The 107,893-nt window shown below is 35.8% G+C and overlaps 1 protein-coding gene across 1 annotated transcript; it reads left to right on the top strand.

The window, feature by feature from the left end:
• Positions 1 to 15,868: 15,868 nt before the first annotated feature.
• LOC145276289 (uncharacterized) lies at positions 15,869 to 106,467 on the top strand. The gene is made up of 14 exons (XM_080127707.1): positions 15,869 to 15,996; positions 19,436 to 19,612; positions 28,036 to 28,191; positions 30,172 to 30,315; positions 34,735 to 34,899; positions 35,840 to 36,004; positions 41,542 to 41,712; positions 48,943 to 49,201; positions 53,509 to 53,602; positions 55,790 to 55,862; positions 67,885 to 68,031; positions 95,601 to 95,726; positions 98,056 to 98,158; positions 106,254 to 106,467. Exons 2-14 carry the CDS (start codon positions 19,600 to 19,602, stop codon positions 106,378 to 106,380), a joined length of 1,743 nt encoding a protein of 580 aa, XP_079983833.1. The 5' UTR covers positions 15,869 to 15,996; positions 19,436 to 19,599; the 3' UTR covers positions 106,381 to 106,467.
• The last annotated feature ends 1,426 nt before the right edge of the window (positions 106,468 to 107,893 follow it).

The following is a 107,893-nucleotide window of genomic DNA, read 5'->3' as shown; positions in this document are numbered from 1 at the left end:
AAACTAATTAGGGCAACTTTCTAAAATCTAGCTTCGAGGCGAAGCCATTATTAACCGAATCTATCATTTGAAAAAAAAACAAATCTAAATTTATAAGCGATAAAAATAAACAGTAAATTCATCTAGGTTTCGTGGCCTAGCGGCTAAGGCGCCGGACTGTGTGAACATAGTCTGAAGTTCGATCCCTAGAAACAGTTGAGCTACGCTTATGAGAGTTCTCGAAACACGCGTGTACGTAGATTACTGTTTTAAAAATAATAAAAAAAGTAAAAATAAAAAATATTATATATATAAGGGAAGTGTCTGTGTACATTTCCCTACGCAATAACTCTGTCAATTTTAAGTCTACAGACTTGAAATTTGATACACAGGTTACTGAGATGCGGGAACATCTTTGTAATCCGCCTTCGGCCAGAAATTTGGCTGTTAAGGGGTCAAAGTTCAACGATTCGACCTTTGAGAACTCTACCAAACTCCTCCACGAATTTTGGGTATAAACAATTAAAATTTTAGACATAGATTCCTTGCACATGAATTTAACTTAATAACTTGATTTGAGCCCAAAACAATAAATGTTAAGGGGTCATAATAGGGGTCAACGTTTTAAAAAATTTAACCTCTGCGGTCTCTACCAAATTACTCAGACAATTTCTGGCCTAAACATTTGAAATTTTACATTAAGGGTATTCAGAGATAGGCCAAGTTTTTTAATCGGCGTGGGTCGAAAATGTTTAGTTACCAATATATAAATGCATGTATGTATGTTTGCATGTCTACCTAAAACTTTCGACAGATGCGACGTTTTTACTTTGAAGTTCGACCTTTCAGACGATAAATACCGAAAAATAAGTTAAAAACATTAATATCTTCACTTTCAACTGCGCTTTTTTTTAAGAGGGGGGTCGCTTTTTTGCTGATATTTTCGAAAATCATCCTGTCCTTTCGATTGTCTAGCCTTAATTTAAACTAAAGTCACTTCCGTTTTGGCGGTGGCCGTAACAGCAAAGACGTCAGGTTTTCCCCGTTCTCTTCCTCCTTTGCGGTATGGGTTTGAGCCTGCCTTCCTACTACCACTTTTTTCAGAACAAATAGACCAAGACCAGGGGACTACAACTTAGCATTAAGTGAGAGTAATATATATTCTGTATGTTCCATTTTTATATAATTTTTGTCATATCAGGTGATGTTTTTAGTTATGATGAAATATTTTGTGACCTAACGTTTTTTAAAAACGGTCTTTCAGTCCTCATGCTAGGCCTAACTCTATTGAAGTTGCAACACATAGTAAATGTTTATATATGAATTATCTAACACATATTAAGCGTTTATGGTTTGTCTAAACACATATTAAGCGTTTATACATGGTTGTCTACACACATAGTAAGCGTTTGTTTATATATGATTTATCTAAACACATATTAAGCATTTATATATGATTTGCCTAAACACATAGTAAACGTTTGCTCATTTGTCTAATGTATATCTTTCTTATTCACAGGAAATTGTCCAGCTGGAAAATTCCGAAACGATGCAGTCAATGAATGCGAAGATTGTCTGCAAGGTTATTTTCAGCCGCATGTCACCACAGGCTTGTGCTTTAAATGTCCAGAAAATTATACAACATTATCGACACAATCAAAAAGCCCAGCAGACTGTATATGTAAGTATAAGATTCATTATCTTAATTTTTTTTTTCAAAATTTAAAACTATTAAAAATATCAAAAACTTTAGTCTCAAGTCATTCATTGGAAAATTCCTAATTCAATCAGGAGGCAAAGTCGTAAGTGTTTTGGGATTAAAAAACTAACACGCACAAACACACACACATACACAAACACACACACACATACACACATTTCTTTGGTCCTCTTTAAATATTCCTCTGTTAACAGTTGTGAGCCGCGTTTTGCTGAATTAGATTTGAATTTTATTCATAAATCTTTTTTAAATAAACGGAAGTAACTTTATTTATGTTGGCTTTAGCAAATAATTAAAAATAAATTAAAGTAAAATAAAACAACTTTAAATAATATTTCTAAATACAACAATTAACCAATTCTGTTACTAAAATCGATTAATAACACGAAGCAAATTATTAAAAAAATGGATTTTCTTTAATTGAATATGTAAATTAGGCAACTACTTTAGTGGGTTTCTTTTGAATAAATAAGACTTCAGGAGCAGTAGGGACCAAGATCTCTCTGATTCTCTCTTCTTTTATATTGAACACGCGGTAACACAGGGAAAAGGGTGGCTGGTTGATTTTAATGAATCGAACACCAAGCATCTCTCTTTCCATCATCAACGCTCGGACTCACATCTGGCCGCTGTTGAAATGAACGGCTCTTGCTATAAGGATACTTGATGTTTAGACAAACTTCTTGGTTTGACCTTAACTCCTGGCCTGAAATGAAGCACATACATCAAATCTGTTGCCAAGGTCGCTGGTAAAATGGTTTGATTATTCTATCGCAATAGTAGATATCTCACTAGAAGCAATTCTCTACCCATATAAGAGCCAAGTATGTCCTAGCATTGAGTTCTGTTGCCCAATCTGAGCAGCAACTGCTCAAAGCACCCTATCCTGCCTTGACAGTGTTCAAAACAGACTTCGTAATCTAATAGGCGATGACCATTTTCTCTTCTCTGCAACCTCTTTTCCACAGAAAAGACGTTGCGATCCTGTCTCTACTCTATCACCATTTTCATGGCAGTACAATCTAAAAATAAGCTTAAACCAGGCTTAGGGTCAAACAAATCCAACTTGCCTCCTCCCTTGAGGCTTGCGTTCACAAATATCCGTGGGCTTAGAACTAATTAAGCTGATGTTGAAGCATTTCTCCTAACAAATACCTCGGATATCTTAGCACTAAGTGAGACTAACCTACACTCCTCCATCCCCTCTAACTACTTTAACATGCCTGGATATCTCCCACTCTGCCGTAAGGACTCTGACAGACATATGCACGGACTTGGAGTTTACATTCGTAATACCCTTCCCTTGACTAGAGAAACAAACCTAGAAACGGATGATCAAGCCTTTATGTGCTTTAGACTAATCATGCAACACAACATTAGCTACTTTTACTTTCTCTACCGCTCTCCCTCGACCCAAGACTGCACCATAATAAACAAAGTATCTGACAGCATAGACACAGCACTCTCCTTCGACACTAGCGCCCAAGTACATGTATTTGGCGACTTTAATGTCTATCACAAAAACTGGCTTGGATTCTCTACTTACACAGATGCAGCAGGCAGCGCAACTCATAACGAAAGCCGACAGCCCACTTGGGAACGCTGATCATGCGGTGATAATGGTTGAAATCGCCCTAAACTCTAGACCCAAAACTGAAGAGCCAGTGCTCAAAACAACGAGATATTATAAAAAGGCTGACTGGGAAGCTATCAGAGATCTTATCAGAGACGCCCCGTGGGGAAATATTTTTTCTCTCCCTGCTGAACAGTGTGCAACCGAGACCACTGAATGGTTCAAAACTGCAATCGAATTGTGGTACCAGTATTCAAGAATTCTGGCGAAAGAACTGACCCATTAAATTATCGCCCTATTAGCCTCCTCCCACTTTTTGCCAAAATATTTGAGACCTTAATTAACCATGCTCTAGTCCGGCACCTTACAGATGCTAAACTTCTGACCGACCATCAATATGGATTAAGACAAGCCCGTTCCACGGCAGACATCCTTACTGTAATCTCTGAACGCATATACCATTCACTGGACAAAGTGGGAGAGGGCAGAGCGGTAGCTCTAGATATATCTAAGGCTTTTGACAGGGTACGGCATGAGGGTCTCCTCAGGAAAATTAGATCTTACGGTATCCCTGGTAGAATACTTAACATAATTAAATCCTTCTTAGATAAGAGAAAAATCCAGGTTGTCCTCGACGGTCGTACATCTAAACAATATGATATAAATGCGGGAGTGCCCCAGAGGTCTATCCTTGGACCTCTGCTGTTCCTGATATTCATAAATGACCTCCCCAACAAAATTGCCTCTGAGATGGGTATATATGCTGATGACACCACACTCTATAGCAGGCACGACAGGAAAACAAATGAACATATATCTAAAGTAATGGCAGAAACACTAGAGGATGACCTCCAATCAGTAGTGGAATGGGGACAAAAATGGATGGTAACGTTCAATGCCACCAAGACAAAACTGGTTTCATTCAATAATTACAAGAAACCTTCTCTACCACCTATAGCAATGGCCAACAACTCTTTATCTGAGAGTACGTCTTTCAAGCTCCTTGGCCTAACGTTCACAGGAAACATGAGTTGGAACAATTACATCGAGGGCATTGCCAGGGCCGCTGCGAGGAAGGTGGGCTCTCTCTACCGTGCTAGAAAACTTCTAACACCCGAAAGTATCCTGTACCTCTATAAGGCCACTATTCGCCCATGTATGGAGTGTTGCTGTCATATTTGGGCCGGTGCATCGGCTACTAGTCTCTCGCTCCTTGAAAGGGTTCAAAAGAGAGTCGCAAATCTGATAGGCCCTAAACTGGCATCTAAACTTCAGCCTCCGTCCCATCGTCGAAATGTTGCATCCCTCTGCCTGTTCTACAAGTATTATAATGGTGAATGCTCTGAAGAACTGCAAGCACTTGTGCCCCAACGTCGTGAACACCCTCGACAGACCCGTCAAGCTGCAAAATCCCACCCCCACACTGTAGAGATCCCTAGATGTAAAAGATCTTTCTACTCCAGTAGTTTCTTCCCCAGAACTGCTAGACTTTGGAATTCCATTCCAGGTCACTGCTTCCCCAACTGTACTGACATGCATAAGTTCAAGTGCAACGTGAACCAACATCTCGCTGCCCTAATCCCTACATTTCACACACACACACACAAACTCATGTAGCCAAAATCACTCTCAATAAAATCCCTCATTCTCTATCGGTTCCTAAACCTAAACACGAATTCCATGAACAAAGTTTCTTTCCCAAAACTGACTCTCATCCTCCCTTAACTATGTGTATCTCTCTTTTTCCCCTCTTTTTTCAACTTCCCAATGTTCTTCCTATTCTCTGTTCTTATTTATATTTTTCGTTTTTCTTCTCTTTCTTCTACCACCCTATTTTTCAATTTCATTTTGAATCACCACTTTATCGCTTCCATTTTCCTTATTCATATCTTAAAAAAAAAATGTTATATAAAAAGAAATGAACTTCACTCTCCATTAACGAATGATTTTTCTGGAAGCTGTATTTTACCATGGACATTTATAATTCTGTTTTCTAATGGATAACCTATGAATTTTTAATGGACTCATTTCGGATTTTTCCTTTTCTGAATTTTATCGTTTTTTTATTGGGTTTTGGATCTCTTTTCTCACCTTTCCTCGTTTCTTATTTTTTAATCTCATTGAATCCCTATAAACTGTCAATAATTGGTAAATAACTTTTTGATGCAAATATGGTTACTTTCATATTGTTTGGCTTCTTTAATACATTAACCTGCAAAAATTATTGTATATCTTGTAAACTTCTTCCCTCTGATGATATGAATTGCATTCCTCGAAACTCCATGGAATAAGGGTTTTCTTGTTTATTTGTACTCTTTATCGGATAATTAAAATTTTGTATATTTTTCTTATAGGCTTATCATGTTTTTTTTTTAAGATATGAAAAAATTTTCAATGAGAAGATTTTATATTATATATATATATATATATATATATATATATATGTATATATTATTATTATTATTATTATTATTATTATTATTATTAGTATTATTAAATTCACATAGGGATAGTTTTCTACCGAAAACAAATATACATGTACGTTTGTTCTTTAGTATCTAAATAAATAAATAAATAAATAATAATAATAATAATAATAATAATAATACTACTAATAATAATAACATAAAACCCCTGTGACTTTAATACTGTCTGGAACTAAGCATTACGACAATGGCTCCGTGTAATCGATGTGATACTTTGCATTGGGTTAAGGACTATCTATATTTATCAAGAAAAATTTTAATATGTAAAAAAAAAAATAGGACACAAAATAAGACTCATTGCAGAAATAAAATTAAGCACAAATTCTGAGTGTTTGGCGGAGATGAAAAGAAAGAGAAGAATTTCGAAAATATGTGACTATAAAAATTAATGATAAAGAAATAAAAATGCAACTCGATTCGCGTTCAGACCTTTCGATAATAAATTTAAATACCTGGAAGAAATTGAATAAACTCATAATGCTGAGAACACGCAAGATAACAAAGGCCGTTAACGGTACGCAAATTAACTTCGGAAACAGAATAATTGAGAGGTCTCATCGCACAATACAGTGCATTGCGACATGAACAACGTGCACGATCTTAGCAGCAGTGTACGGGGCAATGTCACGCCCAAGGACGAGAAGACGGCCATGACGGCACTTGCAAATATGCTTTACACATATAAGATCTGTTTCAAGGGTATCGTTTAAGTGATGGTTCCCGACACTACAGTTGCTAATCTATACAAAGAGGGAGATGCTCTGCTGAGGTTGCTTCAGTTCTCTCCAAACTTTACAATAAATTCCTTAATAAATCTTGCTTTCCCGACTGCTGGAAAACTGCTTCTGTGGTACAAGTCTTCAAGAATTCTGGTGAAAGAACTGACCCACTAAATTATCACCCCATTAGCCTCCTTCCGCTTTTCGCCAAAATATTTGAGTCCTTAGTTAATCAAGCCCTAGTCCAACAACTAACAGCTACTAAACTCCTGACCGACAAACAATATGGATTTAGGCAACCGTTCAACAGCAGATATCTTAACTGTAGTCTCTGAACGTATATACCGTTCACTGGACAAAACAGGGGAAGGTAGAGCGGTAACCCTTGATATATGTAAGGTTTTTGACAGGGTATAGCACGATGGTCTTCTAAGGAAAATTATATCATATGGTATCACTGGAAGAATACATAATGTAATTAAATATGGTATCACTGGAAGAATACATAATGTAATTAAATCCTTCTTAAGTAAGAGAAAATCCAAGTAGTCCTCAACTGTCGTACATCTAAACAATATGATATAAATGCGGGAGTACCTCAGGGGTCTATCCTTGGATCATTATTATTCCTGATATTCATAAATGACCTCCCTGATAAAATTGTTTCGGAGATGGATATATTTGCCGATTACACCACTCTCTATAATAGGCATGAGGAGAAAAACAAATGAACACATCCCTCTGCCTATTCTATAAATACTTTAATGGTGAATGCTCTGACAAACTGCAAACACTTGTATCTCCTTGACGTGACTACCGCCGACAAACCCGACAAGCAACTTTACAGTAGAGATCCCTAGGTGTTGAAAGTCTTTTACTCCAATAGTTTTTTCCTCAGAACTTCAAGTCTTTGGAACTCCCTTCCATGATTCTGCTTTCCCAACTCTACTAATATGCAGAAGTTCAAGTGTAATGTGTACAAACATCTTTCTACTTATCTCTCTTCATAATGCCTCTACAAATTATGTCCCCGATAGTAGCCCCCTACTTCAAAGTGGCACTGGGCCTTGTTTGGGGTGAAAATTGAATACAAAGAGATGCGATTTGGGTGAAGAATCCACAGGGAAGATGTACGATGCAGTTCGGTACAGAAACAGTGATAAAATGAATAGGGAACACTCGGCCTCAGTTAATGGAACACCATACCACATAAAGGATATGTACTTAGTATGCCAATATAATTGTGTAATCAGTGACAAACTTAACTCGTCAGATGACAAAGCCCCACTGCTGTATGAACAACCAGATGAAGAAAGATCCTCAGAAGATGATGCACCCAATGATCTAGAGCAAGAAGACTTCAATGATACAGTAGACGCAGACACCACAGAGGAAGTTTCTGAGCCTGTACCTTTAAAGCTAAGTACCAGGAGGAAACGACCTGGCCAGCATTGTCATTTGTGTGATCTGGAGATCAGGAAGGAGTGTGCCGAGCATGCACAGAAGCACACAAGCGTATGATTCGGGTCTACCTGAAAAGCAAACTCAAGACTTTTCGATTGCAAGTCTAATAATGAACTACATCCGTCTTACCTCAAAGCAACAATTTAGTTTCGCTCAACGGCTATAAAAAAACCCAAGCCAATAAGTCATTCGGGGGCGGTCTAAGTCCGTTGCTTTTCATTTTCATCTAAGAATCAATGTTCAGAGATTCCAAATGGGTTGTTCACAAGAAATGTTGTAATCTGATGATGTAGCATAACAGACAGATAATCTGCTTTGTTTAGTATAAGCTATGGGAAATAAAAGTCTCGACGTGAATGTTACATAACAAATGTGGTACAATGTTGGAAAGTCATCTTACCTGCACTAGACACAACTACTCCTTGTGTCCAGCCCAAGCAATAAATCAAATCCCAGTAAATAGCCATCCACAACTAAGACTTCTATGCTAATGCTCCGCGTTGCACCAAGGTTCACTTGTACCATTCCTATTCCACAGCAGCTAAGTGTGCTTGCATCTGCTGTGAACACCGGGATCACTTTCATCGTCTATTCCTTGCAACACACCTTGCAGACCAGTGACTGTGTGCATCCAGTATCCACTAGAGATATATGCGGTAGTGATGTGAACAGTGATAACCGGCAATGCACAATTTACACCAGTTTGGGGGATGAGATTGGTGTTGAATTCTTTGTTGCATGAGGAACTAATCTCAGGTTACACCGCTAGAGTAATGTCCCTTGGCGGTGACGGACCTGTATTGGAGATGTTGGAATGGATAAATAGACCAGTGGCGGGGATACAACCCCCAAACACCCTGTGTATGGAAAATAATCTGTCAGCGAACTGGAAGCTGTTTAAATTAAGATGGAATAACTATGCTATCATCACGTATCCAGCGAGACAGCCAATGCCATACCAAACGGCGATGTTGCTGCATACACTCGGAGACGAAGCGTTAAAAGTATATTATGGATTTCAATTTTGGACTCCGGAAGAAGAGAGAACACCCAATGAAATTCTCCAAGCGTTCGATAAGTATGCCATTGGAGAAATTAATGAGACATACAAACGATATATCTTCCACACAAGAAAACAGGGAGAAGGTGAAACAGTGGAAGCATTTATCACAGCACTCCGTACGTTGATAAAGACATGCAATTTCTGTGAGAATTGCGTCTCTTCCATACTATGAGACCAGATAATTCTTGGAGTATATAACCCCACACCCAAGCTGAACTGCTTAAAATGAGACATTGGACTTACAGAGATGCATGGACATATGCAAACTATCGGAAAATGCAACGCTACAGTCGATAATTCTGAGACCCGAGGCAGTTAACAGAGTGGACTTGAAACCTAAGGGAGGGCCAACAACCACAGAAAGTAACAGAGGGTGTAGGGCGTGTGCATTGCAACATGAACCCGGAAAAGAGTTTTGTCCAGCTTTTGGGAAGACGTGTTTCAAATGCAATGGAAAACACCACTTTGCAAAAAGATGCAAATCAAGAAAAAAGAATATTCGGTTTGTTGGGAAACAAGATGATAGCAATAGCAGTAGTGATGGTTCGGACTATGGACACGTGGACAGTGTGACCACGAAAGAAGGAATCAATTCCATCAGACCTGAAGTGATAAAGGCAGAAATGATGGTCAAAGGAAAGCCAGTTGTTTTTCAGCTAGATAGTGGAGCTTCAGTAAACATCCTGAACGAGAAACATGTGGCGAGAAAAACACTTGAGCAGTCCAATAAGACCCTTGTCATGTGGAACGGGTCACAAATGAAACCGTTAGGAGAATATCGGATAAAAATGATAAACCCAAAACCGGGCTCAAGTATGCAGTGAAGTTTGTCATTGTAAAGGAAGACTTCCATCCACTACTTGAAGCGAATGCCACCCAGCAAATGGAATTCATTAGTGTGAACAATGACAAATTTAAGAGGGATACAAACATATCTCAAAAAGACAGCAGCCAGCACCCGGAGAGCATCATATCCGAATTTCAGGATGTATTCCAGGAAGAATTGGGTACGTTACCTGGAGAGGTTCATCTGGAGGTGAACCCCAACGTAACACCACATGTTGCAGCAGCTCGAAGAATACCAGTGGCTATCAAGGGAAAAGTGAAAGCCAAATTAGAAAGACTGGTCAAAAAGAAGGTAATTGAACCAGTGAACGAGCCAACACCATGGGTAAGTGCCTTATCACTGGTAATCAAAAAAAAAAATGAAAAGTTACGGATATGTATTGACCCCAGACCATTAAATAAGGCTCTTAAACGGGAGCATTTCCAGTACTGGACGATCTCCTCCCAAAACTTGCTGATAGCAAAATTTTCTCAACTCTTGATCTAAGGGACGGATTTTGGCACCTGAAGTTAGATGAAGCCAGCAGTTGCTTGACCACTTTTACCACTCCATATGGTCGGTTTCGATGGAAGGTTTTACCATTTGGAATTGCTCCAGCCCCGGAAATATTTCAAAGAGAACTATATAATAATGTGGCCGATTTGAAAGGAATCATCAACAAAGCAGACGATCTTCTAGTGGTCGGGATTGGTAAAATGATGGAAGAAGCAACAGAAGACCATGATAGACAACTCAGAAGGCTGTTGCAAAGATGTCGTGATCGTGGGATGCGATTGAATGCTGAGAAAATGCATTTACAGCAAACATCTGTATCATTTCTGGGTCACAGGATAACCAGTGAGGGTTTACTTCCAGATCCTGAGAAAATAAAAGCCATAAAAGATATGCCACGGCCAACAGACATTAAGGGAGTGCAACGATTGGGAGGATTCGTGAATTATTTGGTAAAGTTTCTGCCCCATATCTCTGACGTGATGGCTCCAATTCGCAACTTAACAAAGGCGGATGTGCCATGGTCACAGATCCATGAAGAAGCTTTTGAGAAAATCAAAAAATTGGTGAGTGAAGCACCAGTATTGAGATACTATGACCCCAACAAACCATTGGTCGTTCAATGTGATGCAAGTGAGAAAGGAATGGGGACTGCATTGCTACAAGAAGGTCAACCCTTAGCATATATTAGCCAAGCACTTACAGACACAGAAACCCGATATGCACAGATTGAGAAAGAACTATTGGCAGTGGTTTATGCCTGTGAACGGTTTCACCAATACACATTTGGTCAATAAGTTATAGTACTGACTGATCATAAACCATTAGAAGCAATAATGAAAAAAGAATTGGGGAAATGCCCAAAGCGACTACAAAATATGTTAATGCGGTTGCAAGTTTACAATGTGATTGTTTTATACCATCCTGGTAAGATGTTCCCAGTAGACACATTATCAAGGACATACATTCATGGAATGAGCAATGAATGTATCGATGATGATGATGATGGTGTCCAGGAAACAGAATATATTCCAGTAACTGAGGGAAGGTTGCTCGAATTGCGCTCAGCCACAAAAGAAGACAGATGTATTCAGATGTTACAGCAAGTAATTGTGGAAGGATGGCCAGAAGACAAAGTACATCTTGACCCGGAGGTGAGACCATATTTCAGCATGCGGAATGAAATGACGGTACAAGCTGAATTAATATTCAGAGGAAACCGAGTAGTAGTACTAACAACACAACGAGCAGTGTTAAAAAAAAATTGCATTCCACACACCTAGGGGTCGAAGGATGCTGCAGAAGAGCAAGAGAATGCTTGTACTGGCCAAATATGAATAGTGACATCAGAGACTTTGTCTCAAAATGCCCAAGGTGCAGGAAATATGAGGTAGTCAATCCTGCAAAGCCGTTAATGGTCCATGAAATTCCAGAGAGACCCTGGGCAAAAGTAGGAGTAGATCTCTTTAGCTTTGCAGATAGGGACTATCGCTGCACCGTTGATTATATGAGTAATTTCTGGGAAATTGACCATCTCCCGACTACACAAGCTAGTACGGTGATCACTAAGCTTAAGCACCATTTTGCATGATATGGGATACCAGATCAGGTGGTCACTGATAATGGACCACAGTTTAGTAGTCAAGAATTCTCCACTTTTGCAAGAAATTGGTGTTTTGCACATACATCCGTCAGTCCTTACAATAGCAAGGCAAATGGAAAAGTAGAATCTGCTGTAAAGATGGCAAAGAACCTTTTCCAGAAATCAATGGAAGATAAGGCTGACCCATACCTAGCGATGCTGGATCACAGGAATACACCAGCCAAGTGTCACTTATCAGCTGCGCAGAAACTAATGTCAAGAAGAACAAAGACACTTCTTCCAACCAGAGAGGACCTACTCAGACCAGAACTACACAAAAATCTAAGAAAAACAGTTAAGTGGGACAGCAGAAAGCAAAAGCATTATTTCAACCGGAAAGTAAAACCACTTCAGCCAGTGCAACATGGAGATGTGGTACGTATTAAACCACACATAAAAGGTCAGCGAGAGTGGAAGAAGGCAGTTGTGTGGCAGAGACTGGATGAGAGGTCATAACATGTCAAAGTTGATGGGAAGTTGCTCAGACATAATTGTGTGGATTTAAAAAAACAGCAGAAGCACTCCCATCACCATCATTGATCCCTCAGGCATACCAAAGGCCTAGCGAGGAGGCACCACTAACTGAACTGCCAAGTACAGAAGGGGTTTGTAATTCGCAAACACCTCGGCTCGAAAGTAATAGAAGAGAAGGAATGAGGCCGGCGACACCATCCCCAGCAAACCAAAATACTGAAGGAATGAGGATGACACGTTCAGGGAGACTAGTAAGGAATCCGGCTAGATTCAAAGACTATACGAACTAATTGAGTCCAAGTGAAAAGGGCAGAATAATCCCTGTTAGGCCGGAGGGTAGTCAGCCCAATGAAAGCCTAGGTCACAAAGACAAAACATTGTTTTGTTTTTGTATTTCTGTTATTTTGTGTTTTTTGTTAGTGGATCTTTTTTCTTTGTTGTCTTAAAAGGGGAAAGATGTTGCATGAGGAACTAATCTCAGGTTACACCACGAGAGTAATATCCCTTGGTGGTGACGGACCTGTATTGGAGATGTTGGCGCGAGAATAAATAAGATGCCTGTAAACCACGTGTACGCGTTGTGTTGTTTTCATTAATGGGAATCCGCATGTAAAGATAATGAAATATTCTTGTCCCCTTACTCGTTTTCCGGACAAAATCGAGCAATGTGCCTTAGTTGTTGACATCAGTAACACGTGATAGGTTTTTGAGGCTTGACACCAACATCTCTTCCCATCGTACTATCCAGTAGGCAATCGCTTGCTCCATGATTGAGTCTATTACACTTGTAACACTGCCATGAAGTGTTCATCTCATTAGGTGTAATTTGTGTTGACCGTGCATCTAATGAAGCTTGCTCTGGAACCCCTGTGCACTTCTTTAAAATGGCACAAGCGCGCACCAGCATGTGTGATAGATTTAGGTTTTCTATCTGGAAGGATGCTAGTAACAAGTCTTCTGCATGCTCCAGCAATCCAGCAATGAATACACATTGCAGGCATTGATCCGATACACCGCCAAGCAGGACCACAAGCCTGCGTAGTTCAGCCAAAATTACGTTGATCGAACAATACTGTTGTATCGATACACTACATTCCCAAGCAACACTGAACAATCTCGCTGAATTGACACGCCACCATACGAAATGCAGTAACTTGAGATGTTATCAGCGCAATGTATTTCAACTGCCCCGAATGACTTATCGGCTTGTTTTTTATAGCCGTTGGGAGAAACTAAATCATCGCTCTGGGGTAAGATGGATGTAGTTCATTAGTAGACTTTATTTGCAATCAAAAGGTCCCAGGTTCGCTTTTCACCCCAGCTAGGCCTGACTCATGCGTTTGTGCACTTACATGCATGCTCGGCACACTTATATCAATTCGAATGCCCATCTCTCCAATTATATCCTATTTATTTTTGCTAACTGTTTAGCTATCACAAATACTTTATTCTTTCGGTTATCTCTTCATTAGAGGATATTATTACACAGTGTAATTTCTTTATTTACATATTTTCCGTGCTACGGAGAGAGCTCTATTCTTTATATAGTATTGCTTTACACCAAGTAAAAACTAATATTTTTTATACACATCATCATCATCATCATCATCATCGCATTTTGCTCCATCTGAGATTCTTCTTCGAACGGTGTCTGATGGCATCCCTTGGGTCTGCATTGGAGTATGCATCGATGACAGTCTGTGAGTATATATGTGATAGTGTACACATCAGCATTGCAAGGACACTGAATGAGTGATAAAAAATTTAGTTAACTGCTTTAAAACAACTAGAATGGCCCGGAAACGGGTGATCATTTTACGTTAAATTTATGAATTTAGGAAAATTGGGCAACGGAAGAAAGGGCAACGGAAAAACGGCCATTTAGGCCACCTTAGAAAAAGGGGCAATTATTTAATAAATATCGACTGAAAATAAATTTTAGAACAGTCCTTACGGGCGATATTGTTTTAAGAAGAAGGCCCCCATCGCTCACTCTAATTAAAAAAAAATATTCATATACTAATTGTATTGTTTTTTGTTCTCAAACTCGGAAATTTTCTGTTGAACGCGAGAATCTGTACAGAATTTCGGTCGGAGGTTACATCGAAATGTTAGCAAAATGCAGTATCTATTCTGGTGCTACACGTTACCTATTCTCTCCTCGTTCAATGAAGGAGAAATATTTTTGTTCACACCCAGAGTGCCACTTTTTTGAAGCTGGATATTCCCCACATCAAAAAAAAACGACCTTGTGTCTAAATTTACCCTCTAGGGAAGGCAAGTAAATAGAAACACTCAACATGAGAACAGCAGTACTGTAGCGTCACCTCAGAAATAAAGCAATTTATTTTATCACACAAAAATACGAAAAGACATTTTCGTATCCAAAAATCGAGAACTGCTAGCTCTACTTCTCTCTCTCTCTCTCTCTCTCTCACACACACACACACACACACACACACACACACACACACACACATACACACAAACACACACACACATACAAGAAGATGCGAAGGACACGTTTGCTCTATAGACAAGTTGGTAAAACATAATAAAATTACGTTAATTCTTCAGGGTTCTTTGGAATATTATTCGATAAACGTAACAATGGTGACCCCGACAAACGAAATCTTTTTATATTTCTTTTAAATTAAGAATTCCGGCGCCACGCTACTGGACAATGAATTGGTCCCCCCCCTTAAAAAAAATGAAAAAGTACAGACACGTGCGATAAATTTCAACACGGTTTATCTCTTTTTAAGTGGATGCCGTTTTTTAAATTTGTACTGAAAATTTATTTCTACGAAAGTAACTTCCCAAAAATACACTTAAAAAAACCCTTTATACAGACTTTAAATCAATACAGCAAAATACTTAACTTTTCTTGTCAATATATATATATATATATATATATATATATATATATATATATATATATTTAAAATAGTGTAGCCATAAACAATTGTGGGTTTTTTTTAAAGGTTTTCATCATATTTTTATTTTAAAATATTTTTATAACGCGTTTCGAGCTTAGGGTGTGCTCTCTTCAGATGTTTTCGTAATAAGTTTTTCTTTAAAATGGGAGTTTGGAAAGTTATTTTTACCTCCGCTGATACTAAATGTGTTTTTCAGAGTGATGTGTGGTCTCAGACATTCTGTCTCCAACCGTAAGTGTTCAAAGTGTCCGGTCAAAGTTAGATTCAAAGAGGGCGCTTTTCGTCCATTTGGTGAAGGTTTTTATGTTTTTTTTTAGGGTTTATTTAAGGACTTTCTTTCCCCATGTATAACACACACTCACACACAATCACACACGCATACATATACATACATGTACATGTACACATGCACACTCACGTAGGCACACACACATAGACACACGCATGAATAACATGAAAGAAACAGCATTCGTCGCTCAACAGGTTGCAAAAGATAGAAAAGAATAAGGATACTACGTCTACTACGGTGGGAATAAAACCATTTCTCCCGGAGCAGAAAGCTATAGTGTGTAGAGCGCATATCTACTTCGCCGACCAGGTAAGGACATGCAAACTGGTACAAATGGCCCAAGAAAAAGAATGTAAAGATGCTACCAAACTCGTGGCTAGCTACTCCTACACCAAGCGACTCGGAAAACACTTACTGTACTGATAGATATGAACGACTTACTAGCACTGGCAGACGCACAAAAATTGGAACCCGAAATACAGTCTTTTCCAGAATTAAAGAGATTCACATTATCCGCAGAGGAAGAATACGTGTTGTGCGATACGTCAATGTCATACTCAAGACTTTTTGTGGCATCTGCACTGCAAAAATCTATCTATACAGTTTGCATCACGTATCACATCCTGGAATAAAAGCATCCATCAGAATAGTTAAGGCTAGATTTTATATGTGGACAAACCCATCAAATAAGTACGTTTATCATGTGCATCTTGCCAACAAGCAAAGATATACAGATATTCTAAATCGCCTGTACAAAGATTCCACACCGTACACAATGATATGATTGGACCACTACGATCCGCAAAATGCTCGAACAATCCGTACATCAGTCCATATCGGTACATTTTAACATGTATAGATCGAGCCAGTCGCTAGATAGAAGAACAATCTATATCAGATATTACAGCACAAACCGTAGCAAAAGCTTTTGTAATGCATGGATCACTCGATTTGGCGTTCCACTACATGTTATAACAGACAGAGGAACCCAATTAGAAAGCGAATTATTTCAAGAGTAATCAAAGATTATTGGATTTTATAAACTACGAACAACAGCCTATCACTCACAATGCAACGGTATCATAGGGAGTGCTCATAGAATCATTAAAGCAGTTATCATGTCCAGAAAGGAATCTTGGATTTCAGCACTCTACTAATAATTCTCTTGGAATTCGGAGTGTGCGTAACTGTTTCAAAAACACCGAATCGAGTACACAAAATATTACAAGAGAACTACACAAAACTATGGCTAAATTTTATTTGACAGACTTTCAAACAGAACAAGATCAGCAAAAATACATACGTGCGAGATCAACTTCAAACTTGTTCAAAAGTGTGGATTAGAATCGATTGTGTTCGAAAACTGCTAGAAGCAGTGAAGCACCCTATTCAGGTCCTTACACCGTGATCGAACAAACACCAAAATATTTCTTGGTAGAAATTAATCAAAACACACACACAAGTTTTGATAGATCGTTTGAAACCATACATTAAAACATACACAACATCCAACTACCAATACAAATAAGAAATCTCACATTGAAAATAAACATACACATGATACAACTACAAATACAAATGACAAGCCTGAAAGTTTACTTCCCAAAAAAGTACAGGAACACAAAACGAAAACAGAACAGTGAGATGGAGAAAAGACAACGAATTTGTTTACTATTGATCAAGATGAGCAATCAGGTAAAAAAAAAGAACGATAATAATGATAATAGTAAAAGGCTAAAAAAATTTTTTAAAAAACTCCGTTATTTTGCGGGGGAGCAGTGTGACGACGTCAGAAATAAAACAATTTATTCTATCACACAAAAATACGGAAAGACATTTTCGTATTCAAAAATCAAGAAAGGCTAGCTTTACTTCTTCCCCCTCTCTCTCTCTCTCTCTCTCTCTCTCTCTGACACACGTAAGAAGATGCGAAAGACTCATGTGATTTTTCTCTGTAGACAAGTTGGCAATAAATAATAAAATTAAATGCTAATATTCGTTACGTTAATTCTTCACACTTCTTTGGAAAAATATTCAATAAACGTAACAGTACGAAGTGTGTTCATAACTTATATAAATCGATTTTATTTGGTTTTAAGAACCCTTAACATTTTAAGATATTTAAAAAAATATATAATTTTGGGGTAGGGGTAGCCGCTTTTTAAAAGGACTCTTGGACAACGAGCTATTTTCAATCGATATTTATTCAATAATTGCCCTAAATTCATCCTTACTTCTAAAATAATTTTGTTAATAGTCAGTTAACAAATATCGCCCCAAAAAGTTGACTATCGTTGGGGGAGGGTACTTTAAATGTAGATATAATTTCGGTAGTAAGAAAAGCGGCTCCAAGAAAATAAAACTTGCCTATTCGTTTGAAATGTGAACTCTCGGAAAAGCGTCATCTAGCTATTTGGCAAGTAGATGCGAAAAAATACTTGAACGTATGATCGGGATCCAGCCGGCATCTGGCGCCTATAAATACTTACATCTAAGCATAACTAAATGATAACGGTGGAATCAAAGAAAATTTGATGCTAAAAGTTTTCCACACGGAAGCCTTAAAATTCACACATTCATTTAAAAAATTTATCCATTCCTTGTTATATTTTTAAAATGCCGTGTAAGGACCAGACAAAAACCTACCGGACAGAAGCTAGTTTGCACCTCGATGCATAATTGCATAAAATAGATGGATTAAAGATTAAAAACAACACTTTCTTATATTGTATTTTTATTTAATTAGCTTGATATTATTTTTTCCTGACAAAATATTCCTTTGAATTAAAAACAATTTTTCGATATCTTGAAAATAAACTGCATTCTTGGTAGAGTTTACCTAGTGAATTATCACGAAGTTTAAAGCTTTTTTTTGTTACCTGCAAATAAACAAAATTATATCTTATTTCGATGTTATTATGATCTATAAAATTTAGTTTTACTAAAAGTTTAAAAACAAAGATTTATCATCAGTACAAGCAATGGAAAATTAAGTTTGAATAATATTAAAAGAATCGTTTTTGGAATCGGAAATTAGACACAATTTTTCCGAGGCAGATACCCCAAAAAGTTCCGATTTTTTCCGATTCAAGCTTCCGATCAATCGTCCCAACACTAATATATATATATATATATATATATATATATATATATATATATATATATATATATATATAGTTATGAAAATATATATGGCAATTAAGCTACGCAAAATATTCTGCGTTTCATTCTTGTGAGAATTCGTCAGGCTTATGCATAATGCATTATATATATATATATATATATATATATATATATATATATATGATTATTTCATTTAATCACATAAATTAATATACTAATACATGTTATGCGCAAGCCTGACGAATTCTCACGATAATGAAACGCGGAATATTATGTTTAACTTAATTGCCATATATATTTTTATAACATACTACCTAGCACTATTTATGTATTGAGCACTGTTGAATTAAATACTGGAAATTTATGCATAAAATAAAAATTGTATCTTCGTATATTAATTTATGTGATTAAATGAATTAATCATATATATATATATTATATATATATATATATATATATATATATATATATATATATATATATATTATGATAGAAATATTTAATTTAAGTGTCAAGAAAATACCTTTCAATAATTCGATATGATTTCTCAAAAGAGTGGCACTAACCATGACATTTTTTGATAACTCATTATTATTTCTATTATTTCTAAATATTTTCTTTTCAGTTTATTGTAATTTTGCTGGATATGAAATTGGTCCATCCAGAAGAGAATGTATTCCATGTACTAAAGGATATTACAAGAATGTCAACGCTGAAATTCAGGAACGTTGTAGCAAATGTCCAGAGGATTTTACGACTTCGGTAAATGAAGGAGCTGCCAATGTTTCAATGTGTGATTTAAGTAAGTAATTTTCGAGCGGACATTGATTGTTCACCTCCTTCTAAATATTTTAAACGGATTTTTTTTTAATTCTTACAAATACTATTTATCAAACACTAAATTTTATCTATTATATATGTATGTATATATTTGCAAGTTCGTATGTTTGCATGTCTTGCTAAAAATTAAAAAAACATGCTAGCCAAAGGCCGATAAAGTTTATATTTTTAGATCGTTAACCTCTCTGAAAAATAATTTCTGAAATTTAGAAAAATGATTCATTCCTTCAGGTAGAAATGCAGCAGAATCTTCTGCCGTAATTAAGGTTTAATCGTATCTTTATCGCCGCCTTCATCGTCTACGCATGCGTAGATGTCTTTACACTTTCATTCTTTTAAATGTATTAATTTCAAACGTCTTAACATGACTTATCTTTAGATAGGATGATAAACTGGAGACGTTGTTTTGAATGTTTTAAGCTTTTGGTTTTAGTGCTTTTAATCTATGCATTTGTTATCATCACATTTATTTTGCCAAGCATGAGTATTTCCCATCATTTGAGTTTATATCCCCTTCCCGAAAAAGATCTAAAACAGTTTTATTACCCAGCACTGAGATCTGATAATATTATTATAATAAGGCTGACTGGGAAGCCATCAGGGAACTAATTAGAGATGCTCCATGGAAAAATATTTTCTCTCTCCCTGCTGAACAATGTGCAAACGAGACCACTGACTGGTTCAAAACTGCAATCGAAGCGCATGTTCCCATGCGGAAATTTTATAGTAAGCCCCACTCTCCCCAATGGTTTACGTCGACTTGTGCAACTGCCATTACTCAAAAGCAGCATGCATACCGTAGGTTTAACCGACATAAGTCCAGTTCAAACAGACTGAAGTATATAGAAGCTAGAAATAACGTTAAGAAAGAAATAGCGACAGCTAAGAGAGAATTTACGGCAACCACTAAAAAGCGCATCGAAGCACAAAAACTAGGAACTCGGGACTTCTGGAAAATCTACAACAGTGTAGTAAATAATGGGCAATCAACAATTCCCCCACTAACCAACAATCACAAGGTTGTCTCCTCAGCAACCGACAAGGCTAACATGCTTGCCAGTCGGTTTGCCTCAAACTCCACACTGGACCCTTCCAACCACCCCCTACCTGACTTTCCTATGCGGACAGACGCCACACTAGACGATCTGAAAACCACCCCTGCTCAGGTGCATGCTATCATAAAAAACCTTGACACCTCAAAAGCATGTGGACCCGATCTTATCCCAGCTGTGCTATTAAAAAAGTGCTCAGCCGAAGTAGCTCCAGTTCTCTCCAAACTCTATAACAAATGTCTTAATGAAGCTTGCTTTCCGGGCTGTTGGAAAACTGCTTCTGTTGTACCAGTATTCAAGAATTCTGGCGAAAGGACAGACCCATCAAATTATCGCCCTATTAGCCTCCTCCCACTTTTTGCCAAAATATTTGAGACCATAATTAACCATGCTCTAGTCCATCATCTTACAGATGCTAAACTACTGACTGACAAACAATATGGATTTAGACAAGCCCGTTCCACAGCAGACATCCTCACTGTGATCTCTGAACGTATACACCATTCACTGGACAATGCGGGGGAAGGCAGAGCGGTAGCTCTAGATATATCTAAGGCTTTTGACAGGGTATGGCATGAGGGTCTCCTCAGTAAAATCAGATCATACGGTATCACTGGTAGAATACTTAACATAATTAAATCCTTCTTAGATAAGAGAAAAATCCAGGTAGTCCTCGACGGTCGCACATCTAAACAATATGATATAAATGCGGGAGTGCCCCAGGGTTCTATCCTTGGACCTCTATTGTTCCTGATATTCATAAATGACCTCCCCGACAACATTGCCTCTGAGATGGGTATATATGCTGATGACACCACACTCTATGGCAGACACGACAGGAAGACGAATGAACACATTTCTAAAGAAATGGCAGAAACACTAGAGGAAGACCTCCAATCTGTAGTGGAATGGGGACAAAAGTGGTTGGTCGCGTTCAATGCTGCCAAGACTAAACTAGTTTCATTCAATAATTACAAGAAACCCTCTCTACCACCCATAGCAATGGCCAACGACTCTTTTTCTGAGAGTCCATCTTTCAAACTCCTTGGCCTAACGTTCACAGGAAACATGAGTTGGAACAATTACATTGAAGGCATTGCCAGGGCCGCTGCAAGAAAGGTAGGCTCTCTCTACCGTGCTAGAAAACTTCTAACACCCGAAAGTATCCTGTACCTCTATAAGGCCACCATTCGCCCATGTATGGAGTATTGCTGCCACATCTGGGCTGGTGCATCTGCTACTAGTCTCTCGCTCCTTGACAAGGTTCAAAAGAGAGTCGCAAACCTGATAGGCCCTGAACTGGCATCTAAGCTTCAGCCTCTGTCCCATCGACGAAATGTTGCATCCCTCTGCCTTTTCTACAAGTATTTTAGTGGTGAATGCTCTTTTGAACTGCAATCACTTGTGCCTCCACGATGCGAGCACCCTCGACAAACCCGACAGGCTACTAGATCCCACCCCCACACTGTAGAGGTTCCTAGATGTAAAAGATCTTTTTACTCCAATAGTTTCTTCCCCAGAACCGCAAGACTCTGGAATTCCATTCCAGGTCCCTGCTTCCCCAACAGTACTGACGTGCAGAAGTTCAAGTGTAACGTGAACCGACACCTTGCTGCCCAAATCCCTACATAGTACCCCAGTAGTTGTTGCCCCTGATAGTAGCCCCCTACACCAAAGTGGCAATTTGCCTTGTTTGGGGTGAAAATGTAATAAAAAAAAAAAAAAATTTAAATTGTCATAGTGTTTATTACTAACGACCGCATAAGTTGTGGAAATAATCTTCGTCGTTTTACACCAAATTCAAGCATTTCCATCGTTTAGGGAACAAAGTTACTGTCAGGTTATTAAGTTTGTAAGAAGTTCCACCTTATTGGCGAAAGATAGCTCCGAAGTTTTACGTGAAAGAACAAAATCCACAAATTTATTATGTTCAGCTGTCTCTAATTTGCGTAATAGCAAACGGCCCTTTTTCTGGTCGGACCACTGCTAACAGTCTATACTAAATAAGTCCTCGTATCTTCTGTAGAAATGGTACATAGGATACTCTAACTTAACATCTTAATCTGACCCCCAAGATCGCCATGGGCATGGAATATGTGCCTACATCAAAGATGGCTTTCAATGTGGTAGGGATATCTCCAGAGAAGACCCTAATTCACCTTATATGTGCTTCCAGGTTGCGCTAGCTTACACCACTACATTTATATTTGCCCTCTATCGCCCCCACAGCAATGCGGTTACTTTCTTTAAGAGCATATCTGAAAAAATTGACCACATCCTATCTGCTCATCCTTCGGATAACATTCGATGACGAGGGGAGGTTCTGTCATGATTTTGCCCGATACTACTGGTCAGTATGCAAGCCTTCTAGATCTTTTACTCACAACTTCCCTTGAGCTATGTTCATGTTCCGTTCTATCTCCTCTGAAATCCTCCGACTACTCTGTTGTAGCAGTTAAGATAAAAATGAAATGTAATAAGTCTTCAGATGTACCTCTCCACCGTACTGTATATCGATACTCTATGGCTGACTGGGATAGCTTCCGTACATTCATATCTGATCTACCTCTGCATTCCATGTTTAAAAAGCATGTGTCCTCTATAGTATCAGACCTGGTTAATTGTAGGCATAGATCGATTCATACCATCCAAAAAATTCCAACAAAATCCTAACAGACAGCCAGGGTTCTCCCCAGAATGTGCTGCTGCCATTGCACACAGAAATCACTTTTTCCATAACTACCAACGTAATAGATGTACTGAGACTAAAGCTGCTTTCAGGACTGCCAGCAACCACTGTAAAAGAGTAATAAAACATGCAAGAGAGCTATATTCTCAGTCCGTTAAATCCAAAGTAGCTGATCAGCGGCTTGGTTCCCACCAGTTTTGGCAAATACCAAACAGGATCCTGAACAGAAGTATGCGTTCTATCCCAACCATTATCAATGGACCTGAGGTCATCTCGTCAGCATCAGACAAGGCCAGACTATTTGCCAAGAACTTTGCAGTTAATTCTACTCTATGCGACAAAGGCCATGAACTCCCCGTATTTCCCGTATATAATATCTGTGCGTGAGGTCGTCAAGCTAATCAAGAACCTTAATTCCAGTAAAGCAACTGGCCCTGACGGCATACCAGTTATAGTGCTGAAAAAGCTCCAACCAGAACTTGCCCCATACATACAAAACTGTTTAAACGTTGCCTTAAGGAAAAGTGCTTACCAACACCATGGAAATCCTCATCAGTATGCCCTGTATTTAAGAATTCAGGTGAAAAATCATCTCCCTCTCAGTACAGACGAATAAGTCTCCTGTGTGTCATGAGTAAGTTGTTGGAATCCATATTAAGTAAAGAAGTACTCAACCACGTCAACAGAAACAACCTTCTTTGTGACATGCAATATGGTTTCCGCTCTGCAAGATCTACAGCAGATGTGCTAGCGGTTATATCTCATAGGATTAGTGAATCTCTTGACAAAGGCTTCCTTTCCTTGACATATCGAAGGCCTCCGATAATGTATGGCATAAAGGCCTACTTCACAAGATTTCCAGGTACAGTATTACTGGAAATGTTTTCTCAATCATTAAATCATTTCTCTCTGATAGGTTCATAAGAGTAGTGGTTGATGGGCAGAAATCAGAGGCCCACAGTATTAATGCTGGAGTCCCTCAAGGGTCCATCCTGAGCCCAACTCTCTTCCTGATCTACATAAATGATCTCCCAAAACACATACTTAAATCATTCGTTGACATCTATGCTGATGACACGACCATCTATGGCAACACATCAAAGGCCGTAAATGACAAAGTTCTCTCTAATTCTCTCTCCGCTGATCTTGAGCGTGTGGTACAATACAATGGGGAAAGAGGTGGTTGGTCACTTTTAATGCATCCAAAACCAAGCTTCTATCTTTACATCATCAACGTTCTGATCCCCATCTGGCATCAATTGAAATGGATGGCTTTCGTCTTGGGGAGGCTCCATGTTTTGACAAGCTTCTGGGTTTGACTTTACTCCTGATCTGAAATGGAACACCTGACTACAACTTGATTGTCTTCAAGTCCAACATAAAGAAACTCCTGACAAACCGCCCCCTTGAGTAAGACACTCTATCAAATCTCCAATACTAGTGATTACTACAATACTATCTCATTGATTACTGTACACGCAATAACTCTTATCCCTGAGTGGCCTTCGGGCCTTCATAAGTGGTGACCCCAATGTAAAAAAAAAAAAATTGTCAATCGTATTCCATATAGCGTCTTGTGAAAATGTGGTATTAATGTTATGACTTGGGAAAATAATTCTTTCATGTGCTGTTGACGAACAGATAATTATTCTTGCATTTGCAGTTGATTTTCATGTTGTTTAACCTGTAGTTTTATTAGTTGTTTTGTTGTTGCTGTTGTTGTTGAATTTGTAATTCACTAGTTTTTCATTATTGTTGTTTTTCATATGTGTGTTTATCGTCTTCAAATAATTTTGCTGTTGGATTTGTAATTTCGCTAGTTGTTTTTATTGTTGTTTTTCATTTGTTGTTGTTGTTGTTGTTGAATTTGTAGTTTTACTTATTGTTTCAAAGCGTCCTTCTTTCATATGACTGGTAAAACTAAAGAATGTACAAATGTTTAACAAATTTTTAGTATCTTTTGAATTCATTTCCCACTAGTTTTGCATTAAGCAAAAATAAAATTGTATTAAGTTGTACTTGCAGGTTTAATTTCATGTTTTAATTTATAACCCCTTAGTAATAATACGATTTCTTCCAAAGTAAATGTCTTTCTTTTTCATAGAAAAAAATATTAAACTTCCGGTATTTAATGCGTATGGATAAGTTCATTCGTAGGTAACACAGGTAGTTCCGCCATAAGACTTATCGATAAATATGCATAAGAAATGGTAAAGTTTTCAACCTCTCTTATTTATATTTGAAACAGAAAACAAAAAGAAAATAATTTACATAATTCTACGTGGTTTTGAATGTTCTGTTTTGTTACTGTTTTAAATCTATATATTTGTTATCATCATTTTTTTTTTAACTAAACGCGACTTTCTTTCATTATTTGCATTTACTTCCAAACCAAAAAATACCTCAATTTTTTATTAACTGCCACCCACACACATTATAGTCGATATATTCGTTTTGCATTATACTTTTGATCGACTACCAACTACTGCGTGGTGGCTCCACATGCCAAAAAACAGTTATAAAGAAATGAGAATGCAAAATTTCCAATAAAATTTACTCGGAATATAATAGAGGCATCAAAATCCTAAGTATAGCAGGTGTGTGTGTGTGTGTGTGCAAACGCAACTTTATTTCTTTTATGTTTTGTGACTGGAATAACGTCGGGTATCCCTGCTACTATTATATAAACAAAAATTGTAAATTGAAGCATAAAACCTTTTTTTCAAAATTGCCGTATTCGGCATTAAATAACCTGAAAAGGATTGATATGCCGGAAATGAAAACAACCAAACCAGTTTGCAATATAAATGTTATATGCAATCGAATTCTAAATACTAGCACTCTATCTGACAAATCTATATTTCATTCTAAGTGATCATTTCTTTGTATGGCTTGTAGAAGCATTTCTTTCCACAATGAAAGTTTAATTCGATTTTATTCCTTTCAGAAAATTCTTTATCCTGCTCAGAATATTTTTAGAAGAAGTCATGTTTGTTGCTAGCAGCCAATGTTATCTTATTATTATTAACAGACATAATTTTAAAAAGATTATGATATAGAAAAAAAAACACCTCGTTACACATGAAAAGTGATATACAAACTTGTTACACATGAAAACTCCTATACAAACTCGTTACACATGAAAAATCATATACAAACTTGTTACATATGAAAAATATCATACAAATTCTTTTAACATAATAAATTATATACAAACTAGTTAGATATAAAAATAATATACAAACTTGTTACATATAAAAAATGATATACAAACAGGTTACACATAAAAATGATATACAAAAAGAAACTCATTATACAGTCAAACAAAAACACTTCTTATACAACAGATCGCATGATAACGTGAGTTTAACATTCATGGAGAGCGAGAGAGACAGGGGTAGAGGCAACAGAAAAATTACATACATTTCAGTAGAAATGTCCTAACAAATAAAAATTACACAATTACAAAGATTCTTATGAGTTTTATAAATAATCTTTGCTAATGGGTTTGAAGATCGAGGTTAAAACTTTGATTGCCTCAAAAAGATGCTATTTTATGCTTTTGTAATAAGCATTTAGAATCATATGGTGATGATGAAAGGTAAATGAAGCAATTCACGAAAAAGAGAGTGGCGCTTTTTCTAGTAGTTGACTAGTAGTAGTCAATGAAAAGGGAAGCCTTTGTGTCGCCCTCAACTACAGTCAACCCGTTTATTTCTTTACTTTTTAAGTGATGCAATCAGAAATAAAGCCTTGGAAAGAGAATCTATTTTATTAGGCTTGATAAAATTACCGGAATATTTTAAAAATTGTCTTCATCTTAGTTTAAAGCAGCCCTTTTCATCCGTAAGATTCCAAGCAAACGTCCCTTGGGATTTTGTAAAAACAATTGAGATAAGCTAATGTACTTTGCATTTTTATTTAATTCCACAGGTGTAATAGTACAACAAATCTGTATTATTGGGATTTTTCATACTTTTATTATAATCTTGAATGATATTTTCACAATGTTTAAGTCAATATAACCTCTGACCTTCTTCAGGTGTGTTTTGTCGAATTCGGGAATCTTTCTGTCGAACTTGGGAATCCGAACAAACTTCCAAAAAAGCAATTTATCCAATCGTCAGGAGTAGCATATTCTCGTTCTGCATTGGTGATTAAACTGTGGTGTAACAGTTACATGGTAGAATTAAGTTGTAATTGATCTTCTTCTTGGAGTTGAAGGTTCAATCCTCAGTGCAAATTGTTTGCCTTTGTTAATCAAATATAGTGTTAACTTTTGGAATAACAAAAATAGTCACTCTATTTATAGACCTTTTCGGACTTATTTAATTTTGGCAGTCAAGAGTGTTTATCACTCAACTACCCTCCCCCCCACACACACGTTTGAATTTTTTTTTTTACAATTTCAGACTTTTTTCTTTTGGCACCAAAATCGAAAGTTTACAGTTAATTCATATAAATAATTCCTATTAACTGTCGCACTAGAATATAAATTTCAGGGCATTTTCAAAGTTAATATATTCGAAAAAGTTGCCAAAATTATTTCTTAGAATAGGATTGTTAATTTGTATTATTCTCATAATTGTCGTTATTTTAACAATATTTCGGCCGAGGTAATCTCCGACCTTCTTTTTCTAACAGGAATTTGCCCAGCAGGTACATTTATCGACAATAACGAGTGTACGCCATGCGCAAATAATACCTACCAACCAGACAAGAATAAATACAGCTGTGAAGAATGTCCAAGCAACACATACACATATCGTAAAGGAGCTATCACAAGCACTGAGTGCCAAAGTGAGTATCTTTACCTCCTTTTATTTCCATCGTTTTCTTCTACTGAAGAGAAAATCGTATTATTACCTTCACCAAAGAGGTTATGTTTTCGGTCAAATCGAATTTGTTTGTCTGTGCACAACCTAGCAAAACAAAATATTAACCATAAAATTTTCATAATCTATGAATTATAAAACGGATTTTCGCAATTTTCTCTAATTAGATGCATAAAAAAATCACCATTAAGCAATTATATGGAAATAAACATTGAACCAGAGATCTGTCAAATTACTACCACGACTATATTACCTCTGATGTACTTAAACATTTTGTGAGGATTTCCTGGTATATTACTTGTACTGATCAGATTATTGCACTCAAGATGAGAAAACTAGTCCAATCAATACAAGTAATCTAAACAATCAGTCGTCATCTAAAAAAATTAAAGACTTTGATTTCCTGGTATGTCTTCTATTTTTATTTGCAATTTTTTTTCCTTATTTCCTGATATGTCTTTCTATTTTTATTTGCAATTTTCTTTACCTTATTTCCTGGTATGTCTTTCTATTTTTATTTGCAATTTTCTTTACCTTATTTCCTGATATGTCTTTCTATTTTTATTTGCAATTTTTTTTACCTTATTTGTTAGTTATTTTTTTTATTATATTTTTTAAATCTACTTTTCAAATTATTTAGCTTTTAATTCTATCAATTTAAACATTCTTACAAAGTGAATGACACGTACAGGTGTGCAATAGTTATATTTATTGAACTTCATAATCGTTCTTTTAAAGATTAATGCTATCATGCTCTTGAATACTAATATGTTCTTGCAAATACTAATACCAATATGTTCTTGGATACACTAATACTAAAATGTTTTAAAAACATTAATGAAAATAGGTTTTGTTTTCTTTGGAGGGGAAGCCACAAATGTCAATATACTATTGCAGAAAGTAATGCTTATATGTTCTTGTAACTTAACTTCAAAAAATATATTTGAGAAACAAGAAAAATGATCGACACTGCACAACCGACCCAAAATTGTAAATAGAACATTTTAAGGAACCAGAAAAAATTCAAAGATGTAACCTCTTTTTCTTGCCTGTATTTAAATTCTTCAATTAAGTTGATTATGGAATCTTAAGAAAATAAGTTACTTTAGGGTGATTCCATGTAAAATCCTGCACGGCTTGAAACACATATCCTTAGATTTTGTTGTAACTTCCACCATAGATGGGCATCATAAAACTAAGAAATCATGAAATTTAATGTAACTCCAAGCGGTTGCCAATTTAGAGCATTTTCTGCTACCATAACAAGCACATCTATTTTTCCTATATTGGTGTACACGTGAAAATTTTCCAAATCTGATAAAATCACAAAGAAGGCCGTAATTTGGGACAAATCTGGTACTATCTTTTTATTTTTTGGATACAAAAAATTACTTGAATAAATTGTTGGTATCATATCATGTTATAAACAGAAAATATTCAAGAAAATGTAATCAGTAAAATGTCAACTGGGGGAAATTTCACATTGTTTATCCAAAACAAAAAATGCTCTAAATCAGCAACCTCTTGGAATTAAATGCTCAGATTTTGAAAATTTCTTAGCTTTTATGATGTGTGGTGAAATTTATAAAAAAAAATCATATGATTTTAAAATCTTAAGTTTCTGGATGTTTTGAAATGGAATTATCCCAGGGTCAGTTTCCCTTCAAAACTTTTCTAAGAGTCTTGAAAAAGATGTTCTATTTTCGCAATGCTGTTTTCAGAATATTAACCATTTTGTTGTTGTGATGTCTTTAAAAAATTCCAACATAAAACTTTAAAGTCCTCCATGCTTTTTATAACTTGATGAACATTCTAAGCATCTTTATTGTTAATTGTTTTTATCTTAACAAATGATACACGACCAATGCTGGCTTGTCAAGCAAATGTGGTATATTTCTAATGCAGCATCACAAATCTAATTGATATATGTTTTTATATTTTACAGTGTTATGCGACGCCGGATATGAAGGGCAAGAAAGTTGTACTCTTTGTAAAGTTAATTACTTCAAACCAACATTTGGTGTCGAAAAGTGTTCTAAATGTCCAACTAATTTCCTTGCCAACGCAAATAGAACAGTTTGTAATGTCTGTAAGTAGTATTCAATTAATTCCATACTAACAAAACTGTGCAGATAATATATAGAATTATTATGATTAAATCTATGCATAAGCTGTTAAATCTGAACAAAGGATGACACGATTTTTGGTGAATAAAAAATAAGCTCCTGAAGAGATATGATATCCCTCTTCTAACCACCATTAATTGATTAGAAATGGATATTATTTTTGGAGTTATCTATATTAGGTAAGTATGGATAAAAATATTGAAATGTAATAAAACGATGTAAAGATTGTCTTTACACAGTCGAGACATTTTTTCTACTCATCTCCACTCCAAACAAGGCATATCGTCACTTGGACGTAAGGAGTCACTAATTGTGAGCCTAAGAAATTGCAAGATGTTGGTTTACCTTGCATCATATTCCTGTGAATGTTAAGCTGACGAGTTAGAAGGTAGAATTCTCAGCTAAGATATTATTTGTCATCGATATCGGTGATTGGTGAGGCTTCTTGTAATTATTAAAGGAAAGCATTAAATGTTACCATCTATTCACGTCTCTATTCCACTATGGTTTGTGACAGGGGTGGGAGCTAGATCTTCTGTTGACTGACGCCCGTCAGGAAATAGAATTCTGGCAAAATTATTCTGGTTCTACCAAGAGGTCAGACTTGTGTTGACGGACAAACTTTCTAAGGAGAACTTGGCCTCCTTGCAAACATTTAAGAGGGTGTATCTGGTACCCGACCTTCTCGAAAACCTAAACATTCTCTCATGTGGAGTTGGGTTAGTTGCTATACAAAGAAGAGATTGAATAGAGTGCAAAGCAATGTCAAGTACTTCTTGCCAATGACGATAATCAAGTTACCTGGTCTTAAGGATGAGTTTGATCGTTTCCCAAATTGTACCATTTACTCTCTCGCATTTTACATTGCCGATTGGATGGTATGGAGTTGGATGGGTAATCACAACTCCATGTTGTCAGAGAAACTCTTTTAGTTCCCCTGAAATAAACTGACTCCCTCGATCACTATGGATGGAGTCTGGGCAACCAAAGAAGGTAAATAAATTCTGGAGGCATTTTATGACAGTTTTTGTTGATATATCCTGGCATGGATAGACAAAAGGATAGCGTGAGTATTCATCTACATTCACGAGTGGTGTTTGCAATTATTCGTAGATTGCTTTGGATCCATGAAATCTATTGGGAGGCGTTCAAAGGGTGATCGGGAATGGATTAAACGACCTGAGGGGGGTTTGAAGAATCTTGATTTTAGTTCAGCACATATTTGACATTCAGCACAGGTACGTTTAACATCTTCAATAGAGAGATTCTTCTGTCTCACAAAATGATTCAGCCTCGATACTCCTTGATGACAGAGCACTTCATGTAGATCTTTTAGTGATAATGAGCATGAAGTAGAGCATGAACGAAAAAGAGTATCTGCAGAGCTAGTAAGACAACCTTGTCTATATACTATATCATAAGAACAGCTGGAAAATTCAAGTCTCTATCGAAGTAGTTTATCATTTTTAATGTGGTTTGGTGCCTGAGTGTTGAACATATATCAACCGGCCTGTTGGTCAGTAATGATGGTAAAATGTCGAACGAGTAAGAGACCATGCCATTTACGCACAGATTCGACAATGGCTGCTGATTCACGTTCTACTGCTGAGTGTCGACGTTCGGACTGCGTTCGGATCCTGGAAATCACGCTACTGGACGTCCATTTTGAGAAAGGCAAGCTGCTAAGCTGTCGCAAATGCACCCGTTTCTATTGTGAATGGAACTTCATTCTCCATTGCTGCAAGCGAAGCCTTACAAATTTCATCTTTTATTGCCTGAAATTGACTTTTGAGTTTTTCAGTAATAGGAAATGATGTAATGTTAAACAAAGGTGAAATTTGATTGGAGAAATTATCTACCCATCGTGAATAGTATGACAAGAGAACTAAAGCTCTTTTGAGTGACTTGCTACATTTCGGAATTGGTAATTCTTTTAGTAGTGTGAGTCCATCTGGATCAGGACTGATTGTTCCATTTTACAATAGGTGCCCTAAAAATTTGAGTTTGGTTATACCATATTCAAAGTTTTCAGGGTTCAGTTGCCGATTAAGACGATTGACAAAAAAAGTTGTCAATCGTCTTAATCTGCAACTGAACCCTGAAAACAAATGCTTTCATATTTTCGACCAATACTTTATAAGTGTTTCCTCCATTGATAATGTACCTTTGGGAAAAGCATCAATAAATGTATATCGATTAATAGTGAAAGAATAGTTAAGACAATGCGACACTTATGTCTTTCACTGTAAGTTAACAAGACTTGGGCTCTCCATGGGAATTAATTTAGTTATAATTTAGATAAACGAAATAATTAGTGTCGATGATAATTATCATTTAAGGAGAATGCTGTAATCGAACGTAATGATCAAAAGTTAAAGTGAATACATTATTGCTGTTTAGATACGATTCCCAGGAATGCAGTGGAATTACCCATTGTAGTTGGAAACAACTATACAACAAGATTAGGTAAGAGGAATAATGGAACGATGAAATTAAGGGAGTCGACATCTGATTTTCTCTCCATTCTCACCAACTTGTTTCATCTTTTTTGGATAAATTTGTGACTGGTGACGAAAAACGGATCTTATATTGAAATGTTAAGCATCGTAGACAATGGCTTGGTAAAGGGGAAAGTCCTCAGCCACAGCCGAAAAGAGGATCATGAGAATAATGTTATTCTTTGAATATGGTCAGATTGGCAAAAAATGTCAGCAATTAGAGCGTTTGAACCTTGCTTTGAGGAATAAAAGACATACTCTAGTGACTCGAAAAGGGGTGATGTTTCATCAGGACAATGCACGACCCAACACAGCAAGAATCACCTCATAAAAGATAAAAGAACTTAGTTGGGAGAATATTCCTCATTCATCTTGTTCTACTGACCTTGGTCCTTCAGACTACGATTTGTTTCTTAGATTAAAAATCGTTTGGAAGGAACAGCTTTTGTAAAGCAGAAAGATGTTGAAACTGACATTTGTGAGTTCTTCGAATGAAAGCCGAAATAATTTTACAATGATGGAATAAATAAGATTGTTAATAGATGAAAGGAAGTCATAGATAATCAGGGAAAGTATATTGATGATTAAATCTTTAATAAAATGTAACATTTAGTTAATTCTTTTCTTTATTCATCAATTCGGACAGAACTTATGCGATGGCCTGATATATATATGGATATATATATATGAAAAGTAGAACTTCGATGCCGCTGATGCTTGCAATTATTAACAATTAAAATTGTTTTGTTTAACAACAGAAATGAAATAGGTAAAGCCTTTAAACTGTCGAATAGAACGTCATGGATTTAGCAAATGGTCATAATAAAAGTAAAGTCAGCTTCGTTTTGTTTTCGAATTTCCAATTCGATGTTTAAGTTTATGGACGCGGACGATTATTTTTAGCAGTGATTTGGCCATAGTAATCCGATAATAAATGAGAATTAGCAAAGACTATTCAAGCAATGAATTTTTATTCAACAGTTCAAAGGGTTTACCTATTGTGTTTCTTTTGTGTATAGAAAGCAATTTTAATTGGTTGGTAAAAGTTGCAAGCATATACGGAGAAGACTGTGTATTTATATGAATTATTTCCTTGTGCACGTTATTTCTATGAAATAAGTTTATTAGTAGTTAATTGTCTGTTTATGTGCGATTAATAGCTTTTATTTTTATTTTTTAGCACTAAAAACTAGTGTGTCTTGTGCATAGTGGAAGAAATATCGGACCATGCAAGTTTTTACATGCGAATGTCTGTGGTGTTATATGAGGTTGGCAATATGTAAATGACTATTTCTGAGTGATTAATAATCGGTAAATATTGGTCGTTTTAACGTTAGTGTCTCCTGTGAAGGGGGGTGCCATGTTTGTCAAATTTTAGAGGTGTTCGTTAATGTAGAAATTCGTTCCGATATGGAATATGAGAATATCCGGTTTTAGCCAATCATAAAAGCTGGAAGATTGCCGGGAAGAAGACAGTAATTTTAATGTAAAAATCGAAAGGGATATGATATGTCTATGCATGCAATCTTGCAGTTACGAAGAGAGTAATCACACTGTAGTAGAAAATGTAGAATCGCACTCGGTGACAACTGATAGCAGTGGCAAGACTAAATATATAGAGAGAAAAGTTGTAGCTCCTTCTATCTTATAATGCTGCGATTGTAATGATAGTTTTCACCGGATGGAATCTAAGATTTTAATATCACGACTGAATGCATATGTAATGGCGTGCAAAAGTTACATCCGATGGTGGGTAATAGTTTAGACATAATAAATTTGTATATTGCATCTGTTAATGCAAACCTACGATAATTTGGTCCAAAGGGGAATTTCTGCAATCAAAATAGTATATACATCATAAAAACCCTAAACGTTTTTTTGCAGTAAATTGTCCAGTCGGCTATTATCATGCAAATGAATCTTCCTGCCTCCCTTGTGAAAAAGGACAATACAAAGATTCAGAGGGAAATACTAGCTGTATAAGTTGCCCAAATTCAGCCTACACAACAACTTCAACAGGCAGTACAAGTGCTGATGATTGTAGTGAAGGTAAGAGAATCGATTAGACTAATTTGTGGTGTTTTTTTTCAATTGTTGATTAATTGAATTTCTGTTTTAATTGTTTGAATAATTGAATTTCTGTTTGTTTGAAGTTAAACTTGGCTTGAAAATCATTGATTGTTCTGTGATATCTTCAGTCTCGCGGAGAAACATGCATTAAACAATATATAAATAAAAATGGTAAATAAAATGGAGAATAAACGTCTTAGAGTTAATATGAAGAATACAAAGTTTCTAATTTTAAGTATTAGTTTCACATTCTACAAAATGTTGGCTCGCAGAGATATAAGTGCAAACACCCTTGAATGCCCCTAGAGCAAATTATGTCTATAAAAGGTGAAGTGGTTCAGGTATGACATAATCACATTGATACACCAGTTATCATTCGATCATCAAAGTTAAGCAACGTTGTGCCGGGCCAGTACCAGATGGGTTACCATTTAGAAACACCATGCATTTCATCTAAAAAGGACGATGACAATTCTGGCAGCTCCTTCATTCCGTCTAGTTTCAAACTGTTTCGACCCTGTTTTGTCATGTGATCAGGCTGGTTTGGATGAGAGAGTAGGGCTAGCTATGTGCAAATCAGTTTCACTTTAAATAAACTCCCAGCACGTGTCATCCATTATCCGTAAGACAAACTATTCGTTACTGGTTTTACTAGAAGGTGGTTAATTGGTCGGGATCACGTTATACACAGATGTTAAGCCGTTGCCCACTAAATCGATGATCAAACTCTGGCACATATGGATGTAGATTGCGCCCCACATGAGGACATGTTGAATGCTGGCAATGGTTTTGAATGAACTATCTCTTCTTGTTGTTGTGTTGCTAGATAGATATAAACATTAAGATGGATAGACAGATGTTATTTTTCATTCTTTTTTGCTATTTTCAATTTCAAATTTCATTTGTTTATTTGTTCTAGTGAACTGTCCACCTGGCTATAAAATTGATAATTCTATGAGTGCATGCATAGTCTGCCCTAAGGGAACCTACCAAGCAAACAGGGGGGATCATCAATGCATCGCTTGTACGGGAATCTTTACAACATTTGGAAATGCTTCTACCAGTAAAACTGACTGCCTTATACGTAAGTATAGAAACTCCACAATTTATTTTAATTTTTATTTCAATTCTAATAAGCATGCTCCATGGAAATTATACAGTTTATTAAAAACATGTGGTAAAGCGATAATGATGTACCCTATGAACTATTTAAATCCGGTGATTCAAGTAGAACTAAGAGATCTGATAATTGATAAAGATATGTCACTACCAACTTCCTTGATTAACATATATCATATGAGGGGCGTACAACAAATAATTTCTCTGACCTACTTTCCATAGCAGTAGAGCAACGAAACTTGACACTGTTATTAGTCTTTCTCTACATAAGAACCACCCAGAGTTATGTATTTCTCCCATCGTGTGATGCAGCTCTGGAGACCGTTTTTGTAGAACACCCCAGGTTGGTCCTCCAACCACGACGTGACTTCAGAAATCAAGGCTGCGTCATCTGTGAAACGCTTTCCTTTCAAAAACAACTTCATGTCTGGGAAGAGTTGACAATCAGAGGGTGCAAGGTAAGGAGAGTAGGGAGCATGAGTTAGGATTTCATAACCACACGCCCGTGCTTCTGATCTGGCGACATGCGAGTTGTGGACCGGAACGTTGTCCAGTGGAAGGAGGGTACTTTTGCTGATCTTGCCCCGCCTCTTGATTTTGATAGCTTCCCTTAATTTCCTCAAAAGTGAAGCATAATAGGCTCCTGTAATTGTGGCACCCTTTGCCAGAAAATCTGTCATCACTACTCCGTCCTGGTCCCAGAAGACTGTGAGCACGACTTTGCCAGCGGATGGCTGCACCCTTGCCTTCTTTGGAGGTGGTGAGTCCAAGTGCTTCCACTGCATTGACTTGGCTTTGATCTCTGGATCATAGTGATGGACCCAGGATTCATCCTGTGTAATCAGGGTTTTGAAAAACTTTTACTCATCTTCTTGGCACATCTCCAAATTCATCCTCGAGCACTCGACGCGTTCTCGCTTCCGGAATGGTGTGAGCAACCTGGGAATCCATCTGGCAGACACCTTATGCATATGTAAATGGTCATGAATGATAGTTTCCACAGACCCTGTACTAATCTTGACATCTTGAGCTATTTGGCGAATAGTAATGCACCGATCTTCCAAAATGTCAGCCTCAACTTGATGGACAGATGCCTCATCAATGACAGAAGGGTGACGACCAGGTCTAGGAGCTGTTTCTACAGACTTGCGGCCATGTTTGAATTCACAATGCCAGCGTTTTACAAGGTCATATGATGGGGCATTATAACAATAAGTTTCTTTCATTTCATCAAAAGTCTCCTGGGGTGTACGCCCTTTCAAATACAAAAACCGGATCACTGCTCGACAATCAACAGGCTCCATTTCACACTTGACTCAGTTCAAACACCTGTAAAACCGAAATCACAATTATTTCAGAGCTGTAATTTACCACATAACCGTAGAGATATACATGCAAAATTTCAGCTATATTTGGAAGAAAACGTTGAAATGTTTGCATTATATATATATATATATATATATATATATATATATGATGAGTGCAACGTCTTGTCAGACGAGTGTCACTCCCTAAGACACGTCAAGTCCATGAGCAGAAAATTACTTCCATCGCCACAGGACCATTTTTATAAGCAAATGCCTGAGGGAGTATCTATACACAGATGATGTTACAGTGTCTTAGTTTTTACGACAGCTAAGTCTCTCTCTCGGATCAAAATGTTGAGATCCAGCAACAAGCAAGAGCAAGATAGCCAGCAACAAGTTAAACTGCAGACCAGCTTAATGCGGATACTGGTCTCCCGCTTTATGATTTTTTAAATCAAAGATTTGCTTCTCCTAGAAAAGTTGCCTTCACCACGGCTTAAGGGAGCCCTCTCCACCTCAACACACACATACATACACACAAACACACACGGTGCTAGTTGGCCGTTAACCCCGAAAAAGGGTTCATTCGCCCTTTGAAATGTCTTGTTTTTTATCCTTCAGGAAGACTAGCCGCCCTCCTCACCAAACAAGTCTGGTGGGGGAACCAGTTTAGTCGCCGGTGACCCGACCATATAGCATATTACATGACCTGACTAAAAGTCTCGAAGTTTCTAGAGAGAGAGATAAAAAATGTCGATGTCGGAAATAATTCCAAAATAAATTAAATTAAATATATTATCAATTAAATTGTTATTTAAAGTTTACTTAAAAAATTTTTTTAAATAGAACACTTAAAAAATCTTCTCGCTAGAAACAGTTCCTTCCATACAGCTATTTAGTAAAATTAGTTTTCCTTTATGCAATATGCAAATGAGATGGTCTATTAATTGTATATTTTGCAAGAATCATACTATATATAGAAATAAATGAAAGAGTAAAGTAGCAGACTCTTTGTATATATCAATATAATTGTGATCAAACAAAAAACAAACAAACAAACAGACATGAATATGAATTTATACATATATACACAATTTACTTACCTTAAAGTTGTAAATAAAAAATGGACATAAATCAATATTATTATGTTATAAAAAATCAACGCTTTTTCTCGATAATAAAATTATTTGAAGTTTAAAAAAACAGAATTCTAAAAAAATATTATTTTTAAAGAAATTAAAATGCTAGTAAATTCCAATATATCGCGATATGAAGTTTTAAATATAGAATATTTTATTAAAGGTTTCCAATATTGAAAAAAAATATTCATATAATAGAATATATGATTATTGGCAATGTTAAATTAGAACATCCAGCATCAACTTTAAAAAAATCCTTTTATGATTTGATTTTATTTAATTGAAGTAGTGGCAAATTTATTTTTGTGCCTTTTACAAAAAAAAAAAAAAAAAAAATGAACAGAGACCTCTAATCAACAGTCTTGTAATTTACATAATTTTCGTGAGCAGAGAACGTTAAAATAAATTTAATACGATTAACTCTCGTCTGCGAAGTTCGTGAAAAAGAAATCTATTTGTTTCGAAAAAGGAAAGTCTTATATAATTTTTATCCATTTTTTATTGTACATGCTTATTTATCCATAAATGTCTGCATAAAACGCAAGAGAAATTATCAATTAACATGTAAATTTTTATTGTTTTTGCGTTTTTTTCTCATACTTACATTGATATCATTAAAAAATAACACGAACTAGTTTTGTTTCGTAAAATATAAGACATAACTTTTGTTGGAACTTATGCGCTTATGTTACGGTGCTAAAACAGTAACATAACGTTATTATTTAGAAAGCCATTCTTAACATAGGGAAGGGAGTTTTGTAAATATTTTGTACTTTAACAACGTGAGAAATGTATCGTAAAACTCAAATTTAACTTGAAAATACGATTTTTAAAAAAATAGCACGGTAACATAAGTGCATAAGCACCATTTTTATTATTAACATCTTCGATTTATTTAATGTAAGGTAAGAATAATTTTAGCATACTTTTATTTTTCTTGTCGCTCCTTTTTTCAATGATTACTGCTCCACTATTAATATTTTATATCTTATATATAAATATTTAAAGTATTAAATAAAACGACTGTGGAACAAACTATTTATATAAAACATAACTTATATTAAAAAAAAATATTAAAAACCCTGTAACTGGTTTCATCGTGTTACATATATTAGGTGATTGTATTTTCTTATATAAGCAAACGAACAAAATAATTCATAACCTATTATTTCTTAAGGTTTATAAATTTTTGAGATGAGGATTGGTTATTTGTATTATTATTTATCGGATTACTGTTCTCATATTAAGTGTGATTTTTACAAGGTTTCGGTCGATATAACCTCCGACCTTCTTTAGAGGAATAAAAGACGAGTCAAATGAGGTATAGGTTGTTTAAACAGTTGCATCTAATTTAGCTTAAATTTGCGGTTTAAAAAAAAATCCAAGCGCAAATTTTTTTTTTGGCACCACTATATATATATATATATATATATATATATATATACTATCGAGCCACCCGACATTACCTGGTCTTAAAATACGCTTTATATGATATTTTGATTAATGCAGAATTCGTATTTATTATTATATTATATTGGACGCAATATATAGTAATGATTTGAAAAGTAACTACCAAGAATCGAAATCAAAAAATTTAGCTCACGATTTACTTTTTCCTTTGACGTTAATGACTAAGCTATAAAGGAATGTTTACTTCAAGGCTAAAAATTAAAACATGAACCAATATCTATTACGTTATGCATGCATAGTCGTAATGCTGTCATTCGACCTTTACTTGGCAAATTCATTTTTTTTAGTTTTCACTCTTTTGCACTGATTTTCCCCGGCTAAAACACGAGTATAAAATTCCGCATAGGTTCGAATACCCTATATATTAAGTTTCGTGACTGTAGACCAAAACCACTTGACATAGGAGTGTTGAAAGCAAAAGACAGTGGAGTCCCACCAATTATTTTAACCTTTGAAACGTGAAAAGTTCATTTGAACAGATTGTTTGGACAACTGTTTCTTATCTTGGTTCTTATTTTGACACCGTATCAGTTAATGTAATCTCCAACTTGCATCTTTTTGAACCCTGGAACAACATCAATATTTTTACTTAACACATTTATCCGGTTATGGTCGATGGAATAAGAAAAATCTACTCTTGAGAATTAAATAATGGGTTTAGTTCGAAATTCCATTTTTCCATTAGTTTAAAAACTAGAGAACGACATGGGCTCATGGTGTAACGGATAAGAGTGTTATGTATCAATCAGTTCCAAATAAACGTCTTTTGAAGGTCGAATGTTCAATCCCCACCGTAAGCGACACTGAACAAAGAACAAAATCACAATTACTTAAAACTCCTACCCGGTCATGGCTGATGGAACGAAAACAATCTATTCCCATGGGTTAAATAAAAGATCCAGTCTAAAATTCTCTATAATTTCTCTCGATTTCGCTATAAAAATTCACAAGTATAAAAAGATGCATTGGAAGTTACATCAGCAGAAACGTTGTGACAATAACGAGCAAGATGAGAATAGTAATCCAAATTATGCAAAGAAATTATCAAACATTATCTACAAAAATTGGAAACGGATCATTTACTTTGAATGGGTTCCTTAGTAAAAGACCTATAATGTTCCTATTTACAATGCCTCCCTACGGGACAGAGTTAGACACCAGGGTCGCTTTTTAACGTGGAGGAAAGGAACAAAAATAAAAATTGTCTCAGTCGTGAAGGATTTCTCCTCCATTGACAGAGAACAAGAAATTGAAGTGCAGCATCTGAAGAACAGATGGTATTTATTTGCTCCCCCACCGAGCAAATTAGGCACAAGGCCGATTTTTAATGTGAGGAGTGAAGGGAGGGGGAAGGGAAAAAAGGGGACCAGCTCCCGAGAGGTGGGAAATGGGAGCTGGTTAAAGGTCAGGCATGTGGGGTTGCCCCCACATCTGGTCTTTGCTAGTCATAGCTTGCAGTATCTGCCGGAACAGATACTACACTTTGATCCCGGCCCGAAGGCCAATGAGACCCAAATATTCTTGTGTAACTGATACATTTTTATGTTGTATTTTATAAAGTTTATTTTATTTCTCTCCTTTTTTAGCAAATTGTCCGGCTGGTAAAGAGCCATTAGCAGACTATCTGTCGTGTAAAGACTGCAATATTGGTTATTACAAAACTGAAACGAACAGCATTATATGCATCAAATGCCCAGTTAATAGAACGACCTTGGAAACAGGATCAACAGATGTATCTCAGTGTTCAAAGGAAACAGGTTAGTAGATTAATATGGTTGTACCAAATATTGTTTACGTGAATCAAGTGTAACTTTTAATGGGGAATTTAATGGTATGCATACAAATTTCAACTTCTAATAAAACAGAAATCTCAGATTCTCGAATTTAAATCGTTATAGAATTGCCTAAGAGGAAACTATATTTGATTCTGTCTAGCTATTTTGTCTTTTTTCAGCACCTTCTTTATAATACTGTTCTGGGGTAGTTAACACGCCATATATTCATGATAATATGGATTCGTCTGGCACGATGTAAGCCAGAAATTTCTGTTTTAGAGGGAAGAGCATACACGCAGTTTGACCATTTGTAGTGAACACTAGAACATTTTCACCTTAATATTGTGACACCTAATCAGGACCACAACATTAGCGACGTAAGGATTCGAAAAAAAGAACCTACACTGATCTTCTTTGGATAAACAACTTTTGGTAAACAAACTCGTACTTCTACCTTCTTTGGAAAAGTAAATGGTGGCTCCACAAAGTGTTTTCAACGACAAAAAAATGACTTCACCTCGAAAAAGCGTATTTTTCAAAACGCTGTGTGTAGAAAAACATACAACACTTTCTATTGCTAAAAAGAATTGGTATAATTCATTTCTAACATTCAATGACATTTTTATCGGCCCAGAATTTTTTTTCCTTTATCCAAAAGCCTTTATTTGTGGGCTGTTTGTTGAAAGTAAACGTTTTGTTTGGTTTTAATCACACAGATAAAAGAAAAGAAAAAAGAAGAAACCTTTTTTTTTTCTTGTGGGCTGACCCATCTTCGCTTGTGCAAATATCGTAATTTTTCCTCTCTGCAAGAAGCAATATTCGGTTTACAGTATATATTTAATTAAAAAAAATATTTTACTGGGACTAAAAATTTCTCAATCGAAAGCTGCACGATTTCGTTTTCTCGATAAAAGGAAAAAATATATATATATCGGCTCTGCGAAGGATCGAACCCGCATTCATTCCATTACGAGAATTCAGTTCAATGACGCGAATACGCGACTGGATTTTTTCTTTCAATTCGTTTTATTACTCTAAATTCCTCTGGACGCAAAATGCGTGCGTGTGTGTGTGTGTGTGTGTGTGTGTGTTTGTGTGTGTTTGTGTGTGTGTTTTCGACAGAGTTTAAATAAAGTTGCGGGTTTCCTGTTTATCGTTTCGTAGACACTGATTTGTCTGGTGAGTCTATTTTTCCAAAATGGAAGGGCTTTCAAAGCAACTAGTTGAAACGATGCAGTTACAACGGACTCAGACTTTGAAATTACAGAAACAAAACGAAGACCAAAAAAAAAGAAAAAAAAAAGAAAAATAAAGAAAAGAAAAAAGAAGAGAAAGAGGGACTGAAAGAAAAGAAAGAGAAGAAGACAAAAAAGAAAGAGAAGGGGAAAGAGGAGAAGAAACAAGAGAACGAGAAGCGGAAAGGAGAGAAAGAGAAGAGGATAGAAGGAAATTCAGCGAAAAAAGTACTGGAAATGTAGTCACATTCAAAGAAAACATTGGAACTATTAACAAAGTAATAGCGAAGGAAGACAGCAATGAATCAGACCAGAATGTTTTTTTTTCTCTGACCGCGATTTGGTCAGCATTTCACTATTGTCCTAAATGGGATTGGACTTTTGAAGCATGTTTTCATAGATTTTAGTAACGTATTCAGGATCGATTCCACGCCATGGAGTGAGCAGATGAAGGTTCGTCTTTTATTACAAAAATTGGGAGCTGTGGAACATAATAAATTCGTGGACTACATCACTCATGAACAGACGAGCGAATTGTCCTTCGATAAAACAGTGAAATCTTTGATGGAATTATACTGTCCAAAAATCAGCTTATTCCATAAAAGATGGGGATGCATGAAACTGACCCGCAAAGAAGACCAAGATCACACCACATCTCCTTCAGTCATAAATAGACATTGTGGCGACTTCGGACTATCCTCATTAATTGCCGACAACTTTAAAGTCGTTCCCTAATATTTTTCGGGCAAAATAGGCCGCTGTACAAAAATGGAAGTGAAGTTCAAGTTACAAGAAAATGCCACCCCAGTCTTCACAAAGAAACACAGGGTACCATTTGCCTCTATACAAAATATTGACATAGAATTAGACAGACTTGTCAAAGCAGGAATTTTGACCCCAGTCGACTACAGCGAGGGGGCTGCCCCCGCCGTATTGTAAAAAAATATCAAACGCTATCAGAATCTGCGCAGACTTCTCAACCGGGTTGAATGCCGCACTTAAGGATCATCATTACTTGTTATCCAGCTCCGATGAAGTTTTTACGAAACTAAATGGAGGAAAAATATTCTCAAAAATATATCTGAGCAAAGCGTACCTCCAGATTCCCGTTAAAAAAGAAAGCTCCAAACTTTTGTGCATTATCACCCACAAAGGACTATTTGAGTTCAATAGGTTAGCTTTCAGAATCAAAGTCTCACCAGCTATCTTTCAACAGATAATCGACACAATTGATTTTTCTATCGAATACTGGACGATATTTTGATGAAAAGCGAATCTATAGAGCAACGTAGAAATCACGCTTTTCAGGTATTCGAAAAGATAAACGAGTATGGCTTCACACTTAAAGACGTCAAATGTGAATTTTTCCTCGACAAAATAAATACCTCGAGCAGATAATAGATAGAGATAGTAGGCTCATAAGAGTAGTGGTAGATGGACAAAAATCGGAGGCCTGCAATATAAATGCTGGAGTCCCTCAGGGGTCAATCATGGGCTCAACTCTCTTCCTGATCTACATCAATGACCTCCCTAAACACATACTTAAATCATTCGTTGACATCTATGCTGATGACACGACCATCTACGGCAACACATCAAACGCTGTAAATGACAAAGTTCTCTCTTATTCTCTCTCCTCTGATCCCGAGCGCATGGTTCAGTGGGGGAAGATGTGGCTGGTTACCTTTAATGCATCCAAAACCAAACTCCTATCCTTACATCATCAACGCTCTGATCCCCATCTGGCATCAATTGTGATGGATGGCTCTCGTCTGGGTGAGGCCCCGTGTTTTGACAAGCTTCTGGGTTTGACCTTTACTCCTGATCTGAAATGGAACACGTACATCAAGTCTGTTGCCAAGGTCGCTGGAAAGATGGTGGGATCCTTCTACCGCTCCAGAAGATATCTCACTACTGATGCAATTCTCTATCTATATAAAAGCCAAGTATGTCCAAGGATGGAATACTGCTGCCATATCTGGGCAGGAGCTGCTAAAAAAGCCTATCCTGCCTTGACAGAGTACAAAATAGACTTCGTGGCTTAGTGGGGGATGCCCTTTTCTCTACCCTGCAACCTCTCTCCCACAGAAGAGACGTTGCGAGCCTATCCTTGTTTTATCCTTATTTCCATGGCAGGTGCTCGTCTGAACTCCAATCTCTGGTCCCCCCTCGCCAATCTTTCACGAAAAACACCCGTCTAGCTGAATCCACTGTGAAAAATTTCCCCCACTCTATATCTGTACCTAAATCAAAACGCGGATTCCATGAACAAAGCTTCTTTCTTAGAACTGCACGCCTGTGAAACTCTGTTCCGTCTGCCTGCTTCCCACCGGACTACAACTTGGATGTCTTCAAGTTCAACGTTAACAAATTCCTAATGAACCGCCCCCTAAAGTAAACACTTCATCAAATCTCCACACTAACGTAATGTACTTGCAATAACCCTTATCCCTGAGTGGCTTCCAGGCCTTGATAAGTGGTGATCACTGTGTAAAAAAAAAAAAAAGACGGACCGATCCAGAAAGATCAATAGCAATAAAAAAATATGCCTGAGCCACATGACATAGTAACACTGCAAACTTAAAAACCTTTGCAGTGTTACTATGTTATGTGGCTTAGCTAATTACTATCAAGCCTTCATACATAATATGCGCACATTGCGCGCACCTTTAAATAAACTACTGAGAAGGACCAGGTTCGGAACTGGACCACAGAATGCATGAGGGCGTTCGGAAAGCTAAAAGAGGTGCTCATATCGGAGCTACTCCTGACCATTACAACTCAAAGATAGACATTATCGTCGCAAGTGATGCGAGCGCATATGGAATCGGCGCGTGTAACCTGCATAAAATCCCTGACAGATCGACGAAACCGATAGCACACACGTCGAGGACCCTACTACCCACGGAAAGGAATTATTCCCAGATAGAGAAAGAATCCTTAAGCACCATCTTCGCGGTAACAAGGTTTCACAGATTTCTCCATGGACGACATTTCAAACTTAAAACGAACCACACACCTCCATCTGGCTCGAAGAAAGGGTTGTCTACACATACGGCAAATAAGCTCCAAAGATTTTGGGAAAATCCTATTAAATTATGATTTTGATATGGAGCTCCTTCCGTCAAATAAAATTAGGACACACAAACGGGCTATCCAGTTAATAACCAAGGAATTGTGAACCACTTGAAGACTCGGTGATCGCATCACTACAATCAGAGAAATATTATAGTTCGATCCTATGCAACACTGTGAAAGATTTACCGTTACTCTGGATGACGTAAGGAAAGAAGCCGAAAGTGACGATTTTATAAGAGAAACCAAGGAAAACTTGCAGACTGATGAACAAATAGCAGAGGTTTTCTAAACATGCCACCAGGTATTAATATATATATAGAAAGTAGTTGTTCCAGCGATCCTACAAAAGAAAAATCTTAAAGAATTTCCACACGGGACACCTGGCGCCACCAGAATGAAAATTTTAATTCATTAATACGTGTACTGGAAAAACATAGACAAGGCTATTGAAGAAAAGGTGAAAGCAAGCAGAGGATGTGCACTAGCTGCTAAAGCGCCACCAATTCAATTTAGCCCCTGGCCAAAAGCTGATTACCTATAGTCATGGATACACGTGGACTATGCGGGACCACGTGATGGACAGTACTACCTTATAGTAGTTGGGTAGCTTCTCTAAGTGGCCTTCTACAAGGAGGGGTCGCTTTTCTCACCAATATTTTCGAAAGCCATCCACTCTTTTCGACTGATTACCCTTAATTTAAACCTACTGCACTTCCGGTTGGCGATAGACACAACGGCAAAGACGTCACATTTTTTCACATGCTTTACCTCCATCGCAGTACGGGTTCGAGCCTGCTTGCCAACAACCTCTATTTTTTCTTTTCTTTTTTTTTTTTTTTGCTCAACACACATCTTCAAACACCTGGGCAACGTCGGGCACCCAGGTTAAAGTTATAGATACAACTAGTTAGAATAATAAATAATTTACATTTTCCCTTTTTTTCTTTCCACCAAGTTTTTCACCTAAATAAGTAGAATCTCATTTTTTGATGAGGGGTATTCAACAAACTTTGTTAATCTACAACAACAACAACAACAACAACAACAACAATAATAATAATAATAATAATAATAATAATAATAATAATAATAATAATAGGATGAGGAGAAGGAGGAGAACCCACCCTCGTAGATTAATAATGTATATTACGCCAAAATATGTTAATTAGGAAAAACTAGTTAAGCTCAAATATTTTTTGCTGTTATTATTAATAAGCTTTTTAAAGATAGATGTAGTGTTGCAATTTTTAGTGTGATAAAACTGTTCAAATAAGCACTGCTTTTCTTCTTCTTTTTTGTTATCTTCTTTTCTCTCTTTCTTTTTTTTGTTCATATGAAACTATAAGTCATATCATACGAGGCAAACAGAAAATATTCAAAACAAGAAAAAACAATTCAGTTTAGTAAGTCAATATCGATGAGATAAGGACGGTGGTTGACTGAAGTAATAAATCTAAGGTACTTATTTGTTAAGGAATCACATTCAAACCTATAAGCAAGTATCCGACAAAAGTCAGTATTCCAATGGTTATGGTGTGAGGTGATCCAGCTTCGCCGATATGCGATTGATTCTTTCAATGGTCGTTCATTCACAGGTTTCCCCTTTCTTTCATTTTTTTTCTAACCATCGACGTGAAGATGATTCCATGAGCAAGCTTAGTTGATCTCTCTCATTTGGCTTGTTCCAACATATCTGGGCGAAGGTATATTCATAGTTTTTTGTATATTTCCTTTTCGACTCGATGGAAAAGATTTACTTTGAGTGGGTTATCGGTTAACTTTCTCACCGCTGGTGTTGATCACATCTTTTTGTGGACAGCCGCTTAGCGATGTGTTCGATTCAATTTCTTTTGCCCAATGACTTTTTTCTCCTGCCGTAATTCGCGGCAAAAGTTTTTTTTTCGCGCGCTTTTTCGTTTTGGGAGTGGGAGGTGGGGTGTCTGTCTGCGGGTTGTTTGACTGATAGATATAAAAAATAAAAGAAGAGGAGGGTTGATAGCCACTTCTGCATTATGCCATGTTTTCTCATGACAGCACTGTGTGAGAAATTTCCCACTAGAGAAATATTTCTCTGAAGTAATTTTCATTAGTATAATTGTCTTTTATTGTATAACGGGCAATTGCCTGTGTTTGTATCTTTGTGTGTCTAGCTCAAAAAAAAAAAACAAACTAATAAACAAGCATCCTCAAAATTGGTATTTTCTTGGTTAGTGTTGTCCCAGATGAATATATAAAATTTAGAATCTTATTATTCGCTGAGAGTAAACAGGGTAGACTTTTGTCGAAAGGGAGGACAATTTTTCAGTGTTATGTACTAATATGAATATAAAATAACTACTAATTCCCCAACATATCTAATGTGTAAAGGATAGTTTTCTGTGTATGTATGCCCATCTAGTGTGGATAGACTAGACAACGGATAAAAAGAGGTTAGGGAAAGAGAGAGGGTTAAAATAAGGGAAGGGAAAAGAGAGAGAGATAGAGAGATATGTTACATTTTTTTACCTGAGCAATGTTGGGTAGCCCTGCTAGTTAAACATAAAGGGTTTCCATGAAAAAATCATTATTTTACAAAGGAATGTTTTTGATGAGTTTTAGTATATTTATATTTCATTTGTAACCGAATTTAAATGCTTATTTTTCAGAATCAAACGCCAACAGCCAAAGTACTGTCGACATTGTTATCAACCTTATATATATATATATATATATATATATATATATACATTTTGTTTGTAAAAAAAATTAAATGCTTATTTTTCAGAATCAAGCGCCAACAGCCTAAGTACTGTCGACATTGTTATCAACCTTATATATATATATATATATATATATATATATATATATATATATTTTTTTTTTTTTTTTTTGTAAAAAAATTTAAATGCTTATTTTTCAGAAACAAACGACAACACCCTAAGTACTGTCGACATTGTTATCAACCTTAAATACTTATTACCGGACTGTGAAAGCAAGAAAGCCTTTTATGAAGAACAAATAAAGACAATGATAAAAAAGAGGATAGAAGAAATGTCAACGTCTTGGAATCTCTGTACTACAGATTGCGAAATTTCAGTTAATATAAATTGTGCAACGTCTGACAGGAAGAAACGATCAACCACGAATGATGCTGCAGCATTGCGCATTTTGAACGTAAAGTACGGAAACATTTATTTGATTAAATTTTCTTCTTTTTTAAATGCATTTATATAGACGATCCTACAGTACATTGATATTAAATTCTAAAAAGACATTAGAATGTGTATTCATTGTCAAAGGTAGTGTTAAAATTATCATTTATGGGGTTACTGGTACTAGAATGACTTAATGGCAATAGGGGTCAGATTTATCTCCCCTTAATATATTTAATTGTATCAAGATCAAGAACTATCCGTCCTTAGTTTAAACTGTGACCCAACAGTAGCTACACCTTTAAATCTGTCTAATAGTTAACTCTTCAAGGGTGACCTGACTCACTGGTATACTGGAAAATATTGCTCAGATGCTCGGAACACACAAAACGCGCACGACTCTAAGTTTGTGTGGCAACACTGTTTACTTCAAATGGCTATTCGTCCTTTTGGCATTATGCTGAGCTCTTTTCTCACAACGGCTTGGTCTGCCTCTAAGCCGTCTGGGCGTTAGGGAAGACCTGAAATCAACTGCACCTTCAATTTAACAGGCAATCAGCAAATAAAAAAAACAGTGTTCATTTTTCTTATAAACAAAAAATTAATTATTTATTGAAAGTTACAAAACTCTGAACGTCCATAAGTTTCTGACTCTAAATAGAAAAATTAAATCGGTGGCTTTCATTAGTAAAGTCGAGGTTTTTCTTTCACAGTGTTGATTTAGTCAGAGGTTTCTCTATGACTGGTCTGAATACCCAGGGGGTTGGCAGATTGCATCCCTGAGGCTATTTTTGCCTTTCATTACATTGAGAATCAGATCCCCAGAATTTCATTTCACAATTCTCAGAAAATCAATCTCAGGCAGTTTTTTGAAATTCTCAAGCTTTAAAACAAAATTATTTTCTTCTTTGTCCTCAAATCTGTATTTTTGACCGTCAATTTAAATAGGAGGATCCATTGCCTTCACCCTCCATTATGTCTCTACCTTTCACCATCACTCACGTCGGAGGGTCCCTCTTCCTCTTTCTTCATTTGCATAACCAAGGGTTTTTTCTCAAATGCCATTTCGTATGAGTAAAAAAATAAATAATTTGGTTATCTTTTGGGGGTAATCAAATTCCTGAACAATAATTAATAGACACTTGAATTTGTATCCATGATTTTGCTTTTCCTTATCCAAATAAACTCATAATGTCTGGCCTATATTTCAGGTGACCTAACAATAAACTTTGGCCGCCCAAGAATTTGGTTAACTTCTTTTCTTAAGAAGGGTAGCTTATTCAGATAGAACTTGTCAAATCGCCCAAAAGGCGCAATTTCTGATATTTTTCGAAATATCTTTATATTCCAGACGTCAGAGTGGCAGGTCTGCAGTAAATGAATAATTAATGGTAGAAAATTATTAGAAGATGCATTCATCGTTAATCATATCATAATCGAGGGTTATCTGTTTCTAGTTTCTTTTGTTGTTAATTTTTGTAGGGAGCTATTATATATTTACAAGAAATGATTTTCAAATTATATATATATATATATATATATATATATATATATATATATATATATATATATATATATATATATATATATATATATATATATATATATAGGGTAAGTTGTTTGAATTCCGTTATGCGAGTATTAAATTAATTTGAATAAAAAGAAAATACTTATCATATACGTTTAGAAAGCCAAATCACGAGGCAGAAATAATCAATATTTTACACCTTAAAACAGGTGCAATATTTCACTTGTTTGAAATTTATATATTTCGGTTCTTCAGAATTTTGTTTTATTTTGTTTTGTTTTTGTTGTGTGTGTTTTTTTGTTTTTTTTTTTCATTATTATTTTTTGCCATGTTGTTAGTGTGAGAAAATAAGTCTCTTCAGTACGGTGTGTGGCTACATGAGATTTACATAAATATATTGAGATATTTGAGATTTTGCGTCCTTCCACCCTTTGCTTAAGGATGCCTCAAAGGTGTTCTATTGAGTTCAAGTCTGGAGACATTCTTGGTCAGTCCATCACCTTTACCCTCAGCCTCTTCAGTAAAGCAGTGGTTGTCTTGGATGTGTGTTTTGTGTCATTGACACGCTGGAACACTGCTCTCCGACCAAGTTTTGGAGCGAGGGGGTCATGCTCTGCTGCAGTATTTGACAGTACATGTTGGAGTTCATGTTTCCCTCAATGAAATGAAACTCTTCAATACCTGCAGCACTCGTGCAGCCCCAGACCATGACATTCCCACCACCATGCTTGACTGTAGGCATGACACACTTCTCTTTGTACTCTTCAAATTGGTGTGCATGACTGTCACTCCAGGAGGAAGCCTCTTCTGAAAGCAATACACAAGAAAGCTCGCAAACAGTTTGCTGAAGACATGTCAACAAAGCCCATAGATTACTGGTATCATGATGATACGAAATTTAATTTGTTTTGTTTTAATGGCCTTAAGCACGTGTGGCGCCGACCATATTAATATTGACAACTTTTCGGAAGGGGTGTACTCGCTTTGCTGCCAGGCATTTAGCTTTTAATGGCTATATTTTGAGTTATTTTTGGGGGAAAATAAATTAACTCGGTTATATATGCTGCAGACAGAATACTTTTTATTTTGTCAAAAATCCTTTTTGTCCCATGAAGAGATATACTTAAATATTTGAAGAAATGTGAGGGGTGTACTGACTTTTGTGATGCACTGTATATATATAGTCAACACTTACCAAGGCCTGGAGGTCACTTAAAGATAGGGGTCAATTGGTTTTTGGTGAGACAACACCATGATGATCAGTGATAGTAGAAATTAGATGAGTTAAATTATTTTAGAGGACGGATCATCATAACTCGTTTACGTTGGACTTGAAAATGACAGCTGCCTTACTTAAACTAAGGCTCTTGATAAGTTTGGCAACATCACAAATATTTTGAACAGCATATTTTCAGTTGTGGTACGAAATTTGATAAGTAGGTGACCTTGATTGCAAAGGGTGGAATTTGATGCAAAATTCTTATCAAAAATTTTGTTTTTGTCAGATGCTGATGAAATTACCTCAGATCTATTGATGATGGTTAAGATAAAAGACATACACTTGTTCAGAACACGGTTTGTTATTTGCTAAAACTCGTGGAAACCAAAACGTTACCTATCTACTTTAGACTTGACGTTTTTGCATTTTTATTAACATTTTGCAATAACTGCTGGCAGTCCTAAAGGTTACTTTAATTTCATAATATCCATTTCGTTGAAATCAATGGAAAAAGTGATTTCTGTGTTTGATGGCAACGACACATTCTGGGGTGAACAATGGTTGGCTGTTTAGTTTTTGTTGTAATTTCTTGGAGGGTATGAAGTTGTCCCTACCACATGGAAAGCCATCTCTAATGTAGGTACATATTCAATGTCCATGACAATATTTAGGGTCAGATTTTGATGTCAAGTTTGAGTATACTTTAATTGCACACTCATCTAGGTAAAAAGCGGTATAATGCCAGTTTTGCACAGCAACAACAGGCTAGGTTTATTCTCTTGTATTTCAACCTCTGAAAAGTTGAAATGTAGAGCCTAATGTTAGAGAAGGTGGTCTGGTAATGGGGGTCTACCTTGAAAGTTGAAGCTCTGGGTTTAACCTTGCCTTCTTTCTTGAGACTTGTCATGATGAGGTATGGGGATATGTAGTTGCTGGCATTCCTAAAGGCGACTTTAATTTCATAACATCTATTTCGTTGAAAGCAATGGAAAAAGTGATTCATGTGTGCCATGGCAGCGACACATTCTGGGGTGAACAATGGTTGGCTTGTTTTAATAGACTAGCCATTCAACATTGTGAACATTAAAGTTTTCACAGATGTGAATGGTGGCCGAGGGATGAGTAGAATGTGGTAAATTTTCTCAGAAATACTCTCAAAAATAGTAATTCCATAATTGTGTGAAATATGAACGCAAGTGATACTCGGAAGCACATATAGGGCAATTTAGGATCTTTGAAGATGTCCCTACTACATGGGAAGCCATCTTTAATGTAGGCACATATTCAATGTCCATGATGATATTGAGGGTGAGATTTTGATCTCAAGTTTCAGTATCCTTAAATGGCAAACTCATCTAGGTAAACATGGAGTGAAAGAGGGTGAGAGTAATAGACAGTAACTATGTAAGTGATGAATAACTTAGTGTGCAAATAGAAAAAAATATATAGTTGCAAAAACAAAATTATCCAGATGCTTAATTTGTATAATAATTTGATAAACAGTCTCAAATAAATTAATATTCTGTACAATTCATTTCTAATTTTGATCCATGGTCAAATTATTGATTTTCTTTTTTCTGTTTTTAGGTCTGATACCGATTCAAAGACAACAAATGAAATCACAAAGGCAGAAAATGTTTTCAGACAAGATTGTAAAGTGAATTCAGATCAATATCAAATGGTAAGTACATCATAAGTAATGGACAACTTCTTTTTAGAGGTGGGAAATTTTAAATAAAAAAAAATCATTGAAATGTAATTTTTTATTGTACAAATACGTGCTTTATATGAAAGATTAATTTTTGGCATTTATTTAAATACAATTTCGAGCATATGATCCTGTGGCTCGCGCATATATGGCGTAATATAGATGTCCAATTTTCACAAACTATGATACATATAAAATTAAGCTGTATTTCGGCAATAACATTGAATGTTGTCTTCCGAACGATCTGTTGTGTCTTACTTATCAGTATAGACATGTAACTTTATACATCTCCCCCCCCCCCCAATTAATCTAATGGGGTTAAATCGCACGAACGAGGTGGCCAGTAAGAGATTCATTTCTTGAAATTATTCGTTTATCAAATGTCTCAAAGAGAGTTTCAAAATAAATCTGCACAATTTGCAAACGCACCTCGGGGGTCAGTCTCTTCATGATGAAGTGCCAAACCAAAATGAACTTAAAATAACCGATAGTTGCCAAATCTGCAGTTAAAAGAAAAAAGAGTTGTTAATTTAAAGTTCGTTGCCTTTAAAATGATACCCTTTATTATATATATATATATATATATATATATATATATATATATATATATATATATATATATATATATGAAGTCAAAGGTTGCTTTGTAGCTGTGTTCGAATCTCCCAAGTAGTAGCAATCGTCACTTCCTGCACTGATGATTGCAAAAGCATAAAATACGAGTGTCTGTAGGTGTAAAAATAATTATTTATAATTATATAGTCCCTTTAAGAAGAAATTTTCTAAAGTTCAGCACTGTCTGAAAAATAAAAGCGAACGGCTGGCCTTGTGTGAGATCATCAATTGTGATGGTTTAATTGAATTAACATTGTGCCTGGCACTTAAAAGTTGTTAATTTTCCTTAATTCTCCTGGCGGTTGATGGTGGCCGAGACACAACCTTCCTAGCAAATTTCAAAAGTAGCTTTGTAACTGGGTTCGAATCTTCCAACCACTAGCAATCGTCAATCCCTACACTGTACTACTGTAAGTTAAGGATTAATAGAGACATTCTAAGTGGAAAGTTGTGTAGTGAGATACTTGTTCATATTACATTTAAATTTCTGCATAATGACACACTTGGGGAAACAGGGAGAGAATTCCAAAGACAAGCAATTGGAGTCAATAAGTTATTGGAGCAAAAAACTTTTTTGGCATCTGGTGACATCTAAAGTGAAGAGGTGTGATTCTGCTGCTTATTGAGCTTGTCGGATGTCAATGGGGGATAAATGTAGCAAGTTCATTGGAGCACATTGTTGAAATACTTGTAAAACAGACACGGGGATGCAACATTTCGGTGATAGAACAGAAGTTGAAGCTTGGTAGACAGCATGAGACATATATATTTAAATGTGTGAAAGGTGATAACCTACGGGCGAAAATGAAATTCCTTAGCATATTATTAAACAGCAATTAACAATGTGTCACATTGTTTTTTCTAGCAATAATTAAAATTTAGTAACCTTAAAAAATTGAATTTTCGGCATGTTCAAACATATTTTTTTTGTTTTCATATTTGAAGAATTTAAGAGGAGACAATTCAAAGAGTTGGTAAAGTTATTGGTAAAAGCAAAAACAAACATTAAATTGACAATAACATGAAATCAAATATTATCTGAATATTTTATTGAATTAAAATTTAAAAAAATTAGATTTTATAAAAAATTAGAATTTCGAAATTAATTACAACAGACATTTTTTATATTTATATGAAAATGTACGACTTGAAAAAAAAAACGAACGTATTAAACTAAAACTGTCTAAAACACTTTTTTATAAAGTTATGACGTCATAACCACTCATGGTCGTTTGAAAAAAGGCGCTTGGGCATAAGTTTTTACCTTCGCGTTTCACGTTCGAGCCTGGCCACCGTGGCTCATTTTTTTTTTTTTTTGCTCGCACGGGCATTCTCTGGTATTTTGATTAATAGAAAATTTGTTATGATTTACTTTGGGGCGGGGGGGGGGGGCAATTTTTTTTCAAACGAACAGGCACACTCTAAAAATAAATAAAATCGCATGACAGACTCGGCGTTTATTTTATAGCATAGAATTACGAATATTGTTTATCGATTTTATAGAACATTTAATTTTTTTATTTATTTATTTATTTATTGTTTCAGGGTTCAACAAAGTTGGCCGATTGTGTGGTGGACAGTTCTTGTAGTTATTCGAAGTTGGTTTCGGGAAAATGCGGTAAAGTCTTCTTGCATCAACTCTTCGAAAAACATTTAGGTACTCGTTAAGATAGAGTCAGCAAATTGGTTTTTAAAAATATTTCGCTTTAAGCAAAAACAATATTACGTACTTAATCGTCATGTCGAAAATAGTAATATATCTAAAAAATAACGGAGTAGAACAACTGCTATTATATTTTTAGTAAAAAGAAAAGTCTCTCGTTCTACAGACAACAAATATTGCATGCAATGAACAAATAATCTAAAATATTCGTTCCGAGTTATGTCCCTGTGTAGGAACTTGTAGACTTGTCGACGAACGCTGTACGCTTGCCATCGCGCTGGGAGTCGCCAAAATGTAGTAATAATGAAAACAAGAAAAGAAGTCTCATTCTAACATTTAAATAACATCTTTATTGGTCATCTTCGTTAGTAAGAATAGAGAAACGGGTTAGTCGTGGAAAGTGTTTCTGTGTGGAACGTAAATTAAAGATTAGACAGGCCTGTTGAAAGAGTTCATGAACGTTAGTGTCTAAAATACTAGTGGAAACATGCGTCACGAAAGATTAGAGACAGTACTGTAGGGTGAGAAAGAGAGTTTGTGCATGTTCCGCATTGAAGAATATGGAGATAGCCATGTTGGCTTGTTTGTATTCACGCCTTAGTCGAACCCCGAGCCCAAACGTTGAGTGAGTTCTTTTGAATCCCAAGAGGAAAGTTGAGGGCGACAGGTCCGTTCCATGTGGAGTTGTTGGTCTAATATCTAAGAAGAGAGTGTGTTGCCAGTTTAAACTTTTATAAAGTCGGTCATGTGACTGAGAGCTAGCTTCTGATGGCACAAGCCAGGAAGGAAGTGTATTCAAAATCTCCAGCCGTGAGAATTTACTCCTGCTTGTGTTAGTTGCAATTTCGTCTGCTATAAACTCTTCACTGTCTACTTTAAAACGTCTAAAAACGCAATTTTATCCAATTTTCGGTAAAAATTATTTTTAATAATAAATAACTTTCTACTCGATGATTTTTCGTAATTTTTAGATACATTACTATTTTCGACATGACAATTAAGTACGTAATATTGTTTTTACTTAAAACGACATATCTTAAGAAATCAATTTGTCAACTCTATCTTAACAAGTACCGAAATTTATTGCTTATGGAAGAAAAATAACATTGCCAGTCATCTGTAATTACGTTTTCTTGCGTTAAAATAAAACTAGAAAAATTAAAGACGGAAAAGTTTATTAATCTTCAGTAAGGATGCATGTGTTACATTTTATATTGGATGAAACAAAGAATGAACGCACGAGGTATATTTTATTAGCCGTTTTTATTTACTCTGCCCAAAGAGTCCGCAAACTCGATCCAAGGAAGACAACTCTTAAAAACTAAGAGCTCTCTACCTTGTGACATCTTTCTTATCAAGTAGAATTATTTTATTTTATTTTTATCTATGTGTGTTTAATTTAATTTTTTATATTTATATATAATAAAGTCCTTATATTTTGTTAAGGGTTTTCTTGTTCTCACAGGTTGGTTTGATGATGTTGGTAGTTCTAGTATTTCTCCAGGTTGTGTCTGCAGTTGTATGTGCTGGGCGTGTTGCGTTGTCGTTTTGGTGTTGTTTATTACCGTGGAGTCACTGCTCTGTTGAAACAGTGATGTTGGATTATCTTGTTCAATCTCGTGGACTGGTAGATTGAAAGTAACCTTTCTTCGTGGTCTGAATATTTCTTGTAAATGTCTTTCTGCTGTGTCTCAATAGTTTTCCATCTCTGTGCACTTTGGTGATATAGTGCATTTCTCTACTACCACCGCTGGCTACCACGTGTTAACACACTTTCCTACCTATCATTAATTCGGGAAGGTCTTTTGCATTTCTGTTGAAATACTTTTGTTGCTTCCTAGTTTTAATGTTCATCCGCTCACAGATTTGGTTGTCTTTTATTGCGCTTGTATCCAACAAGTTTGGGATCCTTGTTCTTATTTTCCTGTTGTATATTATTCAGCTATATTGCTATATTTTGGTGCCGCTTACTGCTCATAGGGTGGTTGTCTCCCTTTTTATGTCACTCCATATTTCTCTATTTTCATAGCTGTTTTGGGGGCACATCTTTTTTAATAAATTCTGTACAATATTATATTTCCATTTGCCTCAGTGTCCACTTTCATTTTTATTTTGTGTTTTATTTTTTCTGAATCCCCACAATCTATAGTAGCGAATATTGTTACCATTCTCTTTCTTTATGGTGCACAGGTATAAGTCAACTTTTTCATTAAAACGCGATTTCCATTCACACATCTTGTGCACGGTTTGGACTTTCTTATCTCTACCTCATAATACTTTCCAGTTTTTACAGGATGAGGCATAATTCCTGTTACAAAATTTCGGAACTATATTTTATGATAATATTAAAATAAATTTACTATTTTATTGTCATTATATTATAACATAATATATGATTTCTTATTTTTCAGAAAGAAAATATACTAATTTTTCACAATGTTGAATTGAAGAGAGGATTCCCCATAGAGTAGCATGAGAAGGGCATGCGTCCATCAGAAATTGTCAAGTTAGGGGAAAGCCTCAAAATCAATTGTATATAAAAAGGTCGATTGATCGTTACCCGGAAACTTCGTAGATCAAAGATAGACAATGATCAGGCCGTCTCCGCACCTCTAGAACACCTAAACCCATAGAAAATGTCGGGAAAAAATCAGGCGAAATCAATAAAGATCAATGAGACAAATTGTAAAGGAAGCACAAACATCGCCAAGAACTATACGAAGAATATGTCGAAGTAACCTACAGATGTCATCCTGTAAGATAAAAATAAAAACAGCTTCTCTCTGCACTCACATTTGAAAACAGACTCATCAGAAGTCGACACGTCTTGAACCGTATCAGAGAAGGTACGCTCAATAACATCATCTTTACGGCTGAAAAGTTATTCTCACTTCAATAGTCCCACAATCATCAAAATGATAGCGCCCTTGCGAGAAATTGTGAAGCAATACTGCAGGAAAGATTTTCAGAATGCAGAAAACAGCATCAATGATTATCAGGGCAGCCATTTCTGAAAGAGGGAAATCTCCACTTGTTTTTTACCCTCAAAGGGTCAAGATTAACAAACAACGTTACATTGAAGACATTCTTGAAGGTTCACTGACCCCATGGTGTAATTCTGTGTTCGGACTCTCCAATTAGATACTGTGACAAACCACACGTCCTGGATTAGCAAAGAAGAATGGCCGTCTTCATCAGCTTATCATAACGCTCTTGATTATTCTTGGTGGTCATTCCTAGAGAGTGAAGGCTGCTCTACTGAAGGGTCAAGGGAAACATTCTGAATAATACTTATGTCATATTTTTCCTTCAGTATTTGTTAATCATTTTCTGTAATTGGGTTTTGTAATAAATTATTTTGTTGGGATAAATCTGAATCTAATTTTGTAACAGTATGTATACCTCCACCCTATACATACATACATACATATATATATATATATATATATATATATATATATATATATATATATATATATCCTGTATATCGTTTGCATTTTTTGTTGCATGTGTTATTTTGGGTTGTAGCTTCGTATGCCCTTATGCTTTCGATAGCTATCTTCAGTGTGAGATTCGATTTGCTAATAAGATTTCTCCTCTTATTTGAATATTTTAAACCTGGGTAAAACAAAGTATAGGCGAACGAGGCATATTTTACTAGACGCTTTTATTTGGTCAGCAAACTCGATCCAAGGGAGATAACTATTAAAACTAAGAGCTCTCTACCTTGTGACACATGTTAAAGTTGAGTCAGAGCCAACAATAATAATCAAGTTTCTGTGAGTTGGAAGAGAAGTAAGAATGGTGTAAGACTTACTAATAACTTTTTTAAAAAATTTTTTTATTTGGATTCTTTAGACATCTCTTCTCATCTTGAGTGTTATTTTCACAAATCCTGACATCTGCAATTGTATTTTGAGTATCGCTTGCACTGAGGATTGAACCTTCAACCTCCAAAAAAATGTTACTTTACAACTGAATTTTACCAATTACTGTATCCTCCTACTCACAAGTCCTGATTTCCAAGTTTGACAATAAAATTCCCGAGTTTGACAAGATACACCCGAAAAAGGCCAGAGGTTACATGGATCAAAACGTTGCTAAAAAAAAACACTCAAATGAGAACAACAGTCTGCAAGTTCCTGTAGTGCAGTGAAAAAAGTAGTTAATAAAATTCAGTTGTAAAATCGCATTCTTCTGGAGGCTGAAGGTTCATCCCGCAGTGCAATTGACCCAAAAAAACAATTACAAATTATTAGAACTTAGTTGTTGGAAAAAAAGCATACTATCCCTGTGGATAAAATAAAGAGATCTGTTTAAAATTTCATGCAGATTCCAGAGTTAAACAAAAAGATACCCGAGTTCGATAAAGATCGCCTGAAGAAGGTCAAAGGTTACATCGACCGAAATGTTGTGCAAAAAACACTCAAGAGAAGAATAGTCGGAAGAATCCAAATGATACGAATAATATATGCTCATCTAAAAAAATCAGAATTGTAGATAACAAATTTCTTGCTTGAAATTATTATTAAAACTATGACTAAACTATAGATATTATTACGAAATTATTAATATCACTAAATTATAAATATTATAACTAAATTAAAATATTATTAATAAATTATACATATTATTACTAAATTTAAATATTATTACTAAATCCAAATGTTATCATCATATTTAAATATTACTCTTGAATTAATTAAGAATGGTATTTCTAAATTATAAATATTATTTCTAATAATATATATTATTACTAAATTTAAATATTATTACTACATCAAAAATTTTATTTTTATATTCAAATATTACTACTAAATTATAAATATCATTAATATATAATAAATATTATTACTAAATTATAAATGTAATTACTGAATTTAAATATTATTACTAAATTATAAATATTATTACGATATTAACTTTTATTACGAAATTAAAAATCTTATAACTAAAAAATATTACTAAATCATAAGTATTATTTCTAAATTATATATATAATTACTAAATTTCTATATTATTTCTAAGTAAAAAATGTTATTTTAACAGTATTACTAAATTATAAATATTATTACTAATTAATAACTTATTACTAAATGTTCACTGTTATTACTAAATGTTCACTGTTATTACTAAATTATGAATATTATTACTAAATTTAAAATGTTATTACGAAATTATAAATATTATTACTAAATAAAAAATGATATTATATATTATATCTTTTTTACTAAATTATAAATATTATTACTAACCTTTCAATGTTATTACTAAATTATAAGTGATATTACTTAATTATAAATATTATTACGTAATGTCAATAATTTTACTAATATAGCGAGGTTATTACTATTTTATAAATATTATTACGAATTTATAAATATTATTATTAAATTAAAAATATTTTACTAAATTATATGTATTATTACCTAATTATAAATAAAATTACAAAATTATAAATATTATTACTAAATTATAAATATTATTGCTAAATTATGAATGTTACTACGAAATTATAAATATTATTACTAAATTAATAATGATATTACATTATTATATATATCATTACTAAATTATAAATATTATTACTAAATTTGTAATATTTTTACTAAATTATAAATATTATTACTTAATCATAAATATTATTTTTTAAATTAAAATATTGTTACTAAGTCAGAAATGTTTTTACTAAATTATAAATATTATTATTAAATTATAAATATTATTACTAAATAAAAAAGTTTGTGCTTGATATTAAATATTATTACTAAATCATAACTACTATTACTTAATTTTAATATTATTACTAAATTATAAATATTATTACTAAATTTAAAATGTGTTTACTAAATTATACGTATTATTACCTAATTATAAATATAATTACAAAATTATAAATATTATTACTAAATTTTAAATATTATTACTAAATTATAAATGTCACTACGAAATTATAAATATTATTATTAAATAAAAATTATATTACATTATTATAAATATTGTTACTAAATTATAAATATTATTACTAAATTTTAAATGTATTTACTAAATTATAAATATTATTACTTAATTATAAATATTATTTTCTAAATTTAAATATTATTACTTAGAGATGTTTTACGTAATTATAGATATTATTACTAAATTATAAATATTATTACTAAATAAATAACGTTAGTGCTTGATAATAAATATTATTTCTAAATCATAAATATTACTACTTAATTTTGATATTATAACTAAATTATAAATATTATTACTAAATTATAAATATTATTACTAAATTATAAATGTTTTTACTTAATTATAAATATTATTACCTAATTATAAATAGTATTACTAAATTATAAATGCTATTAGTTAATTATAATATTATTACTAACTTATGAATATTATTACTAGATTATAAATATTTTTACAACATTAAAATAGTAATACCAAACTTTTAATACTATTACTAAATAATAAATGGTATTTCTAAATTTAATTACGTTTACTTTATAATAATATTATTACTAAATTATAAATATTATTATTAAATTACAAATATTTTTACCAAATAATAATTATCGTTACTTAACTATACTAAATTATTATTATTTATTATTATAACTAAATTATAAATATTTACACAAATTTAAATAATATTACTAAATTATAAATGTTATTACTTAATTAAAAGTATTATTACTAAATTATAAATATTATTACTAAATTATAAATAATATTACTAAATTTAAATATTATTGCTAAATTATAAATATTTTAATATATTATAAATAATATTACCAAATATAAATATTATAGCTAATTTATAAATATTATTACTTCATTATAAATGCTATTACTAAATAATAAATATTACAAAATTTAAATGTTATTACTAAATTATAAATACTATTACTTAGTTTTAATGTTATTACTAAATTATAAATACTGTTACTGAATTTAAATAATTTTGCTAAATTATAGATAGTATTACTACAGTATAAATACTATTATTAAATGTAAATATTATTAATAATTTTTAATATTATTCAGAAAACAATTCTGTATCAGAAAACATGCTATGTGATATACGTATATCTATACGTGATGTTGCCAAGCTAATCAAAAACCTTGATTCCAGTAAAGCAACTGGCCCTGACGGTATTCCAATTATAGTACTCAAAAAACTTCAACCTGAACTAGCGCCCATACTTACAAAACTGTTTAAACGTTGTCTTAAGGAGAATAGTTTCCCATCTCCCTGGAAAATCTCATCAGTATGCCCTGTATTTAAGAATTCAGGTGATCGCTCATCCCCCTCCCAGTACAGGCCAATAAGTCTCCTGTGCGTCATGAGTAAGTTGCTAGAATCTGTGTTAAATACAGAAGTAATCAACCATCTCAACAAAATAACCTTCTTAGTGACACTCAATATGGTTTCCGTTCTGCTAGATCTACAGCAGATGTGCTTACAGTTATATCGCATAGGATTAGCAAATCTCTCGACGGTGGCAATCTTTCTAGGGCAATTGCTCTTGACATATCTAAAGCCTTTGATAGGGTATGGCATAAAGGTTTACTTCATAAGATCGCTAGCTATGGTATAGCTGGAAAAGTCTTCTCAATTATTAAATCATTTCTTTCTGATAGGTTCATAAGAGTTCATAAGAGTAGTAGTTGAGGGGCAAACATCAGAAGCTCACAGTATTAATGCCGGTGTCCCTCAGGGGTCCATTCTGGGCCCAACTCTTTTCCTGATCTACATTAATGATCTTCCAAATCACATCCTTACATCATTTGTAGACATTTATGCTGACGACACTACCATTTACGGTAGCACATCTAAGACAGTAAACGACCAAGTTCTCTCCAATTCTCTCTCTTCTGATCTTTCGTTCAAAGAAATTATAATTTTTTTTTATATGGTGGTACCCGCTTATCAAGGCCCGGAAGCCACTCGGGGATAAAGGTTATTGTGTGTACAGTAATCAATGGGATAGTATCATAGTAATCGTTAGTATTGGGGATTTGATAAAGTGTCTTACTTAAGGGGGCGGTTCATCAGGAATTTGTTTATGTTGGACTTGAAGACATCCAAGTTGTAGTCACGTGGGAAACAGGCAAAAGGAAGAGAGTTTCACAGGCGTGCACTTCTAAGAAAGAAGCTTTGTTCATGGAATCTACATTTTGGTTTTGGCATAGATAAAGAGTGGGGAAAATTTGTGACAATGGTTTCAGCTAGACGGGTGTTTATCGTGAAAGCGAGGGGGGACCAAAGATTGGAGCTCAGATGAGCACTTGCCGTGGAAGTAATGATAAAACAAAGACAGGCTCACAACGTCTCTTCTGTGGGAGAGAGATTACAGGGAAGAGAAAGGGGCATGCCCCACTAAGCCACAGAGTCTATGTTGTACTCTGTCAAGGCAGGATAAGCTGTTTTTAGCAGCTCCTGCCCAGATGTGGCAGCAGTACTCCATCCTTGGACGTACTTGGCTTTTATATAGATAGAGAATTGCATCATTAGTGAGATATCATTTACAGCTTTAAATGTGTTGCCATAGATGGTCGTGTCATCAGCATAGATATCAACAAATGATTTAAGTATGTGTTTTGGGAGATCATTGATGTAGATCAGGAAGAGAGTTGGCCCAGGATGGACCCCTGAGGGACTCCAGCATTAATACGGTGGGCCTCTGATTTCTGCCCATTAACCACTACTCTTATGAGCCTATCAGAGAGAAATGATTTCATGATTAAGAAAACATTTCCAGTTATACCGTAGCTGGAAATCTTGTGAAGTAGGCCTTTATGCCATACCTTATCGAAGGTCTGGCAGAACGGAAACCATATTGCATGTCACTAAGGTTATTTCTGTTGAGCTTGTTGACTACTACTCTATTTAATATGGATTCGAGCAACTTACTTATGACACACAGGAGACTCATTGGTCTGTACTGAGAGGGAGATGACTTATCACCTGAATTCTTAAATACATATTGATGAGAACTTCTCCTTAAGGCAACACTTAAACAGTTTTGTAAGTATGGAGGCAAGTTCTGGTCGAAGCTTTTTTAACACTATAATTGGAATGCCGTCAGGACCAGTTGCTTTACTGGAATCAATGTTCTTGATTAGCTTGGCAACCTTACGCACAGATATTTGTATGTTGCATAGTGTGTTGTCTATTATAGGAGGAAATACAGGGAGTTGATAGCCTTGGTCGCATAGCGTAAAATTAGCTGCAAAGTTCTTTGCAAATAGTTTGGCCTTATCTGATGCTGACGAAATGACTCAGGTCCATTGATGATGGTTGGGATAGAATGCACGCTTCTGTTTAGGATCCTGTTTGCTATTTGCCAAAGCTGCTGGTAACCAAGCTGCTGTTCAGCTACTTTGGATTTAACGAACTGAGCATATAGCTCTCTTGCATTTTTTATTTCTCTTTTATAATGGTTGCTGGCAGTCCTGAAAGCAGCTTTAGTCTCAGTGCATCAATTACGTTGGTAGCTATGGAAAAAGTGATTTCTGTGCGTGATGGCAGCAGCACATTCTGGGAGAACCATGGCTGGCTGCTAGATTTTTGTTGGAATTTTTTGGATGGTATGAATCGGTCTATGCCTACAATTAACCATTCGGTCGGGTCTGATACTATAGAGGACACATCCTTTTTAAACATACCTTATCTAGTATTTTTTTGTGAAAAAAGTTTCAAATTCCTATCGATAGGATCCATATTTATCAAATTTATACTTAAATGGACCTATGCAAAATTACATGGTATTATTTGAAATGAGATATCAATACAAGATTTTTATTTGGATTATTTGGACTATTGTATTTATCTATATCTATACATCTGTATAGATCCACATAATACACACACACACACACACACACACACACACACACACACACACACACACACACACACACATATATATGCATATAATATATATTCAGTAATGTGATTGATAATTTAAAATTCAAATTAGAATTAAATTAAAAATCCGTTTCATAAGAAGGAACAACAACAAAATCAATAATTTGTACGATCGTTTCGGAAAACAATGTTTTTATTGCGGTAGACATTAAGCTACGGGCAATAATTTTTACATATAGTGTTTTTAACAAACAAAGTTTCCTCATCAGCAAAGTATTGGGAAGGGTTTTTAATATATGTAAAAGACACCATAAATAAACCTAGCATTAATTTTAATTTAATTCTAATTTGAATTTTAAATTATCAATCACATTACTGAATATTAGATTAGCTCTAGGATATTTACCTATCGAGCTTATTATATATCTAAATTAAAATAAGCACTTTTTCTTTCCCTGTATTTTAATTAAATTAGTAATTTTAATATTACATTAAAATACACTCTGCTCTTTAGACAATGCATATAATATATATATATATATATATTCATACAATATATATATTGACATATATAGACATATACACATAATAAATATATATATATATAAGTGAAAATGTGTGTGTGTGTGTGTGTGTGTGTGTGTGTGTGTGTGTGCACTTCTGTACCAAATAACTCTGTCAATTTTCGGTCTACTAACTTTAGATTTGATATAATGGGTTTTGAAATTTTGGAAACTCTTTTTATTCGGTTTTCGGGCAGAAATTTGGCTGTTAAGGGGTCAAAGTTCAACGATTTGATCTTTGAGAACTCTACAAAACTCTTCTGCCAATTGTGGGTCTAAGCACTAGAAATTTTAGATATAGATTCCTTGAACATGGATCTACCGTTATATATTGATTTGAACCCAAAACAATAAATGTCAAAAGGTCATAATTAGAGTCAAAGTTTTTTTTTTAAATTGACCTCTGCTATCTCTAACAAATTACTCAGCCAATCTTTGGTTTAAACATTTGAAATTTTACATAAAGTGTATTCAGACATAGGGCAAGCTTTTTAATCGTTTTTTTGCTTTTTTGCTGAAAATTTGCCTTCCAAATATGGTCAAAGTTTTAAAGATTTTACCTTTGCAGTCTCTAGCAAACTATTAAACCAATTTTAGGTCTAACATTTGAAATTTTACACAAAAGATATCCAGACATGCAGTTTTCTTTAATCAGTTGTTGGGCGAAAATTTCGCTGGCAAGAGGTTAAAGTTTACATAGTTGACCTTTTCAGACTCTACCAAATAATTTTGGGTCCAAACACTTTAAATTTTAGATATAGCTTACTTTGACATGGGTCAAACATTTTAATTTAATTTGAGCTCAAAACAATAAATTTTAAGGAGTCAAAGTTTTTTAAAAATTGACGTCTGTGGTCTCTACCAACTTTTCTCTACGGTAGTTAAGGAAGCCTATTATATAGAAAGGCATTACCGTACATATTCACACTTTTTAATATAGACATATGCACATAAAGTTATGAACAGTACATAGGGCGGAACTGCTAGTATTTATATAAAAGTGAAAATGTGTGTGTGTGTCTGTGTGTGTGTCTGTGTGTGTCTGTGTGTGTGTCTGTGTATGTGCGTGTGTATTTCCCTATCAAATAACTCTGTCAATTTTCAGTCTACAGACTCGAGATTTGACATAAGGAGTATTGAGATTTGGGAAAATATTTTAAACAGTTTTCGGCCAGAAATTGGGCTGTCAAGGGGTCAAAGTTCAACGATTTGACCTTCGAGAACTCTACCAAACTCCTCCTCCAACTTTGAGTCTAAACACTTGAAATTTTGAATGTGGGTTACTTGGACATGGATCAAACTTTATAATTGGATTTGTGCCCGTAAAAATAAACGTTAAGGGGTCAAAATTGGACTCAAAGCTTTTTAAAAATTCACCTCTTCCGGCTCTACGAAATTACTCAGACAAATTTTTGTCTAAATAATTTAAATCTTACATAAGTTGTATTCACACGTAGGACAAGATATGAACAATACATAGGGCTGAACTGAATTTTTGTTTATCTTTTTGTTTTACTTTATTTTCGCATTCTCTTTTCGCTTCCAGAAAAATGTCCTGCAGGTACGAAAGCAATCGTAACCGGATGTGTGGATTGCCCCGGCGGTACATATTCCGATATAGACCAACGTAATTGCACCAATTGCAAGCCCCCATTAAGCAGTCTGCCCAGATCGAATTCCAGTGGATGTTTAGGTGAGTCAAACACAAACACATATCTTTCATTTTCGTATAGACTAGCAAGAAAATCTGACGTTGCTCGGGATCAAAGGAGGATCATTACTATGTACTTTTCACTATACTCATAACACCATATTACATTTTTTATTTGTACTGTTTCCTGTCCATTCGCATTTGGCCCGGAAAAATCTAAAATGTTGCAAAACTCTCTTTTAACGTAAACGTAAGAAACCGAACCAGATAAACAGACAAGAATATCAAAAGAGAGAATAAAGCGAAGAAAAATAAAACTAGAAGGATGGGGGGGGGGGGGTTAAAAAATCTTAAGGCGAGTATATGTGGAAGCAAATAAGTTCAGCAATACACTTACACATATATAAAAGCAAAATTATAAGCATATACATGCATATGAGTACAAATATACACACATTGCCATACTCACACGTAACCAAAATAAAAACAAAATTCAGGGTAGAAAACCAGAAGAAAGAGTACAGTACATATACAAAGAAATATAAAATATGTAATACTTAAAACTTATAGTAAAAATTATAGATATATCTATATATCTATAAAAGTGAAATTGTCTGTGTGTGGGTGTGTGTCTGTGTGTAAATTTCGCTACCAAACTACTATGTCAGTTTTAAGTCTACAGACTCTAGATTTGATATAAGGGGTAATGATATTTGGGAAAATTCTTTTTAATCGGTTGTCGGACAGAAATTTGGCTGTCAAGAGGTCAAAATTCAAAAGATTTGAACTTTGCGGTTTCTAGCAAACTATTCAGCCAATTTTGCGTCTAAACATTTGAAATTCTACCTAAGGGATATTCTGCTTTTTAGTCGGTTTTCGGGCGAAAATGTGGCTACCAAGACGCCAAAGTTGAAAGAGATGACCTTTGCAGACTCTACCAAACACCTCCGCCAATTTTTGGTCAAAACACTTGACATTTAAGAGTTAGGTTACCTGGACATGAGATAACAACAATGATGAGAATACTGAGAGAGATGATGAGAATACGGAACTGAGAGTGATGCGAATTCATTATTGAAAGAATGTGTAATACAGTTCTCTTAAATAAGGGGAGGGGAATCATTACTGATGATGGAGGAGGGGACAGACAATTAAGATTTGAAAGGATGTTATCATTCAACCACGGTAGTGGTTGAATATATGCTTAAGTCCGAAATTGAATGAATCGAGACACATTCAAACCCCCACCACTAATTCCGTTCGCAACCAAATTGCAAACAGCTTATATAGTTGGATAGAACACCTCATTAGCTACATTTTGAAAAAAAATCTCGAAAATTGGTTCAGTAGAAAAAAAGTTACAACAAAATATGTGGGTTCACAAACAGGAGAGTAAGTACATACATAAGTGACTAACGCTTTTTTTTATTTTGCATAACTTTTTTTTGTATATAAATATTTTTTACTGCGATTTTGCCAATGTGACATGTTAGCGTAACGGTTAGAGTACCGGGGGTTGGTGGAAAGATTTTAGGTTCAATCCCGTGTATCGTTTTTTTTATAATTAAAAAACCGAACTTTTTTTTAATAACTAATTTTTTTTTAACTCTCCTTATGAAATAGATATGCGGTTTTCTTTTCCTAGATGGTTTAGATTTTCAATGCAGCACAGTACGGTTTGAGATCTTACCGTACTATTCTCCAATGCTTTAATAGCTGCCTGATAGCTATTTCCTGTTGCTGAACCTCTTCCATGATCAGAACCTCAGATTCAAAAGCCTTAAACATGCGCTATCTCTCCTTCTTCTTCAGTTTTTGTCGTGATGCTTACCGAATGTTAGAGCTGACTTGTCAGACTTAGGTATGAGATCCTGCTCTTCGGTGAAGGCGGGGGTGGTGTTTGGTACCACATCCAATGGTGCCAGCTCATGACTGGTGTTTGGTGTTGTATCCGATGATACCTGTATGGTGAAGACTTCTGCCTGGAAGACCGTCCTCAGTTTACCAAGATAATAAGATTTTTGACAGGTGAGGTGGTTTGAGTATTCTAAATAAACACTCGCACCAATCTTATCATTCATTTTAGATCCATCAGTATAGCATTTGATTACGTTGCTTTCCAGCTCTTTTTCGTAATCTCTTGCGCCTGTTCTGTCATAAACTATACATGTGAAATGCTTTTCAAATGATCTGGTTTTAGTCATAAGATCACCCGGCACATGCAAGAGCAGTAGTTCCTTCCTAGCCTCATTACACAAATCCACGTGACTCTTTGTTTTTCCAGTAGTCCCAACAGATCTTGACCACCACAGACCCATGAGATCTATTCTATAGGATCCCTGCATCGCTTCTGCCTTCAGGAATTCTTTAATCGGAGGGATATTCAACAACATCTCCAATGCTCCAGTAGGTGTGCTCGGATATGCTGAAGAAGTCATTAAACAAGCAAGTCTTTGTACCTTCTGGAGTTTCTTCCTCAAGTACAGTTTCTCTGTCCCGCGGATCCAGGAAACACATGCATATGACAAAATGGGACATACCATAGCAATGTATATCCACCTCATTACATGCGGGTTAACTGCCCAGGTTTTCCCCACAATTTGTTTGCATTGCATAAGGGCTGCAGTCGCCTTGGAGGAAATCTTTTCTATGTGGCTTTTCCTGGTTAGCTTACTGTCCAGGATTACCCCTAACAGCCTTGCCTCCTGCGAAAGTTTCAATTTCTGTCCACTCAGAAAAAGATCACCAAGTTGGCAATTCCTTTTATATGGAAACAAGACCATTTCTGTTTTACGGCTACTGAATTCTAATTCATTTCGATTAGACCATTTATTAGGAATATTTAATGCCATTTTGGCAATGCGTCTGACCAATGATGCTTTTGAACCCGCGACCAGCACTGCGATGTCATCAGCATCAGCCTGGGCATAAATATTCCTATTTTTAAACTCCTTTAAAAGAGGATTCAGCATACAGTTCCATAGTAAAGGTGATAAAATCCCACTTTGGGGGTTTCATTTAACTACTTCTCTTTTAACAGTTGCCCTCAGTAGTTCTACTTGAACTGTTCTGTGCCTCACCATATACTCAATCCATCGGATGAGTACTGGTGGCACATTGAGTTCTCGTAGCGACTTGAACATACTACTGAAGGGTATGTTGTCAAAAGCTCCAACGATATCTAAAAAGACACCGAGTGTCATCTTCTTTTTTGTTAGTTTATGCTCTATACAGATCACGAATTCATGAACCGCAGTCTCGGTAGAGACCCTGGCTCGGAACTACTGTGATTGAATAATAAATATTGCATAAATGTGTGTTTGAGAGCTAATTTTTTTTGACAATCATTAATAAATATTATAAATTTATATATTAATACAATAGCAATGCCTGGAAAAATCATGGATTATATGGAAAAATGCGCGCATGAAAAGTAATATTCTTAAGATTTTATTAAACCTAGAAAAATAAAGGACAAGAAATTCAACCTGGAAAAGTAAAGAACAATATATTCTAGTAAAGTAAAAAATAAGAATTTTCTAGACTTAAAATATTGCAGCTAAAAATAAAATTTGAATATTGATAAATATTTTATTTATTATTTGCATATGTTGTTTATTGTTGAGTTAGAAAGGGTGTCAGTCGCTGGATTGAACTTATTTCCCCCCCTATTATTTGCATATATTTATGTAGTGAAAATTGTTTGAATAAAATTAATTCATTAGTTAGTTAGTTAGTAGATCGAATTAATAATTTTATAATTTACATAAAAATTAATAATTTTATTATATCATAATTAGGATCACTTAATTCATTTTTATGTAAATTATAAAATTATTAATTCGATCTACTAACTAACTAACTAATGAATTAATTTTATTCAAACAATTTTCACTACATAAATATATGCAAATAATAGGGGGGAAAAAGTTCAATCCAGCGACTGGCACCCTTTCTAACTCAACAATAAACAACAACATATGCAAATAATAAATAAAATATTTATCAATATTCAAATTTTATTTTTAACTGCAATATTTTAAGTCTAGAAAATTCTTATTTTTTACTTTAATAGAATATCTTGTTCTTTACTTTTCCAGGTTGAATTTCTTGTCCTTTACTTTTCCAGGTTTAATAAAATCTTAAGAATATTACTTTTCATGCGCGCATTTTTCCATATAATATCAAGTTATTAAAGATGATGATAGACAAACACATTACCTTTCAGTTGAAATGACTGCACGAAGACAAACAGTTACAATATATAGATAGTGATTTCATCAGCCAGCCGATTGATGATGTCAGGAATTATAGCTTGCGTAACTACATGGTCTACTCTTCTACCCTTCGGCTCTAAGGGCATCATCTCCCAGTCTGACCCTTTCTCTTTGGCTGTCAGTGTGACTCTCTGATTCTCTGATTAACTGACTAACTTCGAACCCAATCTCAATATATTAAGAATCTCCTTTGTTTATGACGCCAGACGTGTACTCCCAATGTGACTTTATAACGTTTCAATTAATCCGTGCCCTTGCACATGTATTTACACACATCTGATGAATAAAGGAAATCCGTAAATTAAATTGTATTATTTAACATATTTGTTACATTACATTTTCAACTTTGTTATTGTCCATTCTTTTAATTGATATTTTTAACATTTCTAAAATAATGGACAATTGCTCTATCTCTGACATAAAAAATATTTAGTTATTTCTAAAAGAATTAACAATGGACTGGCATTCCTAGGATTTCAATTATCCACTTGCCTACAGGGTTCGATTCTAGCCTTTTCCTAATATCATTTTCACTTATCTAGTCAGCCCTTCTTATGTAACACAGACACTAGCATTTTATCCTTTCGAAAATTATCAGTTCAGAGAGTCAAGATTACCCCTGATCGGGAGATTTGAACTCGGCCTTTCTGACTCCATTAGCAAAGAACAAACTCTCAACCAACGTAAACTGCGACGAGAATATAAAGGATAACTGCCATTCTAGGAGGTTGAGAGTGACCATATGATTATAATAATACGATCTGTGTACGTGGGCTGTGACCAACTTTTTTTCATTTAAATGTAAAGTATTCAAGAATAAGAACCCAGTTTTAAAGGGGAAGACATAATTATTACTATAATTATTTTTTAATATCTGCAGACACTAGTGTTTCATCTTATCAGGAATAATATATATATATATATATATATATATATATATATATATATATATATATATATAATGTTCGTCCATCAATTTCGATGAGTGTAACAGAGCGCGTATGAACGCGTGTGACAATATCAGCAGCAGGGGAAGGGTAGATGACTAGCAAAAGTATTAACAGCAGCAGCCATTTGAGGACTATGCAAATTAGCAAGTGTGCGCAAACTTGCATGACAAGAAAAAAGGACACCACGTTGCCCCATAATGCCAACGAGAGACTTTTAAGCTGGTGTCGAGACAGCTGGGTTTTGTTAATCTCATGGTAGAGGAAATGAAAAGTAAAAAAAAGCAGTCATTATTTGAAAAGTTACGATAATAAACGACTTGTGTTAAAACAGAAAAAAAATGAGTCGGATATATTTGTTTTATTTTTTTTGTCCATGTATGACTGTACGCACGTTACATGAGTACTACATTACTAATGATGTTGTGACTTACGCATAAAATTATTGTGGCAAGAGTTGCGCAATCTCAAACCAAACCTCTCCTGAGTCTGCAATCGTAAGTACCAGTGGAGAGTAACCTTTAACAAGTAGAAATATCAGAACAACTAGAAACAATGCCGAGATAAGCGGATAGCACACACCGTCTGCTATTCCCAATGGTCACCCATCTGGCACTAGCCAGGCTCATCATTGCTTAACGTCGGTGATCCCACGAGGACAAGAGTGTGTATGTTATTATTCCGTACACACACACACACACACACACACACACACACACACACATATATATATATATATATATATATATATATATATATATATATATATATATATATATATATAAAGTGATTGCTGTGTTGTTCCAACGACAGAAAAAATGTATATTTAAAAGAGTGTAGCCATCAACAATTGTTTGTTTTTCAGACTTTTATCATTTTGTAATATTTTTAAATATTTTTATAACGCGTTTCAAGCCTTGTTCAGCTCTCTTCAGATATTTTTATATAAAGTTTTTTTAAGGTAATGTATTTTTGGAAAACATTTTTCTCTGGCAACATCGATTGTGTTTTTCAGAGAAATGTGAATCTCAGACTTTTTGCCACCAATAATCGGTGAGCTGGTCAAAAGTTCAATCAGTTAGAGTTAAGTTCATTTGGTGGATGGAGGGGGTTTTGGGTTTATTTGGGACATGTTTTTATGGTTTTGTTGATTTTCTTTCTTTTTTGATGTGTGTGTATGTGTGTGTCAGTGTATGCTTGTGTATTAAGGCGAGGGTTGTGTGTTGTGCGTGAGTGAATGCGTGTGGGTCAAGATCTGTGATTTTTTCACATGTGTGTGCGTGTGTGTGTATGTGTGTATGTATTGGATTCAGCATTAAATAATCTGAAAAGGGTTGATATGCCGTAAAACAAAAACAACCAGCAATAAGAAATGTATTTACACTAACTGGATGTCTTCACCGTTAAAGATTCTTACATCTTCTAAGTTTAATGTAATATTGTAAGTAAACTAAATAAATTCATCCGCATATGTTAATACTGCTATATCTGATTAAATTTTATCATACCATCTTCTCATTTCTTCTACTCTACTCGGCTCATGTCGCCTCACGCTCTTAATTTTTTATTAGTTCTATTTTCCCATCAATAATATTTCTGATGTGTTTGCGTTCTTTTTATCTTTACTTATACTGAGTCATTATTACGTAACTATTAGCTATTAGCAACTATATAGCAATAGAAACGTGTTAGCATTTGTTAGTGAGTATTTATTCTCGTTGCATTTAATTCTATCGTTTCTGGTAGAAACTATACAGACTGGCATTGCTTTAACTTTCGTCAAATATACTTATTCTTAGTACTTTATATCTATTTTACAAATCGATATTTTCTTAAGTAAATTGTTTTCTCCTTATATATTTAGTTATTTTTATGTTCTTATGGTGGCTCGATTTTCGATGTATTTACGTTTAGGATTTTAATATTTGGTAGACATAATTTACCTATATTTTCTTTAGTTGTCATGAATTGGGTTTATGTTATAATCAGATCCTGATTAACCTCACTCCTACCACTAGTTAATTTTAATCGTCATATTTTAAGCTTTTTTTAAAAAATTTTTTTATTACATTTTCACCCCAAACAAGGCATATTGCCACTTTGATGTAGGGGGCTACTATCGGGGACCTAAATTCTAGGGGTACTATGTAGGGAGTTTGGTAGCAACATGTCTGTTCACATTACACTTGATTTCTGCATGTTATTACAGTTGGGGAAGCAGCGAACCGGAAGAGAATTCCAATGTCCTGCAGTTCTGGGAAAGAATCTTTTAGAGTAAAAGGCTTTCTTATATCTAGGGATCTCAACTGTGTAGGGGTGGGAATTTGCTGCTTGTCGGGTTTGTCGGGGGGGATTTTCGTCGAGGAGGTACAAGTGCTTGTAGTTCGTCAGAGCATCAACCATTAAAATACTTGTAAAACAGGCAGAGGGATGCAACATTTCGTCGGTGGTACAGGGACTGAAGTTTAGATGACAGTTCAGGACCTATTAGGTTGGCGACTCTCTTTTAGACCCTGTCCAGGAGTGAGACACTAGTAACAGATACTCCAGTCCAAATGTGACAGCAGTACTCTATACATGGGCGAATGGTAGCTTTGTAGAGGTACAGGATACTTTCAGGCGTAAGTAATATTCTAGCACAATAGAGAGAGGTTTGACCAAGTCACCAGCTCTAGGGAGGTTGTCGTCCAGGACTGAGGAAGCCTCCTTCCCCCGTTTTGTGTCAAGACGTATGAGGTCAGTGGCACAGGTTTACAAATCGGAGTTTTCGTTCTAGATGGATGACGTGATCAGATCTACGAGTCCATCAACACTAAGAGGGTTTTCTCCGCACTTGGTTTCAAGGCCAGATATTTCTATGCCCCCGCCTGAATAGTTAGAATTAATAATAATTATCTGTTCCTATGCAACCGGCCTTGAATTACATTTTGGCATTTATTTAGTAAATCCTCCTTCGATGTTAATACGTGGTAAGCTTCAAGAATACAAAGATTTCATGTTTTTTGTTTTACACGGTTTATATTTACCTACCCTCCCAACTATTCCAATTTATATTCAGTTTCATTTATTTTAAGTCCTGTTATCTACTCTCCTAGGGCAGTTGAGTTTTTCTTATTTTTCTTTTTATTATTCTTATTGGTCCCATTATTGCTAATGTTATCTTCATTGTTTTCATCTTTGGTTGTCCTATTTTAATTTTCCGAAGTAAAGTGGTTACGCAATCTATCTTTAAACTGATACGCTATGGATCCTAAGTATGTTTTAGTATTATTCCCTGTAATGATTTCACATTTATATATAATATTAGAGGTAAAACAATTTTCATTAAGTCGACATTCATCAGAATTTATACGGTTACATTGTTCTTTTATTAGATTCCCGTATTTCATTATTTCTGTTATCGATCTCATTTAATTTTGCATTGTTGGATCTTATTATATTTTTTGTAAAATTATTTGATGAGTACGTGACTAAATATGCAGCAATAATATAATTTTGCAGACCTGTTAGTCGCTATATGAAACAATATTGCGATGGCTACCTTTTAAAAAAGTGATAAATGACCAACTGAGAAAACTTGATATTTGAAATTTAAAAAAATTATTTTATTACACTATATATATATATATATATATGTGTGTGTGTGTGTGTGTTTGTGTGTGTGTGTGTGTGTGTGTGTTTGTGTGTGTATGCGTATATATATATATATATATATATGTATATATGTATATATATATATTCAAATATTCCAAAATAAATTAAAGTAGCTATATATATATATATATATATATATATATATATATATATATATATATATATATATATATATATATATTCAAACATTCCAAAATATATTGAAGTAGCTATATAGAAAAAACCTATCGCATCGACGTTTTCAATGATTAGCAAACGATAAGGTCAAACCGTATTTTGTTATGTGATATGTTGATATCCAATGAAGTCAGGGTCACAGATAATGCGTTTAGCCCTTTGAGTCAAGTGTTAACAGTAATTGTTTCGTATAATCTCGCTAAAGGGGAACTGAGCATTTAAGACACAAAATGGGCTATAAATTTTTAAGTAATCTTGTTAAAAGTGGCTGAACAGTTGAGAGACAAAAAAGGCTATAGACTAAAACAAAAGATTAGATTAACTAGAGTTGTCTCGAATAATCTCGCCATATGAAGCTGAGCAATTAAGAGACATAAGTCGTAGGACTAAGCAAGAGGTTATTTTGTGTTGTCCTCACTAAATCGACATAATGTTGTTATTATCTAAATCGTCTTATGTATTCTTAATTAACGGGCCATATATATATGTATCCATGTATGTTGTTCTTAGTATAACGGACTGTTGTCCTCGTCTTAAATGCATATCTTGACGATCCGTGACTCGACTAGTATTATAAGTGCGTGCGTATCAACCTATATAATACACATACACATGACGAAATAGCTGTCTGCTACTGGCCGCTTCTGGAAGATTCGCCAACAGTCCTTGGGGGCTGGAATCTGCCGTTACAGAGATGCTTTAAGGCAAGGACTCAAGACGGTTTATATATATATATATATATATATATATATATATATATATATTTGCTGATTTCTTTCTGTCCTTTGAAGAGAAACATTGCAAGTATAGCCTTCTTTGAAACTCCACGGAATAAGGGCTTTGTAAATTGTTTTTTTTTTTTTTGAGTATTCGGTCGAACAATAAATTTTGATTGTAAATTTCAACTCAGAATTTTAATTTTCTTTCTTTTGTATATATATATATATATATATATATATATATATATATATATATATATATATATATATATATATATATATATATATATATATAGTAAATAAAACCGTATTTCTACGTTACCAATTTAATTGAAATTTTCAGAAACTTTATCTGTAAAGTCAAGGATTGTTTGCATGTTATCAAAATAAATTAAGATCGCAAATTATAAAAAATATATTAAATAAAATAAAAATATTTTTCGTAACTGCAAGACTGTGCGCCATTTCATTTCCGGTAGAAATGAGCCTTTCACGTGCACCACACGTTGACGACTTTCGAATTACATCGTTTAACTATCTATTTCATAGATGGGTAAAAAAAATCCTTTTTTTTTTAATTATACATATATATATTTTTTGTACTTTAACCTTAAATTGAATAAACAAAACATATCATAAAACTTTTATTAAACTTGGAAATACGATTTTAAAAAAATAGCGCGGATCGGTACATGCAATAGAACCATTTGTTTATCTTAATTTTTGTATTTTTAAAAACTTTCCTGGCGAAGCCTACCTAAAATAAATTTGTCTAATTCTTAATTTCTTATGTTATTGGAAAAAAAAGAAGGTAAATATGAAGAATTAATCCACCCTCGAAAATTCCTTTCAAATTACCACTCTTATAGGTTTCGGGGACGCTGAAAACGAAAATAATGTTTATAATTAAGGCAAACGAGTAGTTTCCAAGATATGAACAAATGTTAGTTTAAAAAAAGTGAAGGATCACTTTTCCATAATAATTTAACGTAAAATGATCACCCACTTTGTGGTCACGATTTGGGGGGGGGGGGCGGGCTTTCTTTCTACCCTTGGAAAATCCTTTAAAATTACCTATTTAAATTAGTTGGAGGGGCGGGGGGTGTTTTGGCGGCCGCAGCCACCAAAACACCTCCCCACACACAGAAAAATGCCCCTCTCTCATGTGGCCAGAAAGTGGGTGCTCATTCTAAGCTAAATTTACGTTGAAAAGTGATCACCCACTTTTCGAAAAAGTAATTTCTTCATATCATGAAAATTTTCTTTTATGACGGAAACGATGTGCAGATTTTTTTTTTTTTTACACTGAAATCGACAATAAAATATTTCGTTATATACGACCATGAGACGGGCCTTAAAATAAAATAATACCGGATTTTAGGGGCAGATTTGCCATTTAGTTGCATAATATCCTCAAACCAGATAATCACTAAAAGGGACTCTTAAAAGTCGTCACCTGTATCGAGCAAAAGTTTAAAACCACTGATTATATGTCAGCCTACGTCACAGTAACATATATTGAGTGAGTTCCTAACAGTATTTTGTATAGTTTTTTTAGTTTAAACTTATTTTCCCAAAATTTCCCCAAACTTAACGTGTTCGATACAGTCTGCTGCCATTTGTATTTTTCAAATATACCGATAAACACTGCATGTTTTTGAACCGATTAAACATTATACATTACATTAAAACACTACAATCTTATCCGGTTAGGTAGAACATTTACTTTTCTTGCCTTTGATAAAATTTATTTGTTATATATTTATTTTTTGACAACTTCTTTGTATCTGTGTTTAGTAATACAAACCGTTTTCATTTAATGTAACGTTTAGTCGGCTCGAAAAACAGTGTTTATCGGTGTATTTGAAATATACAAATGGTGGCGGACACTGTTGATTACGTTAAGTTTGAGAAAGTGAGTTAAAACTAAAAAGCTATACAAAATACTGTCACAAACCCACCGATTATGTCAGCCTATGTCATGGTTAGATATATTCTGTGGGTTTTTGACACTGTATTGTATAGTTTTTAGTTTTCAACTTACTTTCCCAAACTTAACGTATTCAACAGAGTCTGCAACCATTTGTTTTTCCAGCTGATTAAACATTTTACATTACATAGAAACACTAAACAATTATCCAGTTAGGCAGAAACGTAACTTACCTTACCTTTGCTTTCATTTATTTGTTTTTGGACAACTGTTTCAAATCTGTGTGTATAAACCCCCCCTATCACTCAAATATTAATTACTAACTCACATTTTTGTATACAGAAAAAAAAATTTAGCGTTTCAACATTTTTGCTACGTTCAGCTTCATCCACTGATTGTTGGTCGAGCCCAAGCCATGATTGACGGTAATCCCGAGGATCAGGATCCAATTCTGCAAGAGTACCATCTTTTTTCATTTTCGACTTTTTTTTTTACTTTTTGGAGTGGATTGCTGTACTAAGAATATAAGAAACATGCATTTTCTCTTTTTATCAGAATTTTCCATTACACCAAATTAAGCCACAGCAACGCGTGGCAGGCTACAGCTAGTATATATATATATATATATATATATATATATATATATATATATATATATATATATATATATATATTGGGGGAATTAGACCTAGAGTCTAAAGAGCAGAGTTTACTTTAATATATTAGTAAACGTACTAATACTATTAAAAGAAAAAAACAGTGCTCATTGTAATGTAGATATATAATAAGCTCTATAGGTATGGGTATCCTAGAGCTATTTTAATATTGATTAAATGATTCATAATTTTTTAATTGAAAATCAGTTTCAAAAGGAAAAAAACAAATAAAATCAATAGTTTGTACGATCATTTCGGAAACTATGTTTTATTAAAATAGACAATATGTCTTGAACAATAATTTTTAAAAAGATTTTTTATATTTAAACAAAGTCTCCTCATCCGCAAAATAATCCAGGTGGGGGTATTTAAAGCCAGTGCAAATTCGAGGAATTGTACGCAAAAAAGAGTAACTATTTCTTTAAAACAAATAGCATTGAAAAAGGATTTTTTATTAAAGAAACTGAAACGTGACTACTTTTTATTGATGCAAACTGTATTACATTTTTAAAATGTTCTCGCAGCTTTTACTTTTAAATTGTTTTATCATTATTTAATTAAATGTTTTGTTTAATAAAAAATTACAATTCCTCTGTCGCATATATTTTGTAATGTTAAATATTACATTTTTTTTACTAATGTTATAAAATTTGTTACATTAAAAAAGTCGAGGCTTTCTTTCTTAAATAAAAAAAAACTTTGATAAAAATTACAAGTCTTCATCGCAGTTTTCGTCTTTTTTTATATTAAAGGCTATATTTAAAAAAAAAATAATAAAAAAGCAAACCACTGAAAAAATATTATAGCTTACATGAATTAGTCACGGCTAACTTTTCTTTTAAACAATAATATTTGTTTTAATTTTTAAAAGAGTAAAAAAGAAAAAATCGTCGCGTCTCAATTTTATTTCATAAAAATTCCTATTCTTTTGTATTATTTTCATTCTTGTTTTAAAAATCTTTCTTTTCTTACAGTTCTTTGAAGTTATGTTGCTTTTATTGTCATAAATTTCTGTATGAAAATAAATGAACAAACTTTATTTAGTAAATTCTAGTTATCTCTTTCAGACTAATACTGAAATCCCAAACAGGGACCAATGTCGTAAATAAAACAGTATTATGCAGTTAAACAAGGAAATATATTAGAGCATGAAGTAGTAAGATAGCTAAGTAGTAAGAAAAGCAAAAGAGTTGTATATATTATATGTGTTTCATCTTTTGGAGGAAATCATCAGTAGGGAGAATGACGGTTCTGCAAGTTGCACTATTCGAACTCATTAACCTTTTAACTTCCAAGTTAGAACCTATATCAACGCGATCAACTCAACAGCCAAAGGTAAAGAAGGGAATAAAAATATATTTATATCTTCACAAGCAGACATATTTCAGTAGGCTGTTAGAAAAACATTGAACATACAATATGGAACATTGCATTATGTATTAATTCTGCAACTTAATTTGACTTTTCATAAACAGCCTATTCTATATTAAAGAGGTTATAAAGAATGTGACAACTAATGTGACAACTAGGAATTAATAATGAAAAATGTGACAAGGAATTAATAATGAAAAATGTGACAACTAGGAATTAATAATGAAAAATGTGACAACTAGGAATTAATAATGAAAAATGTGACAAGGAATTAATAATGAAAAATGTGACAACTAGGAATTAATAATGAAAAATGTGACAACTAGGAATTAATAATGAAAAATGTGACAACTAGGAATTAATAATGAAAAATGTGACAACTAGGAATTAATAATGAAAAATGTGACAACTAGGAATTAATAATGAAAAATGTGACAACTAGGAATTAATAATGAAAAATGTGACAACTAGGAATTAATAATGAAAAATGTGACAAGGAATTAATAATGAAAAATGTGACAACTAGGAATTAATAATGAAAAATGTGACAAGGAATTAATAATGAAAAATGTGACAACTAGGAATTAATAATGAAAAATGTGACAACTAGGAATTAATAATGAGAAATGTGACAACTAGGAATTAATAATGAAAAATGTGACAACTAGGAATTAATAATGAAAAATAAAACAAAGAAAAACTGAAAAGAGTTTATATGTCCATCAATGTTTCTCACACACAATCTATTTCTTTCTCTCTTTATATATGTTGTGGGGTACTAATCACCCCTAATTCAGAACTAAGTGGAATCAACTAGTCCTATGAATACCACTGGTTTCAGAGACTAAATGGAGACATTCATACCATGTTTAACCGTATTCTACGAACACGTTCCTCTCATACCACTTTAGTGGCTCCTGTATTCTTTATGATGAATACATATTATATTTTATACACTTCACACTACTTGTAGTTTCTTTCATTTGTGAAATGATTTTGCTAAGCACGACAAATAAAGTGTTAACAAGAAAAGGACATTCTTTTTCGCACAGAGATCAAAAAGAATAGGCAATATTTAATAAATGCTATAAACTCTCTTTTACACATAAGTAACTTTTTCTTTGTAAAGAAAAAAGAGGAAAAAAGGTGTAGGATCAACAAGGAACTGAACCCAGTACAAACACGTTACGACAATTGCAAAATGACAAACGAACTCTACTGCTTTCTGTATAAATGCAAACGCCAAATTATTTTTTAGACAAATTGCCACACTATGAAATTAATATATGAAAGAAATATTCGTTAAATAATCAGGTACGAATTTTGTAAAGGGTTTTTTTCTATAGAGTTGATACTATAGGAACAGTAAATCAACGAATTGGATTGTTTTGTCATATTAAGTAATTCCATACCGTCCAAAAAAATCAAAATGGATGAGTTTGCAAAAAAAAAAAAATTGGGGAAATGGTGAGATTTCAACAAAGTCAACAATTAGAACTTGAAAAAATGTTCAGATAGGGGTAATTGGTAATACAGAAAGAAAAACGAAGAGAAACAATTGGCAATACAAAACGAAGATAAACAGTTAAATTTAATAAAATATCTCGAAGAAAACCGAGGAAGAGAAAAGAAAGAAATGAACGAACAAATATTGGAAAAGCAGTTAGATTTAATGAAATCCTTCGAGGAAAAACAGGAAAGAGATAGGAAAGAAATGAATGAACAAATATTGGAATTGAAAAAAAAATACATTTAGAGCAACAAAACCATATGACCTATGCAAGCGAGCATGACACAAGGCCTCATATTGCAGAGCAAAAGTAGCAAAAAAAAAAGCTACGTAAACACTGCAAAAATGGACCCTTCACCAACAGAGAACATAAGGAAATATGTTACGGTGTGAATCAGAAATAAAGAAGTAAAATTGCAGTTCGATTCAGGGTCGGATTTATCAATTATAAATTTTCACACGTGGAAAAGAATAGGAAAGCCCACGATGAAAAAGACGAATAAATGCGCAAGATCGGTAACTGGTGAAAAAAATAAATTTTGAGGATGGGGTAGTTATTAATGTGTCACTAAAAAGAACGACAAAAAAGCTAAAAGCTTTCGTTCTAAGGAAAGCAACGAACTTATTCGGGACCGATTGGATTCAGAAATTTGAATTATGGGACTCGTCAATGCGTGATTTTTGTCACAAAGTTGACAACCTAACGGTAGAAGCCGACAAACTCAAAAAAGATCTCAAAAATCTTTCCCAAGTGTTTTCTCCGAAAAGTTTAGATGCTGCACAAAAATAAAGTGAGATTCGAATTGCTGGACGAAGCAAAACTAATATTCAAAAAGCCATAGAGCGTACCGTTCGCTTCGAGGGAAAAAATTGAAAAAGAATTCGAAAATCTAGTAAACACTGGAATTTTTTCCCCTATTAACTATAGTGAGTGGGCAGCCCCCACCGTATACATAAAAAAAAATCTCAAGAGATTAGGGTATGCGCGGGCTTTTCGATCGGATTAAATACGGTTCTCAAGGATCACCACTACCCGCTACCAAACCCAGACGAAATATTCGCTAAGTTTAATGGCGGAAAATATTTTTCCAAAACAGACTTAAGCTAGGCATACCTACAAATACTAGGAGAGGAAAATAGCTCGAAACTTTTGTTTATCTCAACGCACAAAGGACTTTATAAAATCAATAGATTAGCATTTGGTATAAAAGTAGCACATGCAATTTTCCAACAGGTAATTGATAATTTGCTAAGCGGTTTGGATTTCGCAATAAGCTATCTGGACGATATTCTTATTCGTTTACCAAGAACATGCATGAATTACGTCGTGCACTATTAAAAAAGACAAAAATGGGACTGGACGCCTGAGTGCCAAGCAGCGTTTAAGAAATTAAAAAATGTATTAACGTTAGATTTATCCCTGACTCATTTCAATCCGAAACAAGAGATTATTGTCGCAACTGACGCAAGTTCTTATGAGATTGGGGCGTGCATTCTACACAAGCTGCCTGATGGATCCACTAAGCCGATCATGCATGCGTCAAGAACTTCATTCCTGCCGAGAAGAATTACTCCCAAATCGAAAAGAAAGCATTGGGGATCATATTCGGGGTTACAAAATTCCACCGATTTTTACACGGTCGTAAGTTTAAATTGCAAACTGACCATAAGCCGCTTATAACGATCTTTGGCTCTAAAAAAAGGTCTGCCGACTTACACAGCCAACAGACTGCAAAGATGGAGGACCATTCTACTGAATTACGATTGCAATATGGAATTTCTTACATCTGCGAAGTTAAGTCACGCAGACGGATTGTCGCGATTAATCCCAAAATCAAGGGAACCGCTAGAAGACACAGTAATAGCGTCACTACAAAGTGAAAAGGACTATACACAAATACTGTGTAATACGATCAAGGAACTACCAGTCACTTTGGAAGATATAATAAAAGAGGCTGAAGAAAATAGTTTCATCAAAGAAATGAAACAAAAAATTAAATCGGATGAATCGACGGCGGAGGCTTATTCCGTGTGCAATGAGGTACTGTTTTACCAAGAAAGAGTAATAATCCCAGCTACACTACAAAATAAAATTCTAAAGGATTTGGGCTACTCGAATGAAGAGCCTCATAAGGTCCTACGTTTACTGGAAGAGTATAGACACTGATATAGAAGGCACGGTAAAGTCGTATAAGGGATGCGCATTGGCTGCAAAAGCGCCCTCAATACAATTTAGCCCGTGACATAAAGAAGGATTTCCGGGTTAACCACATAACGACGCCAACCTATCATTCCCGATCGAACAGTCAGGCAGAGAAGTTTGTAAAAAATTTAAAAGAGCCGTAAAGAAGGCTAAAGGAACGCGTTCAGAAAAGGCGTTACAATAGTTTTTACAACATGTTTACCGAATTACGTCAAATGAAAGAACTCCATCGAAGATGTTACCGGTAGAGTTAATGTTCGTGAGAAAAATTTGGCCGATTTTCGAGTAATTTTTACCAAAACAGGTGAAACCGCCAAAGACCATAGTTCCTAAAGAGAGGTATTTACCTGGTGAAAAGATATTTTTCCAGGTACACAAAAATGATAATAATGTGGTAACTAGGAAAGGTCCAGAAAAGGATCGAGCGGATGGTTTACATTATCGAAGGTCCAAGATTTACGCACAAGAAACATTTAAACCAAATTCGGAAACGTATAACTGATAACGAAAGACAACCGCCTGCTGAACAAAAAGAAGTAATGGACCAGATATATGACACGTTCGACTTGGTAACACCACAAACAGCCGGACAACGCTGGTCCTCCAGGAAAAGGAAAATGACCGACCCGATAGAGATCAACTCTAGGAAAAAGAGCTATACAGTCATCCCAGGGGAATGAAAAGCTCGGGAAGGGAGGTGTTGTGGAGTTCTAATAACCCCTATTTCAGAACTAAGTGGGATCAACTAGTTCTATGAAAACCACTGGTTTCAGAGACATAATGGAGACATTCATACCATGTTTAAGCGCATGCTCCGAACACGTTCCTCTCATACCACTTTAGTGGCTCCTGTATTCTTTATGACAAATACATTGGGTAATTCTCTACCCTCTTTCCTTCCGATCTATAGGTAAAACAGGCATTCCTCTCCTTCTCTGAAGGGGCATAGGAGATCCCTGGCATTCCCTCCTTCTCTGATACCCATTGGGGTCCCCTCCTCCCCGAAGGGGAGTCTTTTTGACCCACCTCGGTCGATACCCTCAATAAGGACTACATCTCGCATCATTTTCCTGTAACCAGGTGTGAGACTAACCGTAGCCCTCGGCGCAAGAGGGTCCGTGTGTGCCTGGCGTGTGGGGTGGTGGCTGATCCTGTGGTCGGGGCAGCGGAAGAAAGAGTTTCAAGATGGCGCCTGCCTGCTTTTATTAGAGACGGAATCTCGCAGGATCGTGCGAGATCTCGCGGGGATGCAAATTAGCTAGGCCATCTTGAGTAATAAAAATCGGTCCATTGGAGGTGCGAGGCAGTCGGGTTCTGACGTTTGTGGCGATCAGTACAGTGACCGTTGGGTTCCGTTTCTATTCGTGCAGTCAGCTGAGCTTTGTTAGTTGCCTTCGCGCCGTGGCTGTCATTGTTTGTTGGTTTGCTGTGTGTTGCCGTGGTTCTTCAGTGAAACGCTTCGTCGCCCACGACGAGTCTCACCGTCTCCTACACAAGATACTCTTACAAGCTATTTCGGCCTCCCCACTCCGAAGTTGGTTTTCTTTTCTTCAATGGCGGATAGGTTCGATCTAAAGTTGATACCGGAATTCGACGGATCCGACCCGGTACTCAGCTGGGTTGAGAAGGTCGAGTTACATTGTCAGTTGTCCGGCGTGAAAAATGTCGAGCGCGTGATTCCTCTGCGGCTGACCGGCGGGGCCTTCGCTGTATATCAGCAACTCAGCGCTGAGGAGAAGTGTGACTACTCGAGTATCAAGGCGGCGTTGTACAGGGCGTTCGCCACTGACCCCGCCACTGCATGGGAGCAGTTTGAGACGAGGTCTATACGCTTGGGCGAAACTGTGGACGTGTATCTCGCCGAACTTAAGAAGCTGACGGTGTTGTTCGGCGGTCTTCCCGAGAGGGCCCTAGCCTACAAATTCCTGTCAGGACTCCCCGCTGGAGCAAAGCAGCTCCTGCGAGCAACCTCTACCATGTCCTCACTACCGCTGAGTGACCTAGTGGACAGAGCCAGGACAATAATGAAGGATGACTCGACGGTGCAGGAACCGGTAGTCGCCGTCGCACAGGCCCCACCAAGTGGCGAAGGACCGTCTCAGGGACCCAGCCCGCAAGGTGATGTCATCTGCTACAGATGCAACGGGCGGGGCCACATGGCAAGAAATTGTAGAAGGCGGTCGATGGCTGTTCGCTGCTACCGCTGTAACAAGACTGGGCACATGGCCCGAGACTGTGCGGGAAACGGGGACGGGGACAAGGTGCCAGTGCCGACCTCTTCCCCGAACAGAAAATAAACAAGGCGCTCCCTGTCATTCAGGTCCGAGTTAATGACACGTTATGTTCAGCCCTCCTTGATTCCGGTTGCTCCCGCACCATAGTGTGTGCGGACTTCTGTCGGGCGTGGAAAAAGAAGAACGTCAGGATAACTACCATCACTGGAAAAATACGAATGTGTTGCGGCGTGGGTGTGGTACACATTCGCACAAGAACTGGGAACTCGGCCAACGTCGAAGCGCTGGTGACACGCGAAAAGCCGCTGAGTTTCGACCTGTTGCTAGGCTACGATGCCATCAAAGCCCTGGGCGGCGTGCGCATAACGCGCGCTGGCGTTGTAGAGTTTCAGGATAGGCCCCCGGTGTGCGCAGCACTAAGAGTCGACCAGCCAGACTTCAGTGCGGAATTCGACGACCAAAAGAAGGCGTGGACCGCCACTTGGAGGTGGTCAGAAGACAAGGAACCGGCCAAACTACAAAACAAAGTGGCAGAGTACCGTATGCCCGACCAGATAAGGCCTGCATACGAAAGCGAGCTCCGTGAATGGATTAAGAACGGTTGGCTGATTCCATACCCCTACGACAAACTTGGACCCCCCAAGGGCCTGATACCGCTGATGGCAGTTGCCCAACCTAACAAGTCAAAGGTGAGGCCGGTAATGGACTACCGTGAGTTGAATGCGCACGTTGATGCGTTCACAGCGGACGCCGACGTCTGTGCCAGCAAGCTGCGAGAGTGGCGCCGGCAGGGGTCCAATGTGTCCCTACTGGACTTGAGAAAAGCATACTTGCAGGTCCGGATCGGCGAGGCGATGTGGCCTTTCCAGACAGTGATGTTTTCCGGGAAGAGATACTGTCTTACGCGACTCGGATTTGGGCTAAACGTAGCACCCCAGATAATGAAGGCTATCGTCAATGCCGTGTTGTCACAAGAAGAATGGATCAGAAAGGGAACATCGGCGTATATTGACGATATATACGTGAACGAAGATATCGTGTCCTCTTCGCGCGTAAGATCCAAACTTTCCGAGTTTGGTCTAAACTGCAAGGACTCTGAGCGGCTTGAGGATGGTGCCCGCGTATTGGGGTTGAGCGTTCAAGAGGAGCGAGGGATCCTGAAGTGGAGGCGTGGAACCGCAGTTCCCGACGTACCCGACGTTTACACAAGACGTGCCGTGTTCTCCCTGCGCGGGAAATTTGTGGGGAACCTTCCAGTATGCGGATGGGTTCGTGCAGCGACAGGCGTCATAAAAAGGAGGGCAAATGCGGTCAGCAAAGGCTGGGACGATGAGATAACCGACGAACTATTGGTTCGAATGTTAAAGGAGACCGTCGCTAGTGTGAAAAAGAATGACCCCGCCACAGGGGACTGGTGCGTGCAGGGAGACGAACTGAGCGTGTGGGTGGACGCAAGTTCTCTAGCGATCGGTGTAGTTTTGGAGAAAGATGGGGCCGTAGTTGAGGATGCCTGCTGGCTGCGACCGGCGAATGATGCTGCCCATATCAACCTGGCAGAACTCGACGCTGTAATAAAGGGCATTAACCTGGCACTTCAATGGGAAGTGAAGAAACTGCGTGTGCACACTGACTCACTTTGCGTGCACCACTGGGTGTCGGACACACTCACGAGCAAGGCCAGGGCACGCACCAAGGCAGCCAGCGAAATGCTGATAAGACGGAGGCTCGAGACTGTGAAAAAACTGGTGACGGAGTACAACCTGTCCGTAGACGTAGTGCTCGTCACCTTGGACTACAACCTCGCCGACAAGCTCACTCGGGTACCACGGAGATGGTATGAGGCTATGAAGAAAGAAGCTAAGCCATTGCCTCTGTGTGCTGCCTCCGTCGAGGAGGACGAAATCAGGAAGATATATCACGACAGTGGGCACCCCGGAGTGCAACGGACCTACTACTTTGTGAAGTTGGCTAGACTATCAATACCAAAAAGCGCAGTAAGCGCAGTGGTCAGGGAGTGCCAAACGTGCCAGTCCATCGATCCCGCCCCAGCCAGATGGCGGAAAGGACAGCTGGGAGTGGACGCGACTTGGAGTCGGTTGGGTATGGATATAACCCACTTCCTCACGCTGATAGACTGCGGGCCAACGAGGTTCGCGATTTGGCGCCAATTGGCAAGGCAGGATTCCACCAGTGTCATCCACGAATTGGAATCCATATTCTACGAAAGGGGGCCGCCTGAGGAGATCCTCACGGATAACGACACGGCGTTCTGCAGCAGGGAATTTAGGCATTTTATGGACAACTGGGGGATCCGCCTTCGACACCGATGCGCGTATGTGCCGAGCGGCAACGGCATAGCGGAGCGATGCCACCGAACCGTGAAGAGGATCGCGGCCAGGAAGAAGTGTACGATCGCGGAGGCGGTTTACAGATACAACACAACGCCTAAGGACACCGTGACTGGCGGCAGTGCGCCCGCTGATGCGATTCATCACTACCACGTGCGCGTCAAGGACGTTGAAGTGTGTCTACCCGACCAACGAGAACCCCAGGGGACGTACCAAGTGGGAGACACCGTCTGGGTGAAGCCACCCGGCGGCCGGTGCACCAGCAGCTTTTGGAGGGGGAGGGTCACCGGCGTCATCAGTGAACAGGCCATACTAGTCGATGTTACTCCGCGCCACGTAAGGGATGTCCGGCCCGCTCTAAGCGCTGACCAATCGGCAAGCAGTGGAAGTAGCGAGTCATCCGACGATGAGCGATGGATCCAACCCGTGCCCCACGAACCTGGTGACTCAACTGCGAGCAGTGGAAGGAGCGAGTCATCCAACGATGAGCGATGGATCCAACCTGTGCCCCATGGACCTGATGACTCAACTGCGAGCTCTAATGCTGATGCTGATGCTTCCGATGCCACTTCTGAGAGCTCCGATGAGGAAGTCCCGGCAATACCCCTCCGCAGGAGTGCTCGAATCAAACGGCCACGTCCGCCGTGTCACGTATGTGATCTGGAGACCAGGGGGGAGTGTGAGACTAACCGTAGCCCTCGGCGCAAGAGGGTCCGTGTGTGCCTGGCATGTGGGGTGGTGGCTGATCCTGTGGTCGGGGCAGCGGAAGAAAGAGTTTCAAGATGGCGCCTGCCTGCTTTTATTAGAGACGGAATCTCGCAGGATCGTGCGAGATCTCGCGGGGATGCAAATTAGCTAGGCCATCTTGAGTAATAAAAATCGGTCCATTGGAGGTGCGAGGCAGTCGGGTACTGACGTTTGTGGCGATCAGTACAGTGACCGTTGGGTTCCGTTTCTATTCGTGCAGTCAGCTGAGCTTTGTTAGTTGCCTTCGCGCCGTGGCTGTCATTGTTTGTTGGTTTGCTGTGTGTTGCCGTGGTTCTTCAGTGAAATGCTTCGTCGCCCACGACGAGTCTCACCGTCTCCTACACAAGATACTCTTACACCAGGGGCAACGAATTTGTGCTCATACCTGCTCCCTACACCAGGCCAATTCAACTGCTCCCTGCAATCCGGATGGACCATCGTTCATGGCATCGACTCGGACATCTCTATCCCTTAAAGCCTCTTCCAATATAGCAGCCAATAACGCCTGCACTGTTTCAGTTTCTCTCAGCTTCTCATCCGGAAAAGCCCTTCCAGCCAAACCAGATATCCGGTCGCCTAGGTCAGCTATGCTTTCTCCGGATTGTTGTCGGATCTGAATTATTTTTCTCATTGCGTCAAGGAGACTCTGTTCTCCGGAATACTCACCTTCTAAAGCTGCTCGTAATTGCTCCCATTTCAACTGAGGATTATCAGTTATTTGTTGGCAAATAAACCTCGAGGCTGATCCCGACGTGTGTTCACATGCCAGCGAAATTACCTCTCTCTCCGTCAGATCATAAACTGTTTTTTTCTTCAAAATAGAATGTATCCAATTATCCAATCTCCCCAACAGAGCTAGAGTAATTTCCGCCACATACCGCCATTCCCTGGGAAAACTTTCTGATTGGCCACACCCCATAACTAACTCGACCAGGGCTTCCGCCTCCCTTTATTCTGATCAGTGTCAACCTCTCCCTTCCGTAGGAGCGATTCGCTCCTGAAGGCTTCAGTCGACATTGCCACAATTCATCCAGCTATCCCCTCAATATTGATTACTTCTCTACGCCCAAATGATTGTTTAAACAACAACAACAACAAAAAATAAGAACTTCCTCTTCAGACTTTAACTCAATATCAACAACAAAAGAATAATAATAAAAAAACAATTAGACAATGACAAAAAAACACAAGCAAAAGCAATAAAAACTTTTTTACTTTGTCTCTTTTTTCTTTCCTTCAAGCTTTTAATTCAATAAAGAAAGAAAAAAATATAAGCTTCATTTAAGCGTCAATTGAATTACAATCAATTGTTTTATCATTAAAAACAATAAGGTTTCTCTTCTTTCTCTCTCAAGCCTTTTAATTCAACAACAAAAAATTTATATAATTCAATCACAGCAGAAAAATGTTCACGCCACAGCGATTGGTCCGTTTTAAAACAACCTTCGCTTGTACCTGCAAATATCACACCTTCCTTTCATTAATTCATTGATATTACTGCTATAGGGTTGGAAGCGTGCACGACCAACCGTTAATTCCACGGCGACAGCAAAAATACGCTATCTTACTGCCTCTCTCTCTCTCTTTCTCTCTATGATCCTTCTTACTCTCCCCCCTCTCTCTCTAGGCCAATTTGCACAGACAGTAGAAAGAAAAAAAAGGTTCGCTTACCCGCCTGTGTTGTTCTTCTCTCTCTATCTATCTCTCTCTCTCGTCGCTTTGCAACGAGCACTTGTTGAAGGCTGTCAAAAGTGTCTCTTTTTTTTCGTCTTCTATCTCTGTTTTCTCTTCCTTTTTTTCCAAAATGTTCAAATGTTTTTTTTTCAACCGGCGTTTCTTTTTCTCTCTGTTTTCTCTTCCTTTTTTTCCAAAATGTTCAAATGTTTTTTTTTTCAACCGGCGTTTCTTTTTCTCTCTGTTTTCTCTTCCTTTTTTTCCAAAAACAAAATGTCCTTTTCACACGTGCGAATTCTTTTTCTGGCTCAAAGTCTTTCTTCAGGCCCTTTTTTTTTCGGGTGTCTCTTTATCGATTTCCTTTTCCGTCTCTCCTTCCATTTGGTTTCAGATATCTCCGTCTGTCTCTCTGTCTCTTTCTTAGTACGTCTTTTTTTCTGCCACCGATAATGTATGATTATAACGCAATCCCAACTCTGTTTTTTTTTTCGTGGTAACAAAAATGAGAAATATTAAATCTCACCCTTCTTTTTTTTCTGGTCGATATCACCAACTGTAAGATTGTAATGCAATCCCAGCACCATTTTTACTTTCTTCTTCCGTGGTAACATAAGGTCGTCCTGGTCAAACGGCAACAAAGCTGTAACCCCTCACTGTCACTAGTCATGACTACAATATATATGAGTAAAGAGTAAAAGTTCTACATAGAAAATTAGAATCTTTCGAAATACTTACTGAAAAGATTTTTATATTAAAAGAATTGATCTAATGTAACCCTTCAATGAGAAGGTGATTAAGGACCCCTGTCTATCTGAATTCTTGGCTCGTGTAGTATAGTTTTCTCTGAGGTTGTTACATGTAATCTGGTATGCTGAAAGCGAATATCGAAGCAGCAGGTAGGAAGAAAGACAAACTCATGTAGTCTATCTACAGAAGCTTAATTTCGCAGAATTATGTACAAATGTTTTTACTGATCTCATTCTGTTTTTGTAAGTTTTTTTCACAGTCTCAAATTTCTTCAGAGACAGCGACAGACAGTTGGATGAGGGAGGTGGAGGGGTCGGCGGGTTTATACGATCTGTTCTCCCCAAATTCAACAAGCAATCTTCTTAATTTTAGAGCGTATCGACCCGATGTGGGTGGGGTGGATGTCTCCCCAGCCAATCAAATCACACTAAGCCCCAACGATCTGAGACCCCATTCAAGACTAAAAATCCCATAACCTCGAGGTCATCAGCCATCACTCAGCCAGTACAACATGTTCGTCTAATATCCTCGCATTTCTTGTTGTTGAGTTTTTCCCCAATAACAAAATATCTTAGGTTTTTCCAACCAAAAAACAAATATATCCATTTTGACAATGAATTAAAATATATCTATATTTATCCACCCTAAATTCCCGAGGCACCTGCCGTTACAGGGGATTGGTCAAAAAGCTATCTCAGCGTAGTTCTAAAGCTCCTCAATGGGGGATTAGGTTACACTAAAATATTCTTATTTAAAATTTTTTTTTACCATTTTAAACAACTAATAATATATAAATAATATATAATTTCCAATTTGAGACTAAAAACATCGCTTTTACTTGATTGATATTGTCGGACTGACTTCCTCGTCTTGGTTGTTAGTGACATATGGCCGAGTGGTCCTAGTCGTTGTATCAAAGTTTCAGTTACCCAAAGGTGCTGAGTTCAATCCTGAACGAAGGCAGTGAAAAAGTAACATTCAAAATAGAGAATCAGCAACTATGTCCCAAAGTCTAGCTGGGGTCCGAACACGGTACCCCCGTAATAATAATAAAGGGTTGGGTTCGAGACTCCCAACAAACGGTTCCCCAGTTCGATATAAAACACCTAATGAAGGCCGGAGGGCAAAACGTCGAAACGTTGTGACGATAACAACCAAGATGAGGAAGTCAGTCCGACAATCTCCATCAATGAAAACACCTCATCTCAAAAATACAGACAATTACTATCGCTTTTACTTTTCGCGTAAACTATTGTATTAATTTTTTTAAAAAATAGACGATATCTATTGAAAAAAATATTTCCAAATTATTTCCAAAATAGTTACTGAAAATTTTTATTTAACTTTTTAAGAATTTACTTTAAAATTTCTCATAGTACAAGTACTTTTTTTACAATTTTAAAATCTAAAATAATAACATGACATTTTAAACTGTCTTTTTTGACAATTAAGGTTATGAAATTACTTTAAGTTTTAATTAAAAACATTTTGAAAAATAATTAATTTACTATTCTCTATTAAAAAGTAAAAATAACTCGAAAATATTAAACATACTCAATGCTCGGGGTAAAATTGTCCATTTGAGCCATATGGAGACAGAGAAGGTATTAAGATGCTAAAGATTTTTTTTGTCTAGATGATGCTATTGTTGGCTAAAAGGGCGATAGGTATGTTCATGTTGCTGAGTCCAGAAGCAGATGTTCTGCTTGTTGATACGCCCACTCAAGTGACAGTGATCCTCGTTATATAAAGAAAATCTAATCCAACAAACCAGGATCAGTTTCCATCCTTTGACTGATATCTTCTCAAAATGATTCTCGTTCTGATTTATTGCAATTGGTTTGCTGCTACAAGACTTGAATTTTGAACCTTCTCAAAACTAATGATCTCGAAATATCTGTTTCTTATAATAGACGGCATGTTGATTTTCTGAGGGATTCCGCAAGGCATTACTGTAAAATGTGAATATTGTCAGGAATAATGGCAGAACGATGTTAACCACTGTGGTCTTTTTGGGTATTTGCGACACTTCCTGTTTCCCAAAATTTTGCTTGAAAAGTTGAATCGTCCTTCTATCAGGTACATTGTTCCTGCCAAAATGTTTCCTGCATTGTCACTGCACCAGAACTGATTTTGTTGCAAATTACGCCTCGATGATTTTTTTCCTGCTGTTGCGTTGTATGAAGTTTAGTTGAATCCATGTTGGTGTCACTTGAATCTCTATAATATGGACAATAATATGGACAAAAATTGTAAAAGACAACTTTCGAATGAAATACAAAATAGGGTGCTTATTTTGAGCCACCCTGGATATACATATATTCGATATATATAATTTCATTTTAACTACTGTGTCTTCATTGTATGTGTATTTATTATTTTCTTTCAGTTAATTGTCTTTTATTTATTTGTTGCAGGTAAATGCCTTATTGACCCAGCCTATTGCAAAAATGGAGGAATATGTAATCAGCACAGGTACGATATGTACCACAGCTGTAATTGTTTGAATAAATTTTCTGGAGACCAATGTGAGATATATAATGGTATGTGCATTGATAAGTATTAACGATTTTTTTAACACAAGCAATCAAAGAGTACATGCCTCGACCATAACCAAATAATACCCTCATCGACACACCAGACTACTCGGTAGACTCAGAACATTCTTATAACATTGCAAAATGCTTATTTGGATTGGGAGAATATATATATATATATATATATATATATATATATATATATATATATATATATATATATATACTTTATTTTTACCTTTATTACCACTTGGAACTTAAGGAGATACTATTTGACTGTGGAGAGTTGAGCGGCTAAATGTTTATTTGCATTACATCTAAACTTTTGCAGGTTAGTACAGCCAGAGAAGCAGGAAACAAGGAGGGAATTACAAAGTTTAGCAATCCGAATGAAGAAAAAAGTATAAGGCTTTTCAACATCAAGTGACCTGAACAGTGAAGGGGTATGATTTTGCTGCTTGTCGCGTTAGTCAAGAGAACATTACATTCAAGTACTTGTAAAACAGACACATGGTGATGAGACAGGTCTTAGATCTTGTTGTGGCTAGAGATGGGGTGGGTCAGCTGAAAACCTTTGATTGGAGTTAATCTTTAAAATACCCAATTACAACTCCCGACCGATTCCTGCAAATATTGTAAACCTTTAACTCCCATCCTAGGCTCAGAAGTAAAAAAGTCAACTGAAAAAAATACTATCTCCTGTATCAGTTATAAAAAACTGATTCTAACTTCTACAAAAACGTGAAAGATACGATACAAGTCAGTGAACGGATACCCTTAGAGTATGTCTGTAGCACAGACGTTTGTATGGATAAGACTGACAAAACCGTTCTTCTATATCATGACACATGCTAATAAAAAGCGTCAGTATATAAGGGAGTTGATACTTGCATTCTTATAATTCCTGACAAGAAACAAATATCAATTCTGAAGTGGAACGGGTTTATTTTCGGCAGCATTGTAACTCTCGCTTCCCTTATTTTGTTATGTAGTCCTCAATTCCATGAGCGATGTTTCTGACAAAGGGTGTCAGAATCTATCCATATAACAATTATCGTTGGCGAGTTTTTGATTTTAAAGTTATATTTTTAATTTAAGCTTCTTACATCAAGTGGTTTCATGACTTGTTGAAAGTGATTTTTATAAAAAAACTAAACCATGCATAGCTATGTTAATTATCTTATTAGCAGACGACACTCGAATTGGGAGAAATCGACTGAACCCCCAAAAAGCTGACAAACAACTATATTTTCAGACTCGCCAAACAAAAAATGACAGGCAAGGAAATAAATCTGTGCATGCTAGAAAAACAACGAACCATGTTGAAAGGATGTGGAAGCAAAACAGCGTAACAAGCAAGAATGCGGGACCAGCCGGGAGCTTCTGGGTACATATTTACTTGAATTTATGTGGAGACAAAAATTTGGAAACGATCCTTTTGTCTCCATCATTTCCGAAAGCTACCCGGTTGGGGCTTCCTCCCATTTCCTCTACCCCATCACCTCTCTCTTTGCTGTCGATATGGCCAATCAACAGTCGACCGAAGTAAAAGATTCCTAAGGAAATATCATCATCTCAAGAAAGCTCTTCCGCCGGCAGTTAACAACCGTAAAAAAAAATCACTATTGAAAAAAAAAAAATATGTTTTTCTATTTCTGTGTAATCCCCCACAAAAAAATAAAAAAACAAAACAAAAAAAAAACAACCTGACTGAACAAAAAGTCTTGAAAATAAAATTTAAAAAAACAAGAAAAAAAATACGGTTAAAGAAAAACAAAAAAAATGTACTTAAACCTAACATTTATACGGGTAAACAACCTTTTTTTGAAGATAACAATATTTACATAACTTGCTGTTGATAAATATTTTGCAAAAAAAAAAAATATATATATAAATACTAAAATAAAATAAATAAACATATTTGCTTTATCAATGTAGGTTTTTTCTTATTTTTGATAATTTGCATTTTTTTTTCCGGTTTGTTTTGCTTTTTTCCTTAGTCGGCGTCTTCTACGCCACTCGGCTCTCACCGATAATTGCCGGTTTCGCCCGATCCGGGCTTGACGGTAAATCATGAGAATTTGGGTCAAATTATGCAAGAGTACCAACATTTCCCTTGGCTTACAACATCCTCATTATCATTTTTTATAACATACCTCTAAGTCCTACTTTTTTTTTATTTTAAAGTCATACTAATATTCTGACATTCACATTTATATAGGTTTTATCTGTTTTAACTAACATGTGTGAGTGTTGAACTGTAAGCTTGGCATTCATGAAGTAAAAACACTTAAAGTCCATGAATTTCAATTTGTTTTATTGTTGATATTTTCAGGACCTGATGATCCTAAAAAGAAGTGGATCTTTGTGGCTATCGGATGCAGTGGAGCAATTCTCGTTATAATTCTGATCGCTGTCGGCACAGTAATATATTTAAGGTAACTAGTGTTATTTATGGATTCATATTTTCTATTGTCGATACTCACAATCGAAAATAGTCTATTATTTTTAGAATTCTATCTATATCGGAAATCATATATATATATATATATATATATATATACATATATATATATATATATATGTATATATATATAAACCTATATGAAAAAACTTATTTAATTTTTATATATTTTTTATCATTCGTTTGAAATCTATTTTAGTCAGTAAATCATGTAATCATTTGCAATCGCTGTATAAACTTGCTTTCTCGAATTCACAATAATCCTAATATCATTTCAAGGATCGTCAGTTGTCTACCATGAAACACTGTTTCGAGGATTTAAAAATAAAATAGAATATTAAATCATCGCTTCCGTTTTTATCAAACACCACCTCCCTTAATCACAAGAACAAAAAATGTTCCGAATATTGGATCTTGTTTTCCTTTGGACAAGATCAAAGTGTAGTATCTGTTCTTCATATGCTGCACTTCCATTTCTTGTTCTCTGTCAGAGGAGGGAAATCCTTCACGACTGAGACAATTTTTATTTTTGTTCCTTTTCTCCACTGGTGTCTAACTCTGTCCCGTGGGGAGGCATTGTAAATAGGAACTTGTCCATGCTATAAAAAAAAATATCTTTCTTTCCTGTGACACTCGGCCCTGTCTTCAAATTCAAAATGGATATTTTTTTAATTTACAAGTCTGTTGTATTTATACGATTCGGATGAACCCATTATAATTATATATATCAACACTGTACAGCGGTTCCTGCATTAATGTTGATGAAACCCTGTCGTAATGACGCCAAGAACATCCAAATACAAGACTCAGCCGATAGCAAAACAAACTTATTGGACTCTTGAGGTAACGAATGTTTGTAGCGTATCAACTCCTTAGTCTAAAGGGGATGTACATATTGTTTACTCCCTGGGAGGCTGGTTGCCATGCCAGGACATAAGAACAATTCCGGAAACGTTCCAATTACAAATCAAATAACTCTCCTCAGTTTCACATTGTTGTGAATATGGATTATCTCCTCTTTGATAATCCAAGCTATAAAAACTGTTCATTTCCGCTTGTCAAGTAGACGAATAGTAAGATTCTTGATTGAATAAAAGATTACTAGACGGAATCTCCTGTCCTGTTTTAATTATATTTTTTTCAATTAAGAATAGAACATTTCTTTAAAAGCCTTCGGACACTGGGCAAAGGTTTCAACTTTTGTCCACTGACGGCATTAGAGGCCCAAGAGCAACACATTTTGGACGCCTTCATTAACGGCTTACGTAATGCTCAGGTAAGACAACGTCTTCTTGAGAATAAGACTCTTACACTTAGCACAGTTTACGAGCAAGCCTATAACTTCGAATGTGCTATACAGCAGTTTCGTTCTTATTTATAACCAGACACCGTGGACGTCGCGCTAAATCCACCTATTCCTACCGCCCTCCCGCGGCGATAGTCCAACGAAGCTTAAAGAAGAATCGATCATTGGTGCTTAAAAAAGGGACATCTAGTATCTTTTTGCAGCTTATCTAAACACCTACGAGTTTCCTGTCCTGCTAGAGATACTCTTTGTCATAAATGTGGAAAACTTAGTCATTTTTCAAAGGTATGCAAGTCTTCTAAAACCCTATATAAAGCCGCTCGTCAAAATACATCTGCGATATTAGCAGCCTCCCCTGAATGCCTTTACAAAACTATTATAAAAATGAAAATTAACGGAAGATCTACGAATGCTCTAATCGATAGCGGAAACTCATAAAATTTTATCTTAGAAAGCTTGTTAAAAACCAACAACTTGCATTTTGTCTCCTCTCCCAGAAGAGTAACAATGGTAAATGCGTCATTGTCTGCACACGTAAGTGCTTATTGTTTGGTGGACTTACTATTTAATAACGTCTCCTGTAAAACCACTAAATTATCCGCAATGAAAAACGTTTGTTGCAAAATAATACTGGGACACCTTTTTCTGCAGCAACATTCACAGATTGAAATTCCGTTTGGTGGTTCAATGCCTGCATTGAAAATTTGTGGATTGGTGACAGCAAAAATCCAGTACCCGTCACTTTTCAAAAACCTAACTGAAAACTGCAACCCATAGCAGTGAGAAGCGAACGTTTTTACTTATAGTAATAAAAAATTCATTGACTCTGAGATAAAAAGACTACTCGAGGATGGTATAATTTAACCTAGCAAATCACCCTAGAGGGCTTAGGTAATTATAACCACTTTTGAACACTATAAAAAGAAGATTACTTCCAAACCATAAATAAATTTACTCTTTTGGACGTCTTCCTGCTACACAGGATAGATGAAATGACAGGCGAAATAGTCAAATATCGTATGTTTTGGCTTCTGGATTTGAAAAGCGTGTACCATCAGATCGCCATTAGACCTAGAGACAAGCTATACACAGCTTTCGAGGCGAACGGTCGATTATATCGATTTCTCAGGATTTCTTTTGGCGTTACGAATGGAGTAGCCAGTTTCCAAAGGATAGTCGACCAAATCATAACGGATGAGAAACTGAAAGGCACGTTTGCGTACATTGACAATGTCACAGTATGTGGCCATAATAAAAAGGAACACGACATAAATCTCAGATGGTTCATGTCCACCGTCGAGAAATACAACCTTACCCTAAACGACGACAAATGCTCCTTTGGATTGGACAAAATAAACATGCTGCGGTATACCATAAGCAAAGGTTTTATAGCACCGGACGCAGATTGCTTGAAACCTTTATTCCAAATGCCTGTTCCTCACAATTGGCCTTCCCTTTAACGTGCTATAGACATGTTTGTTCACTGCTCCCAATGGATTGCATCCTTCTCATAAAAGATACATCCATTAACACATGTAGAGACGTTTCCTCTGTCCCGTCAAGCCGTTGTGGCATTCGATTGACTGAAAAAGGACATTGAAAAATTAGCAATTACAACAATAGACCAAAATAATCATCTGGCTGTCGAAACGGATGCGTCAGATTGTGCTATTGCTGCTTCTTTGAGACACGCTGATGGTCCTATAGCCTTTTTTTCAAGGATCCTCTCACGGGCTGAACGATGACACTTTGCAATTGAAAAAGAAGCCTGCCCCTTAGTCGAGGCATTAAGAAGATGGCGGCAGTATCTGATCAGACGCCACTTTAAACTTATTACTGACCAAAATCAGTTGCTTTTATGTTCAACTCTACTACAAGCAAAATAAAGAATAAGAGAGCTAAACAAGGAAGCGATATTTATTAACTGTTATCGACGAATATTCCCGGTTTCCTTTTGCCTGCATTTACTCAGACATATCGGCTACTTTAATTATACAATGCCCCTGTTCAGGAATCGCTCTTTGGAGTTCCTGCCTATATACATTCAGATCGAGGGGCTTCTTTTATGTCAGAGCAGCTTCAACAATTTGTACAGGAACGAAGAATAGCTACAAGTCGGATAATTCCCTACAACCCTAAGGGTAACGGCCAATGCGAAAGATATAACGGCATTATTTGAAAGACCGTTCAATTTACCTGCATCAAATAACGAATGTCTGATTGATAATTTGGAAAATCTTCTCTGTCGTATTATACGCTATTCAATCCCTATTGTGTACCGTCACGAATGCCATAGACCTAGCACTTTCCGGAGACGTACCAGTACCGTGGACAACCCCTGTGGACAGACTAACTCTTCCTGATATTGAAACCCCTCCGGAAGATTATTACACTGAAAATACTCCTGGCACATCATCTAATGGCACTGTCTCCGTTGGGGCTTCGTCCCGAATCCCTGAACGATGAAGGACTAGCACCGAAAAAACGTGTTCATCTAGCAACTGACTCTGATGCAGAACGGCCTTCTCCTCTGAGAAGCAAACATTTCGAAGCGAGGTATTTTAGAGCCCACAAACAGGCTCGCACTGAAGAGCTTTCCTGTTTGAGTACTCCGACCTCGAATCATAGACTGCCGAGGCGGCCACTATGAGCTCGTAGAAAGCCTGGGCATTAAAGAGACTTTCTTCTCTATCAGTGAGAAATTTGGTAGGGAAGAATGTTGTGAATATGGATTATCCCCTCTTTGATAATCCCAGCTATAAAAGCTGTACATTTCCGCTCGTCAAGTAGACGAGTAGTAAGATTCTTAATTGAAAAAAAAAATACAAATAGACGGAATCAATTGTCCTGTTTTCATTACACACATATGACATTATAAGTCTTGAACCAGAGGAGAGTTATTTAGTTTGTCGTGTGGACGTTTCTAACGGCAACCAGCTACCCAGGTGTTAAACACAATCAAACGATAGGCACACGGACGATAGAAATATCATCGGGTCGATATGGCGTTGGTTATAATCGATTGCACCTCTTGTTGTCATAGAGTCTTCATTGCGGCGTTAATGGTACGTATTCTTCATGACATGGACCGCTTTTCTGTCGCTGAAAATTAACGCTTGTACAAAACAGCAAACAAAGACATTTTTTAATAAAAATATAGATTCTGGGGGAGCATATCGAACTGACCTGACGCGTGCATCACCGACGGCTTCACATCCCCAAAACTTATGCGTCTGCTTTCGATGGAATCCGACGCCTCGACTGTTTAAAACAATACCATCATAATTCTATTCCCCTCTCTCTCTTCATTGAAAGAGAGATAAAGGGAATGAAAGAGAAATAGAAAAAGAGAGAAAGAAATATACATAATACTTTAAAATTGTTGAGTTTTTGGAGACGTTGATGGCGAGTTCTGGGGATTTACCTTTCGAATTCTAGGGTCTCAGATTGTTTTGACAGGGCCGAGTTTCATAACGAATGATCAGTCAAACCTGGTTGATATATTCCGACATTTTGAAAACTACAAAACACCTGCATAACGCACGCGCTTCACGACTAGTACAGAACTATATACGATCATGGCAATGTTTTGATCAATTAGTTATGAATAATTAAAGATCCTGTTAAGCAAAGTTGGTTTAAAGAAAGTTTAGTCCTAAATGAAACAGAAAAGGAGAATTTCACAAAAGTTTCAATTTGAAAAGGTCACAAGCAAATTGCAGAAACTAATACAAAAAATAGAGGACGACACAAAAAATTTAGAAATGAATGGATAGGCGGAGACAGAGATAGAAAGAGAAAAAAGAAACGGAAAGTGGAATTTTTATGCGCCTACACAAAAGTTTATATATTATATAACTTTTATTTTTTAATATCAATACAATATATATATATATATAGTCAGTTATAAAATATATATGGCGATTAAGCTACACTGAATATTCCGCGTTTCATCCACTCTAGGACTCTTCAGGCTTATGCGCATAAGCGTGAAGAATCCTAGAGTGGATGAAACGTGGAATATTCAGGATGGCTTAATCGCCATATATGTTTTATAACTTACTAACTAACTCTACCTCCGTATTGAGTACTTTTGAAGTAAATACTTAAAGTTTACGCATAAATTTATACCTTCGTATATTAATTTTATGTGAGTAAATGAAGTAGTTATATATATATATATATATATATATATATATATATATATATATATATATATATATATATATATATACTAGCATTTCAGCCCGGCGTTGCCCGGGTGTTTGGAGGTGTATGCTGAGCAAAAAAAGAGTAATTTTTTTTAATTTGACCCCTATTATGACCCCTTAAAATTTATAGTTTCGGGCTCAAATCACTTTATTAAATTAGATTCAGGTTCAAGGAACCTATATATAAAATTTCAAGTGTCTAGACTCAAAATTGTCGGAGAAGTTTGGTAGAGTTCTTAAAGGTCAAATCGTTGAAATTTGACCCCTTAACAGCCAAATTTCTGGCTGACACCCGTCACATCGATTTTCCCAAATCTCAGTACCCGGTATTTCAAATTTCGAGTCTATAGACTAAAAATTGACAGAGTTATTGCGTAGGGAAATGTACACAGACAGACAGACAGACAGACACGTTCACTTTTATATATATATATATATATATATATTTATATATATATATATATATTGATATAGTATAGTATTGGTATATATATATATATATTGATATAGTAACATGATTTGTTTTCATTATAATATGTTAGCATTAAAGTAGCACATGAATATCTTTAAGCGAATATATTACCCCTATCATTATAACTCGTATTAGTATTCTATCGACTTTACATTTTATCATCTTTATTTCCTTGCATTTTTTTATTACTGTGTACTATTACTATTGATTAGCAAGACTATATATGTTTTGAAACTATAATTAATAATTATTATATGATGGCATTTATTAGTTGTTGATACAAATTTTAAATTAGCTTGGAATTCTAAAGTAATTTATTATGTACCTCCTTAAAAGTATTTAATATATAAAAATAGCAAATAGCGGGCTAGACAAAGCAATAATATCACCTCCCCTCATAACTAATATGTATATCAAATATCATACTTTATATTAGTTTATACATAAGCAATAATACTTTGCTACCCAATCATGAGCATGTTTCAGCCAGCTAGTTACTAGTAACTAGAGACCTCTTCAAGCGATACAGCTTATACAAAAGCAAAGATAAAATAAAATCAGGTCTTCAGCGTTATTAAATGTTGTTAAAAATAGGAATAAGGAATAAGATTTAGTGTTGAAATATAGGAATGAAGAAGAAATGATGGGTTGGTTAAAAAACAAAGAGATAATTAAAAAACTAGACAGAAAAGCATATGTTTGCGTGTGTGGTAGTCGCCTTAAACCTTAAAGATTCTAGTGGTTTATTAGCAGCGATATGTAATGTATACTACTTTTTGGAACATGTATGAGGAAAAGTTAATCGGAATTATTCAGTTGTAAAAATGCTTTTGAATATACTCGAACTTGTCGTGGTTAGAAAACGTACAACTTACCGATCCCCGATCTCCTAATCCTATTGCATTCATTTGTAAAGAGGTTAAAAGATGGGGAAGAAAGGGGAAAAACGAAATGAAAAAGGGAAAAAGGAAAGAGAAGAGAAAAAGGAAAAAAAATTTTTTCGGTGGTGATTTGAAAACATTTTCTTTTTATACTCAACTTCTCTGCCCTCTTTAGTCTTTATATCATCTTTTTGGGGAGCGAAGCCTCATTTATATGCAAATCGATGCATATCACACTACAACCACTAATAAAAGCATTTCATGTATCTCAGTACTGGACCAGCTAAACCAACTCTGTGGTTGTTGTGCGATAACAAGTGTGCGATCATAAATTCTGTTGACATGCGTGTTACGCTTTTAATATAAAACGATGATGGTGGAAAAGAACCAAGACAATGTTATGAACAAGCACAATAGTAATATTCACTTCCAGAAAATATAATGCTCTGTATGTGTGTCAGCATATGTTTTATTTACGCATGGAATCATTTTAGTTGGTGAGCAAGTTCTTAATCAATGAACGCTCAGTCAATTTGCATTGAGTTGCTAAGGATAGGAATCTAGCATATGGGCTCTATATGAAGTGAGTTTTTGAAATCTCAACTAATATTTGTAACGAGAGAGAGAAAGGAGAGAGGGAGAGAGAGGGGGGAGAGAGGAACATGAATATATTAACTTTATGCAGATTATTTTGAATTTTAACCGTTTGAGAAGCCAGCGTTACTCAATATTAATCTGACCTTTTTCACCCGGTTACATTCGTCTTTAGTCAACAAACAGTCAGCTCCAGGTAAATCTAATCTGATTGAGAACATATTCTGAAGTTGTTTTGCTTTTAATAACATGTTTTAAGTTACTGTAGTCTCCACTTGAGTACAAAGAAATGTGGGGATCTCGAACTTCCCCAAAACGACTCTTTATCATTATGCTACACGGCATGCCCTCCTCGTGTTTTTCTCTGTTTATTTAGCTATTTTATACTTATAGGTACGCTTCAAAAGAAGTCTTCTTGATAGTTCTATTGGATAAACAATTTGATATATTTCATTCAATGTGGAGCAACTTGTGAAGATGTAACTGGTGGTAGATACACGTGACTTGTATACCCAATCAAAATTCATCATGTCTAAATATTTATTTGCAATTGCCATTCGTTTAGTTTATGCATCCATTTTTATGTTTTATTTCATTTCTTTTAGGAAGCAACGTGAAAAGAAAAAGCTGAGGGAATCAATAGACGATGACCAGCAACACCCTAATTTCGATTATCGTTTCCCAATGCAATGGCCTCAGCAAAATAAACACATTTCCACGCGATGGAATTAGTTTAAAAAGTTCTGAATTAAAATATATAAATAAATATATTTATTTATATATATGTTACAGAAGATCAGAAAAACATTGGTACCATCGGTTTCAAATCCAGCACAAACGAAACCGGTCTCTGGTCGCCTATGTCAGCCTCTTTTCATCCTCTGTTTATATCTGTCTGAAAAGGCTGAAGAGAGTCCAACATAGGATACCAGAGGCTGGTTCCAGTTCTGTTGGATTTGAAAACGACACTACCGATTTTTTTCTGATATTCTATAACACAAATATAAATAAATGAATATTATACATTTATATTGATATTGTTTTTATAATCGAACACTTTGCACACACACACACACACACACACACACACACACACACACACACACACACACACATAATTTTCAGAATCAAAGAGATTATATAATTATTTTACTGTGGAAATTAAAAAAAAACGTGTGTGTGTGTGTGTGTGTGTGTGTGTGTGTGTGTGTGTGTGTGTGTGTGTGTGTGTGTGAGCCAGGAGTTTTATTCTACTAAATTATATCCCCTCAACTGATCTGGTGATAGATACACGTGACTTGTTTACCAATCAGAATTCATCATGTCCAAACATTTATCATAAAGCGGTTTTTTCGGAGGTGGGAGTAATATTGGGTCATTTCCTACCAAGGCTAAGAGCTACTGAAGGATAAGGGTTAGTAAGATGGAATTATGGTCATCCAAAAGATGGGCAATAATTAATAGTATAAACTAAATTTGATTACTAATGGGTGCGGTTTATGGCAAGTATTTATTGACATTGGATTGGAAGATGTTTATGTGTTAATCTGAAAGGAAACAATCCCATGGTAAAGAGTTCCAAACATGAACAGACTTTTGCAAGGAAGCTATGTCCATAGAAATCCCACATGCTGCTAAGAAAATAAAAAAAGAAAGGGAGGGGTTTTCGTTGTGGTAGCTATACAAGTTCTTACTGTGAATGTCTTACAAGAAGGGACTAAAGATTGGAGCTCAGTCAAGTACCTTCCATAGAAATAAGTATGAAGTTGAAAGAGACTAGCAATGTCTTTTCTGTTAGAAAGAGAATATAAATAAGAAAACAGATCTAATAGATTTTGAAGTGAATTTTGTACTCTGTTTAGGCAGGGGAGAGTGCTTTGAGCGGTACTTCCCCAGATGTGGCAGCAGTGCTCCATCTTTTGTATCGGGCTCTAATATAAATTGAGGATTCTCTTTGGGGCAGGAATTTTCTGGATCAGTAAAAGGATCTAATATTTATCAGGGCAATGACGTTAAAGCACAGTAAAATCATATTACAGTTTTGAATTTTTGAAATGAGGATTGATTTGTAATATTATTTGCATTCTTCGGACTTCTCATCTCGGCTGTTATTTGCACGACGGTTTGGTTGATGTAACCCTCGACCTTCTATCAACAAAGCACAATAAAATCAGTTCTGAAAATATTATGGGAATAATATCCAGGATGAGAACATGAGATTACTCACACTATTATTAATCCTCAT

This window comes from Euprymna scolopes, unplaced genomic scaffold (assembly GCF_053919585.1).
Source record: "Euprymna scolopes isolate OS-2025 unplaced genomic scaffold, ASM5391958v1 sca80, whole genome shotgun sequence".
Taxonomy (NCBI): domain Eukaryota; kingdom Metazoa; phylum Mollusca; class Cephalopoda; order Sepiida; family Sepiolidae; genus Euprymna; species Euprymna scolopes.
This window is presented reverse-complemented; position numbering and strand designations above follow the sequence as displayed.

Excerpts from the sequence above, each read along its gene's own strand:
- LOC145276289 (XM_080127707.1), top strand. Across the intron at positions 30,316-34,734 it reads TAGAACAGTTTGTAATGTCT|TAAATTGTCCAGTCGGCTAT; the intron begins GTAAGTAGTATT and ends GTTTTTTTGCAG. Across the intron at positions 53,603-55,789 it reads ATTCAGATCAATATCAAATG|GGTTCAACAAAGTTGGCCGA; the intron begins GTAAGTACATCA and ends TTATTGTTTCAG.